Genomic DNA, 144,179 nt, shown 5'->3' with positions numbered 1-144,179 from the left:
TACCTATTTTGAACATCTTAAACTTTGTCCCCAAAACTAATAAAAAATAAAAATAACCTGCAACGCCAATTGAAAACAGGAAACCACAAAACTGCAGTAACCTTGCTTCAAGGCACACAACACCCGAAGGATCAGACCCTTCCTCACCAAGGAATCTGTATACTCCGTAGTGAGGCTCTCATGCCTCATTCATCTCCAGGCTTGAATATTGTACAGTAACTCAGTAACTCCCTCCTCGATGGTTCTGTCAGGCTCGCTCAAACGCTTCAGCCTCCATAAAGTTTCATGTCTCCTTCACTTCTGCCGTATATATTAAACCAGCAGAGGAAATACATTTTTATATTCAACCTGCTGAAGGCTGTTCAGATGAGTGCTCGGGTGTGCAGTTAGGAGTGTCTCAAGTGTTGTTCAGGGACAGACATGGCCAGGCTGGGACGCAAACCCGTGACCTTCTGGTTACCAGACGGCCTCTTTACCCACTAAGCCAATGGTTCTCAAAGTGGGCCCCCCATAACTGTCAGAGTTATGGGGGTCCATGCAGGGCCTAATATTCACATCAAACAAGCTAGGACATACAAGGCAATCAAAGGACTTCATCCACCCCTTACTGCACACTTAGATCAGGAAACATCGGTCTACCCGATGTGCCACTTCCATACGACACCCTGGCCAATGCTCCAAGTGTCCCAGACCCTACGACACCCTGGCCAATGATCCAAGTGTCCCAGATTCTTCCCTACGACACCCTGGCCAATGATCCAAGTGTCCCAGACCCTACGACACCCTGGCCAATGCTCCAAGTGTCCCAGACTCTTGTCCCTCCTACGACACCCTGGCCAATGCTCCAAGTGTCCCAGACCCTACGACACCCTGGCCAATGATCCAAGTGTCCCAGATTCTTCCCTACGACACCCTGGCCAATGCTCCAAGTGTCCCAGACTCTTGTCCCTCCTACGACACCCTGGCCAATGCTCCAAGTGTCCCAGACTCTTCCCTACGACACCCTGGCCAATGCTCCAAGTGTCCCAGACTCTTGTCCCTCCTGGCTCCCTACGACACCCCGAACCTCTTCAGACTCCACCTGACACACCCTAGCACTCCTTGTGTCACGTCTTGTCGCCAATTTGTGGATAGCTGCTAGATACTAGGCAGAAGGATATATGACTTGTTCACATACAGTATTATTCAGATGTCTGTCATTTGTCGCCTAGGGTTCATGCCACTTGCATGTCAATCAGTCAGTCAGTCAGTCAGTCAGTCAGTCAGTCAGTCAGTCAGTCAGTCAGTCAGTCAGTCAGACAGACAGACAGACAGACAGACAGACAGACAGACAGACAGACAGACAGACAGACAGACAGACAGACAGACAGACAGACAGACAGACAGACAGACAGACAGACAGACAGACAGACAGACAGACAGATATGAGAAGTGATGAGGTCCCCCTTCAGAAGTTTGTTTCTCTCTAGCGAGCAGGCCAGGGGGCCCAACGAAAGTTATACAATATAGATGGTGAGAGAGAAACGGGCAAAGTGACAGCAGGGAGATGAAAAGTGGGTGGGGGGAGAGTATAGGGGATGATTGAATAAAGAGGTATAGAGAACAAAACGGAGAGAGGGTGAAGGGATGGGAGTGTAATATACTGACTGTCAGTGTTTGAACTGTAAGACTGCGCTGAGGTCAGAGCAGGTCACAACTGATCCCAGAGCAGTGAAAGGAGGAGCGACAGGACAGGAGGACGGGAGAGGGAGATGCATATGACATACTGTACACGTCAATGTCACACACACACACACACACACACACACACACACACACACACACACACACACACACACACACACACACACACACACGCACGCGCACACACACACACACACACACACACACACACACACACACACACACACACACACACACACACACACACACACACACACACACACACACACACACACACACACACACACACACACAGTTACAGCCAGAGGAGGATTTTTACTGAATGGGAATATAAAAGTCCTTACAAATATATCAACTATATAGAGCACTATAACTCACATAATTTGCAGTCCCTCTGAACTCCACATGTACTGTATAGGTAGACTATAGTACATGTAGGCCTAAATGACAACACACCTAAGCTGCCGAGCACAAGAAGCTCCACAGGGGCAGGCAAGCAAGGGTGCCTTGCCCAGTTGCCCTTGTACAAGCTACCTTATCAGGGAGAGGAGAGCTTTCCTCATTGACCACATGGTAAATGGTAAATGGTGCATTTATATAGCGCCTTTATCCAAGGTGCTTTACATAGATTGTGCATTACATTCACCCATTCACACACATTCATACACCGATGGTGGCGGAAACTGCATGCACCAGCACATCATGAGCAATTAGGGGTTCAGTGTCTTGCTCAAGGACACTAACTCTGGGGGAGCCCGGGTTCGAACTGGCAACCTTGCGGAAACTACCCCTGATTGATTGATTGAAATATGTATTAACAGTTTGCAGAATTACAGTACATTTCAAGCACAAACTCAATACAAAGACTGTTAACTGTGAGTGGACGACCCAATTAAGCATTACACTTGTTTACAAGAGCCACCGCCTCCGCCCGCATGGTGTTCCTGCATGGGATTCAAACCCACTGCTGACTGCTCTAACCCTTTGCCATCAATGTGGGTATAGAATTTACATACCATTCACCTCATTTACATACCATTAACCGCATTCACCTCCCAATGTATGAATGAATGGACCGCTGTAAAGCGCTTTGAGTATAAGCACGTATACAGTGCATAGAAAAGCGCTATAAAAATGCAATCCATTATTATTAATATTAGCTAGGCCTACTTTATGTGAAACCACTAAAACGTCAATATAGCTCTGTTTTACATTTTGTTACAGAAGGTATAGTGTTCCATTCCTCCAAAGAGCAAACGAAATAAAACCTTGTTGCATTAAGATCAATATATCACCATTAGTGATCCCTAAACTGCTCAACCTTCACAGCAGCATTCGGGGAGGACACTATCACAGCGCACATTAACTTATAATCACAAATACAATGAAAATCGATATTAGATCGCAATGGCTCCAATTTGTTCTGTGTGGTTTGAATATCACACCAGCGCACTGAATTGTCATTTGGTGACCGAAGAAGTCACCTTGGACAGAGAGGAGCATATTAAGCATTGATGCCGTCGATATCGTCTTACCCGTCGAGACTGTGTAACATCGTCTCCTCGACGGGGTCTCTGGCCGGTCTAGGTCTATCCATCATGCTGATCATGCCACCGCCGCCGACCGCGTGCGACCCGCCGGCTCTCGCAAGTTGTGGCGGAGGAGGTGGGCGCAGGACAGACAGGGAACTCAGCGGTAACTCCTCGAGAATGGACCTGTCCGGTCCCATGGTTAAAGCGCGTGTCCTGTTGAAACCTCCTCTCTAACTATAACCTCCTCCAAATAACAAACAACAAGCAAACAAAACAACAAAAAAATAAATGTAGACTAATAAGACTATAGAGGGCACATCGATCCTCGACCTCTCTCACAAGGTTTCACTGTCTGTTTCAGATATGCGGGTGCAGTGCGCGATGCCCTTGGTCGTTCCCCCCCCACCCCCCCGTCAGTGCAGCATGGTCAAAAAAATGTGTTGGTTCCAGGGTCCTATAATAGGCCTATATAATATATCTATATCCTATATGGCAGGAAACTGAGTTGAACGTCCAGTCCAATTAAGCTTTCCAAAACCGAGCGCAAACATAACCCGTGGTGTCAGAGAGCGTCTGCCCCGCCGTGTCGCTCCATCCCACCAAGTCACCGAGGTGAGAAGAGAACAACTCGCTCAGCGACAGCCGTCCCCCTCAGGACACTCACGCACACTCCATCCATTATCACTCTCTCACGCAATAATTTGCACTTCAGCCGCTGCGACGTATATACGCGCTCAGCCTCGAGTCGCGTCTCAGGGGTGTGTGTGTGTTGTTGTGGCATCATGATGAATGTGCGCGAGGCGAGATTTGACCATCGTGGTTTATTATGGCTGTGGACTTTTGGAGCATCTGGCAATGGGGGGAGTTAACACTATGTCGGGCGGCATATAACAGCCATTCATCAGGGTGATGTGAGCCATACATGCCTGAACAAGTGATGGAGTGAGCGGTTAATAGTCCCTATATATGAGATGGGACCTTTACATCATGAGTGGTCACGTCAATTATATATAGGCTAGTATAGTATATAGCCATGAGTATCACAATCACTAGCCCTGTTCCGATGGCCCTATTATCACACAGCCACACCATAAATCACATTGGACCCACACATGCGCGCGCGGACACACGCACACGCACACGCGCACACACACACACACACACACACACACACACACACACACACACACACACACACACACACACACACACACACACACACACACACACACACACACACACACACACAGCTGCTGGAATTGAATTAACTACACAGAATGCATTAGAGAACAAGCAGTGGGCTAATACTCCCACACTTGCCCATTATCTCCCCGTTAGGTCACAACAGGTGCGGAGGACGGCTACCTCCCATGCAGCTGTATAGCTAAGTGACAGTGACTGTTAATCCACCAGAATGACTGCATCTTAATTGTTATCTCATTCAATAGTGAAAGGAGATGTGACCCGCCAGAGAGGGAAGTAATTAAAGGAACCGAACCGTCGGGAATAGCCTACCTGCCAATTAAACGGCGGTGCTGGATTAAGATTCAACCCTTCGCCGAGACTGCAGAGTGGAGGTGTTGAAGGTGCTTTTCAGACTGCAGAGTGGAGGTGTTGAAGGTGCTTTTCAATCGCCAAGAACTGTTTAGTTTCTCGCATCCGTCATATATAGGCTATGTTGTTGAGGAGTTCGTCTGGAAGACAAAGACTCATTCAGAAGGAATCTTGGATCCCATACAGGAAAAACTGCACCTCAGACTTTGGGCAGGCATTTCAATTTGCCAAAATTGCACTGCGCCTTCTGCTCTTCTCCAACCTATATGGGCGATCAGTGGTCTTCCATCGGTCTTTGGATCTCACATCGCTATCGTCTGGGTTTTGGGGTGTCGATGCCAAATCTTCTCCAATAATCCCCCTCCCACCGACTCACAGCCACGCGCCACCCAGCCGCCCACGGGTCTGATAAGAGGTTGCTGCTGCAGGTTGCAGCCTCTATATAAATCTCCTGCTATCGCATACTGTCGAATCAACAAGCGGAATGAACACAGGCGGAGGAGGACATCCGTGTTTAGCGTGAGCACAGATCGATCAAACAGTTGTGGTCGGGTAGGGGAGGAGGAAGGGATGCCCCGTCGCTCTGTGCATTTGTCTTAGACTGCATTCAAGGACAGCTTAAACCCATTTATCTGTGGAGGCTGGCGAGGGCGGGGCAGGGGCAGGCACCCAGGTGAGCGCGCAGCTACTCAAGTTGGGAACCAACTGCGATTTACAGGCGTGCGTGCGTGCGTGCGTGTGCGAGAGAGAGAGAGAGAGAGAGAGAGAGCGAGAGAGAGCGAGAGCATGCAGTTCACACAGGTCACATGGAAAAGTGCAAGCAATTAATGCGTATCTCTGGATCTGTGGACCCACAGATCTTTCAAGGTATCCGGTTCTTCAGGGGCAGTACCTCTATTTCACCTTTTCGGTGCTTAATTGACTGACTCATTGCCTCCCAGGAGTCCCAGCTCATGAAAGATGTGTCTAATGACTTGTCCAGACCACATTAACTCAGGAGCAAAACTAAAATTCAGAGAATCCCAGATTCCTTCCACCACCACATCATATTCTGATAGGGCTCATGGTTTGTAGCCTACTAAGCTCCTCTTGCATTCTGATTAGAATTCTTCTCTATTTCTCACCCTACTTTCTTTACCAGCTAATTGCATAATATCAGAGGCATCTATCCCTCCCCTCCCACGGGAACAAAGCAGCTCGATTCATGCCTAAGGTTGAATACCATGTCTGCTGCCTTGCTATAATTAAAAAGTGTTAAGCGGTGTTATACAGCTCCATCTATTATTTCCCCACGCGGTTTTTGATATTTGCTTCAGGGAGGTGTAATTGTGTCACAGGCGTGTAAACTGCGCTCTGTCTTTCGACCAGGAAAATAAACATAATGAAAAGTATACAACACGTGAGGGGGGGATGGGGGGGGGGGGGGGGGGGGCGGATGGGGGCTATACATCACCCTGTAATTGTAGTTCCATGCGCGTTGTAGACGTGATGAATGGACTACCCGAGGTTTTCAATGGCTCCACTACACAAGGAATAAAAAGGCTCCAGCCGGCTCCAGGTCATATTGAGCATTGAACGTTTTGACCTTATGTCCACCTGGCAGCAGTGCCAATGGCACCTCTAGTGTCACAAAATCAGTAGGTTGGTTTGTAGCGCTGTCCGTGGTGCTGAATGCTTTCCGTTTACGCTGTCCATGGTCCTGAAGGAATTCTGTACGATAGTATTTAGCATTATCGCTGTCCATGGTGCTAGTCTGCGATATACCTTTATACTCTGGACACGAAAATCGATAACCCAAAAGAACATTTATGGTGTATACTGTAAGACTTTAAATGTTAGGGTGTTTGACATTTGGGAAAGTTAACTTTATTGACCTCAGAAAGAGGACAACTTAAGTCTAAAACTATGTATGTTGTCACTTTGCTGCAGGCAACCTTGGAGCAGAGTCCCAGAGAGCAAGCCAAGCAGAGTGCAAACAAAATAAAACAGAATCATATAGACGATTTGGATAATTCACACAAAAAAGTGCAAGATAAAATGAAACCATCAAAAACCGTCTGTGAAATTGGAACTAATTAAAGGGCCACTTCACCCCTTTTGCAACCAGATCTTATTTTAATGATGTTTAGGACACAAAAAACACTTGTTTTTAGATATTTTAGTCATAGTTCATGACCAAAATTTGTCATGAAAATGTGGTCTCACTTCCTTCCTGGACTACAAAGTCACACCTCCATGCAGACTCCCCCCTCTCCACAAGGAGGGGGCAGTACACCAAAGCAATATGGTCATTGTAGCAATTAAGCAATCCACTGAATCCAGTCAAACCCTAGTCAAACACACAGACTTCATTATTTTTCTGGCCATAGGGTGCACATTTCAAATTGTGCATTCAGTGATTTGGGTAACAATATGTGCACATGCACGCACTACAGTGGGGGGACATGCGACGGGCCAACAGCACACACACCAAGGCCCGCCCCCGCTCGATCATGATTGGCGGAAGGCCCCCTCTCTATCCTGATTGGATGAAGGCTGGGCCACCTAGCCAAAAACGAAAAGCTTTTTTTTTACCCCCAGGGGTTAACTGGGGACAGGGAGGAACTCCTTATATGGTCAGCACACTCTATAGTAGGGAGGATTATCACAACAAAACAAAAAAGTGATATTTGAATTAAGTGAAATCACTGAATATACCGTTAACATTGAATGACTGCAGTGTCTTCCAGCGGTGAAATGTCCCTTTGATAATAATAAAAAGTCCCATCATTTATACGTAGGCTAGTATACTAATTCAACAGCGCTATACTATAGGGCTCCGGAAGGTTCCCAGCTCCTCCTGCCTGTGTGTCAAAGTGACCTTATAGATGATTAACTTTGCATAGTTGTCTCTGCGTGAATCCACCAGAGTTCTGCCATTGTGGTGTATTGGTAATACATTAGGATGGTCGAAAATACTCCAAAAAAGTGCTGTGTAGCCTATAAACGCATGCAGTCCATTTTACATTTAGACCCATAGACATGTAGTCAGCTATTACCCCCGGGGAGAAGACAGCTGTGCATCAGGGAGTGTGATAATCAGAATCACACCCGAGTTGCGCACGTTTACCTGCAGGTGTTGGGACAGAAAACCAATTTAGTGCAGATACTGTACGGTACTACATGTCCAGCATACTGATTTCATTTTTTTTTGGGGGGGGGGGGGGACTCAGCCAGCTCCTGGCTCAAGCACAGAGCGGTGGCGATGATCACTAAGCAATGGAAATGTAGTATTAGCATTTCAGTCACATTAATAAGATATAAGGACTAAGACTAGTCCTCCCCAGGGCTTTTCAACACTTTCATAAGAAGTGAGCTATAATACAGATATCATCAGTCTCCTCTTCCTGGTGCATGTGCAGAGTGTAAACCACTCAAGTTCTCAAAGTTGGGGCCATGGTCCTAAGGGGGGCTCTCTCTCTCATTTTCTCTCTCTCTCTCTCTCTCTCTCTCTCTCTCTCTCTCTCTCTCTCTCTCTCTCTCTCTCTCTCTCTCTCTCTCTCTCTCTCTCTCTCTCTCTCTCTCTCTCTCTCTCTCTCTCTCTCTCTCTCTCTCTCTCTCTCTCTCTCTCTCTCTCTCTCTCTCTCTCTCTCTCTCACAAGAATGTGATCTATATACTGAAGTGCTCATGTGGCTTGGCGTGTATATAGGCAAAACCACCAGGCCCCTAAAAACCAGGCTCTCTGAACATGATAGATGCAACATTCGTATAATCATGACATGAAAAGCACAGTTGCGGTACAACAGTCTCTCATAATGTTTCAACACTGAACCGGTCAATCTTCCCAGACGTGGTGGTGACAAACACATTGTTACTCAAACGAGAAGTTTAGTAGTAGTAATATATTCAGTCTTCACTTAACTATTTTGCCCTACGAGTCCCTCTTGGCCTGCACTGCGAACATGCACTTTGGATAACAGATGTGGCTGTGGGTCCATGTTTCATTGATTCTTCTTTTTCACCATTCTTTAGAATAGCATGGTGCCTCTAAATAGTATAGGTCAACTCTTTGGCAGTGTTTCTTTCTACTTTTTCACTTGACTTTTATGATGGTGTAATCCTGTCATGTGTGCCAGTTGTTTGGATAAAAAAAAAGGTTAGGTTCACTCATGTTATTTTGTATGTGTGCATTTGTGTAAACTAGGCATTCTATTGTCAATTTCATATTGGGCATTGTGCTGCATTTTTAAGCTTTGGAGCATGACCCAGGCTGCAGACTTTATTTGTTTTAGTTGGTTGTCCTTGGCATGTACTGTAAATGTTTGGGAACCCCTGGTATAATACACCAAACCTTCACACTTGTAGTGTGTTTCTTTTTTTTTAATGTTTTTTTTTGTGGCTTTCGCCTTCATTTTATATATTTTATGGAGGGACAGACAGTAGGCTGACAGGAAATGGGGAGAGAGATGGGGGGAAGACATGCAGTAAAGGCCGCCGAGAGTCGAACCCGCGGCACACTGCCAGACTGGGTTACCAGCCGAGGTGCCTGGACCGCTGAGCCACGGCCCAGGCCACACTTGTAGTGTGTTACTGAATTATTATACAGTCTATAGAGCATCGCCCCCTTTCATGACGACAACAGACCAGGAAGAGAATTCCCCATTAATTTAGATATAGCCAACAAAAGCCAACTCTTGTTGTGACAAATCATGACAGTAAACACAATATTTTGGGCCGATCAAATAATTGGAAAGAACTAAGAAGAAGAAAAGGGCAGGGTACAACACGTTCTTTTTCCCGTTTTTCTTCTAATTATTTCATCGGTTCAAAACATTGTGTTTATTTTCATGATTTGTCACAATAAGAGTAGGCTTTGGCTGAGGCTTAAATGTCTTTAAATAGATACTTTTTTAAACGTCTATGGGAAAAATGAATGGGGAATTCTCTTCCGGGCCTGTCGTCGTCATGACAGGGGGCGGGACTGCAACACTCTATACTTACACTCTCAGACCACAGGATTAAGCCTTGTAACCTCTTATGTAAGGCCTGACAATAGACAGCCTTACAAGCATCCCAAACAGAGGAGAAGGTCAAGTGGTGTGTGTGTGTGTGTGTGTGTGTGTGTGTGTGTGTGTGTGTGTGTGTGTGTGTGTGTGTGTGTGTGTGTGTGTGTGTGTGTGTGTGTGTGTGTGTGTGTGTGTGTGTGTGTGTGTGCGCGCGTGCGCGTGCGCGTGTGCGTGTGCGTGTGCGCGATCAATAAAGACATCCATGTCTGCAATCAAATGTACCAGGCCTCATATACTGTATGTATGTTCAGTCAGTGACTGTACAGTTTACAGAGCCTCTTACTCCTCCAACACAAACAGATTATATGTATAATGTTACTACAGAAGACAGAGTTCCCCCAATCAATTCCCGAAAGGAGACCTTGATAAAAATGTATGTGAGGGGCTTAACATTCCTCATGTCATTTTCATGTTACCATCATAATTCTTTCTAAATCATCTGGTCAAGGTCAGGTTATATATGAGTGATCATTAAGTCATGTTCCCCCATGCCTTATACAACAGCATACTGTATTCATCACAGAATAACAATGTTGGCTTACGTTTGTGAGCTCACGCTCATGTTGATAGATGGATTCCTGTATTTAAAGCATATCATCCACTACAATAGGAAGAATACAGATTTGTCAACAGAACATAAATTAACAAAAACTAAAACAGAACATAATCTCAAACAATCAGTTCTCAGAACGTGGCACACGATGCAGCTTCAAGCTAGGGACTCTGTCCCTTAGTTGTTCTTTCACTGGACACAAAATATTTGAATAGCATCACATGCAGCAAAAGCTGTTTATACCCACAACCCCAACATAATACATTGTGATCCTCTTGTCCCTCCTGAACGGTCAAGTGACTCTTTGATGGTTGGTAATGAGTTGGCAGGGGTGAGAGACGCCTGTTACAGCGAGGGGGGAGGGGGGGGGGGGGGTATCTGGACCCAATCAAGCGGCTTTATGCACTGTTGGCGTCAACATAATAACGGATATTCTAAAAATGGTCATTTCATCACTTTGATTGAAGGACTATAGATATACCAAAATAGTCACATTCAGTGTGTGTGTGTGTGTGTGTGTGTGTGTGTGTGTGTGTGTGTGTGTGTGTGTGTGTGTGTGTGTGTGTGTGTGTGTGTGTGTGTGCACATGTGCACGCATGCACATGAGCACGAGTGCAAGTGAATGAGTGACATAATGATTGGCTGATCAAAGCGGGATTGAGGATGTGTGTGAGATGGAACAAAACCCTATACACATGCACGGGCTGGGCTGGCACTGAATCTTAAAATGAAACCTACTTGCAGCAATACACTAAGTAAAATATATACTAACCAGTAAGATGTGGGGGGCCAATAAGGGCTGGTGTGGGGGGCAATAAGGGCTTGTGTGGGGGGCCAATAAGGGCTTGTGTGGGGGGCCAATAAGGGCTTGTGTGGGGGGCAAATAAGGGCTTGTGTGGGGGGCAAATAAGGGCTTATGTGTGGGGGGGCAATAAGGGCTTGTGTGGGGGGCAAACAAGGGCTTATTTGGGGGGCAAATAAGGGCTTATATGGGGGGGCAATAAGGGCTTGTGTGGGGGGCCAAAAAGTTGAAAAGGCGTATCAACCAAGACAGCCCCTCAACACCCAGGGCCTTCAGCATTTCTGGACGAATCTCATCAACCCCCGGAGCTTTGCCACTGTGGAGCTGCATGCTTAACTACCTCAGTGACTTCCTTCCGGGAGATTGACGACGATCCTCCATCATCCTCAGGCTCTGCTCCTGTCAGGGAGGGTGGGTCTGATGTTATTGGGTTTAGGAGTTCCTCAAAGTGTTCCTTCCAGCGCCCTACGACCTCCTCATTTGAAGTCAGCAGAGTCCCATCCTTACCGTACACGGCTTGGATGGTTCCCCGCTTTCCCCTCCTGAGGTGTCGTACGGTCCTCCAGAACAACTATGACCCTAAAATGTGACGCTAAAATGTGACGCTAAAATGTGACGCTAAAATGTGACCCTAAAATGTGACCCTAAAATGTGACCCTAAAATGTGAACCTAAAACGTGACGCTAAAATGTGAACCTAAAATGTGAACCTAAAATGTGAACCTAAAATGTGACCCTAAAATGTGACGCTAAAATGTGACGCTAAAATGTGACCCTAAAATGTGACCCTAAAATGTGACCCTAAAATGTGACCCTAAAATGTGAACCTAAACACAGCTTGTGTGGGGGGCAAATAAGGGCGTATGTGTGGGGGGCCAATAAGGGCTTGTGTGGGGGCCAATAAGTGCCATTGGCCCTTCAAGACAAACATTTGACAAGTAATGATAATTCCACTATCATAATGAATTATCTTTTAATCTGCCATCAATCCGTTTTAGTTTCAGACTAATGAGAACATATTGCTTATTTTACTGTCCAATGACATGAAATGGCACAAGGGACGGACTCCACAAAAAGACCACCCCAAAAATCGGCGTGCGCTATGCGCGCGCACACATGTGCCCTTTTCTGGAGTTTGAGCCCCTGCCCCCTCAGTGCTCTCTGCACGGCCCTGATATTAAGGCGTCTCGGTCCGGGACCGCGCGCCACGGAATAGTGAGTGAAGCGTCGCCAACGGCAACGAGGGCGGGTCCTGGAAGGAAGGTACATCCCAGCCCGTCTCCTCGTCTGTCTTAACGAGCCACCTGCTGCGCGTCCACACCCAGGCAGATTAAAAGGCTCTGTCCTGCTCACACTCTCAGAGACTCTCCCGAGAGACAGGCTGGCGTGCGGTACCCGGTAAGACTAGTCCATATTCCCTCTCACAGTATCCCATTTGATGTGATGCAAATACTAATTGTGTGAATCTCTCACCTCTCAGGCTCACCTACCTCCTCCATGGAAGTGACCGCTGGGCTCTGGGAATTAGGAGGCTCACACTGGCTGGGACACTGGAGTGCCCCTAGCCCCCCCATTGATGATATTATGGGATATGTAACCCGTATATTTGGATTATACAGAAGAGACCTAAGTTTATGATGCGCTCTGTTGTACAAAGAGCCCCTGAGTTAAAGCCCCTTGTATAACGGTTGGACCCTGTTCCTCCTCCTCATCTTCCTCCCCCGAGGAAGGAAAGAGACTGGCGAACAAAGACGTGTGTGTGTGACGCGGCTTGGCCTGTTGTAGCGCCACCATGAGGCTGATTTGAAAACTGTCAAGTGGCATTTCTTCCAAAGCCTAGTGGGAATATGCATGCACAGTTTCACCACAATTGGACGCGGCGTTGAGTAGTTGTGGCGATTTGTACAAAGCGGGCTACTCCTGAAAAGTATAGAAGCCAATCGTAGCCAATGAGGGTGGATTATGAGAAATCAAACAAACCCGTCTTGATCACATGACTATGAAGAGCATGTGTACCGATTTGCGTGAAATTTGGATAAAATCTGAAGGAGTAATATTAGAAAATGTGTTTTACATATGTTGGCCTCCTGGTGGCGCTATAAAGAGCAGATGTAAAAAATTCCAGGCAAAGGTTTTTCCTTGGCCTCTAGGGAGTTGGCATACAAAGTTATCCACAGATCCGTGCAGTTAGAGGTAAAAACACTTTTCGGCCAGTTATAGCGCCACCATGAGGCTGAGTTGAAAATGTTCATGTGGCATTTCTTCCTCGGCCTAGTGGGAATGTGCGTGCACAATTTCACGGAAATCACACGATGTGTTCATGATTTGCAGCATTTTGTTTGAAACTGAGCACTCCTGCGAACTTTGGAAGCCAATCTTAGCCAATCAGGATGGAGTCTGAGAAATCTGAAAGACCGGTTTCGTTGAATGGCTCTAGAGAGACTGTGTACCAATTTGCGTGATGTTTGGACAAAATCTGTAGGTGTACTGTCCAAAAACTTGTTTTGCACAAAGCCGCCTCCTGGTGGCGCTATAACAGGCCGTTCTGGAAATTTTGGGGCAGAGGTTCATCGTTGGCATCCAGGGAGTGTGTGTGCAACATTTGGCATCGACCGGGTTAATGGTGCCGGAGATTAGCTGTTCACAGACGGAAGGACGGACGGACGGACGGACACACACACACACGGACGGACGGACGGACGGAGTGCAAAACATACTCTCTCCCCATGCCTTCGGCCTGGTGGAGACAAAAATCTATCTTCAGCAATTCCTTCAAACTACTGTACACATCCACCTTGGTTCCAGCGAGTCCACAGCACTGATTCACCTGACAAATCAATATACATTCTAGTCTACCATATGTAATGTTTTGCAAACAGGTAAGCCAGTAAGTAGCGAGATTGTTTCATGTGTTTATCTCTGTAGGCATACACAGTTTAGTACAGGTGCAGTTTGGTACAGAACATCCAGTACGCCGTACTGGACGGCCTTATCAAGCATGAGAACATAACACACAAGCTCACAGGGGAAATGCGTGAAACACAAACACAACTATTATTTTATTTTAAAATACTCTTTGTGGAGTATTGTCTGTGTGAGTGCATGAGGGGACCCCACAATGTCAGTCTGAAACAGATCTATAAATCCCTAAATCTGCCCCTGCTGCCAACACCACATGAATAATGGAACAGTGAGTGGATTTAACTTTTAGACATTTGGGAAAATGTGCCAAACGTGCAAGGGTAGACTTGCGCGTACGTGCGTGCGTGCGTGCGTGCGTGCGTGCGTGCGTGCGTGCCACACACACACACATCCGACTCCACATGAGAGAGAGACATTATTATCACACCACAAGGGTAAGAGCATGTCATTGTGAAGTCGCAGAATGTGTAAACATGACACATGCATATGATACACAATCATGAGCACTGTAGCCATCTGAAACATGATATGACCCACCAGGGAAATGGGAAGTGGAGGCAAATGTATTTGCACTCGTACAGTAGGCCTCATTTATCAACATTCAATCTGTATCTGGATACATCATCCATTATGTCCTGGGTTGCTCATCATGGCTGCTGCAGCAGAAGTCATTCACTCTGCTCTGCTGCTGTCCCATTGTTGTAAATTGTAGGGCACTGGTTCCCAAGGTCGGGACCCATTTGTGGGTCGTGGACACATTTTCATGCATGGGTCTCTTCATTTTTTTGTTTCCTACATTTTGTTTTTAATTATTCGTATTTCAAAACATTTTCAAAAAACATTCCCAAATGTTCCCATTCCTTTCATGAATTAAAAACAAAATCCAATGATTTTCTTTTCAATAATTTCCCTGAAGAAATCAAAGAAAAATCTGAGAAATTCCATAAATTAGAAATCGAATGTTTAAGAACTAGTGGAAATATAGCCAATATACAGGCTCTCAATGCGGCATCATTGCCACAAGACTGGGGTAGTTCATGCTGAAATCCTATGTATTTTGAAGAGAGAATCGGGAAAATCGATTTTGAATCAAGAATCGGAATCGAATTGAATCGTGGCATACCCCAAAATTCACAGCCGTTCAGTGCCATGCTCAAGGACACTTGAGGCGCAGCCAGGATAAGCCAGGGATTGAACTGGGAACCATTCTGATTCCAAGACTGCCGCTCTTCCTCCTGAGCCATTGCCGTCCCTTTGAAATGAGCACGAGGCTTGACCCACATCCCAGAATCTGTAAATAACCTCATAACTAGACTTAACCACATTATAGCCCTGGCATCCCTATGTGTGAAAAATAGTAAATCTGTCTATACACCTAATCATTTTGACTCCATCGTAGGTCTGGGTTGAGCGTGAAAAAGCACAGTTCTACCAGCTCACGGTGCATCGTGATGCACACTGGCCAAGTATCAGGCTTAAGCTGTGTCAGCATAATACAGACATTACTTATTCCCTCCTAAACTGTGTAAGCAATATTGCTTGCTCTGGGTGGATCTTTGTTGGTTGTAAAGTGTGTTGAGACAACTTGTTGTGATTTGACACTTTAATAAAATTGAATTGAATTGAAGCAAGAATATAGTAGGCCTATATATTTCAGACATCACTTTTTTCATTAAGATATTGCAGGCTCAAGTACACAGGATGCGACTATTGAAGCACAACTGTCATCTGCTTGCTACAGTACATGATCTTGTTTTCTATCTCTTCCTATTCATATCCTGTCCTTTCTTCTGAGTTATTATGACTCACACAAATTCTGGGCATGAAATGTGGCTTGAGCAAATGAATATATATTCTCTCTCTGTGTGTGTTTAATAAGCTTCAGAACATGTCAGGTGCTGCCTTGGTGTCATCTTGTTCGCAGAGCTCGCGCGTGCATGCATATGAGTAATTCTACGGTAATTCTACCAGTCACCACATTTAATAGAGGAGAGCTTTTAGGACCACCATGGTGGATTACCCAATCACACCTGTAAAGCCTTATTAGCAATCATTCAATTACTGCAAATTGAGAGAATTGATAACTTATGCTTGCTAGCCATCACTGTAAAATGGAACTACTAGCTACAGTATGCCAAATACTGTATAATAGTACAGGATCTGTGTGTCTGAAGGCAGGATAATACTGATCACAATACGTCCACTTTGCAGGGAGTATATGATGACTCATTCTCACTCTTAACCAGCTGAAAACCCTTATGTATATATACATGTGTTTACTGCTCACTCTGCCCACACACAGACACACACGTTCAATCAAAAAGTAATAAACAACACTGCGCACGCGCACACACACACACACACACACACACACACACACACACACACACACACACACACACACACACACACACACACACACACACACACACACACACACACACACACACACACACACACACACACACACACACACACACACACACAGCGAGGGCGAGAAGGGATTCTGCACCACGATGGCTTAATAAACTGCTCCAGTTAGTTTTCTAGTCTGAGCCGCAGGCAGCTGCCAGTCTGTCATCCCTGCAGACAGCAGCAGTCAGCATGAGCAGCTATTGCCCCATCCAGTCTCATCTCAAAGCAGAAGAAACATTTAGTTCAACAAGTCTGCAAAAAGTGGCAATGGAGTAATTAAAGGTAGGAGGAATAAACAAGCTTTTCGGTCTCAAGGTTCTTGTAAATTCAGAACACAATCTATCAACACTTTATCAACACAATTGCAATTGTGTTGATAGACTGGTCCACTACTTGTATTCAGAGCCTCTTTAGCAAAAAAGGCTCTCAACTTCACAGACATGAAAATTTAGAAAAGTTCTACTCTTGTTTGAAACAAGTCAGCATTTTTTAAAGGAATAAATAACACACCTTTAGATGTGAAGCATCTCGCACGGCACCACTTTTTGAAGAGACTCTCACTTTGTCTTCAGAGTGTCGGTTCTTTGTTGATCCGTAGACCTCTTGGGATTAGTTTGTTTCTCCAGTATTGTGATAGCGTGGAGCCGTGCAGTCGTATCCGGGTCTTCATTACGGAGCTTTGTGTGTCTCTGGCTGCCTGGGACTGTCTGGCTGGGACTGTCTGGCTGGGTCTGTCCCTGGCTGGGTCTGTCCCTGGCTGCCTGGCTGGGTCTGTCCCTGGCTGCCTGGCTGGGTCTGTCCCTGGCTGCCTGGCTGGGTCTGTCCCTGGCTGCCTGGGTCTGTCTCTGGCTGCCTGGGTCTGTCTCTGGCTGCCTGGCTGGGTCTGTCCCTGGCTGCCTGGGTCTGTCCCTGGCTGCCTGGGTCTGTCCCTGGCTGCCTGGGTCTGTCTCTGGCTGCCTGGGTCTGTCTCTGGCTGCCTGGGTCTGTCTCTGGCTGCCTGGCTGGGTCTGTCCCTGGCTGCCTGGGTCTGTCCCTGGCTGCCTGGGTCTGTCTCTGGCTGCCTGGGTCTGTCTCTGGCTGCCTGGGTCTGTCTCTGGCTGCCTGGCTGGGTCTGTCCCTGGCTGCCTGGGTCTGTCTCTGGCTGCCTGGGTCTGTCTCTGGCTGCCTGGCTGGGTCTGTCCCTGGCTGCCTGGGTCTGTCCCTGGCTGCCTGGGTCTGTCTCTGGCTGCCTGGGTCTGTCTCTGGCTGCCTGGGTCTGTCTCTGGCTGGCTGGCTGGGTCTGTCCCTGGCTGCCTGGGTCTGTCCCTGGCTGCCTGGGTCTGTCCCTGGCTGCCTGGGTCTGTCTCTGGCTGCCTGGGTCTGTCTCTGGCTGCCTGGGTCTGTCTCTGGCTGCCTGGGTCTGTCCCTGGCTGCCTGGGTCTGTCTCTGGCTGCCTGGGTCTGTCTCTGGCTGCCTGGGTCTGTCCCTGGCTGCCTGGGTCTGTCCCTGGCTGCCTGGGTCTGTCCCTGGCTGCCTGGGTCTGTCTCTGGCTGCCTGGGTCTGTCCCTGGCTGCCTGGCTGGGTCTGTCCCTGGCTGCCTGGCTGGGTCTGTCCCTGGCTGCCTGGCTGGGTCTGTCCCTGGCTGCCTACCTGGGTCTGTCCCTGGCTGCCTGGCTGAGTCTGTCCCTGGCTGCCTGGCTGAGTCTGTCCCTGGCTGCCTGGGTCTGTCCGAGCACGAAAATAGCATTTGGTTGGTTTTCAAAACCAAGTGTCACTGTTGTGCAGCGGCTGCAGCCTAACACACACATACATATTAACTGTATATATGATGATTTCAGGTGTGACAGTAAAGTACAGTGACAGTACAGTACAGTACAGTAGAGGGACCCCCTGGGGACCCCCACACAGTAACATTTCTCAACCGTTTCGGACGCCGGGCGGCTCGCCGGAACTGGGCCGGCACCCTGGGCGCGTTCCTACAGGTCTGGAAGTTCCCCGGGGACCCCCAGGGGACCCCCACACGGAGTTGCACCACTTCACACAGGAGTGATTTTTTAAGAGTTGTTCAAGACGCCTGGACGTCGAAGCAGTTGAATCCACAACCGGGCGGGTCTCGTCAACTGGAAATAATATAGACTCTGAATCTGAGTCAATAATTTTGTCAATGTCCTTGTATGACATACTGCTGCTGCTAGGGGGTCGGTGCGACACTCCGTAAAAAGGTAACTTGAAGAAGAAAGCAAAAGCAAGCATTCCACGTAATAGTGTAACGGTGCATGGTTCTGGAAGATACAGACTGTACAAATGAATACCAGCACTCACGTTGTATCCTATAGGTATAGGAACTAGTCACCACCCACCCAGGGCAAAGGAAGGACAAACATACGGCAGCTTCCTTAACACAATTCTTCCTAAGGACGTGTATACACGTCTTTTCTAATCAAACCGCAGGCTTTCTTATTTTTTATTTTTTTATATAGTTTTTTATTGGGGACAGTCAAGCAGTACAACTGACAGGAAAATCTTTGCACATAGTCACCCATTTTTTTCTTTTTTTAAATCACAAACATCAACAAACAATGTACACCCCCCCAACGAAACAAGGACAAACAGGACAAAATAAAATAAAAGTAAAATAAAAATAAAAGTAAAAAAAAAAAACAGGTCACATCATGGGTCACAGTCAAGAGTATTGTACACTTGTAAGAGAGGCACCGTCTGTTAATTCTGAACTCCACAGTCCGCTATATTCGGGTCACACCGAGCTAGCCTGGCTAATAAGCCAGACCGAATCAGCCGTTGGCAAAAAAATAATTGCCTGCCGGCGGATTACGGTCTGGAGAGGCTCAATTGTACGCCCATTTCCTACACCAGAGAACTGGTGTGGCCAATCGGGACACGGTATGCAATATGGGTGGGCTTTGGTACAGTGACGTTCAATGCTTGAGACCTTTGACTGACAGTAGCTCTGACCAATTGCGTCAAATAGAAAATGTTTGAACCCGCCCCCCGGGAAACAAGATCCATACACAGCATCTCCAGACTCAAATACCACACGACAGTGTGATTTGAGTCTGGCTTATTAGCCAGGCTAACACAGAGCAGTCTAATCCAGGGAGGTACGGTTATTGAAGTATTCTATAAAGGGTCTCCATGCCTTAGTGAAGCCTTCGACGGTTCCTCTGAGAGAGAATTTTATTTTTTCTAAGCTTAAGAAGTACATCACATCATTGAGCCAGATTGAGTGAGAGGGTGGATTTGGCGACTTCCAAGCTAGTAATATACTTCTTCTAGCTAGCAGTGTTGCAAAGGCAATAATCTCCAACTTCTGATTCGTGTAATGTAAGGGGTTTGACGGTGTGCCGAATATAGCGATCAATGGACAGGGTTGTAGTGGAATTTCTAGCACGTCTGACAGTGTGACAAATACAAGTGACCAGAATCGCTGTAGCTGGGGACAAGACCAATACATGTGTGTGAGATGTGCTTGTGTCTGGGCACAGCGGTCGCACTTTGAATCTGCCTCAGGATACATTTCAGCCACCCTGGCTTTACTCAGATGAGCTCTATGTACTACTTTCAGTTGAATTAGGCTGAGGCGTGCACATGAGGTGGTGGAGTACACTCTGTATAGTGCGTCTGCCCACCACTCGTCTGTCAATACAGTACTTCATTCTCTTTCCCATTTGTTTTTTAACCCTTGTGTATTGGTATCAGTAAGAGATGAGATAAATGTGTAAGAGTCTGAAACAAACCCATTTTCAGTTGGTAGCATTAGGAGAAGTTTTTCCCATTTCTGGTTATTTTGGCGATGTGGGAATGAGCTGAATACCTGTCTTACAAACTGACGAATCTGGAGAAATCTAAAGAAATTGTTACGGGAAAGATTGAATGTATCACAGAGGGAGGAAAAACTATGGAATGTATTGTCCTTATACAAGTCCTTAAAGCACCTAATTCCCACTTCGTTCCATATATTGAATGCTGAGTCTATGGTAGATGGCGTGAATAGATGATTCATTTTGATGGGAGCATAGACAGAAGGTGAGAGAAATTTGAAGTGACGTCGAAATTGGATCCAAATTGTTAGAGTTGACAGTGCTATGGGGTTAGATGAGTATCGGGAAGGAGATAGAGGAAGAGAGGAGTACACTAGAGCAGGTAGAGAGGATAGTTGACAAGATTGAAGCTCCAAAGAGCACCAGTCTATCTCAGGTGCGTGTAACCAGTCATTTATCTTATGAATATTAGCTCCCCAGTAATAATTTAAAAGATTTGGAAGGGCCAGACCTCCATCAACCTTCCTTCTCTGTAAGATGATTTGACTAATTCTCAGAGATTTGTTATCCCAAATAAAGCTAGTTATCAGTCCATGAACAACAGTTATAGTTATAGTTTGACTCAGGCCAGGTGTGACTGCTTAAATCAGTCATCCTCCATCTCATACAGACACCACTCAAAAAAGTGATCTACAACAACCTCACAATGCATTGCATCGTGGCATGTTGTGAGCTTGTAGATCTGCTATTTTCACAACCTTTGCATTATGATGAAAGGAAAAAAAACATAAAAAGTTTAAATATGGGAGATACAAGGTTTTAAGTGACGACTTAAACAGTACGTCCTCTGGGTGATTCTCAGGCAATCCATGTGATTTGGGCTACAGAAAGCATCCTAACAAGCACTGTTACAAGACACAGAGGAACGTGCCCAGGGTGCCAGCCCGGTTCCAGCGTACCGCCCTGAGTCCGAAACGGTTGAGAAATGACAGAGTTACCATGTGGGGGTCCCTGGGGGGTCCCTGGAACATCCAGACCCCCAGGAACGCGCGCCCAGGGGGCCGGGCCGGTTCCGGCTAGCCGCCCCGTGTCCAGAACGGTTGAGAAATGACAGTTACCGTGTGGGGGGGCCCACACAGGGGGGTCCCTGTACTGTACTGTACTGTACTGTACTGTACTGTACTGTACTGTACTGTACTGTACTGTACTGTACTGTACTGTACTGTCACACCCGAAATCATCATGTGTGTGTGTGTGTGTGTGTGTGTGTGTGTGTGTGTGTGTGTGTGTGTGTGTGTGTGTGTGTGTGTGTGTGTTAGGGTCCGCAACAATGACATTTGGTGGTGAAAACCAACCAAACGCTATTTTCGTGCTCGGACGGACCCAGCCAGGGACCCAGCCAGCCTTTCACAAGTAATATTCTGAACATGTGCACTATTGCCACCCTGAACTTATAACGTGTGTGAGCATTCTGTGCATGCATGCACAATTTGAAGCAGTCAAACAGGCACAGTGAATTACAACCTACATGCCTCATGCGGATAACAGATGCCTGCAAGAGGTCTATTTAAAACAATTTAATTATACTTATAATTCATGATATGGAAATTTTGCTGGCATCATTGCTATTCCCTGATACTCTAGGCTAGAGCATATGACATTAACCAGCTTATAAGTTGGGTAGACCTAAAAACTTCATTATACTGCACCACAGTGAAACTCTGTACATCATTATGTCAAGCATCAAAAGGAATGCAGAGCCCCGGGGCTCAGCTGAAATCCCCTGTTCATGAATAGTGAATTTGGATCTGAATTTGACAGGGCCAGAGTATCACATTGTAGCCCTGTCGCCGTGACAGTTTTGGTGACACACAGGCATTATCACTTATTTATTGCGAACGCAAAGAGCACTAACTATGAGACCTAGCAGAACATGTCTGTCTGTCTGTCTGTCTGTCGCGCTGTAACACCACCCGCCCGCCACCAGAGGGCGCAGCTGTATCACACAAAACACACACACACACACACACACACACACACACACACACACACACACACACACACACACACACACACACACACACACACACACACACACACACACACACACACACACACACACAACTTAACTTTAAAAAAAAAACTTAACTTAAAAAAAAACTTTAAAAGAAAAAACTTGTAACTTTAACTTTTAGAAAAACACAAAAAAAAGAGAACTTAAAAAAACCCTTAAAAGTACGTAATTTATTCTAATTCTAATATTCTAATTCTAATTGCAATTTACGAGCTGCGTTCGCTTCCCGCGTTCGCGCGTCTTACTTGTATAGTACTATAACTACACTCCCCATTGCTGCTGCACAAGTGCACAGGCAGTCAATTATTGTGACCGTAGGTCGCATTTACTATTAAAACCTGAATCTCCTGTCTGTCTGTCCGTCCGTCCCGTCCGTCCGTCCGTCCGTCCGTCCGTCCGTCCGGTCGTTAGTTAGTCACCCACGCCTCCATATATGGTCACATCTCGTGACATCACGTCTCCATATATGGTCACACCTCGTCCTCTTGACATCACGTCTCCATATATGGTCACGCCTCGTGACATCACGTGACATCATGAATACCCTTAGATCTCCATATATGGTTGTCAGTCCATCACGCCTCGTGACATCACGCCTCGTGACACGCTCCATATGTCAATCTGACATCATCAAACCCTCTACTGGATAACCATGGAGAAGACTGGATCATCACCTAGATCTGCATAGGAGCCGGCCAGCAACTCTACTTCTGACCTCACACTCTTAGATCTCCATATATGGAGCTGACCTGTTCTGACATTCCATATGTTGATCCTTCCCCACCTGTCCTTCCTGTTCTGACATTCCATATGTTGATCTGACCTCATCAAACCTTGTACACTCAAGACACGCTCCATATATGGCCAGTACAGAATTAATTCCATATGTTGATGCCCATGCCAAAGCGCCAGCGCTCGCCCAGCAGTCTGCATAATCCCTAAAAATTTAAATGATGATGCCCTTGATCACGGGGAATTATTTTGGTACTAATTATATAGTTCCGGTTTGGTGCTTCCGGCATGATGAGTACAAATTAGTGACTACAACATGACGTAAGTTATTTCTGCTCCCGAGCGGATCAGAACCCCGAAAATGGTATTGATCCCAGGCTACAGTTCTGCACTAATCAAGGTCCAATCAAGCTAGAGTCAGTTGAGCTGTTGAGGGTTGGAGACAGAAAAAAAGCCACAGACAGCACATAATGAGTGCACAGAACACAGAGCCTGTTTCACACAGAATCTGTCAGGTTTCTTTGTTGGATTGGATCTTTTTCCAGCTGACCTTTCCAATTGATGGTGAGCTTCCTCACCAGGCTCTACAGATTGATTGACAGAGTAAGTATTCCAAAATACTCTGGTGATCACTGGACAGTTCTATACTGCACTCTACAGTGGTTCTCTGCAGAATCTCAGCTGCAGTATTTCCAACCCCCCTCCCCCACTCTCTCTCCAATCCAATACACTTTAATAATAAAGCACATTTTACAACTCAAGGTTTACAAAGTGCTGTACAGAAAAATAAAAACTAAATACACATGTAGCTAATACACAAAACAACAGCAAGAACACACAGTAAAAACAATGGACACAAAACATGGACCATAGAAATTAACTCTGAACCAGGGTTAAAAGCCAAGGTGGGTCTTAAGGCGGGATTTAAAGGTCTCGATGGAGGGGGCCAGTTTGACATGGGGGGAGGGAGCGCATTCCATAATGTGGGTGCTATGACGGAGAAGTCTCGGTCACCTCTGGTCTTTAAACGGGTCTTCTTTTTGACCATAAGATTTAACAGGCCTGCAGACCGCAGTGACCTTGGAGGATTATACACCTCAATATGCTCTCTCACACACACACACACACACACACACACACACACACACACACACACACACACACACACACACACACACACACACACAGATTTCGCCGCAAAAATATGACAGTAACTGCAAAACGAGGAGGTTAATTTAGGTGCTATTCACGACTAAAAGCACTGAAGCATTAAATTGTTTTTCTTTTATCTCTATACGTGACCATTTATGTTTGTTGATTGGTCTTCATGCCATTTACACTGATCGTGAACTATGTAAGTCGCTCTGGATAAAGAGCATCTGCTAATTGCCTGAATTGTAGCTGTAATCGTTGAATGCACAGTAACATTATTTTGTGCTTTCCACTTTCCACCCAATTATTTAAATGCGGCGATGTTCTCGACTGCATCGTGAAAATGGTATTGAATATTTTGTGTAATGAATTTTGTGTTCTCTCAATAGGAACACCTTTTTATGTGTGCATACAAAACACCAAACATCTATGACTCATGCTTTATTTGCCCCAAAACACACTGTATTGACAGTAATCACAGTAGACACATAACGTCCTCCAAAGCATTACAAAAGGCAAACAATGACATAGACACAATCATAGAACAGTAATGCATACAGATGTGCCCCGAGGGATGCTGGGAAGTCTCTCCGCAGCCATCAACTTTTCCTGGTTGTTACAGTAGTTTGAAAATTGCATTGACCTTGAAGCTTCCTTGAAGTGTCAGAGCTGCATGGTGTTGAACAATTTCTAACAAAACAACAACTCTAAAGCTCACTGCTGCTTCACCCAACAGATTGGATTTTACAGCTGTGTACTGTACATCAAAAGAAATAAAAACGCCCCCATAGTTTTCTCTCGCAACAGAAACAGAGCTTATATGCATTTCATTTCAATTTGGCTTCAAATTGCCTTCCATGTCTTTTTCAGTTCACATTTAAAGCACACTGTGAAATAAAAACTGCAAAAAAATGTCTAAAACAAAACAAACTTTCTGTAAAACTTGTCCAGGTATGGTGTAGGACAAGTTTAAACGGCTTATTCGGTTAGCAACACACAGGGAGTAGAGTAGCTAAAGGAATCAATGAACACTGTTCTCAAAACACACCGCTTCCTCTTTTCCCCAACGAGGTACGGAGGCTTCGCATGGACAAACATAATCATTAACCATGAGGTTCCCAGTTCGATCCCGGGCTCCCCCAAAGTTAGTGTCCAAGTGTCCTTGAGCAAGACTCTGAACCGCTAATTGATCCCGATGTGTAGGTTGGTGCCTTGCATGGTTTCCTCCACCATCTGTGTATGAATCTATGTAAAACGCTTTTGGATAAAATCGCTATATAATAATGATAATAATAATAATAAAACTTTATTTGTATAGCACCTTTCATGACATGAAATGCAGCTCAACGTGCTTTACAGAGCAATGGAGAAAAAAAAGAAAAGCAAGGCATAAACATTAAAAAAACAAGAGCAGTAATGCAATACAGTGAGGACATGAATAACAAAAAAAAATAAAAGATCAATTAAAAGCAAGAGTATAGAAGTGGGTCTTGAGCTGCGCTTTAAAAATGTCTACAGAGGCTGCCTGTCGAAGGTACAGTGGGAGTTTGTTCCACGCCGTCGGCCCGTAGAAGCAAAACGCTGCTTCCCCATATATATATATATATATATAGATGCACCATTTACCATTTAACAGCAATTCACCTTCTATGTAAAATAGATTGTCTTTGTGCCAGGCCTTCTTTTAATCTTCTGGATTCACAGCAGCTCAGTAAAAGATGGAAATTGCCTTAACAGCATTGTCAAAATCTGTTTAGTAAAAAAAAAGAGACCATCAAATCCTTTAGAAATCGGCAAGCATTTTGGCTTCTCTTTTGTGAAATTTGCCATCAGGCCATCAGGGCCTCATTATGTTTCAATTTCTTGTAAATTCTAAATCCACCCTTGGCAAGATTACTTGTCATTGCTCTGTTGGATTTTCTATTTCTTTTCATGTATTACCTTATTTTTATCTCACTCTTGGAAATGTCTACGGTAATTTTATGTTAGTGTGTTTCTCTTTTACAATCTGCTTGAAAGTAATTGCCTCTAGTGGGATTAATACAGTATATGTTTTAAGTTTCATTACCTCTTTTCAGGAACTTGGGGTAGGTCTTCTGGGTCTAATTTAAATATATATTGCACTGCTGTGTTCAATCTCCATATCTGCTATCTTTCTAACCTAAACTTTCTCAGGTTGAGACCCAAAAGAGAAATTTGTTTATGAATTCATCCAAAAATTGTGAAAGTAGCCGATCTACAAGATTACGGCATGTTGCAATGCAAACAAATTCTCTCTTCGTTTGGTTTGATGGTGTGTTTCTCAGGCATAACACATACAATTCAACTTTTTCTACATTTTTCGTGTTTTTTGAGCTCCCCTGTGTATTTTCTATCCCCACAAATATGCAATTTTGAACAATTAGGATTTCTCATCATATAGAGGCTTTTATGGAAATTGCTCTCAGGAACAGCTCAACTGATTTGGTCGTATTTGTGATGTCATCAATGTCCCCCTACTTTGTATAATTCCTCCCTCTCTTCAGTCTTCAATTCCAAATTTGCATTTCCACTTTGTTTACAATGTCCGCCATTGTTGATTTTCCAAGCTGGCATGGAATGGAAACAAGCCTGTGTTTATCTAGCATCAGTATTATAATGACTCAAATATTAAATAAGTTGCATATCAGCACCCCCACAACATTGTGGTACTGCAGCTAAAACAGCTTCAGAAGCAAAAAATAAATGCCATGGACTGGTTATATCAGAGTGGTGATTGAGGCTCAAACCATTGGAAATAAGTTTGAGGGACATAGACAATATGATATTAAATATTTAAAACTGTTTTAAAATTCATGTTATAGCTGCTTTAAAAAATAAAATTGTGCAGGCCCTCAAAACATGTGACGGCAAGAGTACACACACACACACACACACACACACACACACACACACACACACACACACACACACACACACACACACACACACACACACACACACACACACACACACACACACACACACACACACACACACACACACACACACACACACACACACACACACACACACACACACACACACACACTCTAAATTGAATAACATTAAATTATGAGCAGTTGGATCGGACAGAGAGAGAGAGGACATGAGGGGGAAGCGAGGGAAAGAGTGAAAGAGAAATGGATTTATGGAGATAAAATGTGAGAGAAAGGTCACGGAGAAAGAGAGGAGAGAGGAAGGTGAGATGAAAAAGAAACAGGGGGGGTGAAGGGAGCTAGCTGAAGGAGAGGACAAAGAGGTTATTACAAACAAGATGAGGGAGACAGAGAGGGCAGGCTGGGTTCAAGAGAGGAAGGGGATGAAACTGCCAAAACTTAACCCTATAGTGTCTATACTTGTCTAAAGGTATAGACAAAATAAAATATAACTATTGTAAGTATAATGCACATTAAATCAATACACAATACACATACTTTGCATATCTGTTTTAAACACCTGTAAATATCATTCTTACTTAATAGTGTCTCTAAATCAATTCATTTTTACTCAATTCGTTTTTAAACAGTTTTTAAACATAATCTCATGAAATGTAAATTAAATAAACTGAATTAATTAGTATCATTGAAACATTTGAATCAATAATCAATTCAAATGTATTTTAAATCAAATAATCATGTTCATTGTTCATGTCCAATTGGCCATCATGTTTCCTTTAACTTCAAGTCATCACAGACAACAACAAACGATAACAAGTGTCCATGAACTGGCATGCAACCGGCATGACATGTAAACAAATAAACAGTTTCACCGGCTGTCTCTCCAGCTTTTATATGGCTGCACCGTTCTGCTCTGATGTTTCAGTGTGTGTTGCTCCTGTTTGGATGCACACTGTTGTTCCTCATGGAGGTTTGTGTAGGATTCCTCTTTCCTCCTCTCTTCCTGTGTTTGGTCAACGCCCTACTCTCAGGTGCAGTGAATGCACTGACGCTGATTAGTCAGGCAATTGGGGAGTGATTGAGTGACAATCAGCTGAGTGTCAGTGGCAATGAGTGTCAGTCCGGATTTTAACCCTTTGCTCTCCATTTCTCCAAGTTAACTTCACAACAATACTGTATGTGTGATGGATGAGCATTAATAAGCATTTTCTCAAAGAAGATGAGAGCAGAGTGTTTCAGTGTGCACTCACAGGTGGCACAGGTAGACATATAAAAGGCACATGCCTTCACCTTGTTGAACAGTGGTTCTCAAACGTATTTGGCTCAGGGCACCCCTGTAAATAACTTTTTCATCACAGGCACCCCTGAATTACATTGTTACTTTATAGATTATAGGACCTTACATTTATGTCATATTATACGGTATGTAAATATGTAAATATTTCCCCCTAAGATACAGTAAATGTGTAAATGAAAAAAGTTATAAATAAAAACACAAAATACGTGAGGTATTAGGAGGGCAGTATATCAGTCACCAGAAAAAAGTTTGGGTGAGTTCGATGAATCTGACATGGTTGAACTTTGAAGTTACAATGGGTTTGTATAGGAAGGAGGCGGGGCAGCAAAAATGAATAGCAAATATCTAAATACTGAATTGTGCAACTAAAAAATGTTTGGGGTGCTCACAAAAGCCTGAGTAAATTATAAAATTAAAGTGAAATATCCCTTTAATAGTAGTTTCCGTTACGACAGATTGAAAATAACTTCATGCTTGACATTTAATCACTTGATTCCACAGCATCCCTATTCTGGGGTGAACATTCACCAAAATTAGCAGATCTTGTAGATGGGCTAGTTTTCGGCGAGGAGGTTTTGGTGGTCCATCTTACTGGTTATATAGAGGGTTTAAGTGGTAAACTTGAAGTCATATACCGGTAGATAAATTATCAAAGTATTCTGCAGCACCCCTGGACTTGCGTCATGGCACCCTATAGGCCTAGGGTGCCACGGCACCCACTTTGAAGATCATAGAGGAGATTGCATGGTGGGTAAGACGTGCATGTTCAAAGCTTGCATGAGGCTATTTGCCCTCAAACCATCTGAGGTGATGAAAACCCTCACTGGGTCAACACAATGCAATAGACTTAATAGGCCCATGATTTTGGTTTTTCTCTCAACTTATTCTCTCATAGACAAACTCTGCACGCACTCAGCTGACACACACACACACACACACACACACACACACACACACACACACACACACACACACACACACACACACACACACACACACACACACACACACACACACACACACACACACACACACACACTGCACTAACTACACAATCCATCAATAGGAAGACCTTGCACTCTCAGAACAGAAAATAATCACCCATGGATTGGAACTTCTTAGATTCTTTCAAGGGTAAGTATCCATATTAATCACACCAGCAGTTATTCTTGTAACGGTAACATCCCATGGATCATTGCCTGTTGCAGTCGTTTTATTTTGTATAGTAATGTTTTACTTTGTTTCCTCTTTTATTTGTAGTAACGTTTTACTGTGCTTCCCGTTTTATTTTGTAGTACTAGTCACTCACCCGTCATCAATTCCTGCTGATGTTCAATCTCACACAAGCACACTTGTCGGTCATTATTTCATCACTGAAATTAAACGTTGTTATACATCTCACAATCAAATGTTACATGTACGAAATATGTCCTGTCCTTTACAGATTCAATACACAATGTTAGCTGATTATAAAGGCCTTGTCAGTCAGCAGCAATGCCAGCAAATCAATACACCAAGCAGTATTAACAGTATTAAAGGACCACTTCACCACTTTTCAACATCTCTTCATATAATTGGTCCTCACTCCTCACTAATGTTCATGATAAAATACCACCATTTCTTCCTACTCAGTCTGTGTCTCATAGGAGGGCTTTGGGCAGTTTGGACACCCGTCCACCACTGACATCATCATTAGGCAGATTTATTTTAAACAAGATTTGTTTTAAAATATATTTAGATTTGTATTATCGTGAGAACGATGGCTTCAACTTTTGCATTGCAACTTTTCAGGAAAAGAAAGCCTGCCGTTTCTATTAGCTTGGATTCACCATCGATGATGTCACTGGTGGACGGGTTTCTGAACTGCCCACAGCCTTCCTATGAGACACAGACCGAGTAGAAAAAAATGGTGGTATTTTATCATGAACATTAGTTAGGACCAATAAGAAGAGAAGTTGAAAAGTGGTGAAGTGGTCCTTTAACTAGTATTAACAAAATTGTACAGTTGGCTTTATTTTACATACTGTAGGTTTCAGTATAAATCCAATGACAACATCCTGTTTGGCTTCATTTATAATTATAGCATCTGGCCTACTTTTCACTTTTACGGAACACAAATTTGGGACCCTGTTTGTATCTGTGGAATAATATCACGCATTATTTATTTGCTTACACGGTATGTGCAGTCTTCAAAATATATGGACACAGGGCCATATTTTGTGCCATTTTCTAATATGAAGTAGAATGTGGTGTCACAGGGAAACCCCACCAGCATTACACCACACAGCTTTTACTGTATGCCTTCATTTGCCTTAGTAGTATACAGTACCAGTAAGACGCCCTGAGGGCGAGAAGCGAACTCACCCTAAAGGGCGAGGTTGCGTAGACGCATCCGCCTGGGTGACGGAATACTGCTGGGCGAGCGCTAGCCTGAGCTAAGGTTAGGTTTCTGGTCTATAGAGGGGCGGGTCACGGCAGAGATTTGCGCACGCCCTGATTGGATCTCACCGATCTGTCAGCCCCCCCTCTCCCCCCCAGTGCAGCGCTACGTCACATCATTTGGAGCGACGCCCACCCGGAAGGGTTGACTCCCACTTCTAGCCCAGAGCGGCCAATGCGTTCCTCCAGGCTTTCATTTTTTGAAAGCCTGGTACCGAGGCTATAGACGAGCACTGACGCTTTGGCATGGGGGCCAGATCAACATACAGTATGTATCAACATATATATGGGCTTAATATTGATGACATCCCTGATGATGTCACGTGATGTCACAAAGCATGACCATATATGGAGGTGTGAGGTGACGGACGGACGGACTGACTGACGGGAAATGCACGTTTTCATATAGTAAATGTGACCTGCGGTCACATTTAGACATCCATGCATGCAGAGAGTGAGTCCCAATAGCATCAGATAGACTTGTATAATATCTATTTTTTATGTGTATAAATCTTCACCTATAACGGCATGCCCAAGATATATATAGACACCAGGTTGAAAGTGGTTCATGTTTTGCTACTACAACAGTGTGCCATCTCTCTTTTTTCCCCTTCTTCTTCTTGAGGAATGCCCCAGCTCACTGTCAGTAATAATAGCCCATAAAGTTCTTGCTGCCTGAATGGAAGGTGAATGGAGCTACCGACCGTGCCTCTGACTCTCAGCTAGTAATATCACCTCTGGGAGCATGCTGTGGCATGGAGATGGAGCTAGGGAGGGGGGCGAGGTTGGTGCACTAAATCAACTCTGGCTGGAGGCGAGTATAGTGGCGATACCTGGAGCCAGCAGAGTGATGGAACGTCAACCCCACTGCTACACCTTTCTTTCTTCTAATCATCACTCCCTTCCACTCCATCCAACACTGTCCTCTTGCTATGATTCTTCATCTGCCCCCGTCCCCCCCCTACCCGCCCCGTCCCCCCCGCCCGGGCTCTTTCCTCTAACCTCAAATTCCTCTCTCCTCCTCCTCCAACTCCAAATTGTATCTCCATCGACCGCCGGACCATCCATTCCCTCCCTCCGTCTCTGACCTGTCTTGATCTATTCCTCCACTAACAAGCCCCCCCTCCCACGCACAGACACACAATTCCACCATCATGCTATTCTCTGGGGATGCAGAAAAAGAGGCCAGACTCTGTTCCAACATAGGTTGGGCTTTCATTGTGGTGGAGATGAGCCTGTCAGAGAGCAGTACGATGGATGGTTGGAGGGTTACCTATTGGCCCAGAGAGCGGTACCACAGAACAGAGCAGGCAGGCAGGCAGGCAGGCAGGCAAACAGAGCAAGCAGGCAGGCAGGCAGGCAGGCAGGCAGGCAGGCAGGCAGGCAGGCAGGCAGGCAGGCAGGCAGGCAGGCAGGCAGGCAGGCAGGCAGGCAGGCAGGCAGGCAGGCAGGCAGGCAGGCAGGCAGGCAGGCAGGCAGGCAGGCAGGCAGGCAGGCAGGCAGGCAGGCAGGCAGGCAGGCAGGCAGGCAGGCAGGCAGGCAGGCAGGCAGGCAGGCAGGCAGGCAGGCAGGCAGGCAGGCAGGCAGGCAGGCAGGCAGGCAGGCAGGCAGGCAGGCAGGCAGGCAGGCAGGCAGGCAGGCAGGCAGGCAGGCAGGCAGGCAGGCAGGCAGGCAGGCAGGCAGGCAGGCAGGCAGGCAGGCAGGCAGGCAGGCAGGCAGGCAGGCAGGCAGGCAGGCAGGCAGGCAGGCAGGCAGGCAGGCAGGCAGGCAGGCAGGCAGGCAGGCAGGCAGGCAGGCAGGCAGGCAGGCAGGCAGGCAGGCAGGCAGGCAGGCAGGCAGGCAGGCAGGCAGGCAGGCAGGCAGGCAGGCAGGCAGGCAGGCAGGCAGGCAGGCAGGCAGGCAGGCAGGCAGGCAGGCAGGCAGACAGACAGACAGACAGACAGACAGACGATTGTTAATGTTGTGTTAAAATAATCTTAAAACTTCCCCCTTCAAGTTGGCTGCTCTCAAAGTACTTGAAGGGGCAAGTTTTATGCTCTCAACCAATCCACATGAAATAGTTATAGGGCCGCAGGCTTTGACAGTCGTGTTCAAGTAACATTCAAGCCAGTTGAGAATACTGAATTGTATCGAGAAATTGTGAAATTGAGCAAGAGAGCGATAACAAGACAGACAGAGATGGAATAAACAGGAGCATGAGAGAGTAAAAGAGGTTGTGGTTGGATGTGAGTAGAGCTTACAGAAACAAGAGTCTCGAGAGCCATGCTAGCTACACCCAATTGGATTCAAGCAGTTTGAATTGACCCACATTGCAGCCATATGCTCATTAGTGGGGCTAATAATGAAATAAGGGGGATACTATGAGGTTATTATTAGAACCAAAAGAGGAGGTGGGTGGGTGTAGGCTGTAGGGTAAACAATGACATGCATTGGCCCAACAGCAAAACTAAACATGAACAACTTAAACTTAGATAAAGGGTTAACCATAACTCCAACCAAACTCAGGCTGAATAAATGAAGACTTCTATTAAAACATTTCACAAAGAGTGACAGTTGAGCTACAGTCTGGCTGGGAGTGGAGAGTGGAACGCCATCTGGAAGTTGGGCGGCTTGGGCCTTGCATGGACAAGCCACTGGGAAGGTTGGGACCAATCAAGTCCCTAGGATAACATGTGCAGTGGCACTCTATATTCCACTCGTTCAACCTGCCAAGCCTTCCAGTGCCAGCCAGTCACACACAAACACTGACAGAAATGATACACAGAGAAGATTAAAACACATTCAAGCTGGCAGTGGTGGACAAGTAACTAACCCCAGTACTTGAGTCAAAGTATAGCTACTGTATATATACTGTAGATCTGGTCAAATACAACTCAACTTCAAGTGAAAGTTGTTCTGTCAAATTTGTATACTTCAGTCAAAAAGTATGGAGTACATGGTTTAAAAAAAGTAGTATAGTAGGCCTAGTAGTATTCAAAAGGACATAGTTTAAAAACATACCCAAGTATTTAAAAGGACATGGTTAAAAAATAACTAATTGCAAAGCATTTGCTGAAATCCCCCCCCCCCCCCCCCCCCACACACACACACACACATACTGCATGACCACATGAATTCCATACAGCAATGGACTTAATGCCAAGACCCGCCCCGCCTGTCTCTGATTGGCCCCCTAGCTCCTACTACAGTAGTATAGGGCGGGGCGAGGTAATAGGCGCCCGCGGGGCGGAGCATTCTCGCATTCTCACATTCTAATACAGCTAGAAAACCACACTCTGGCAGCCAACTGCGTAGTGTGGCTTGCAAGTTCCAACCCACACCGCCGGGGTTCGAATCCTGCTGCCGTCACTATTTTTCCAAAACCGCACTTATTTTCTTTTTTTTTGCCAATTAAGTATATAGTTTTAGACCATGACGGAGTGGCGCCGTCTCTAGCGAACTTGAGCCACGAGAGACACCAGAGTTGCTGTGTCGAACGTTCAGGACCAACCAAATGAAAGCACCTCCTGTGCTGCTGTAACCTGACTCCGCCAGATGGGGCAGCAGAGAGTACACTGGGTGCCCCATCTGGCGGAGTCAGGTTAGTGCTGCTGGGCATGGTGAGGAAGTATGAAACGCACGCACGCGCACACACACACACGCACGTGCACGCGCACACACAAATGGTAAATGGTGCATTTATATAGCGCCTTTATCCAAGGCGCTTTACATAGATTGTGCATTACATTCACCCATTCACGCACACATTCATACACCGATTGCAGCGGAAGCCATGCAAGGTACCAACCAGCACATCGGGAGCAATTTGGGGTTCAGTGTCTTGCCCAAGGACACTTCGACATGTAGACAGGAGGAGCCAGGATTCGAACCGCCGACCCATGGATCATTGGACGACCTGCTCTACCTCTTGAGCCACAGTCCCCCCACACACACACACACACACACACACACACACACACACACACACACACACACACACACACACACACACACACACACACACACACACACACACACACACACACACACACACACACACACACACACACACACACACACAAACTTTAGCACCAACCAAGATGACAGGTAACACCTGTGGAGGGTGAGGATGTGTGGATTGTGTGCCCTTGTTTGTAACAGAACTCTGGTGTCCATCTGTTACCAGCAAGCACGATGCACTAAAATAAACCCAGGAGAATGCTGTCATACCACGCAGTCTGTATACAACCTGTTTGGGCCACCATGGCACCAGAACCCACACGTTAACAGGACACTTCTCAACAGCTACAATGGCCGCGCACGCACGCACGCACGCACGCACGCACGCACGCACGCACGCACGCACGCACGCACGCACGCACGCACGCACGCACGCACACACACACACACACACACACACACACACACACACACACACACACACACACACACACACACACACACACACACACACACACACACACACACACACAGAGAAGCCAGTTCCATCTCTACACTATGTACATGCATGATGAATGTTTAACAGTGTAATATATGCATTATGAGACCATCCCGTTCTGTGTTCAGTGGGTCGTTCTGTGACTACATCCGGGAAGACAGGGACGAGCTCACCTTGACAAGAACAACATGTGGTCCTATAGTGATCAGTGCTGAGCGAGCGTGGTGACTACAGCAGACACGCACGCACGCACACACACACACTATCAGGGAATCAGATGGAAATAGACGTGAAATCCAATTTCACGTCTATTAGAGTAGACCGACGACACAAATCTGTTTTAGTGTGAGAGTTGGCACTGGTAACTATAGTGGAGTGCCAGCTCCAGGTTGGTAGCTGCTGGTTGCAATTCCAAAAGAGGCAACAAGGTGGTCATCTGTCACTTTTGAGCTACATTCACATTCAAAGCAGCAACCCTGAGATGGATGGTGGATGATACGAATGGATGTTTTCACCCGAGTTTTTTAATTCTTAAAAACAGTTAAACAATTGGTTGGCTGGTTGGCTGCACAATGAACTATAATCAATCACAGAGCAACTCCAGACAATTGGATGCCGGATAAAGATAAAGATAAAGATAAAGACTTTATTGTCCATTAAATTTACATAAAATGGAAATTTGTCTTTGGCACACCGCGACACGGGCAGTCAGTTACAACAATAAAACATTACATAAAATACACAGATGCTAGAAAATACTATAATGCATTCACATAAACACAGCAACAGCAACAGTGATCATGAACAGTGGGGATTGACCATTTTTATTATTTAAAATGTCCACAGCAGTTGGCACAAACAAAGTAACCCTTCTTCTTAGCTAATTTTGCCCTAAGCCTCCTGCCCGATGGCAACAAGTCAAATTCAGAGCGAAGAGGGTGGGTAGAATCATTGTAAATCTGAATTTCTTTTTTGGTTATGGAGCGGTTGTATATGTCCTGAAGTTGAAATTGTTTGTCTCCAATGATCTTACTTACCTGGGTGAGCTTGTTTTTATCTCTAACTGAGAGATTCCCAAACCAGGACACGATGTTAAAAGTGAGAACACTCAGTGAGTGACCTATAGACCTGCAGAGTGTGTTTACTGGCACTAAAACTTCTCAGTTTCCTGAGAAGATAAAGCCGCTGCCTTTCCTTTTTGTAGATGTTATCTGCATTGGTCTGAAAGGTGAGTTTATTGTCTATGGTTGTTCCCAGATATTTAAAGTCACTGACCTGCTCCACTTCCTCCCCACTCATATAGTAACAGGTCTAAAGATGGACCCTGAGCCCTCTGCTCTTGACCCCCTCCCAAACACAGCTCCTTGGTCTTAGTGACATTAAGGTCAAGGAGGCTGCTGTCAAACCAGGTGGCAATACGGTCGATGTGCTGGGAGTAAGAGGGTCTGGAAACGTCCTGCAGGCAGGCAACCAAGGCCATGTCATCAGCATACTTTATGAGAGAGAAGCTAGCCAATCACAGAGCAATCATCCTTCCAGCATCTGGGATGTAGTCTGGATACCATGATGCCATCCAACTTTATTTCAAAGTCGTTTCCAAATTAGATTTTGCAAATCAAAATATAAATGGTAATGCAATCAAAAGCAACTTTCTTCATTCTAAGATTTGATTACCATGTTGTTATGAATTCAGTGCGTGGGTGAATGGACCAAACTATGAGTGCTTCCCTTGTTCAGTGGCTATACACTACACTCATATAGGCCAGTCTGTCGAACAATTTACTTTAGATAACAAACATAAGCCTGAGGGAAGATAGGGCTGAGGCACCATAAGGCTGTCCTCAACATACCTACAATAAGTGGAAATACATTTACTTGTTGTAATTCTGCCATGAATTATGGATGCATACATATAGGAACAGATGAGGGCACAGATTGTTGGAAAGGTGCGGTTGAGCTGAATCCAATACCACAAATAGATAAAGCCTGTGAGTAAAGGAGCTACATCACTAAATGTATGCGGTGTCTCAAACGAAACTAAATAATGAATATCCAGCCAAAAAACCATTATCAGTGGTGCTTTCTGGAACATCACAGGTTCAATGGTTCCATCTTCTCTGAGCCTCGACCAACTGGGTTCCAGAGATTAAACTTGGCCAGATGGCTGTGACGCAACACTGCTGTTTGGTACAAGGCTCTCGGCACATGTTACTGGAAGGCATCTATCTGTTGGGAGTAGATTTGGAGCTGATGGATATGTTGTACTGTAGATGCTAGGGTGTACCTCAGCTCAGGCAACAATGTGTTCTTCCTCTTCCCTGACAGCTCAAATGTGAGGCCTTTTGTCAATGAGTGACAGTGATGTGCAACAGACTAGAGACAACAAAAGCTTTCTTCATCCACCGATTTGAAGCCTTTCCTTTGTGCAAACTCTATGTTCAGCAGAGAGCATATGGCAAAACATATGGCAGCCTATGCTCACTCTACCCATCCATCAACTGTTTCTCTTTCGAAGTGAGGAAAAGAATAATTTATCAAATATTACTCCCCATCGTAGACTATGCCGACATTGTATACCAAAACGCCACTGATACTCACCTCAAGCCACTTAATGTATTATGTAACTCCTTGTGCAGATTTGTCCTTAGATGCCCATACATAACCCACCATTGCCAATTGTACAGCTCACTTGACTGGCTGCAGCCTAAGGCTAGAAGGCAACACCACTGGTACCTATTCCTTTTCAAATGCATCCACCTCAACTGCCCTTCATACCTGAAACAGTCCCTGAAACCATTCACATCCCCATACCCACTTAGACACACACAACACCCCTATCTAATGGTTCCCAACAGAATGTTGTTCATGCTTCTAATACTACTTACTCACATGTTTACTTCTTACTGGTTATAGTACTGTTTTTCTCTATTTCCATATATAAACGAGTTGGGGGTCAGGGGTGGGGTGGGAGAAGGGGAGCAAGCTAACTGTACCTGTATGTGTATGTCCTGTGTGTTTGTACTGTATGTCATGTTGTGTCTTTAGTACTGTGTACTTGCACTGCTGTATTGTTTGTATTTTGTATGTATAGGACCCCCTCGAAAACGAGATGCGACATCTCAAGGGGCCATCCTCTCAATAAAGTTCAAAGTTCAAAGCAGAGACATTCATTTTGCAAGAGCCAGAAGCTAACACTATTATTTTCCATTCTGTCGTACAGTAATAATATATGTACATATTTCAATAAAGGTATTCTATTTTATTGTCAGCCTTATTCATTATTTGTTTCCATGTATGAAATGCATCTATCATGGAGCATACTTCTCTATTTATCCAATATGTAATCCATGTCATGTTGGGATGTAATATGATTATATGAAGGTGCACACTCCTCTCCCTCATCTACTCAACACTTTGTGATGTTTGAGATGCTTGATCTTCACTTGTATGTAGTGAGTCTTTTTGTTAGGTTTTCTATAGGACATTGATTCCCTGACTACCGGTATTTACTCTTCCCCTTTATAGTTTGAGGGCGATTTTCCTTCCATTGTACTGTCTGTCTCTGACAACTTCACAAATATGTGTTGTTTGTTTATGCCTTGTAGAGTGTCAAGCTGATTATGAACTTCAGAGGGTAAATTCATTACTAGTCTTGACACCATTTATCTCCAAATGAGGGTAGATTGATGCCACCTGTGTCTAAGTGTCTGTCAAAGTGGCATTGATTCATTGCTATTATCAGGTGCCGGGGATTAAGGGGAGTTTGAAACTGCACATGGTTTGGGTTTGTGTTAATTGTCCTTATTGTCTTGAATAAAATTGTTACGTTCTGTAACAGCAATGCCTGTAGCCTACTTGTTCCCACTCATGTTACTTAACATACACACGAGTATCATAAATACTGTATTGACATAGACCAGCACTGTTCCTTAAGTGACCTCAATTTGCACCAATGAATTAGTCAACATTCTTCTCACCACTGATAATGGGTTTGCACTGAAGACTTCATTCATTATTACCGGTATCATTATTTATTCATGTCTTTTTGACACTCTACACTCCCTATACACACGTGGCATATTGTTGGATTTAGCACAACCACACCTTTCTAACAAGCTTTCATTACGTTACAACAGTCCATGCCAGAATTATTTGGGTTATTTTCTTTTTTTTGTATGGGATGGGAGGAGTGTATAAAATATCCTGTGTGAATTCTTTCTCCTGATTGGAGCTGGACAGACATGGAGACTGTTACTGAACAAACACTATAGGGCTCCATCTTGCACCACCCCTTACCCCTTACACCTTAAAAATAGTTCAACTACCCAATCTACATCGACACGCTGTTAGCTTGTAGATCGGCTATTTGTACTGTTTTAAAATGTTTTAAAATAGTAAAAAAGTTTAGGGATAAGGGGTAAGGGGTGGCACAAGATCTAGGGCTATGAGTACTACCAGAATATAGAGCTATAAATATACCAGTAAGACGCCTGAGGGCGAGAAGCGACCTCACCCTTACAGCAGACTATGGGCGAGCACTGGCACTTTGGAATGGGGAGTCAGATCTACCTATCCACCTGGGTGACAGCAGACTGCTGGGCGAACGCTGGTGCTTTTGCATGATCTTTTGCAGATCATTATGGAATGAATTCTGTACTGGCCATACAGTATATGGAGGGTGTCTTGGTGTAAGGCTTTGATGAGGTCAGATCAACATATGGAATGTCAGAACAGGTCAGCTCAATATATGGAGATCTAAGGGTGGCAGCAGGGGCAGTATCTTGAGTGTACAGGGTTTGATGAGGGCCCAGGTAGGGCCTGGCCTTCATTTCCGGGCCTGTTGATAACTCTAGTTTTCGCCGGCTGCCGGGCGTGGCTGCACTAATAACTTTGGGGCAGGCCCGTCTAGAGTTTGAATGGACAGGTATCAGTCAAAAGGGAGACATCGAAGAGGAAGGATGGATGGGGAAGGATCAACATATGGAATGTCAGAACAGTTTGACATATATCCAAGGGTTTGAGGTTTGAGGTCAGATGTAGAGTTGCTGGCAAATATTGATGACATTAGGGATCTCCATATATGGGCTTAATTGCGACAGCAGGTCACATTTACTATGACATCAGGGATCTCCATCCCTGATGTCACGTGATGTCACGAGACCTGGGCACCATATATGGGGGGATTTTGAGTGATACACTGATGGACAAAAACGTATGGGGCGTGTTCGGAAATAGCGCACTGAGCGCACTGTGCAATGCAAACTAATAGGCGAGTGCGCTCCCGGTGCGCATTTCCGAACACACCCATGATTTCATAGTAAATGCGACCTGAGGTCGCAACAATAATCAATGTTTTTTTTTAATAACGATATATTATACTCTTCTGGTGATGCTCGATATGGAGAAGAAGGTCTCCAGAGAAGTGCATAATTAAAATAAGAAAGACCAAAATTAAGTATAGGAAAGGGAAAATGCAATATAACAATGGTGATCCTAGGGCAGCTTGGCAAGAGATTAAAACAATGGCCTCCATCAATCAATGTGCAAATGATGAGACTATACAATATATCAGTGTAAAGCAGTGGTTCTCAAACTTTTTAATCTCAAGGACCTCCAAATTAATATGTAGTACAGTATTTAGCCATGGATCATCAGATAATAATTTGTGCCAAGGATCACCATAAAAGATTTGTGTTGTTAAATGTTTAAAAAATATTCAATAATGTTCACATTCTTTTTTTTTAATACACCCATGTGAAGTGAGGGGCACTCTTATCATCTTACAACATCGAGGGCGATTTGCGCAGTAACAGACAAAACAAACACAGACAAAACAAACATTAAACTCTGTCCATTGTCAATGGCGTTTTTAATGTTTGTCTAAGGAAAAACAAACATTAAACCTGTATATAGCGCCCCTCAAAGCGCCCCTCAAAACAAAGATTAAACCTGTATATAGGAGGGGCTAGCGCTCCTCAAAAATAATCACACCCGTGTGAAGTGATGTTTGTGTAAATGCGATGTTTGCGTTTACACAAACACAGAAAGCTGGGCATAGGAGGAGCTAGCTAGCCTGGTATCCAGCCTGCTTCGCTACATTCGGCGGATTTTTTTTTCTCTCTTCGCTTATCAGTCTGGAAAGCCTCCCATTGGGAGGCTTTGCAGAACTACACTAGAACTACATATGTTACGTAGTCAACGTCGTTGCTGATTGGATGTTGTTCCAACGAATGAGAGTAGCGTTAGGCAACCTACGTCATCAGCCAGCGCCACACTCCATGCTTTCGCTTGCAGTAGCTGCGCTTTGCTATGACGTCTCACTGGTGCTTTGTCCCGCCCCGCACCACAGACCAATCAGAAGCCACGTTAGGTTTCGAAGCTTTTGGCATGTCCCGCCTCCCTTGGAGATAGGAGGCTTTCCAGACTGATAAGCGAAGAGAGAAAAAAAAATCCGCCGAACGTAGCGAAGCAGGCTGGATACCAGGCTAGGAGCTAGCGCCCCTCAAAAATGTTTGGAGAAACAGTTATCCATTGGGCCGCAGCTCAAAACGCTCATAGGTAGGTATATAGGTTAAAGTGGTTAGCATAAACATGTTTGATTGATGCTATATTGACTCATTCTACAGGGGTGTGCATGTTTGAACAGGATACACTGCACATACATCGGATAAGCGGTTGAAGATGGGTGGATGGATGCATTGTACACATTATGTATACAGTAGGCATAAGCGCGCGCACACGCACACGCACACGCACACACACACACACACACACACACACACACACACACACACACACACACACATGTGTTTTTTGGTGTGTCGTGCCCAAAATAGGGACGCAGATGCATGCAGGCTGAAAATGATTAATACGATACAGACTCGTATTGAATATTTTCATTGAGGGACATGCTTATATTTTAAAATAATCAATAATCAGTTTTTGATGTTGCTTTTAGACTTGCTGACAAATATAATTAGCAGGTTATGGTGAATCGACATTATGACCAACACCAAAGAGCTTTCAAATACGGGCTGACCCCAAGGTTGAGTCATGTCGCCTCTACTCTTCATTATATATGTACTGATAGAGGCAGGGATTTCTGTTATTTTTCAGTTATGTTTTGAAATTATTTTGGTGACATGCCCTATTGTCTCTTCTCCAGGGCTCGGAGTCAGATAATGGTTGTGCCAAATACTTGCCTTTGTGAAATGGTGGGATATCAACTTCCTTTACCTTATTGTCTCCACCAGGCCGAAGGCATGGTGAGAGAGTATGTTTTGCACTCCGTCCGTGTGTGTGTCCGTCCGTGTGTGTGTGTGTCCGTCCGTGTGTCCTTCCGTCCGTCCGTTACCAGCTAATCTCCGGCACCGTTAACCCGGTCGATGCCAAACTTTGCACACACACTCCCTAGATGCCAACGATGAACCTCTGCCCCGCATTTTCATTATACATTTTTGACAGAATGGTAACAAACCAAACGCCAGCATTACATGCAAAGATGTTCAAATTGTCAACACACATAGGAACAGTGACTCCCAACTCAAATTTGACAAAAGTCAGTTGTCAAGTGTTAAAGAATTCACTTCATACGGAGGCTTAACTCTTTTCGTGTCTGTGATTCCATTTTATGTCATTTCTATCAATCAATTCAGTGAAAGTCTCATAACCTTCCCATTTACGTGCTATAGTTAAATGGAATGTCTGTCTGTGAGGGACAAGAATAGCCTAAATGGTATCTGGATAATTGGAGCCCAGCGAAGAGACTTGTGCTCTCTCTGGGGGAAACAGGTGGCCCAGAAAGGAGTTATCAGCCACCTGACCATGTTCTGTCCAATGAATTCTCTGTAATGTCCTCAGACTGGCGTTATAATGTGCCCCTTAGGAGAACAAAACCACTGCACACCAAAGTCCTTATTGCTTCCGCTATTAAACCCCCAGTAGTCTTTTTAGACGACCATTACACTCTATGAATTTTAATTCTTTATATTATGAACTATAACAAAATGTTTTATTTTATTGATCTGGTGCCATAACAAAACGTTTTATTTTATTGATCTGGTGTGCTGCCGCACATATTTGCCTGCGAGGTTTAGATGTATGGACAGGGTAAGCTGCAAATGAATTGGCCATCAGAATCTAAATTAGCTATTGCTAAACCTGCTCAGGCGTGCATGGATGGAGTGTTAACGCCTGCTATTGTTGCCTGGATGGTATTGATCCTGAATGATCCTATGAGCTTTCCCAAACATTCTCGCACAATGCAAGGAGTCAACAGAAGCTCTAAAAAACGATAATAAGTTAACTGTAGGTTAAGTCAAGACTGCATGTTGCAAAATGCTCTGGAGCAAGTGATCAATGGTATAAGAAAATGGAATGCTTGATGAATTTTAGCTACAGTAGTAATGCAGTAGTGTGCATGTGCAAGTCAGTGAACTGTAGTAGGCCGAGTGTAACTGTGCATTGTGCACGCGCATAACATGTGCATGTGTGACTTGACGTGTGTACCTACCGAGTGTAACTGTGCATTGTGCACGCGCATGTCATGTGTGACTTCTGTGTACCTATACCGTCTACTAGAGGATTCACACGTGTGTCTCTTGACACTGTATTGATTGTTTAAGCAGGAAATCAAAGGCTCCTGTGAAGAGCGCTTTACAGCTTACAATTAGGGGCCAACGTGCATCACTCAGTACGCAGAGTGTCACACCTTCTATTTGTTAAATATTCATCTCCTCCTTCCATTTGGACCAGCCGATAGAGGGGATAACATGAAAGACAGTTTGGATTAATGATATCAAAGAGAGAGGAGTTGAGGGGGAGGGAGAGCGTGCGAGGTAAACACAGACAAATAAGAAAAACTCAAAGGAAGAGAGTTGAAAGAAAGAATGAAAACAAAACATTAAGAGCTTGAAGACGAGAAACAAATAGGAGGAAACAGAGAGAGAGAGAGAGAGAAGTGTGTGCGTGCGTGCGTGCGTGCGTGCGTGCGTGCGTGCGTGCGTGCGTGCGACCGTGGGACCGTGCGTGCGTGCGAGCGTGCGTGCGAGCGAGCGAGAGAGAGCATAAAAAAGACAAACATTCCTCTTCTGTTTTCAGGGTTACAGACTGAAATTGGATAAGCATGAAAGCCATCATGTGGGAGAGGAGACATTTGGGTATAACCAGAGCCTTGTCTAAACCTGTCCCTGTCATTTTCCTCTCCTTGGCCACTAATTAGTTTAGTCGAGGAAGGTGGAGAGTGGCATATTAAAAATGCTGGGGGTTGGCTAAGTTACGTAGTGATTAAATCATAGAAAGCCAGATGCTTGAGATTTGAAAGATACTTAACGAGGCAGTGTGTGTGTGTGTGTGTGTGTGTGTGTGTGTGTGTGTGTGCGTGTGTGCGTGCGTGCGTGCGTGCGTGCGTGCGTGCGTAGTTCAGGGGTGGGCAACTTTGACGATGGCGAGGGCCAATATATTTCCACACTCACAGTGGCCACAGTGCATATTACTGTCGTAGCAAAAATAGCTGATCTACAAGCTCAAAACACGTCGCAATGCGACGCGTTTTGAGCTTGTAGATCAGCTATTTTTGCTATATTTGAATTGAAAACCTGAATATTTTTTTGCTATTTTTGAATTGGAATCCTGAAAAGTAACCTTTTTATTGAATTTTAAATGCATTTAGTTATAGTTATGTTAACTTTATGAACTGTTAACATAACTACATTGGACACAAAAAGACAATAACATTTTAATACTAGTCATTAAGTACTAGGCATTTAATACTAGTCATGAAGTAATTAAAGCGGGTTTGGAATTGTAACAGCTGAAATCAATAGTATATCAGTATTCTGATATTAACATGAGGGCCGCATTAAGTGAAGGTGGGGGCCGCATGTGTGCGTGCGTGCGTGTGTGGTCCCCGTGTTTGTGTATTGTTGTCCCCTGTGTTTGTCAAAGGAATAATGCGATTCAGGACTGCATCTGCAGACTCGGTGTGATGTATCAAGGGCACACTTGATATGGAGCGGTGCTCCCCGTGAACATGACAGCTACCTGCAGACTAACAAAATAAAAAGCCCCACGCCCATCACCACAGAACCACCCGTCTTTTGAAAAGGGAATAATCAGAGTCCTGTCGAAATCCATCCCTTTCATTTTCTCCCCCCGTTGCCTGCTAATTAGTTTAGTCAAGGATGGTGGAGAGCACTCCCCTCACTCTGTCTCTCTCATTATCCGTGTAAGCCCAGATCAGTGTGTGCGTGAGACGTCCCGCACACCGCAGGTTGAGCTTCAGAATCAGTATTGGCATTATCGACAAAGCTGTGGCGCGTGGAACAGTGACTGACAACTAAGTGACTCAACGTAATTCGTTTCGTATTAGGTCCTATTGCTTGTTATCCATTGTTGGTGTGCATATGCAAAACCTGTATAACCCTCAGGGAAGATACGCCAGCTAACCAATCAGTGTTAGAATATCACTGCACACCTAGGGGAAATTAAGGCAAGGCATGTAAGTAAGGTAAACTATAGGTAAAGTATATCTATGAAGTGCCTTTCAAAATAAATATTACAAGGTGCACTGCTGTAAAACAAAACAAAAAAGGGGGATATTATCATGGTACCACCTCCTGAGCAGGGCCCAAATTAGGTTCTGAGAACCTTATCTAAAACCGAGCCATAGTGTAGCCTACAGTATATGGAAACCAATCTCCTAAACTACTTGACCCATGAAATACGTTTCACAGCATGGCACAGTTCACTTAGTTCTTGTAGTTGAAAAGAGACATTCGTAAGTTATCTTGACCATGACTGAGAACAAGAAATGTTAAACCCCTAAATGAGCTCTGCAGCCATCACTGCTTTTCTCACGATATCATCTGTCCTAAAGGTGCCCTGGTTTGAGCAACACAATACATTTGTATGTTGTTCTATGTAGATATAGCATCACCTAAACTGTGGGCTGTGTAATGCATAACCACAAGGCAAAAGAAAATGGAGCGATCAGTAATGGGGAATCTGACTAATTTAATGTAGTTAAATAAGATGCCACCTCAAAGCACAGAACAGCTTGCCGCAGACTATAATATATAGACTGTCTCAGTTGTGGGTGCATGTGCACGCACGCACGCACGCACGCGTACACACACACACACACACAACTAGGGGTGGTGCTCGCTAATTACTGACAGAAGGATTCTCAGGGGCCCGGGAAGACCGAGAGGAGCCCCTCGGCATTGTGGGACGTGTACTGCCCCTCGGCATCATGGGACCTGTGGTCCTCCAATTTAATCACCGGCTCTGCCAGCTGGTCACATGACCAAGGAGGAAGTAGGCCATAACAAATGACTGTTCTGGAGTGGATTTGTGTTTGTCTATGTGTTTGTGAATGTGTGTGTGTGTGTGTGTGTGTGTGTGTGTGTGTGTGTGTGTGTGTGTGTGTGTGTGTGTGTGTCACACGCCAGCCTCTACACACCAAGCCGTTGGCAGGCAATCGGGCACCGATTAGTGTCTCTTCTCTATAATTGGATGATATAATGTGCTGTGTGGGGAGCCATCGGTGGTAGCAGACAGACATGAGCGGGACGGGAGGGACTCGGAGCATTTCACTTGCATTTGGCCTAGTACAGGCAGCAATAGGACACAAGCAGTGTCGCCATGAGGGAACTCGGGAGAGCAATATAGAGAGAGAGATTACTTATCCAACTCAAGCACTTCAGAGACGCAATTGTTTTATCACTCATTACTGTTTCTGACACATTATTTTATTTGTAACAGTTGATATAGCTCCCAGTCCCTATAGTGAGATTTGCCCCTGTAGTGCATATTTCATCTGTAGTCTGTGCAGTGTTTGGAACAACTTTTAACATGGGGCGTCACGTCACCCGACACGTCTAGTCATGTCAGGACAAGACAGCTTGGAGTCATACAGAATTTTGCTCTGTAGGGGTGTGTGTACTGTGTGTGTGTGTGTGTGTGTGTGTGTGTGTGTGTGTGTGTGTGTGTGTGTGTGTGTGTGTGTGTGTGTGTGTGTGTGTGTCCTGCTGATGGCGCACCATCAGTCACGAGGGCATCGCACACTAGCCTGGCAGGCAATGTTTCTTTGCCAACGGCTGATTTGGTCTGGCTTATTAGCCAGGCTAATCGCACACCTCCAGGAGTAGACCACAGAGAGGAGAAAAGAGCAACGCATACAGTGACACCAGCGTGCTGCAGGGGCCCACCTACCTCTCTTGTGTGGACTTCATCTGCCCAACATGTGGCAAACCATGCGGATCACGCATTGGCCTGCATAGCCACATGGAATGGCACAGTCGCAAACCCCCTCAATAACCCATGCTTGGAGCAACGTGTGTGTGTGTGTGTGTGAGAGAGTGTGTAGACACAGGACTAAAGAACACTGCTCTGGGATGAGTGTATGCTCTGTTTGAATGTGTGAAGAGGGCTGCCATTTTAAAGTAACTCGCTCATGGCTAAATTGTGTCGGTGAAATCAAGTCTTAATAGTACGCATGCATGGCACATGATCAGTAGGCTGCACTGTGTGTGTGTCACTGCTGCTGCTGCTGCCCACTGCGCAGTGAACACACATGCAGGCTCGCGCGGCTCAGCTCCAACACGAGCAACATCGGTCCCATGCAGGTGTGGCAGGGTGGTATTGTTTAAGGTAGCCAACTACGCCACCTGGGGAAACAGGGCTTTACCACCACCACTGGACAGCTGTCCACTGCTCCAGCGTAGCTGTCCCCGGCAGCTAATAATAATAAAATACTACTCTTATACTACTAGTCACTGAGGCAGGAACAGCAAGGCACACAGTTAAACTCACCCGCTTTAATGAGGCCAACGTGCACAGTCACTGTAGCCTACCCACTGCAGCGGTAGCCAGGTAAGAACACAACTGTAAACAACAAGAGCCCAGGTTTATACTCTCATGGCATCACAGACACCAAATGAATATAAATACTGCGGAGAGGGAGGACCACCAACCTAGGTGGAGTGGTGTTGTATCACAACACGCTAACAGGACCCAGGAAGGCGTGAGTCAGGGGTAGCCCCGAGGCTAAAACACAACAAGTGCTCACAGTCAAGTTCACAGTCAACTAATAAGTGCAGGCGATCGTAAAACAGCAGTGTGGAAACACACTGATGTGCGGACCAAACACGCTGTCACCCGACGGGACAGCGTTGTCTAGACTCGAGTGACGCTCCCGCTTCGAATGGGATCAGTGTATTGAAACGGGGAAAATCAGGTGCAATCAGGCCTTTCAATAGACTGAGTAGACGTCTACCCGTCTACTCAGGTGCTCAGTAGGTTGATTCCTTCCGATTGTGTCGGTTGATCTGTGCAGTTTAATGCATCGCATGCAGCTACTGGAGCTCAGTAGGTGATCATTCCTTTCAATGCAGCCGTAACATCGAACATGCACTGCTCCCGTGCTTGCGGTTATGTTTAGGTTAGGATTAGAGATGCACTGCTCCCGTGCTTGCGGTTATGTTTAGGTTAGGATTAGAGATAGGGATAGTAATTTCGGAAAACAAGGAACCTTCTGACTAACGACACGGCACCGCTCCAGTAGCTGCATGCGATGCATTAAACTGCACAGATCAACCGACACAATCGGAAGGAATCAACCTACTGAGCACCTGAGTAGACGGGTAGACGTCTACTCAGTCTATTGAAAGGCCTGATTGCACCTGATTTTCCCCGTTTCAATACACTGATCCCGATCGAAGCGGGTGAGTGACCAACGTGTGGCACCCACCAGCAGTGTGGAAGAGAGAGACAGACAGCTGACAGACACAGCAGACACGTCGCCTTATAACGCCGCCGTGCCACTCATCAAGCCCTAATCAGTGGGCGGAGGACGGGCCGTGACAGCGTGGGAACGCTCACGCCCATCCTGCCACACAGGCAGTGGGCAGTGGACACCAGTAATTTTCCCCGCCGTCAGACTCCCCAGTCGACTCCCGACCCATAGGGCCTATTATATTTTCCTGACTGAGCAGACATGAAAGATCTTTTCAGTCTGCTCTGAAGAAGGCTGTTTACCAAAACATTCTTATTATTCTCAAATAAACATGATAAATTGCATCTGAGCCAGTCTTACATCTTTTTTTTTGGAGTGCCGCTTTTTCCACTTAGTTGGTTTATTAATTTAGTTATTTTGAAAGCCGAGCACCCAACTACCCAAGCGCACCTGTTTTTCTTTCTTTACCAGACGTGAATTATCGTTTTAGAAGAATAGAAGACCCGTTTATATTTATTATTGTTGTTGATTATGTTCTTCGTATGTCAGTTGATACTATCAATGATAAGGGCTACCAACTACACCCTAGCCATCACGCATTGGCCTGCATAGCCACATGGAATGACACAGTCGCAAACCCCCTCAATAACCCATGCTTGGAGCAACGTCATCGTGTGTGTGTGTGTGTGTGTGTGTGTGTGTGTGTGTGTGTGTGTGTGTGTGTGTGTGTGTGTGTGTGTGAGAGAGAGAGTAGACACAGGACTAAAGAACACTGCTCTGGGATGAGTGTATGCTCTGTTTGAATGTGTGAACATTTTACAGTAACTCGCTCATGGCTAAATTGTGTCGGTGAAATTAGTTTTTTCATAGAATTTAAGACTTTGAAACAATAAGGTCAGGTCCTTTTAGGTGCTACAGTAAACGTGATCAATTTCATTTGGAACGGCCAAGACCCAGTGAGCCACAAACAATAAACAGCCCTCAGGTGTTGGGGGTACGTGGGTGCTGTTCTAGTAGGAGTAATGGTGGTGGGGTCACTGGATGTCTTGTCAGAAGTACGTGCAGTACATGGTGACCGTGGTGGGTGGGGTTGGTAATGATCTCTGACTGCACGCTCCCTTGCTCTGGGGTCATACAGGTTTCGAAAAGAGGTGGCCTCCTCCTCACAGACCGGATGGTGTGCGGCAGTTTGGGCTCAGGCATTTTCAACACGAGCCGTACAACAGATGGCCGCGGTGCTCTGAGGGTCTGACTCTTGATACTGACCAGGGTTAGGAAGTAACAGATTACATGTAACGCCGTTACGTAATCAGAGTAAGAAAAACGGTAACTGTAACGTACATTTTAAAATGTGTAATCTGGATTACAGTAACGGGCGTATAGTAACGGGGATTACAGGCTTGATTACAATCTCCCCTTCCCCTCATCAATTTTAGGGCTACAAATAAGTTAAAACACCAAACAAACAATACAATAATCAAGTCTTAATAGTATGCATGCATGGCACATGATCAGTAGGCTGCACAGTGTGTGTGTGTCACTGCTGCTGCTGCCAACTGCGCAGTGAACACACATGCAGGCTCGCGCGGCTCGGCTCCAACACGAGCAACATCGGTCCCATGCAGGCAGTGGGCAGTGGACACCAGTAATTTTCCCCGCCGTCAGACTCCCCAGTCGACTCCCGACCCATATTATATTTTCCTGACTGAGCAGACGTGAAAGATCTTTTTAGTCTGCTCTGAAGAAGGCTGTTTACCAAAACCAAAACAGCGTTCTCAAATAAACATGATAAATTGCATCTGAGCCAGTCTTACATCTTTTTTTTGGAGTGCCGCTTTTTCCACTTATTAGTGGTTATTTTGAAAGCCGAGCACCCACTGCCTTAACCAAGGGTAGTTTCCAGAGGAAGCGCACCTGTTTTTCTTTCTTTACCAGACGTGAATTATCGTTTTAGAAGAATAGAAGACCCGTTTATATTTAATATTGTTGTTGATTATGTTCTTCGTATGTCAGTTGATACTATCAATGATAAGGGCTACCAACTACACCCTAGGAGAAGCTCTCGTCATCCTTGGAATACGCTCAGGCTCTCCTTCAGTCTCTTGAGCAGGCATCCAACTGTGTTGGTCTTTATCTCAACGAGACGAAAACTTAATACGTAAACATTTGCAAAACAAACAATAACCACATTATAAAAACACTTAACAACACTCCTCTGAAACGGGTTGATGACTACAAGTATTTGGGTTCATATATATCTTCTTCCCAAAAGGACTTTCCAACTAGGAAGGGTATATGGCCTGGTCAATGACATGCATAAGATCTGGTCATCCCAGCTTAATATTTAGACGTTGAGCCGATTCTACTCTATGGCTCCCAGACATGGACACTTTCAAAGAAACAAGAGAATCGGTTGGATGGCACTTACACCTGCCTTCTAATGAGGGCGCAAAATATTGGAAGAGCCACCCATCGACTAATCTAATCTAATACGGCAACCTTCCGTGTTTCTTCACTGGTCCGATCTAGAAGAGAGCAGTTTGCCGGCCACTGCTACAGAGCTGACATTGAGGTTATATCTTCCCTTCTTCTCTGGAGTCCTGCCTCAGGGCGGAAATGTTGTTCATAATGAAGTGATGAACAACATGTTTAGAAAAGGAGGAAATTACAGCTAAAATAAAGCAGGAGGAAATGACAGCTAAAATAAAGCAAATCCCACTATCAGATTCCACAGCAACCAGAAGTACTGAATTACTGGAAGGTGATTTGTCCAAACAGCTTTGTGGGAATACAAAATGCAGAATGCATTTCCCGAGCAGTGGACAAGTCCACTGACACCAGTGATAATGGTCAGTAAGGTGTTTGTGAGGCATTATGATGATACCAGTGATATGGTCAGTTGGTGGTGTTTGTGAGGCATTATGATGATACCAGTGATAATGGTCAGTTGGTGGTGTTTGAGAGGCATTATGATGATAACAGTGATAATGGTCAGTTGGTGGTGTTTGTGAGGTATTATGATGAGGCAAAGGGGGAGTTTATTGAGTATTAATTTTTTTGTTTTTGTTTGAGTGGTGCAACCACTATAGACAGCTATGTGTGTCCCTCCTTGTGTCCGAGCACGAAAATAGAAATGACATTTTAAACCCCTTTAAGGTCAGAATGTTTTCTGCATGTCAATGCTTGTATTGTATTGTATTGTTCTTACATGGGAAGTTTTACAGCGATTCAGACATTGCTATTGCTGTTTTACCGTTTGACTGCTTGGCCATACTGAATAAATGTACAGCTACAAAGGCAGCATTCTCAGCATTTGGAGCAAATCAAGAAAATTGTTCCTACGCAAAGAAGAGACTTCCAGCTTCCAGTCAGGATAGTGTTTTTGACAGCGGAAAAGTAAGTCAGTCCTGTTTGTTTGTAGCATTTGTATTCTTTATGCACAGTGAGACAGCGTAAGCAGTGAGCAGGTGCAGTTCTCCTGCTTCTCCTGCTTGGCTGAGAACTATAGATGTGTTGATTCAGTTTGGCACCACATACTTATGTGAATCTCAGTTTCCTACTCTAGTATACCTGAAAAACAAAGAAAGAGAAACGGAATAAAATGCTCAGCATGACTTCAGCATAACCAAACCTAGAATAGATCTGCTTCAAACAACCATACCTCTCACTAGATATAATTGTGCAGTACTTTCTAGCATGTCAGGTCAATATCACTTAAACATAAGACAGTAAAAACTGATGTTTAGGGTTGACAAATAGAAAGTAGAAGTAGATTATAACATAATATAATACATAATATAACACATAAACATGTTCATTTAAAAGTGTTAAAATGTTTTACATATTTTATAAGGGATTGATTGATTGATTGAATTACTTTACTAACAGTTTGAAAATACAATCTTTGTTTGAGAGAAATATACTATCTAGTATCAGTACATTTCCCACCACAGAAGCAAATTATCTTTTGTTTTATTATTTTCAACATATTTTAACCACTTTCAAACAGGTGTCCTCAAGTATATCGGCTATATTTTCAGTATAAATGGGTTTTTATTTAACCCTAGAACACTAACTTTTGTCAAACCATCACTAAACCCGGGTATATTTTACCCATCCATCTTCAACCGCTTATCCGTAGTCGGGTCGTGGGGGCAACAGCTCCACCAGAGAGGTGCAGAGTGCAGACTTCCCTTTCCAGAGCAACATTAGTAACTATCCCGGGGGCATTCCAAGGCCAGTGTAGCCTATGGAGTGTTCTATAAAAGCCCCTTTGACCTTGTATAAATGAATGGAGGAGACCAGGCATGCCCTTATTTCTGTATAATTTTATTAAAGACAAAAGCTTAGTTACCAAATTCATGTTCAGTCCACTCCAGCAGTGCTAGTCATCCTGCCGAGCTGAACCTCACACCAGCAGTGTGTCCCGCAGTGCCCGATCTTTATCTCTGCCTCTCCCTGTCTGTCTCACTCTCTCTAGCTCTCTATCCAAGCTTATGTATGGGTTTGCGTAGCCTATGAATGTGCATGTATTGTACAAAACAGTGCGCATGGTGTGTGAGCACGTACACGCAGATTCTAAACATCATACTGAACAGGTGACCATTTCTATAGGATGTCAACACAATGTCCTATTGATCACTATGGCCCTGCGCGTGGTGTCTCACCAGACACAAGTCACAAGTCCAGAGTACCATGCATGCAGTCATCACTATGCACAGTATACTGCATACTGCAACAGTATATATAAACATTAAACAATATGGAATATTACATGATGTGGTTCCAATACACAACACCAGTGTGGAGATGAAATCCCTCCATCTGATCCTTGGTCTGCCCGGGGTCTCCTTCCAGTGGGACATGGTGAGAGAGTGGGAACGAAAATTGCTTGGTAGACTGAGAGCGGGGGCAAATCGGTGAAAAATGTGGGTATTATTGTCTATTCCTAAAATAAATTGAGCTGGGAACTTCCTGGGACATGTGAGAATGGTGAAAAAGAAAAAAAGAAAACAAAAGAGAAAGCCCATTGTGGGTGTATGGGATTTTTTTTTCTATCACTATCACTAAACGCAGATGAAATTCACAGAACACGAACACCTGCCTGTAGAAAAAAAACAGGGATGTGGGCAGGGAAACAAACCTACCTTCTATGATGTCACTGAGCATCATGAAGGTACTGAAAGACCCACCCACCTCAGGCATCAGAAACATTATGAAATTTACAAAAATATAATTGTCCGGGAAAATCACCCAGGTTTAGTGTTCTAAGCAAGAAGATCCAATAGTCTATAAAGTGTATGTCATGCACTGTATGTCAGAACAATGCCAATAAAAGGCAAGAAATGGTCAAATGACTTACTACTATATACTTAATTGACCAGGGTCAATGAACTATAAACCAAATGTCTTCACCAAAAATGTCCAATCTAACACACGTTGCTTTGCCACATGTTGCAACATATTGATCAACTACTTTTCTCTGAATGTTCCCCTATTTTTGCAGAATGTTTTGCCTATTATGTCATGCCCAGAATAGGGACAGTATAGGGTGATGTGGTTGAGGTGTGTAAATTGATTCACAAAGTCCATGCATTACAACAAACAAACAAACATCTTACAGCGACAGCAGGTTTTGAACAGCAGCACATTGTTAGTTTGTTTTTCTCCAGCATACCGCTATATAACTTCGACTAGTAAAAGTGAAAAGACAGCCACCCTTTCATTATTTGGAAGAGTTAAGGGAGAAAACAGCTCTCAATGTGCCTAGACTAGAGGCATATGCCAGAGAACACAGACTTAAAGCACTCAATACCAGACAAAGTCTTAGAAAAACAACACTGTTAGAAACAAATGAAAGAGCAGGGGAGTCAACAAATAATTACAATTGTTTATTGGTTAGAACTTTTCTTTCAAATCCAACATCTCAAGATATGACAGGAAAGTATTGCTCTTGTGCATCTACACTACATTTAAAAATTGCAACTGTTTTTTTTATCACCATAGCAACCGGGCTACAGTATGTGGTACACTACTGCACTTCACTACACCTGAACAATCCTACTACAGAAGATTGCAGATGAACATTTCACAATTCAGATCAAACCCCTCTGACAAATTGCACACAAAGTTATGCATCTGTGGAGGATGGAGAGGTCCTTTTCATATCAATCAACAGCAAGTATAGGCCTACATCAGACAAAATGCCACTTGTGACAGGTCACAAAACAATGGGCCCATAACACTAAAATACACAGCAGTTGTACAATGTCTGCATTAGATACAGAAATGTACAGCATGCAGAAATAAAATTTGATTTTGTGTAGAGGGAATAAATGAGTGGACCAAGGATAGAGTCCTGGGGTACAGCGGTCAACAAAGTATATAACGATAGTGTAGTGGAGTACGGTGGGTGGTTTGGATAATTTCACCAGTATGGGGTGTCGATAAGAACACGGACACAGGACTTGAAATCACAGCGTGCTTTACTGGTAACACAGGGTACATGGGCATAACATTGGGTTCGTGTGTGTGGTCTAAAAACAGAAGATAATAATATCAACATCAATCACAGTACAAAATACAAGACATAGGAATTCAATATGGATATACAATCATAAACAAATCACAGTTTGGATTAAAGAACTACCAACTGACATTAAATGCACACAGCATTGGTTAATGGAGGCTAGGAATTAACATGGCTCACAAACATTCCCTCCTAATACAACTACAACATAAATTCACATGTCTGTACATCTAACTCAAAGTACAAGGAAACTTACATATGTGCATCTACGCACACACATTGGAAGGACTGTAGTGATCTTGAAAGGAGGAAAAGTCCTGGTGAAGTGGAGAGTCTCTGTGTGAGTGAGTGGCTGGAGACAGTGGAGAGTGACTGAGTGGGGACACTGGGGAGTTTGGAGACTGCTCTAATCAAGATACAGGTGTGGGGGCTTTAGCAGGTGTATGGAATTCCCCTAATCAAGCCTAGGCTGGGGTTGCCATAGTATTAAATTGGCTCAGTACTTTTCCGCTGCCACAAGGATAGTCTAAGAAGGATGAGACGCGAAGACCGTACGGGCGACGCCATGTTGCTTTGGAAGGAAAGAAACATGCGCAATGGGCTATATGCAGCCAACACTTCCGCGTTCAGCTTCCTTGGTCTCAACTGCGCATGTTTCTTTCCTTCCAAAGCAACATGGCGTCGCCCGTACGGTCTTCGCGTCTCATCCTTCTTAGACTATCCTTGCGCTGCCAGAGCCTTTTCTATAGGGTTTAAGTTGTTAAAGCACTGACTATTGATCAGCAAAGATGGTACAACAATGGCTCAGAGTTTGCATGTGTCCCTATGTCCATCGGTTTCACCAAAGACACCAATGGCATGCATGTTACTACATCCTGCCACTGCCCTTGAACAAAGGCATTGGTCTTTACGGCTGGAGCTGGTCCCTGTGCACCAGAGAATGTCTGCCCACTGCTCCTAGTAACCAGGAAGGGTGAAATGTAGAGGACAAGTTCCATGGTATATTTATGTAAATGTAGATCCAATTAATGAATTTAAATAAAACTCCCCAAACCACAGAGGTGATCAGGAGATTGTTTTCTGAGAATGTATAGCCACTGATGCTCCTCAAAGTCAATACAGTCAACAAACAACAGGGTAAGCGGTCAAGTAGATTGATAAGGAAACAATTAAGTTCTACAAAGTAACTATAGTAGGTATAAAAGACATCATATCTGTGTAACTGTAGAATTTAAGTAAGATACTTAGCATTTATGGACAAACAAATAGCAGCCTGCAATTTAAATAACATAGAAAGCATCTTTAACCCCTTAAATCCTAGCATCCTTGCTTATTCTGGGGTGAACACGAGCCTGATGAAAGTATCAAACTCCCAAAATTCACCGGAACACAGGAAAAGAGTAAATCTACTTTACTCTGTTAAAAGGTTTCTGGGGCACAATCCCCAGACCCCCTGCTTGCTGCTCCTCCCACCCCCCAAAATAATCTCCTGCATTCTCACAGTACAATGTTGGCAGCCCTAGTATATAGGGTTAAACGGTTAAAAGCATAAATAACATCTAAATAAACATGTTATGGTAGTTAGACATCAAAGTTAACTCAACATTTAATTACTGTTGTCCAGAAGTGTGGAAATAATTTATCTGTAACGTTAGCTGCCATTGGGAAACAAATAACCGCTTCAAACTCCTGTCAGCGTGTTCATCACCTTATGTTTTTCAGTGATTTCATGAAGCAGAAAATAAGCTTTGAAAATTCAAATATAAACAGCCCCCGCGTCCGTAGACACACACACACACACACACGCGCGCGCACACGCACACGCACACACACACGCGCACACACACCCCTGTAACACATTGTGACTTGTGAGCTTGTAGTGCAAATAAATAGAAAAAGATTCCACCTCTAAATGTCTAATACTAACCCTAACCCCAAACTTGAATCTTTTCCTAACCATTTCTCTTGTGAGGACCATGATGCCTACAGTAAATTTCACTATACTTGTGAGGACATTTGGCAAGTACAAGTGTAAGTACAAGTACTTACACAGGCACGATCGAGTCCAGACAATTAAAGGTGTGGAATTTCATGAGGACATTATCCAAACATTCAATAAGGCATTATCCCGTCCTATTGAACTGACATTGATAGACAGATAAGTGGATGACTTCATCGCCACGATCCGTCGATATATGGCAATGAGCATTGATGCACTGAGAGTTTCCCAAGGAGTGGCAACACACAGCAACCACATGCACCTGCATAAACATGTGCACGCACGGCACGCCTGCATGCGACTGCAGCTTCATGTACTGTAGGCCAGCGATTCTGAAACTTTCCATTAATTTCAAGGACCCCCATATAACGAGTTATAGACCTTTTTTTAACCCGAAATTCAGTTTCCAAAAGAAGCACAGCAGTACTTTAGATACAGTTACAGAGCAAGAAAAGTAGTGAAGATGCAGCATGGAAAAAGACATCTCACTCATCAATAATGAACAAAATAAACCTCAACAGTGCTTGCATAATGCAGGATTATTTATTTATATAATAAATAAATAATACGAGTACGTAACAGGGTCCCTGGACTCCCCAATTTGAGAACCACTATGATGTAGGCTAGTACATGTGTGCTCTCTTTCGCACACTCAACTCAAGTGCACACACACACACACACACACACACACACACACACACACGAGATCAATATCTAATTTGACAGTCACCACCATCATCAGATCTGCTTAGCAAAGCAAAAAGGTGTGCGACCTCCAGCTCACATGAGCGCACAGGAGACGTGACTTTGCTTTCCTCTCATTCAACATGTGCTCCAGTTCTCTCACAGTGGCCACAGCTTACAGTCTGGCTGGGCGATGCCACACAGTAGAGTTTACATATTTTAGAGAATATTCACTCCAAAAATCCAGGTTTATGAAAGGGAAAAAGTCTGCATGGTCTGCCATTTCAGATATGCCTGTAGTTGTGTACATCACTGATAATAGTGTATTGTGTTTTTATTTTTATTTTTGAAAGGATGCCCCACTCGCTCCTTGCTCCAGGTCCAAGCAACAACTCTGACATGGAACTTGTGTGAATGGAGTGGCTTGACGGAACCGCAATACACATTTGCCCTGTCTGTAGGGCACAACCATAATGGTAAATGGTAAATGGTGCATTTATATAGCGCCTTTATCCAAGGTGCTTTACATAGATGCATTACATTCACCCATTCACACACACATTCATACACCGATTACAGCGGAAGCCATGCAAGGTACCAACCAGCACATCGGGAGCAATTTGGGGTTCAGTGTCTTGCCCAAGGACACTTCGACATGTAGACAGGAGGAGCCGGGATTCGAACCGCCGACCCATGGATCATTGGACGACCTGCTCTACCTCCTGAGCCACAGCCACCCATTTAAGAACTGTCTCAACGCTGCTTTATCTGACTATAAAGCTTGTATGTCAAACCTACTGGGTCCTCCCATTACTTTAAGAAACCTTGATCTGACAACCTTATTACGCTGCATTACCAGAGGTGGACACTCAACCCCAGTACTTGAGTCAAAGTTTCGATGAATTCAGTCCTGCAATCATTCAGGGCCCCTCGCCCCGACAGAATGTCGTCCGTAGGCCTATGCAGCTCATGCTAAAGTGGAGATACTTGACTAAACACACGTTTTCTGCCAGAACTTTCAAATGGATATGAAACTAGAGGACAATATCTGACTCCAAATCTTAGGAATTATTAATGATTGGATGAGTAGGCACACAGCACGGAGCAGATGTATACCCTGCATGTTACTCTGCCGGGGGGACCGATTTATGGCTGTCTATTTGGAATACATGTACAGTATGTAGGATAACAGACATTCGAGGGCTAAATGTCATCCATCTTATTTAAGCCTTTGTGGCCAATGGCCATATGAGGAAGTTCAACATCTGGCCACTGCATTTAGATTCTGTGAAAAAGTCAATCCTAGTTGAAAACAAACAGATCTTGAACCAAAACATTAAAAGAAAAATGAAAAATGAATCTATTTAATGAATCATTATTGTCAGGATAAGGGGATGAAAAAATGCAGAGCCACAAACAGGAAGATTCAAAATCCAATGATTTATTTAAGCCCAATTAAGGCAGTGACAAACAAAAGGTAGCAACTCCAAAAAGGCAAAACTCGAGTACAAGGCAGTAAATCATAAAGTCCAAAACTCAAACCTTTCAAGAAGACAAAATCAAGAACCAGGAACTTCGGGGTACAGCTCAGGGACAATGACGAGGGAGTTGGAGACAGGTGAGTGAATGGGACTGCAGAGTGGAAATGGAAAGTGGGAGTGGCCAGGGCTGACATGGTCTGTGGAGAGACAGACCTTGACAATTATGTGGCTTATTAGATATTCCTTTCTGCATCAGGGGCGGATTAACCTCCCTGCAGACACCCCAGCACCCTCCCTAGCCCTCTCTAACGCCCTGCCGGGCGAGTAGCGAAACGTTTACGTTTTTTATTTATTTAGTGGAATTGTATCTGTCTATGAGCTCAGCATTTAATCAGGAGCAACAGCTGGATGATTATTTGCACCTTGTATGAGATCTCTGCCTTTTTATCTTCCTATCTATTTGCTAGTGAAATGTGTTCTGCTTTTTAAATTCACTTATTTTATTTTTTTTGTATACTTGAGCACTGTTTGGCACAGATGTCTTGAAGTGAAGTCAGTGAAGCCTGTAGGATTAGCAAAGACCCCAGCCACCCCAACAATGGACTGTTTCAGCTGCTACGAGCCTACGACAAGCGGTACACAGCAGGCACTGGGACAACTTTTGCAGCCTGTCTGCCACACGCAGAGGCAGCTGTGCATACACAATTACAAACATACAAACACCACATACACATAAATATGTATTAAGGCAGAACCTACAGACAGCAGCCCCTTACACACACCACGCATTATTTGATTACTTATACCGTGCACACGCGCGCGCACGCGCACACACGCACACGCACACGCACACGCACACACACACAATACCTGCGGTTCATTCTCCAGAATTTCTGTGGTGAGATGCCTGTAGAGGATTCATCCGGGGAAGGCAGGGATTTCAAATCCGGTTTCTTTGACGGTTACACTGCCCTCATCCCCAGGTGCCATGGATTTGAGTCAATTCCTTCAGAGGGAGGATATTGATGCGGTGGGGTTTGTTTCACTGCTCATGAGAGTTGTCACTGTTTTCAGTGGAATAGTTGAACAAGTTCTACTCCAAGTTTGGGTTCAAAATCATTCAACAAGGACCGCAATGAAAAAGTGCCCTTCTGGGCACAGGTCTCCACCAGGAGGATAGGACTGTGTGAGATGTTTGGCAAATAACCGGCAGATGTGGAGGGATGCAGGGACAATGTTTATCCATGGCCTCTAGGGAGTGCGCATACATAAGTTGTATACAGATCGATGCAGTTATAGCGAAAAATAGGAATTGGCCTGTTATAGCACCACCATGAGGCTGATTTGGAAAATAAATTAGTGGCATGTCGTCCTCGGCCTAGTGGAAATGTGCGTGTATAATTTCACAGAAATTGCACACTGTGTTTGTGATTTGTGGCATTTTGTTCGAAACGGACCAATCATGTGAGCTTTGGAAGCCAATGTTAGCCAATCAGGATGGAAGATGGGAAATGGTGCAGATCCGTGTTGATCACATGACTATGGAGATAGTGTATACCGAATTGTGTGATGTATGGATAAAATGTGTAGAGTAATCTACAGAAATGTGTTTTGCCTAAATCGGCCTCATGGTGGCGCTATAACAGGCTGTTGAAGAATATTTGGGGCAGAGGTTCGTCGTTGACATCCAGGGAGTGTGTATGCAAAGTTTGGTGGTGGAGATTAGCTGGTAACGGACGGACGGAAGGAAGGAATTCAAGGAAGGACGGACGCACACACAGACGGACGGAGTGCAAAACATACTCTCTCCCCATGCCTTCGGCCTGGTGGAGACAATAGTGTTTTTATGTATGCTGTGGAAGTGCTGTTGTGCTCTTCTTTTCATCATCAAATTCACTCATTCATTAATTCTGTAAAGTTGCCCGAACGGCCAAGGCTCCAAAAAGTGACAGTCCAAAAATACGTTTTAGGACAACAACCCAGAACTTAAGAAAATGTATAGGCAATAAACCCTTCCATAAAGGGACCCCTGGCAGCTCTCCCTGGGTGTTTCCTTCTTGTTTCCCAATACAAGCCCAACTATCTGACTCAGACTCACTGCCCCTGCAGCCTCAGTTCTGTAATTGGTATAACCCCTTTAACACAACATACGGCTAACCACAGCCCATGAGTTGACATACACAATTATCTGGTTTTACTAAACCAATTCCAATAGATTTCAGATACATTTCAGGTGCCACAACATCATGATAATAGATTATATTTAAGAGCTCTTGGAACATTAAACATGCAGACACCTCCTGCAGCTAGCACTTGGTACCTTCCCCCACTCAATCAAGGATCACCAGCCCAGTACTGCAGGAGAGCCAGGTGCCAAACAATCATCCTTGTGTTCTCTTTCACAATGTACTGAGGCACCAATGATAATATATACATATGCACTTATATCCATTTACACCACGTCTTAGTTCCAAGCCAGCCGGCAAAGTTAGTTAAATGGAAGCAACGTAGCGTAACGTTCCTGCAAAAGACCCAGCCGTAACTTGCTCCTCCAAGGGAGCTAGCTCTCTTGGCGTGGCTTGTTGCTTAATTGCCTGGTCTACTGAGTTGGAGATCGGGGTTCGACTCCAGCTCAGGGTTCTATTAACATTACAGTAGTTTAGGTGTGTGCATTGTCCTCCATCAGTATTTGTGTGTATACAGTGGTGTGCTGTGGATTTTTTAACTAGCGGAGCTGTGTTCGATTCAATGGAAAACTGCACTGTTCCATTTTTTGTTGATGGGTTCCCAGATTGCTTCAGAACGAGTGGAGCTCCTGTAGGCTCAGCATTCAGCACACCCCTGTTGTATGTATAGACACGTTCAGAGCCATCTAATAGAAGAGTTGCATTTGAAAAAATGAGCCTGATGAAGGCCGCATAGGCCGAAATATTGCTGTTTCCCGAATAAAAGTTGGTCACTGCATTTGAAGACAGTGTGCGGGTGTTTGTTCCTTTTTCATTGTTGGGCACCATACCCTCTCCTACGCACCTGTCACCTGTAGGTGTGCAAAAGCCTTGCTTTTTACCCATAGAGATTTACAAAAATATTTATATAATTTATTCTAAGCCATCCAGGATCCTGGTGAATCGTGACTATAAAACCTTTGATTCTGTGGGGAAAGAAATTATATTTAATTATATGATATACTACATTTAATAAATACCTTCTTCTTCAAGTGCACTCATGTTTGCAGTGCGTACTTCATCTCCCAATCCAACATGGTGGAACGTCAACGTCAACTCTCTGCTCCGGGCCAACTATCCACAGACAGTGCAGCTATAGGTTCTGTGTTTCAGCCAATTCAACTTCAATGTCCACAGACAAGCCTGTCTGGAGCTGTTAGCTTTAGTTAGAGTATTAGCTTTAAAATTAATAAATAAATACATTTCCAGTATATTTCTGCTCATTTTGCGTGTTGTGGGCAGACACTCATGACTACAAAGTTACTAATTAGAGAAGTTGACAAAAACGCATTGATGTGTTTTGTTTAATTGTAAAAGTTACACAGTATGACTATGGCTTTCTAGCTCAGGGACATTGTTGTGCCAGTATCTATCACATGGTGAGAAGAAATTTGTTCAGTAAAGTGAAAGTGTTATGCAGGTACCTGCTGAGATGGTTTCCCTGCAGTTTATAACAGAACATTGTTTTGACACATCAAAAGAGAAACTTTTGAACAATTCTCGACTCCTCAACACTTTTTTATTTTTTATATATTTTTATTTGGTTTTTAACATTTTAAAGAACAAAACATTTCATTTCCCCACACCTTCCCCCCCCCCCAGCATAAATACAAATACATCATTGTCCTCTTTCACTGTCACGTCTCTGTACACTTCATACTGTTTCCTCACATGAAAGGTATTGGATAATAGCAACAATAATTACTGCAACAACAAAAAATAACGAGTACATATATAAATATACACACCAGCCAAAGGAGATTAAGAATAAAGAGAAAGACAGCTTCAGGATAGACTTCGATAGACTTCAGTGAGGAGATCGACACCCTCTGCCAAGAGGATCCTATTTTATTATTTTCTTAGTGAGTTTATCAGTTCATCAATCTACAAGTTCATCATAGTCAGTTTGTTATGGTAGTTTCCCCTCAATATTTCTTATATTATTAATAATTCCCCCATATTCTGTCAAATTCCATTGGTTTCCCTTTAACGTTGTACATAATTTTTTCTGATGTGCTGTATGATAACAATTCTCTCCACCATTGTCTCAACACTTCATGTCTACTACAGGCAGGTACAATAAAAAGAGAATAAAACTAGAAAAAGTGCCTTCTGGGCACAGGTCTCCACCAGGAGTGTGTGTGATGTTTGGCAAAATGTTTAGGAGTGATATAAACATGTTTGTTTGTTTTTTGCAACAATTTTCTTCATTTTGTTGAGGAAATGCAGAGCCAGATCACTCATAGCATCTCTGAGGATAGAATTCTGGATGAGCAGCATTTTGTACAAAACGGGCCACTCCTGAAGACTTTGGAAGGCAATCTTAGCCAATCAGTGTAGAATCTGAGAAATGAAACAGACTCGTCTTGATCACATGACTACAGAGATCATGTATACCGATTTGCATGAGATTTGGATGAAATCTGTGCGACTAATATAAACAATGTGTTTTGCAGAAATCGGCCTCATGGTGGCGCTATAACCGGCAGATGTGGAGGGATGCAGGGAAAATGTTTTTTCCATGGCCTCTAGGGAGTGCGCATACAAGTTGTACACAGATCGATGCAGTTATAGGTAAAAACAGGAATTGCCCTGTTATAGCGCCACCATGAGGCTGGTTTGGAAAATAAATTGTGTCATGTCGTCCTCAGCCTAGTGGAAATGTGCGTGTATAATTTCACGGAAATTGCACACTGTGTTTGTGATTTGTGGCATTTTGTTCGAAACGGACCAATCATGTGAGCTTTGGAAGCGAATCTTAGCCAATCAGGAAGGAAGATGGGAAATGGTGCAGATCCGTGTTGATCACATGACTATGGAGATAGTGTATACCGAATTGTGTGATGTATGGATAAAATGTGTACGAGTAATCTACAGAAATGTGTTTTGCCTAATTCGGCCTCATCGTGGCGCTACAACAGGCCGTTGAGGAATATTTGGGGCAGAGGTTTGTCGTTGGCATCCAGAGAGTGTGTGTGCAAAGTTTGGCATGGATCGGGCCAACGGTGCCAGAGATTAGCTGGTAACAGACGGACGGAAGGAAGGAAGGAAGGACGGACGGAAGGACGGACGGACGCACACACACACACACGGACGGAGTGCAAAACATACTCTCTCCCCATGCCTTCGGCCTGGTGGAGACAATAATTAAATGTGTATGACCCAGAGTGACTCTCGAATCACTTGGATGTGTAGTGTACTGAAAACACATTTTGAGTTCTGAGCACCAAATTTTCCCAGAGATTGAGAGATAATTCAATGTTTACCAGAAATGTGATCTCAAAAGCTAGTTTTTTGGGTTTTGCGCAACATCCATCTAATCAATGCATCAACTAATTTATTGGTGTGGGTCACAGAATATGGTCATACAAAACCAGTGCATATATGAAACTTGAAGGGCTTGGAAATTTGCTCTCACAGAATTATATGGTTTCACTGTGAATAGATTAGAATGCAGTCCTGTGGTTGCAAAGGCTCATGATGGAGCTGCGTGAGGTCCAGCCATCGAGTCAGTCATCTTGACCCACCAGGTGCTACTCGTCACTTTACGCTGTGTGACTAATAAGATCTGTTTTGACTCTGCACTGTGTCCGTGCAAATGTGTCTCAAGAGTCTGAAGATGAGGTGCATTAGGCATTAGGCGTGTGTGTGTGTGTGTGTGTGTGTGTGTGTGTGTGTGTGTGTGTGCGTGCGTGCGTGCGTGCGTGCGTGCGTGCGTGCGTGCGTGCGTGCGTGCGTGCGTGCGTGCGTGCGTGCGGAAAGCTTTGCTGGCATTTCCCTCTCTGATGGTGCATGGATTTGCATCTCATATACGCCAAATAGGCTGCTCTCTCTCTCTCTCTCTCTCTCTATCTCTCTCTCTCTCTCTCTCTCTCTCTCTCTCTCTCTCTGTAGCATGCATGCTCTGTTTCTCTCTCTGTTTCAATCTCTCTCTTTCACGCTCTCTCTCTCTGTCTATCTCTCTTTCTATCTTTCTTTCTATATCTCTCTCTGTGGGCTGCGCCGAATAATCTACCCCTGCTGTCTCCAAATATGCCTAGAACAGACCCTGATCTCCCCGTTGTCCTTTCACAGTTTGTGGTAAAATGAAAGAGATGAGTGCAACTCTTAAACCGCCGCCTGGTCAGCCTCATCCACAGTCACACATACATTTAAAATGTCAATTCACCTGCTGCTTGGCTAACCCAAATTAACACACACAAACATGTGCACTCAGCAGGAGCACACACATCCATGCACACACCCACATTTACACACGCATAAATACACGTGCATACACAAAGACAACTCAAGGACACAGGAGGATGCTTTCAAAGGACTGAAGCTGTGAATGTCACTGCAGTCAAGCAATGTTTGATTCTGACAGAGCTGCATCTGACTGGACTGGTCCTAATGGCTGTTCTTATCAATTCTAGTTTATACTTTATTCTATGACTGTGTGTATCTCGCCTCAAATAACTGATTTCCAAATAAAAATATGAAATCCAAGTTGAAAATGACTTATTTTTGTTCAAAGCAGAAGTTTACCACGCACGCACGCACGCACGCACGCACGCACGCACGCACGCACACACACACAGCTGTGACCACATTATCCTGTATCTCCGTGGGAGTATATAGTGGTAAGATAAGACTTCAATAATCCCCAAAGGGGAATCTGGATCTTTCAGTAGCCAGAAAGTATAAATGAAAATAATACCCCAAAACTATAACATCAGAGAGAGAAATGTGTGTGTGTGTGTGTGTGCGTGTGTGTGTGTGTGTGTGTGTGTGTGTGTGTGTGTGTGTGTGTGTGTGTGTGTGTGTGTGTGTGTGTGTGTGTGTGTGTGTGTGTGTGTGTGTGTGTGTGTGTGTGTGTGTGTGTGTTTATAAGACACCAAAGGATCAACTGAGGGCAGCTATCTTCAGTTCAGTTGTCCTTATCAGTCAACAACAGGAGCTTCTGGGACCTAGGCTTAGGGAGTAAAGCATCCGTAGTATAGCATGCTCACACTACTAGTTTCCATTACTATAATTTAAAATGGTCTATCCTAATGTACAGTAAAATAGTTGTGTTACGTCTTTGGAAGGCTTTTGGGCAGATTCCTTTGAAGACAATAATCAGCAAACCAGGAACTAGAAACGCAGAAAGCTTTTAGCTGGTGACAGAGAGAGAAATCTGTTGAGCTTGATGTTCCACTTTTGCAGTCACTTCAGGCCCTAGTAAACACACTACAAACAATTGTAGTGTATCTGGAGGAGATCAAGGAGAGTGTTGAATTGATGCTGTTGACACTAGTTTAGTTTATTTGCACATATAATTTAAAACATGATAAGAAATGAGAAAAAGACAATACATTTGAATAGAAAGGAAAAGAAAATTCTAAATAAAAACATGATGTGCTGGAAAGGCCAAAAATACCCAGAAGGGCTTGTCGAGTGGCCTTCCTAAAAGCTACAACCAAGCATGGACCCACTGAAAACTCTCCAATTAATTTCCCCATAGAGGAGTAAGTTACGGCCGGGTCTTTTGCAGTTAAGTTATCAATAAATATATATGGGGACTATTTCTACAACAACAAAAGTAGCAGAACAGAAACCAGTAAGACGCCTGAGGGCGAGAAGAGGTCACGTGCCCGCCTCATTGACGGCAGACTGCTGGCCGAGTGCTGGCGCTTTGGCATGGGGGGTCAGATCAACATGGAATTAATTCTGTACTGGCCATATAAGGAGCATGTCTTGAGTGTACAGGGTTTGATGAGGTCAGATCAACATATGGAATGTCAGAACAGGTGAGCTCCATACAGTATATGGAGATCTAAGGGTGGTAGCGGTACTAGCGGGGACATTCTCTTAGGGACTTTAAGCAACGACTGTTTTCAGGATGGCTCCGCTAGGCGGAAGTATGGGAGCTGTGACGCAGTCGCCGTAGCTGTCAAAATCGTTAAGCAAACAGCGGTCGGTGATGGCGACATTGGTTCCCATGGTGACGCGATATGCAGCATGTGTCAAACAATTTTTTTAAACACCCCGTCGCGCTTCAGCTAACTTGCCGATATTGCTTGATTCGTATGCGCTGGACATGATCAGCAGTGGAAAGAGGAAGGTGCTGGAGCAATCTGTGTTATTCTAAAACCGTTTCAATAAACATGGTTAATATGACATATGGTATTAGTGTTATTTCTTCATTGATCACAGCATGCCAACACATTACACAGCATAAGAGAGGTGATGGAGCAATCGGTGTAAATGTATGACAGCTAATTTCAATAAACATGGTTATGACATGGCGTTGTAGACACTACGTGTAAGTGTAGGTTCTTCCGTAGTAGAAAGGGCTGCGACGGAGAGCAGGTTTATGTATCGAGCACTGATCCATTTCCGGTTGCCGTAACCGACTGCCGTATCCGTCGTTGCTTAAAGTCACTATTCTCTTGAGTGTACAGGGTTTGATGAGGGTCCAGGTACTAGGTAGGGCCGGGCCTTAATTTTTGGGCCTGTTGAGAACTCTATAGTTTTCTAGTTGCACTGGCCCGTCTAGAGTTTGAATGGACAGGTGAGCCTGTTGAGAACTGCTTCACATCTGCTCTTTATAGTGCCACCAGGAGGCTGACTTATATACGGTAAAACACATTTTTTGATTTAATCCAAATCTCACGCAAATCGGTACACATGATCTCGATGTGATCAAGACAGGTCTGTTTGATTTCTCATATTCCACCCTGATTGGCTAAGATTGGCTTCCAAAGTTTTCAGGAGTAGCCCGTTTTGTATAGCTTACAAAATGCCACAAATCATTAACACAGATTGCGGTGAAACTGTGCATAGCACACCTATTCCCACTTCTCATTTTATTTTTAAATGTAATACTTTCTGCAAAGTGAATGCTATAGTTGTGCCTCTAAACTGGCTATTTTGTGTGAAAAATGTAAGGGGTTTTCTAGGGAAATAACTATATCTTACGTTTACTTATGTATAAATTCACTCATCACTGATCAGGCCAAGAAGAGAGCAGACTCACATATTGTCTCAGTTGAGAATGCTGAAGAACTAAGCTATTATTGCAGCTTTCTATACTAACCTATATTGAACACTTTTCTCCAACATTGACCTCCCTGTGATTTCACATGAACAGAGGGCTATTTTAAATGCCCCTTTTACAAAAGAGGTGATTCTTAATTCCCTTAAAATGTAAATCTGAATAAATCCCTGCATCCTGATGGCTTTTGTGTGTTTTTAATAGTTTTAAATAGTTGTAATATCTACACCTCGACCCTTATTTCACTATGCTAAATGACAAATCCCTTCTCAAAGGTCAACATCACTCATTAACACAGGAACAAGCATGACCATGTGTGCCTCTTACAGTCCAATTGAATTTGATTAAAAATTACTTCATAATATTGTCTTGAATAATATTTCCCTCTCTCTCTCTCTCTTTCTCTCTCTCTCTCTAGTCATCCTCAGATGAACCTTCCATCATCGCTTCCAGTCACCCCGGTTTTCCATACATCTGGCCAGTTTGTTGGTGCTTTGCGCTCCTGCATCTTTCTTGAGTACATCCACATCTGTTAATATCAGACATCCTCATGACCGGTGTCCATGTGTTGCTTTCCACAGCACTAACTTGCTGGCTGACATAACTGTTGGTGTCCTTTGGCAGTGTCCTGGCTGCTAGTCTCATTCTCCTGGCTGCTATTTTCTGCTTCACGGTTCACCCTTGGCATTCCATCATATACTATTAAAGTGGATCAAAGGGGATTTACCAATTGTAAGAACCCCTCTGATAATGGCATGAGTTAATATTATGAATTAACTGTGTGTTCATGTTAGGAGACCGGTCTGGTGCTTTCTCTGGACATGGAGAATGCATTTAACCATGCTCAGTGACCGTACCAGTTCCACACTATGGGTGTTTTTCCCTTGGAGATAATACTTGTATTAAGTGGATTAAGGATCCACCAGCAGCTCAAAAAAAGATCTAAAAAAACCTGTCTCCTTCAATGCAGAAATCACCAGAGTTGCAATTTGATACCCGTTGCTCTTCACCATCTGTTCATTGGTATCACAGTCTTTATTGATCATGAAATAAACATGTCACAGTAACCCTGGCCCACCATAATCAAAAGGATATAACTAAAAAAAAGAAGCTTGCAGCTTGTTTTTCAATTTCACCAAATCAAATATATGGGTGCATGCTGTGACTACAGAATCATGTATCTCTGTGGAAGTGTATGTTGTTAAGATAAGACTTCAATAATCCCCAGGGGGAAATCTGTCTGTTTCAGTAGCCAGAAAGTAAACAGCAATAGGAAGATAGGATAATAATAACATATTTATATATTTTATAAAAAATAATCTCCAATAACATCAGAGACACCATCTAAACGCAGTGTGTGTGTGTGTGTGTGTGTGTGTGTGTGTGTGTGTGTGTGTGTGTGTGTGTGTGTGTGTGTGTGTGTGTGTGTGTGTGTGTGTCAGTGTGTGTGTGTGTGTGTGTGTGTGTGTGTGTGTGTCAGTGTGTGTGCGTGCGTGCGTGCGTGCGTGCGTGCGTGCGTGCGTGCGTGCGTGCGTGCGTGCGTGCGTGCGTGCGTGCGTGCGTGCGTGCGTGCGTGTGCGCGTGTGTGTGTGTGTGTGTGGCAACCGTACATGTTACCCTTCAACTGGGTTGATGTCAATCTAGTCTCCTTAATTCAAGCTTCAAGGTCGAGGTTGTACTTCATTGATACATTTTGTGTACAAGACGGTACATATAAGAGCTAAACGTATTTTGGTTTGGCTTCCTTCAGACAATGCAGCAGACGTGGTAGAAGGCAAGTGGCCTGACGTTTTGTGATATTTCTCATGGACATGTCACATGGCCTGCGCAGCCTTTGTGATGCACTGATACAGTAGATTCTGATGTAGATGTATGCATGCACATAGTCACAGATACAATTGAACACCATGTTGTTTCCAAAGTTCAGCACAGAACAGCAAATACAACTCACCCAAAATAAAGTAATTAATGGTTAATTCCTGTTTTATTCATATATGTTGTCCCTATTTAATCTGGTTTAATCTATGAACTATAAATAACACTAAAACACACACATGATGTTGTTCACTATCTGTTATAATAACAAAAAACGAACGGCAGTTTATAGGAACCCCAGAACTAGATTTGAGAACCAATTAAAACCTGGTAGCGCAGAAAACCAAGTCTCCAGGGCTGAAGCTGAGGATCAGGATTGGTTTTCCAACAGTCAGCGGGTTTAACCACTGCAGTCTGTGAGAAGGCTTTATCCTCTGTCTACATATCTGTCACTTTCTCCTTCTGTTATCTATACAGAAGAAATTGATACATCTGATAACGAATCACAAAGGTACCATACATGGACCCCTGAAAGCATCTGTGTGGAAGTGGGCTTTAATTTAGCCCAAGATAAAATTCAGCAGGAACAAAATGTTACACAGCGATAGAATACATTTTAAAGCTGTGAAAAATAATGAGAGAGACAATCCCCATGCTACCATCCACAATCCACATGCACACCACACATCTAGAGGAAATTAACAGTTGTTTTGCAGTGCAACTTTTGCTGAACGAGGACTAGGACATCTAGTTATTTTCCTCCTTTAGATGCTTCCACTGCCAAACCCAATTAAAGTCCTTTGCTCTCTCTCGGTTTCTCCCTCTCGCTGTCCCGATTAAAATTCCCTGTTTTTTTTTTTACCCCCTCCAGTCCTCCCTCAGTCAGAGCCTGGAATGGAATTCACAATGTTATGCAGTCTGCTCAACTCTCTTCCTGCCCATTGTTCAGATTCTCTGGAACTGGCCAGGCCACAGCGATGAATAACGACCAGTGGCACCTGCAAAACATATTTAGTGGAGGAGGAGGGCTCAGTGAACCTTCTCAGTAGGCCTATGTATGCAAATGAATACGGACAATACAATAGATACGGCGTATACATACATGCCAATAGTTGAAAACCATATTGATCATATTTTATTCATCAGATTCTCTGAATAACTAAAATATTCTGTATAGCCAGCTCCTTTGTTTATAGTTGGCATATAAGATTTCAGTGTGTGGGTAGACTTACCAACAGCTCAGCTGGCCTTGTGGCAGAGTGTATGTCCTGTCTGCCCTGAGATTGGGAAATAGCAGTTTGAAAATGGGACCCAATGCCTCCCCGCTTGGCACTCAGCATCAAGGATTGGATCTGGGTAAGTCCCTGTGACATAGCCTGGCTAATAAGCCAGACCGAATCAGCCGTTGGCAAAAAAAGATTGCCTGCCGGCGGATTGCGGTCTGGAGAGGCTCAATTGTACGCCCATTTCCTATACCAGAGAACTGGTGTGGCCAATCGGGACACGGTATGCAATATGGGCGGGCTTTGGTACAGCGACGTTCAATGCTTGAGACCTTTGACTGACAGTAGCTCTAACCAATTGCGTCAAAGAGAAAATGTTTGAACCCGCCCCCCGGGAAACAAGATCCATACACAGCATCTCCAGACTCAAATACCACACGACAGTGTGATTTGAGTCTGGCTTATTAGCCAGGCTACCTGTGACATACTACAGTATATAGTGTCATGGCCAGGGGGTGTAGTTGGAGAAACATTTCACAGTCCACAATCCTAAAGTGTAGTAGTAAGTATTGACGTACTCTGAATGGTGGAGTTCGCATCCGTGGAAATGTTACCACCCCAGCAAATGTCATGAGAGTTTCTGTAAACACTAACTAGATCATTTGACCTCACCAAAATAGTCACTTTGAAAAATCTTTAAAACATATGCAGTGTCAAGACCTCAAGACACAACATTGTACCTATACAACAAGAAACTGCACATTTCTACTAACACAGTACAGTTAACAATGTCTATAAATGATGTCTTCTGAAAAAAGCAATAATTGATTAATCATCTTATTCTTTTATGTAAATTCTTAGTGTATAGTGGTTATGGATTCACGCACACAGAGCAAATCTTAAGATTTAATTTTAGTATGCAAACAAAAAGTGACTAAAAAGTGGGAGATATGCAACAAAACTTCTCTTTATTTAAACAAAAAGAGAAGTAAACAATGTAAAATAAATACAAATATATTTTTTAAGATAATTATCCAAAACAGGACATCAAGGAAAAAAGTACAAAACATGGGGAAGCTACTAAACTACTAAATCCACCCATAAATAAAATAACTAAATTCAACATGGTGTGTTGAGCAAAAGCAAAAGTGGTAAAAAGAAAAGATTAACACAGGGGAAGAAAAATAATCCTGTCTGCTGTTTGGTCTCACTCTTGCAGTGCTCCCCTGGAAGCCACACCGTGTTACTATTCAAATAATAACCTGGCTGTAAATCAGGCCCGGATTGGACAGTCTGGCAATCCTGGCATATGCCAGAAGGGCTTGGCCAGTCATGGGGCCAGGGCTGAGCCAAAACAATAAGAAAAAGTAATAAAAAAAGACAGTTTTTGGCATCTTTGAGCCAGTGAAGACCACAAATGCCAGGGTCGATTTCCTGTGCCAGTCCGTGCCTGCTCTCTCTTTTTCCAGTGTATTTGTCTTGACCTTACTCTCACACGTCACACCGTTTGTTTACCAGGTATATCAGCCCCATAGCAGTTTCTCAGAGAGACTTTGCTAGTGAATTGTAATTTCTTTCAAATAAGAGGGGTTTTACGACCAAAGTGTTGTAGGTCAGACTCAGAGTAAGAGGAAATAAGGGGATAAACCAAGCAATTACTTCTCCAGTTCCGGTTACAGGCTGGATAGAAAAGTATAGCGGTAATCATGAATTATGGCATCATTAAATGGTTTATAGACTTATAGTGCATTTCATTTGTATAGCGCCTTTATCCAAGACCTGTTACATCTTGCTCGCCATCGCCTCCAATGCCAGTGTTGTGGCCTCTCTGGACACTTCAGTGCCACCAGAGGGCTCCAAAGCAGATTCCCGGCTCACCTGTCTCCAGTTCCCAATCTGCTCACCTTCTTTCCATCACAAATCACCTCCAGAGACAAAAGCCTGGCCAGTGTGGCCCCAGTGGCCCGCTTCCTACTCAGCACCAGATCTTAACCAGTCTACTCTTATGGTAACGTACGTTCATTTTCAAAAGAAAAGAAAAGACAAAAAAAAAGCCTGGGAGACAGCCCCTGGAAATGTGGTATAAGAAATGCTAATGCGTCTCTCTCTCTCTCTCTCTCTCTCTCTCTCTCTCTCTCTGCTGATTACTGATGCCCTGCCCCTGTATTCAACACACACACACACACACACACACACACACACACACACACACACACACACACACACACACACACACACACACACACACACACTTCGTTCAAAGTTGCTGAACCAATAGGGAGCCGGCATCCATTTCCAGCACTAGATTGCCCCGCCCCTCTATGCCGAGAAAAGCTGCATCCCAGTATTACTGTGTAGTTGAACCTTTAGACTGTTACTTTACTTAGTTGCAGTGCACTCTTATTCCTTGTGATTATTCGCTGACACTGTTTCTCTGCTACTCTGTAGTAAACCGGGTCTCGGGTAGCTCCGTTTGGAACCGCATATCTACGCTTTAGCTCCAAGAAGAGGTTCCATATGTCAGTATATCGCTACATCGGTAGAACAGGGGTTGAGCCGTCCAAAAACAGTGGCGAAAACCCTTTTGGCAGTATCGTTTCCAAAAACGAAAGGTATCAGAACCGAGCTACAGATGATACAGATGATTAAGGCCCGGCCCAGGTAGGGCCGGGCTTTAATTGTCGGGCCTGTTGAGAACTCTAGTTTTCGCCGGCTGCCGGGTGCGGCTGCACTAATAACTTTGGAGCCGGCCCGTCTAGAGTTTAAATGGACAGGTATCAGTCAAAAGGGAGACATTGAAGAGGAAGGACGGGTGGGGAAGGATCAACATATGGAATGTCAGAACAGGTCAGCTACATATGGAGATCTAAGGGTTTTCCGTCAGATGTAGAGTTGCTGGCCGGCTCCATATATGTAGCCTGGCTAATAAGCCAGACGCGGATCTGCCGTTGGCAAAAAATAAAATTGCCTTCACGACAGTGTGATATGAGTATGGCTTATTAGCCAGGCTACCATATATGCAGATATAGCTGATGCCTGCATGTTCATGAGCCTCAGCTCACCACAGCCTTTGCATTCTGACAGAGAGGAGAGAAGGGAAGCTGAGAGAGAGAGAGAGAGAGAGAGAGAGAGAGAGAGAGAGATGGTTGCTGTTATTTCTTCAAATCATTGATTGTCACTTTCTTTTTCTACAACTAAACTCATATTGTGTACCAGTATTTTACCAGGAGGTCCCATTGAGATCAGATTTCACTCTCTTTTTTCCTTCTCTCTCAAGAGAGACCTGACAAGATGCAGATACAACTGGCAATACTAATCATAATAGTGTTTCAGTTAAATGGTGCATTTATATAGCACCTTTATCCAAGGTGCTTTACATAGAGTGCATTACATTCACCCATTCACACACACACTGATGGCGGCGGAAACCATGCAAGGCACCAACCAGCACATCAGGAGCAATTAGGGGTTCAGTGTCTTGCTCAAGGACACTTCGACACTAACTCTGGGGGAGCCCAGGTTCGAACTGGCAACCTTGCGGTTGCCATCCAGCCACTCTACCCCTGAGCCACCGCCGCCCCCATTACTTGGTTTATGGCTGCATTCCAGACACATCAGTTTTCTTCTTTTTTTTTCCAAAATCTTTTTATTCAGGTTTTTGACAGTAGCCCAGGGGCAAGTATTAAACAGACATATAAAATATAAAAATAAAACTCAATCCCCTATCCCACCCTCCCCCCACCCACAATCCCAAGGATAGTCGGAAAAACAGTCTGGAGGAAATAAAATAAATATATATATATATACACACACATACACAAAATACATGTATACATAATTACAAAAAATAAAAATATAATAAAATAAAATGCAGATTTTTCATAGCAGAGCAGATTTTGTTTCTGTTGTGGTTTGGCGTTGGCCGATAGGCACGGCACACTATGCAGTTTGTGTGTTGTGGTAGAATGTCATAAACGGGCCCCAGGTCTTGTAAAACTTTTTCTCAGAGCCGGCAATTGAAAACCTTAACATCTCCAACTCGAGACAGGACATTATATCACGAAGCCACTGACGGAGCACAGGCGGGGCAGCATCCTTCCATTTGAGCAGAATGGCACGCCTAGCGAGCAACAAGCAGACACATCAGTTTTATTCAGAAGATTGCAGGAGATACTGTAAGTTAGCTGAACAATCACAAGACTTGTGGCTCAATAAACCCCAGAAGGCAAACAACACAACTGAAGGCAAGAAACAAAAGGCTCTGGCATCCTGACCTCTCCTTGCCTGGTGGGTCCACTTCATGTGGAGTTCAATTGGAACAGGACCATGGAGGCTGTGAGAGCAGGAACAGGACCATGGAGGCTGTGAGAGCAGAACAGGACCATGGAGGCTGTGAGAGCAGAACAGGACCATGGAGGCTGTGAGAGCAGGAACAGGACCATGGAGGCTGTGAGAGCAGAACAGGACCATGGAGGCTGTGAGAGCAGAACAGGACCATGGAGGCTGTGAGAGCAGAACAGGACCATGGAGGCTGTGAGAGCAGAACAGGACCATGGAGGCTGTGAGAGCAGGAACAGGACCATGGAGGCTGTGAGAGCAGGAACAGGACCATGGAGGCTGTGAGAGCAGGAACAGGACCATGGAGGCTGTGAGAGCAGAACCTTCAGTCTTGTCTGCTGGAGGGAGGACGATACAAACCACCAGACTGTATTTCGCCTCATAAGGTTTGTAGATTAATGGACGAATATGGAAGGATGGTATTGGCTAATGGCTTGTTCTCTGTGTAATCAATGCTGTAACAAATCTAATTTGTTTTTCCCTCAATTGATTTGACAGATTTCTCCAAAGTAAAGGGCCATGCTCTCAGAGCAGTTAACACAGTTATTGAAACAGACATGTCATTTATTTAGCTAAACAGCTAAATTAAGTATTTTAGGATTACAAAAAATGTACACAAAACTACAAACACGTCAACTACTGATTACATAAGTCTAGCTTTTCTTTACCGAAACGACTGCTTTGATCAAACTGAGGAAATGATGAAGACATTGTGATTAAATAATAAAAGTGGAGGTGTCCGGGATACAGGACAAAATTGTAATTGAGAAATTATTGTCTAATACAAATATTTACAAAAAGCATAACACACACTGTTTACTTAGAGGATGCTAGACAAAAAGATTGGATTACTAAAGCTAAAAAATGTATTGTATTGTCAGCACCCTATTCGTCCTAGTGTACTGTATATATTTTAAACTTAAAGTACATCAAACAAACAGGAAGGTAGGAGCGCACACCAGTAGTGGGGAGGTGCTGACCGCAGGAGATAACTATGACTGAAAAAGGAGAGAGGCCGCACAGCTCGTAGTCACGATGCCATCAAAATCTTTATTTTTCCAACGTTTCGGCAACAAGTTGCCTTCTTCAGGGAATGACTTAAAGTACACAATTCTTGTCTGATCTTCCAGGCCAGAGTTTATGGTCTGTATGTGTGTGTGTGTGTGTGCGCGTGTGTTTGTGTGTGTGTGTATGTGTGTGTGTGTGTGTGTGTGTGTGTGTGTGTGTGTGTGTGTGTGTGTGTGTGTGTGCGCGAGTGTGTGTGCGTGCGTGCGTGCGTGCGTGCGTGCGTGCGGTAATGGGAATTCTAGAATGCCAAATACATTGCCAAATATGCATTATTGTGTATTTATCTGCATTCCATTAAGTCTCTTTGCTCACCAATGTGCTCAGTCTAATTCAACTGCAGCTGTCAATCTAACAGCTGACTTGACTCCTCCACGCTGTCAGCAAAGGTATACTTATTTGTGTGTCGCCCTTATGTTTAGCGCAGATCCTTATATAGACATTCAGTATAGCATCTCTGTTAAAACAAGACTATAAGGACTGTCTGAGAATGGGGTTGGGGAGGCTTGTGCCCGGAGGGGCTGCTGGAATAGGCAAGTAGGCCTGTTCCTCACTCTCTCTCTGTATGTTGTTACTCTGCTGAATCTTCTCAATAAATTCTCAATACTTCACCCTGAAGAACTTTGTCAATCCTTCATCGTTGGAAGATTATTTAATCTACGACAGTGCGTGCGTGCGTGCGTGCGTGCGTGTGTGCACGGTGCATGCGTCTGGTTTTGAAAAGGTGGTGCATCGGAATGAAGGTCTGTTCCCCTGTCGGTCTGTCCAGGGACAATCTTGGAAAACACTGGACCAATCAGCACTATGTCTTATGCATGGTGCCAGTAGGCAGTAACTGCCTGAATGCGTCCCATAGAGTGAAACTTTGGGCAGCATGCACAATACATTTAGTAGTAGTTTTTTACCATAATGTAACATTAATATGATTTTTCTGTTAGGTGGCAATCATTCACAATCGACATCAGCACCCGATACAGTGGCTTTACCTCCATCCCATTCTAGAATTCTACACCGTCAACAGATGGACTATGGCGTGTACGTCATTAACCAGGATGGTGAGGGGACATTCAATAGGGCCAAATTGATGAATGTATAGGGCAGGCTTTATCAGGGCAGTGAAGGAGTACAGTCATACCTGCTATGAATGGCCATAGCTGCTTTGGTAAGCCCAGACACTTGTCTGTGGCCATTGACAAATTTAAAGTTTTTCAAAGTTCAAGTTTAGAGGTTTAGTACTCAAAGGTGTCCACAGTCCCCTTATCTTCTTTTTATTTTCTACTTATCTGTATATTTGGCATCCCTAGCAGATATAATATATGATCTGATGTACAATTCCTGTAATTAGTGGTAATCTTACTCCTAAATATTCAAATTAGAAAATGGTTTAGTACTAAAAGGGGTCCACATGCACCCACCTTATTTTATTTTATTTTCTACTTATCCCTATCTTTGACATCCTTAGGACATAAAATACAGATTTAGATGATACCATGTAAATATCATGGGCAAAGTCAAGTATAAAATAGGCCCCTGATGACCTAAAACACATCGAAGTCAATGGAGTGATATTCCATTAATAGACTATGGGGATTTCTGCTTTGTATAGAACTCACTGTCTCACCCCCAAAATGAGTTACAGCCACATAACTGTACTGTACTGTACACTATTACTGTACCGTAGTAAACTGTACATGTACAGTACTGTACACTATTACTGTACTGTTACTGTACTGTACAGTGTACACTATTAATGTGCCTGTACTGCACAGTGTACTTTTACTGTATTTGTTTCAACACTGTTTAAATGTGCTCTATAAATAATGGATTGGATATTGTTGTGATATTAGCCCATGCACAGTACATCTTAGTCTATGTACTTGAACTTGAGATACAGTGTACTTGATATGTATTGTGTACTGCCGGTACTGTAGCATTCTTTATAGATAGGCTACGAGAGACATCTAGGCGACAGCAAGGTCAGCCTTGCTGCAGTAGGCACGTTCTTCTGTCTCATATCTTATTGTTACGTCATTATGATCCAGCACTATATATGTTTCATGTTTGTGTAATAAACTTTGTGAACCTTAGCGTGATACTGTCTCGTGTCTCGTTAATTTGTTCTCCCGGGTACCCGCCGGCCGCCGCCGCAGTCGCCGTACCAAAGTAATACTTCAACAGGATTGTCACACACCACCCAGCCTGCACACACTACCTGTCTTTCAACCCAGACGAGGGTCCCGTACTTAGATTACAACAGATATGAAATAGCAAACACATCAGAAACAATACTATTTGTGAGATGGAGGATGACTGATTTAAGCATATGTGAGATGGAGGATGACTGATTTAAGCAGTCACACCTGGCCTGAGTCAAACTAGAACTGGACTCAGAGCTGGGTGTGGCTGCGCACCTGTTGTGCATGGACTTGATCAAGGCACAACAGGATAAATCAGTCATCTCCACAAACACTCAGGGGAGAGGCTCTGTCCGGACAGTGGAGAACCATCTGCTCTCTTGTGTAAACTAATATTGTGATGCTTTCAAAGTGTTATTCCTCCAAGTCAAGGGAATAAATCCCATCATGCCTGATTGCGTGAACTTTAGTTTATAATTATGCAGGCATGACATTTACCATGATGCTGTAAATGTCTGGTAAACCGCAGCATATCTATCCTTGTTTAGGCTTTATATTTGGAAACTGAAATCAAATGGAAAACTCTTCATTGCACCCACAATCATTAATCATTTACAAGATACATAAAGGTTTCCAAAGGTCTGTGCTATCCCCATGGACATATATTTGCCCGTTATGTTTGATCCAGATTGTATCTAACCCGGCTGTAGATAGGCTTTGTAAACTGGGCAATAAATCACTTTTGCCACGACACCAGCTATCATTCCCATTCCCATTTCCTATATCGCTCATGATCCGAGTTGATGAAATGAAATGAAATGATTACTATATTTACCCAGGGTATCTGGGCTAAGCTCAAGAACTTGTTTCCAGCCAGGCCCTGCTCATAGAACATTTCATCGTAGTGGTTCAATGCCTTGTTCAAGGGCACTTCAGCGGTGGTAATTTTAACGTGTCGGACCGCTGATTCGAACTGGCGACCTTCCGGTATCAAGACCGCTCCGCAATCCGTTCGGTACATACAGTAACACAAGCAGAGATTCAGCCAAAAATGACTTGATACTTGCACACATTCACACAGAAAAACATACATTGATGGAACTAACTCTTATAGGATCCTTCAGTTACTTGAATAGTTTTCCCCCTTTACTCCTGTAGTATATTGAGTGTCTATAGGAGCACCTTTGACCTTGCAGCATAAATGATTGGAGAAGACCAAGTATGTCCTTATTTCTGTATCATTTTATTAAGGAAAAATCTTAGTTACCAAATTCATGATCAGTCCACTCCAGTGCTAGTCATCCCAGAGCAGTCCCATCATAGCTGTTCCCGATCTCATCTGGAACCGCGCATCTTGATCTCACTGCCTCTCTGTGTCTCTGATCTTACTCAACTCAACTCTTACTCTGGCTCTCCGCACATTTGGGAGACCCTATATAATTCTACCCAAATAGTGCATGTGGGGTATGCGCCCCAAAGCCATTGTATGTGTGTACGCACGTGCATGTGCGCCCCCAAATGTATGCTTCGATCTTGTCTAGAAGAGGCTGCATACTAAGTAATGTTGTTAACACAATGGCAGCCAAATCTATAGGCCTACAATGGTACCCACGGCCCAATTCATTAGCCTTTACAATTTCATAGCAAACCTTTACAATTGATCACTATAGGCCCTGCTTCTTGGACTGTTTCTGTGGGCCAGCTAATATCAAGCCTCTCAGAGCTCACATGCAGAAACTCAGTTAGTGAAAGTTTGTCCTGCACAAACAGTATATGACATTATATAACATTATATGGATATTTCATCGTGATGTGGCTCCTTAATATACGACACTCCCAGTCTCCCACCACCTGGCCCCGGCCATTTAATTAATTTTTCATACTTGAGTGAAGACGGAGGCACATGAAGATGAAATAGTAGGCTCCCACCTCATCATGTCTGGTTCTGTAGTGTGCCAGGTCAAGTTGGGGATCTGAACTTGCAGCAAAGGTCGTCACGAACGGGACTCGAACACGCAACGCACTGTCAGGCCAAAGCCTATATGAGGCATGCGCCTGGACCACTAGGCCAGCGGGCGCAGGGGGATCTGAACTTTTTGAGTCATTCATTAAAATATCACAAGCTTTGGTTCCTTTTAAAATACGGTTATTTGTTTATTAAGACAACTATATTCTTTTCCATAAATGAGGATAACATATATCCATAAATGAGGAAGATGCAACTCCCTGTTTAATCTCAATACAGATCAAAGACCCCACTGACATTACAGTCAGTGTTCTACTGAACCTAGTGTACACACAAAATTACCTTTGTGTTACAACAGCATTGATAGTTTGTGCATTTCTGATTATTTCAAATCACACCTGAAGTATTACGATGGAATAAATTAGGGTTATTGGACAAAGAAAACTGGCGGGGGGGACAACACCATGCACTTTGTAAAAAAATAAAAGGATATTCTTGGAGAGATCCTTCTCTGTATTCATGTGGAGTAGAGATTATCTGTATTTGTCAGACGACTTACTGCACGAGATGGTGTTTGCATGGCTATACATGCCCACTGAAGCCATGAATTGAAGTGCCATCATGACTAGCCTGAATTGTACTTCAGACAGTATCTAGCACACAATCTCTTTCATACAGCAGGTCTCATCAATCACAGAACCAGACCATGATGGAGTTAGAATGACAGACAAAATTGAATTATTGACCCCAATTACTTGTCATTGTCAGCTCTTCATTAGTTCAATCACATGTCTAGGTCACTGCAAAGTAACTGAACACTTTACCATAGTCTTGGCAACTTTCTACTGCAATACGAAAACTTTGCCTCAATCTCTTCCCTTTGTCAAAGATATGAGAAGGAAAGGAATATGGTGTAGGGTACCTATGACAAATCAATAACCCACCTTTTGATCAATTCAAGACCCTTTTGACAGGTGAACACAGCTGAAGGTAGTAATGTTAAAACGTGGGTGTGTTTAATCTACAGTAGGTAGGTGTGTCTGTGCTAACTGTACAGAAGCTGTCCATGCTGACACATAGTAAGTTAAAGTTTTGGACAGTTCCAATAAAAGGAACATTTATGGTTCATTTAAATATGTGTGACCTGACTGTTCATGCACACTGCAAGTAACCATGCCTTCAACTGAAATAAAGCAGCAATGCACACATGAGCTAGTTTGTTAATAATTGCATGGGGTTCCCACAATGTTATAGTAAGCTGGAGGCAATATGAAGAATATTGTGTGACTATTTAGTAGAATCTATCTGATCTCATAACTTCCAATACTAACCCTGAGAAGGCCATGAGGGTGGGTAAAAAAGAGACTATAGTATACGGTTTGATACTACAAAACAGCTATTCTGATCGTCTCATATTATTTGGAATATCCTGTTTGCAACCATTGCGTCGGCAAATGACAAACAGCTGGTACACCTACCCACATTCACAAACTCCAGAGATTTTTTATAAGGCACAGGAGCACAAATAACATCAAAGTCAATATCAGTAACATGAAACTTATTGATACAAAAAAAAAAAAGAAAAAAAGGCAAACACAAATGTACATTTAAGGCACGTCATCAGTCTATAATACAAAACAAAACAGAGAACACTTGATATGGCATAAGCTGGGCCTTGGAGTAGCTCTGGTCCATAGCCTTCTACGATTCTGCCCTGCAGTATAAGGCTATGGGACGTTCGGTTTTAAATCTCAAATCGAAATCAGACCAGCCTCTCCTCTTTAGTGGAAATCTCACGAACGTTTGACCTACTCAACAATACAAAGACCGGTTGTGTCAATAGAAAGCCTACTTTCCTTAGTGGACACACTCTGAGCCCCCCACCACACATATAAACTTTTTGGCCAAAAAGGGATTTTGTTTCCACCGGGAAAAAAAACACTTTGTTACTCCAATGCGCCCTCTACCGATATTGCCCAGAGAACTGCCTCATAGAGAATAATTTTCCCCCGGTGAAAAAAAATCCCTTTCTGGCCAAAAAGTACCGTTTATACATGTGGTGGGGGGGCTCAGAGTGTGTCCACTAAGGAAAGTAGGCTTTCTAATGACACAACCCGCCTTTGTTTTGGTGAGTAGCAAAAACGTTCTTTTAAAATACGCTAAAGAGGAGAGGCTGGTCTGATTTCAATTTGAGATTTAAAACCAAAAGTCCCATAGCCTTATACTGCAGGGCAGAATCGTAGAAGCAGTAGAAGGCTATGGACCAGAGGTAGGCCTTGGAGTAACTTACTGCATCTGTTATGCATTATGAAGCATAGGAAATGGTGGCGGAACACGCTTGTCTCTCAGTAAAAGCAGTCCTGTGTAGGCTATACCAAGCATTCGCAAAGACAAGTTCATTTAAACTAAAGATCAAAAATAACAATAGAATACTGATTTTTTTTTTTACACATGTATGACCTGTAGGATTTCTGCACATCTGTTGGAATACATTTGCCAATGACTATTGCAGAATGTATGAATGGATGATTTAAATCTTTAGAGGGGTTTGTTTTGACAAGAGTGACAATCTTGAAAAGCAGAACATCAGTAAATTACTCCGGTAATCTGATTAGGTTAAATTTGGGGATTTACTTTTCAAGGTAAGCATAAAGAAAATACTGTCAGTTTCTGTACTATGGATATGTGACGTTAAATACGTTGTGCAGATCTGCAATACCACTTAAGCCCTATATACTTCTCAGAAACTGTGTCTAGGGCAGATTGTGACAGATATAAGACATGACGCCTGTACCCAAGAGAATGAATGCATCTCCCAAGGCACCAGTCAGAAGTAATTGTATTCAACTAATGACTCAATATCCCTTAAAAACAAAACTACAAAAACACTGGCATAAAATTCAAAATTCATTCACACGCCCATTTTCAGCACTAAGTCCTGAATTAGTGTTAGATGCCTGGCACATCATATACATTGTGTTCATAACACATAATAAAAAATAAAAAAAAGTCTTGAGGAGAAAACCTGTCGTGTAGCAGGAAGTGCAACCTGGTGTATTAGCCTTTGTGAACTGAACAACCTAACGTTATGGTTGTTTGAGGCATGGTGTCATTAAGGATGGATGAGAAGTCTTTCCACAGCACACCATAAACATATGTATCCGTGTGTATCATGTGTTTCTTTTCGGCGGATATAAAAAATAATAATAATAATTAAAGTGTCAAGCATATGTGGATGCCTGTCTTGATAGCGAAAAGCAATAAGTCACAACAGCCAGAGTCTCTCCGTTTCACTCTGTGGAGAGGGGGCTGGCTCAAACTTCTTCAAAGAAGGCCATCTGAGACATGTATGCAGAGTTCCGCTGTAGACAAAACAGAAGACAGTATCAGTGGATTAGCTATATGAATGAGGAAAACACAGTGGAAAGAGCTGCAGAGACGAGGTGTTGCAGGTCCTGCTTGGGGACTGAAGCTAAAACTGAATGGAAGATCACTGGTCCGAGAAATCCCAACATACAGTAGCTAACCGACGGGGATGAAAGCATAGGCGAGCACAAAACGAACATAGATTACAAAGGCAGTGCAGTGCATTCAATCTGTACTATTATGTTAGAAAATCAGCATAATAAATACAAAATATTGTTTATATTAATATCCATTATATTTCTTTACCACACTAGACTATCTGAAAACAAATAACTGCTGTGCAGTATTAAATATAAAATCATTACAAAACATACTGTACGCTATAGCATCATATGGTTTGTCATAAAGCTAAATGAACATACATGAACGATATTGTGTAAAATCCTCAAAGAGTAGACCTAAGTTATAGAAGTAAACAAACAGGTCAAACACAGAGTAAAAGGATTGTGTGGACAAGGTAAAAACAGTGAAAAGATCCTGCTGACGTTGGTGCTCAACACATTTAAAAATCACACCCGTGTGAACTGAGTGGTGTAATATAGCCTGTCTGACGTAATGAAATCATGTCTGACGTAATGAAATCACACCCGGGTGAACAGGGTGAACATAGCAACCATGCTCATTTTTGCTGCACAGACTAACAAAGCCAGTTGTAGGAGTGGTTTACACCACTCAAAAATAAATAATAATAAAATACATTATAAAACCGTGAACAGTCTCCAGACATGAGTGTGGGGTGTCAGAAAAGAAAAAACTAAGAAGCGCTACGTGGGTCCTTTATATGTAGAGATAACTGTTGACAGGTGCTCTTTGGAGAGGGTTTCATATAGCATAGCACAAGAGTTCTTAAAAAGTTCTATACCTTGAGTCAATGTCACTGTGGAAGTATAAGGTGGCGAACTTAAAAGAGGGTCCAAGGCAGCTCTGTCCAGTAGAAGTAGAAAAAACCTTTATTTCATATTAAAAACAAGGGTTTAAAAACACGACCAACGCGTTTCGGCCTGCATGGGCCTTCATCAGGGTCAACGAGTGTGTCAATGAGTGTGGGGTGTACTTACATTGCTGTGAGGCACATAGAGGGGCTCAGGGACATATCCCCTGGCCTCTCCCCGGAGACTATAGAGCGAGGCCTGCTGCTGCTGCTGTTCCTCCAACTTCAGAGACTCTATCTCGGTTTTCAGCTCCTTCAACTGGTCCTGCAGATGTTTACTCTTCTCCATGTACTCCAGCCTAGGACAGCCAAGGGAAGGGAGGGAGGGAGGGAGGGAGGGAAGCAAGCAATGACGGAAAGAAGGATGTAAGGAAGAAAGGTGGGAAGGAACATATAGGAAAACAAAAGAAAGAAAGAAAGAAAGAAAGAAAGAAAGAAAGAAAGAAAGAAAGAAAGAAAGAAAAAAAAATGCAGCGACAGGGGAGGAATGGAATTTTAAGGTGAAAGCGAAAAGAGAGAAATATTTGAATTAAAGCAATGAGGGATTTGGAGAAGGGGAGGTGAGGGAAACAATGCTGAACATAGACATTTTTGAGCAGAGATAAAAGAGACGTATGAAAGGAGATATATGCGTGACGACAATGGGTAATGCAATGTGATAAAGAAGTAAAGACATAGACAGCACAAAGAGAATGAGGTCTGGTCTAACCTCTCTCTCTCTATCTCCATGGACAGTCTCTTCATGTCAGAGTCCTTGAAGTCCATGCGCATGGACGCAGACTCGTAGGCAAAGTCTCCCGCATCGGGGGGAGGAGGGGGTGAGGAGTAGGCCGCTATGAGCTGTAACACAGCCCAAGTAGAAGATAAGTCAGCCGGTGGGTTACATGTGTCATTACATCTAACTATGATGGTGTATTTAGTCACGATGATCCTTGCAGGGGGAGACAAGAGAAATGAGGGATAGGAGGTCTAAATGTTTGATCATTTGCATTGTGAATAGGTGTGTTATATAAGGCGTGTGTGGGTGGCTACACTTTGTACAATATTTGCATTTTTGCATATTTAGTTTATCTGGTATGAAATGTGTTAGACAAATAAAAGAGTAGGAGGAGCTTTAGAATACTCACACTGGCTTATAACCGCTAAAAGGAAGTGCTGTGAGAATCATGCCACACAATAATGGTAGTCTGATCACACAAAAATATATCTACAACATCTACTACAGCGCAATATTTGGTTTTCGTGAAATGGGAGCATCGAGCAGTCAAGAGTACCGGATATGTGGTCTTGGTGATCTCCAGTAGCTTCTGTTTGGCTCTACGCTCTGCATCCTTGGCCTCGGTAAGGTCCTGCTTCAGGTGGTCTGCCTCCTTGGTCCTGGAGCCATAAAGAGAGAACATAGCCATTGAATGGTTAACTACAGGCACAAATTCCGGCACAAGTTTTGTTCCTTTCCCTATAAAAGTATAGTTTTTTGTTCTCCATTTTGTTTTCATCATCATGTTATAAAGATATATGTGCAAATACAGTAGCCCTTTGTCTGATGGCCCTGGCTACAAGATTTGTATTTTGGCCCAGTTTCCACAACAGTTTGTTTCAAATGTAAAGTGCATTATAATATAAAATATAGCTGCAAGCAGCGATAAGGCGGGACCAAGATAGAAGAAAACAATGCGCAATAAGAACAACATGCACAAATGAGACTGACGAGCTGAGTTGTCGGTACCGGGATTTGAACTCGCAACCTTGTGGACCGAAGGCGGGAGCTCTACTGACTGACCTACACAGAGACAATCAGTGACTATATTGTAAACAGTAAAACCATTCAGTGATTTGGTAACAAGAAGGTGAGTCCTCATTTTGGGCATGTCTTTATCCATTACTACAGTGTGTTTTCACGCACAGTTAAAGTGTGTGCGTGTGTGCGCGACGCCTGCCTGCCTGCCTGCCTGCCTGCCTGCCTGCCTGCGTGCGTGCGTGCGTGCGTGGCTGCATGCGTGTGTGTGTTAGGCAGACAATCGTTCATAACCATGGATTTGGATCGAAGATCATCTCTTTAGTTTTTGTGGAGTTTAACATAAGGTGGCTATTATCACACCAGTCTTTAAAGTTATTGATCTCACTGATATGGCCCACAGGGCGTTCAACAATATGCACAAATGAGACTCACAGGCTGAGTTGTTGGTACCTGGATTTGAACCAAGTTGTTCAACATGAGGAGACGCATATGGGTATCGGGTATCGGGTATCGGCATATGGGTATTGCCAACGGTCAAACGGTTCATGAGCTATGCACGTTCAAAGTTAGCATTTTCAATTGAGCGCTATAGCGCCACCATTTGGCCAATCGTCTTGGGCGTCGCATATTCACCGTTTGGCATGGCCCTCTACCAGATTACCGCGTTTCGCGAAAACCGACTGCACGGTTCAGCCAGAGCTGCTATTTTTGTTGTTGTCTATTTCTTTTTGTGTGCGTGTGCGTGTGCGTGTGTGTGCGCGCGCGTGTGCGTGGCATGCGTGTGGCATGCACGGCTGCATGCGTGTGTGTGTGCGCGTGCGTGCGTGGCATGCGTGGCTGCATGTGTGCGTGGGTGCGTGTGTGCGCGCGTGCGTGCGTGCGTGCGCGCGTGCGTGCGTGGCTGCATGCGTGTGTGTGTTAGGCAGACAATCGTTCATAACCATGGATTTGGATTGAAGATCATCTCTTTAGTTTTTGTGGTGTTTAACATAAGGTGGCTATTATCACACCAGTCTTTAAAGTTATTGATCTCACTGATATAGCCCACAGGGCGTTCAACAATATGTACAAATAAGACTGACAAGCTGAGTTGTCAGTAGCTGGATTTGAACACACAACCTTGCGGTCCAAGGGCAAGAGCTCGACTGACTGAGCTACACGGAGACAATCAGTTACTCCATTGTTAACAGGAAAATCATTCAGTGTTAGTTCAGCATAAGTACTCAAACTTTAGTGTGTGTGTGCGCGCGCAATTTTCATTGGCTCATAAAAACTTAATTTTTTCACTTAGAAAAAATGTGCTACGATTATTTGTCCGTATAGGTCCAAAGTTCACGTGTAGAAGTTTTCGTGCATTTTGAGCAAAGATTCTGGGAGGAGTTACATTTGAACTGTTTTTCATATAATTCAAAATGGCGGGTGATCTAAAGGTCAGAGGTCAAAAGTCAGAACACGAAAGTTGTTCGGCATGAGGAGACACATATGTGTATCAAAGTGTCATTGCCAACGGTCAAACGGTTCATGAGATATGCACGTTCAAAGTTTGCAAGTTTTGCATCAATTGAGTGCTATAGCGCCACCATTTGGCCAATCATGATGGGCTTCGCATAGTAAAGTGACATAAGCATATGTGTGTATTAGAGGCAGAAGAATAATTTTCACAAAACAGCAATTTTCATTGGTTCATAAAAACTTCATTTTTTCAGTTAGAAAAAATGTGCTACGATTATTTGTCCGTATAGGTCCAAAGTTCACGTGTAGAAATTTTCGTGCATTTTGAGCAAAGATTCTGGGAGGAGTTACATTTGAACTGTTTTTCATATAATTCAAAATGGCGGGTGATCTAAAGGTCAGAGGTCAAAAGTCAGAACACAAAAGTTGTTCGTCATGAGGAGACACATATGTGTATCAAAGTGTCATTGCCAACGGTCAAACAGTTCATGAGATATGCACGTTCAAAGTTTGCAAGTTTTGCATCAATTGAGTGCTATAGCGCCACCATTTGGCCAATCATGATGGGCTTCGCATAGTCACCGTTTGGCATGGTCCTCTATCATGTTGACAAGTTTTGCGAAAACCGACTGCACGGTTCAGTCAGAACAGCTATTTTCGGCGGAAGGAGAAGGAGAAGAAGTACTGATCATATAATTCAAAATGGCGGGTGATCTAAAGGTCAGAGGTCAAAAGTCAGAACACGAAAGTTGTTCAGCATGAGGAGAAGCATATGGGTATCAAAGTGTCATTGCCAACGGTCAAACGGTTCATGAGCTATGCACGTTCAAAGTTAGCATTTTCAATTGAGCGCTATAGCGCCACCATTTGGTCAATCATCATGGGCTTCGCATAGTCACCGTTTGGCATGGCCCTCTACCATGTTGACAAGCTTTGCGAAAACCGACTGCACGGTTCAGCCAGAACAGCTATTTTTGGCGGAAGAAGGAGAAGGAGAAGAAGGAGAAGAAGAAAAATAAACACAAAAACAATAAGTGACCAAAGTCACTGCGTGACTTCTTGGTCCCTAATAAAATGTATTATTATGATGTTCTTTACAAACAAACACCAAGCCGTACTATGGTCTTCAGTAATAAGACCAGCAATAAGGGGTTATACACAGCCGTTATGCAAAGGCGTTAGGGTTCTAATGATTAACCACACTATTGTAATGTAATGATTTAAACAACCCCAAGGGACATGGGAAAGGGAATATTAAACACAAGACAGCATGTAGAAGATCTCCTGTCTCACTCCCATCATAAATCTTTTTCCTATACCTTACAACTGTGAGGTAGGCAAAAGATTCAGCTTTCATAACGTGAGAAGCAGCTCAAAGTGCTTCACATACAATCATTGTGCAAACAGATCTATTTGTTCTCTGGAGCCGAGCCCACCTCCTCTCAGACTGCTCCACCAGCTTGACGGCCAGCTGCTCTGCCTCCCTCATCTTCTGCTCCATCAGCCTCTTCTCCTCCTTGGTTTTCATGGCGGTGACCTCCAGCCTCTGCCTTTCCTGTTCGGAATCGGCTGCTTTGTGGGCCAGCAGCTTAGCCTCCTCCTCTGCAATCTGGGCCTTCTCCGCCAGGAGGTCAGCCGTCTCCTCCGACCGCAGCTAGACAGGAGACATTGATTGAAAATTATATTAACAGTTTGTAGAATGGGTACAGTTCAAGGAAAGTACAGGGCAATACATGTTGTTATGTTATCTTGACAAACCATGCCTAATAAAAACCAACTGCAGGAGCTAACCTTTGTGAATGTCAAGATTAGGAGTTAGAATTCAGCAAAAACCACACCCATATATATATATATATAGTATGTGCCAGCCAAACTCCTGGCATTTTATCCCCATAGGTGCGGTGTATCTATTTTCTACTATCCATCTATAAATCTACACATCTGTCTGTGTCTCACATTTACATGTGATGTCAATTTTTTACCATATATGGAGATGCATCGTACATAACTGACATCATAGACTGCCCTCTGAAGTATTCATTTCACTCATATCCCACCAAAATGTGGAACACCCTACAAACAGCCATTAAGACAGGTGAATCTTGAATCCCTTGACTCCTTCAAAACCGCTCTCAAAGGGCCCCTACGGACGGCTACAATTCGAAACTAGCCCCCATAAATAGTCTGAGTCCCCCCCACCCCCTTTTCCCCATGATGTTTTTTCCCTTTTTTACTTTCTTTATATGATGATTTCCTGATTTTTGTGTATATTTGTACGTCTCTAAATGTTCTGATGAATTGAAAATGGTGGACCCTGTTGTAAACAAGTGTAAATGCTATATCATGGTTCGTCCACAAGTATTGTTGTATTGACTTGTGCTTTCTCTTGAAATGTACCCATTCTACATACTGTGAAATAACATTTTCAATCAATCAATGCGCTGACCACAGACGCACTAGTAATTATATATTCTTCTATAAGAGCAGACACAAGTTAATTTAATTGAGTGAAACGAGTTAAACAGACATAACTAGAGATACTATATTGTAGCAGTTGAAGATATAGATGCAGGATAGAGTTCAAACCAGCCAGCTGCAAAAGGCTGGAATGTTTTGGTAAGTGTGATTTTCATGTATTGTGATGTGTGGTTGACTGTTTTTGCTTAATGTTCAGGACCATTATAAGAGTGGCCCTTGGGCTGAAAGAAAACAACCCTGATCTGTACATCTGTACATGTTTTTTAAGTAGGAACTTGTGGTTACTGGTCTAATGCATATCAAACAGAGGGTCCTTGAACTAAAGATTGAGAATCACTACTACACACTAGTGGTGTAAATAATACATACAAATATTCATAAAATGTGAACGTCCTCATGGTCAGATTATCCCAATTTCGACTTGTATTTTGTTTGGTAATTTGTATGACATCGTCTGTTCGCTGCATGGTGTGAAAGGGGTAATGGTCGTCCTCACCAGCGCCTCGTTGGACAGTCGCGCCTCGTCCTGCAACTGGAAGAGCCTTCTCTCCATCTCCTCCTTGGCTCGTTCTGCTTCTTCCCTCATCTGCTTCTCCCTCGCCAGGATCTGCCGCTCCACCTAGATGGGGCATCAACACACTCATCAACGACGGTATTTACCTATGTACACTCTCTTAAAGATTAGTTATTTTGGCTTTTCTGCCTTTATTGATAGTATCAAGTGAAGATAGACAGGAAAGAGGGAGAGAGAGAGATGAGGAGAGACATCATGCAGCAAAGGTCATGAATGGACTCGAACACGCGACGCGTCAGGCCAGAGCCTATATGTGCCATGCGCCTGGACCACTTGGCCAGCGGGCGCCCACCTACAGTATATACACTCTCAAAAGAATGGACTCCCAAAAAAGTATGGAAAGCTCCCAAAACTTGGTACAGAACTGAATTAAACAACATTAACCCCGACGTCATGAACAGGTCTCGAACACGCAACGCAAGGCCAGAGCCCATACGTGGATGCACCTGGACCGCTAGGCCAGCAGGTGCCCCTTTTTCAAAGATTTAACATTTTTCAAAACAATATAATAGACAGATTATACAAACACATATCCACATAATTTTAGATTTAAGATTTTAAATTATCCTTGTCTGACAGAGGGTGTTAGGACAGGTGATATTGTTTGTTGCCTTTGTTAAATGTGTGCCCGTAAAGCCATTTAAGACGTAAGACAGAAGTGCAACAGTGATGAAGGTCAATATAAAAAATACATTTGAGTTGAGTGGAGAGATGGAAAGACATCTTTCTAGTCAGAATTGAACATGGGACATTGCAATTTCTGCACTGTATGTGGTTGATGTTGATCCATTCATCTACTGGTGCATGTTATCTAACTATAGCATTTTACTTTGGGAACAAATGAAAGATAAGAGCAAAAATGTAAATGTTTTAAATCTGACCTTTTTACGGGCTTTCTCTTCCTTGGCCTGAGCCTTCATCTGTTGCACCTCAATGGAGTCCACCTTCCTCCTCCTCATGAACAGGTCATGGTTGCCGATGCACAGCTGCAGAATCTAGTAGACATGAGCGCATTTTGGGATAAATTTGTTTCTTTGGTAGCCGCATATAACTCAACGTTACGCAGGATGCGTGAAGGACTTACCAGTTTGTTGACCCGTAGTTGGGATGAGTAGAATTTGAAGACATCTTTCTTCTTGTCCAGAGGTTTTATTGTGAACTGCAAGGTGGGAATAATTCTGTTAAGCTCTTTTGCACTGCTGTGAAATGGCCATTGACAATCAAACTATTCTACTATAAATCCTGGGCCTGGCCTATACACAGAAAATATAGAGTTGCGAGACAAGACAGGGGTCGGCCGGATTCGAACTTGGGCCCTTGCACTCAACAGTAGCAAATATAGTCTGTGCACCAGGCTGAGACCCCAGGTAACATTTTTGAGTATACTTGTTTTTTTTTCGTCCTTTAAGCAATCATGCAACCACTGTGGGTTACCTATAGCCTGGCCTGCACTTACCTCCTTCTCGCTGTACGAGATATTGCGAATGCCGCTCCACGGAAATGACTTTGTTGAGCTGAGTTTGTTGTTGGGGCTGTAGATGTGGAGACCCTGGGCATCCACTCCCAGTAATAAGTCTGTATCCCTCTTGTTTTGCTGGTCAACATCATTCAGTAATGAATCAAACAAACAGAGAATGACCATCAGAAGCATAGTCACTTTCACCCTGGTCAGGTGACCCCGTTTTGGGCATGTCATTATTGGCAAAGGTACATTTTCTTTAAATAGGGCTTAAGTGGTCATGCCACTTCTTCAGTTCACTCACAGTGATGGCAAAGTAGCTGACCCCATACATCTCCAGGTCCTGGGCAATCTTCAGGTAATCCATCTCTGCCTCATCCCTTTATTGGGGGGGAGGGGCAGTGATCAAAGATATATTGCACAGTGCACACTCAGGCACTCACAACACCAATCAGACATAATAGCACATGAGCAAAAAAAGAGAGTATATTCACAGAGTTCAACCCACTGAAGCTAGGATTGTTATTCCTTTTTTATCAGTTTACGTTCCCAGAATCATAAGCACTCTCGGTCCTTGCTGATTGAAATTTAAAAAAATGGTGTCCCCTTTAGTTGTTGTTGGCGTTTTTGTATTTACCTGCCCTAACAATTAGGAGCAGTAGTTGTGGGTGGGTCTTGCTCAAGTACACGTTGACACGTACACTGAATGAGATGAGTGTCCAACTGGCAACCTCTTGATTCCCTGATGGCCTCTCTCTCTTCCTAACTCAGTTACAGCTGCCATCCCTCATCCTGATTTGACCACTTGAACCCTCCCTAGCATCCCTATGCTGGGCGTGTTATAATAGGCGAACATTCAGTAAAGATAGCAGAAAAATAGCAGATGCCTTGTAGAGCTGCTGTTTTCGGTGAAGAGATTTGGTCTGCAGTCTGCACCTGTCTTACCTGGCGATGCCTCTGTGCTCAGCATACCATGCTGTGATCTTCTCCTCCCACATGTCGGCTGTCATTTGATACTGCATCAGAACCTGAAGTACAAACACAGAAGAACAGAATGTAACAGAAGACACAAAATAGTGTTGTACAGATGTGTGTGTGTGTGTGTGTGTGTGTGTGTGGTGTTTTTATCTTTTTTATCATGATATACCAAAGTACAATAATTTGTATCCGACAGCACAAATGTATATTTTAATATAGAAAGGATTGGAAAAAAAGGAAAAAAAAGTTGGTTATACTTACGCTTTTTGGTAGTAGCTCATCTTGAGCCAAAAAGCCTCGCTTGTGGAAGTTCGGGTCATAGTCCCCATACTATGTGAGAATGCCAGATGAGAATTGAAAGCAAAACATCATCAAACTTCTAAAATCAATATATGCTATGCATAGAATATCCTAAGGCACCAGGTAGACACATGCATTATTGATATGCTGTACTGAAAAAGTCTGAATCAAGCTGAAATTGCTTTCGAAATGTATTACCTTCGCTTGAACAGCATAAGATGCAAGTAGAACAGAGGCTTCAGGTGAACAGAATATCTCTTCATCTAGTATCTGCTTCTTCACCTAAAAAGTGTTGAAAGGACACATGAATAGGTGTTCGACTAATGTATGGTCCCATATGGAATTCAGACTGGTGGTGGGTTACCCAAGCTAATTCACCTGAAGGAAAAAGAGGTGCTGAGTTATTTCCTGGACCAATTCCTCTTCGACTTTCTCGGGGAAGAACTTTGCGAGGAAATGAAATGTTATGGGTGAGTCCTTTGGAACCTCTTGATCCAAGACCTTAATGACCAAATAGAAGAAAACAACATCAGACAAGAGCACATTGATTTTCTTTTCAATTAATTCCCTGTGGGGAGTTTCTCTTCACAGACCATGCTCTAATGTGGAGGTCAGAGCACTGTAGTCAGCCACAGAGCTTGTTATGCTGGATGCACAACAGAGGATTTTCAAATCTGAAGTTTTTATCTTTTTTTTTTAAATGTGGGAGACTACAGGACAGATTTAACCTTTTTAAATTCCTCGTCATCACTCATTTGAGTAATTTCCATTCACTTCACGGATGGAGAACAAAAGGCTAAATTTTGTTTTAAAACTACGATTGCTTTAACTCAATTTTCCGGTTAATTTTTTCGAGGGGCGCTACTATGCCCAGCTTTGTCTGTTTGTGTGTACCCCATAGCGAGGATTTGATTGTCTGAGCACCCGATAGCAATGATTTGATTGGCTGAGTAAAGTACATATTGAGGATAAAAAGTGAGGACAGAACTCATCAATGGAATCTATTCCTACCTGACCCATTGGTCAAAAGGAGGTGTTTCTATTATTTATAATTCTCTCATGTTTAGATAGTAATGTCAAATACAAATGCCTAATAAAAACAGTATTAAAAAAAAAAAAAGGACAGAAAAGTGAAGATAACACAAATTGTGATGTATGAGATGATGTATGCTGATAAGGGATTCATCTTAACACGAATTATCATATGAAAGATTGTGCAATCAGCTGACATGTTTTAACGTATGTAAATCCCAGTGAAATAATAATGAACAAGAGGAAGTTATCCGAGTTGATACATTAATTACATATTTAAATGTCAGTTTTGACAAGGTGAATGACAGACAAGTACCAGAAGCTTTCCAGTGAACTTGCTCTCATTGGCTACTGCAGGCTTCTGCTCAATATTCCATCATTTGTCACATTACAGGATTTCAATTTGTAATATTTCAATTCATAATATGCAAAGGAAATATTCCCAATCACATTCAAATTGACAGACATTAAGACTGTCAAGAGACACTCTTGATGAAGGTCCAGACTCCAGAGAGACCGAATTTGTCAATTTAGTAAAAATCAGACCCGTGTGAAGTGAGGGGTGCTCTTATCATCGTACATCATCATGTCAGTAATAATAGCTGAATATAGGAGGGCTATAAGCATTATGGATTCAACACATTGTTCAAGTGCACTTCAGCAGGGCAGAAACAGAACTTGAATTCAAGTCCTGTTGGAGGGCTGCCTCTCTACTGGCTACTGGCCTGCCGCCTGTCTAGCCAAATGTTTTGGAAAACAAGATGTCTCAGTGCAGTGAATCAATGCCCAGTTCCAATACATAATACATTTACCTGTGCTAACAATGGAAATGGCCTTCCAGTGAAGTCTGCCATAATTAGCTGTAATAATGTTTTTCAGGGGAAAAGGTAATCCATTCCATCCGTTTCACTCACCCGTTTCTCTGGCTTCAGCCAAGCATAAGTGTCCTTTACTGTGTATCTCAGGCCAAAGAACCAGGTCTCCCTCAAACCAACGGTGCGACACACTAGATCAAACAAATCTTTCCCTTTCCATTTCACCTGAGAGGAATTGAGAATGAGCAGTAAGTTAGTGAGGTCATGATTTTTTTGCTAGTAGCTAGCTGGTACCATCCAGTCCTTCCGTTCTAGGCAAAAAATGTAAAACGTTTTCAACATCAGACAAAGATATGTAAGTATTTCATGTATTCAGAAATAGGATGTCTAATACTAGAATTTCGCGGGCCTTCGGCCCGCTCATCCCAGAGTTGCGTTGCCCCGCGTTGCGATACAGAAGTCCACAGATACAGAAGTCCACAGTGACACGCGTTTTATGCAGCTGTTTTGTGTTGCAGCGCGTGCGCGCGCGCGCGTGTAGTGTTGTTGTTCTTATCCATATATGCGCCTCGGTTCGTCCCGTTTGTTCCACGCCAGGTGTCGAACCAGTAGTTCGTGCGATTTGCGTGTTTGCATTATTTTAACTGTGTAGGCATACCATATTCTGAATTACCAAAAAGAGGACACATGCGCGCGTGCATGTGGATGTGGATGTGCACATGCGCGTGCACGTCGTGCACGTCGTGCATGTGCCGTGCGTGGGCGGTTGTGTTAAATTGAGATGTCAAAAGAATCTAGAGCCTAACAATAAATGCATCAAATATGCTCTATATTAGTTATGTATTTATTTAAAGCAGTGGCTCTGAAAGGTGTGATCCAGGGACCCTCATGGTTCCTTGAGGGGGTTCCAAATGGACCCATTATAGGTCTGTAACTCTGAGAGTGTAACACATGGACCCAAATGGACCCTTACAGGTCTGTAACTCTGAGAGTGTAAAAATGTAACCAAATGGAGTCTTTTATAACTGTTAACTCTGATACTGTGGAAATGGAATGAAATGGGACTGTTATGGGTCCATTTGGTTTGACTCTCAGAGTTATGGGGGTCCTTGAAATTAAAAAGTTTGAGAACCTGTATGCAATGGCTTATCTGTTGTAAAAAGAGAGACCAGCCTATTCTCCAAACCATCATATCTTATGCTTTGCTAGGTTGTACAAAATAATATTGGGTCATTATAATTTGCAGGACTCACCGCGCGCACAGCTGCCTTGTCTGTGTTGACATGACATGGGCTTGCAGGACAGAACTTGTATTTGTGACAGACACATAGTTCCTTTGCAGACAATACAATGTGCTTCTCATTGGTCAGTCAGAAAGCTGAGAAAACAGCAGGCTACTTTTTCTGCATGTCAATGATGAGATAGTTCTCCGCTGTCTGTCTATCTGCAGACAGCGGAGCAGCCAGCGAGCCTTTCTCTGATCTGCGGTCGGGACCAGTGGTAGTGGTGTGAGCGTGCAGCGCATGCAGAGTTATGAAGAATACACATTCCGGGGTTGGGGCTGAAAGTCCACCTCTCAGTGTTTTTCCACTACGAACCATTGAACGTGCATTGTAATACACATTGGTGTGAATGGTCTGTGAGCGTAGCGATACACTACAGGCGATACGTGTAAAACCCCGGACATTTGAAGGTATTTATAAAACCACCCGGACTGGCCGGACAGGCCCCCAAAAGAGGACGTATGGTAAACTGTGTATGTAATCGCGGCGCTGTCCATGCAAGTTAGAATGAGTGTGTGTGTGTGTGTGTGTGTGTGTGTGTGTGTGTGTGTGTGTGTGTGTGGCTGGCTGCCCTGTGGTTGGCTGCGTGGGGATCGCCATGTGAGGGGGCTAGCCAATAAGGGCCCTGTGTTGCATGTGGAGAATTGTGTAGGTTAGTGTGTGTGGTGCAGCCGAACGGGGTGGTGAGAACATGAGGGGGATGTAGCACAGCAATCGGTGACCCCTACATTAAGCTGTGTTGCTCCCAAGATGCAGTGCAAATGCGTGTTGTAAGCAACCGTAGCCAATGGGAAAACAGGATGCAGTGTTGCCAGGTCCGCGAATTGTAAGCGAGTTGTAAGTAGCGTGTTGAATGGCATATTTTCTGGGCTTGTTTTCATAGACGTGGCAACAAATTAGGCGGGGGTGTCGGTGCTTGTGGCGTGTTTATTATTGATATTGATGTTGTTTGTGAGTGTGGACGGGAGGCGGCTCTAGTGGCAGTGCAATGACAGTTTTTACGCGGGTGTTGTTAAATGTGGCCGTGCGGCGCGACATGAGGAGATAGCCGTGGATCGACGCGGAGGGTAAGGCTGTGTCGTGTTAGTGTGTTGTTGCAGTGTGTGTTGCAGCGTGTTGCAGCGTGTCAGTGACGTAGTAGCTGGTGCCTTTTGTTCCTGTGCGTGCTTTTGGGCACATGTTTTCAATTGTAATATAGGATAGTTGCGATAAAGAAAGGACAAATTTATATAAAATCTAATGATATGTAATATGGTGATATCATGGCATAAGCGTTGTCCTTTCCTGGTTTCCCCCCAAAAGTCACGTCCAGCCAGTTTTCATTCAGTACCAACTACCAAATCACATGAGAGGTTACCTAAAGGCACTTATGATGTGATATTTCACAAAGCAAGCAGAATTAGCAGGTTAACCAGGTAGTGAAGATGATGTATTCTATCACACACAGCCCATCTGCATCCAGCCAGCCCATGTAACCACCCCCCAAAACAGTAAACCTGGGAGGAAAGGAAACCTGCTGCACTTAGTTAAAAATACAGTATAGTATCACAATATCTATATTGAGGTATTTGGTCAAACATGTTGTCATTTACCAACCATACCCGACCAGTAGTTACAGTACAATAGCATGCACAAAGTGTAGCCTACCTCACAGCTGAATTCCATTTCAGCATCCATGGTGATCACTTTGACTTTGAAAGTCTTTGGCTGTTTCTTCTTTAATCCTAATATAGACATGTTGAATGAATCTGTGAAAGAAAGAAAAGAAAGAAAGAAAGAAAGAAAATGTTCTAACCGGTCAAAAGAAACTTCAGCCAGAGAAAGGGTCACAACAACACGTCCCTGTTGCTATGGTGGATATGGCCATCCCTCTGTAATCATAACATTGTAGTTTCACTGTATTCGCTTTGGACATCAGCAGCAGCACTCACCAACGTTAGCTGAGATGTTATTGTTGATGTGTGTTCGCTGAGAATGTTATTGTTGATGCTTTATTAGCTTGGGTGTAATTATGTGATGTTGGCTGTGGTGTTACTGTTGATGTGATGTTAGCTTGGATGTTGTAATTGATGTGTTGTTGTCTGACACTGGGTGTCTGCGCCTCTGTCTGTGAGAAGCTTGTGTTTGACTTGTTCCTACTAACTATATACCTATCAAAAGCAACAACAACGACCTCCACAGTCCACAATAGCATTACCTGGACGAGTCACCAACAATAGGGAAGACAAGGCCTCGTCCCAGTGAGTCAATGTGCCGAGCTGGGGGTGTTTTCTTATTGTTGGTACACCAATGCTAAGCTATGGCTAACGTTAACTACCCAATTATGCCACGAAGACACACCAAAACCAGTTGTAGGAAGAGCGACACTTTGGATGCATCTCCATGGTGTTCGTTTCGGATCCAAATAGCGTTTCCCCCCCGTCTTTGTAGATTTGTAAAACGTCTGTCCCTAGATTCAGAAACACTGAATAATCAATGGCTATGTGGCAGCGTTAAAGTTAGCCTAGCTGTTAGCCTTCAGGACTTTCCAGAAGCTTTTGTTTTGACTCTACAGGTGGCAACATGAACAGCAGCAGCACACTTTTATTATTTATTTTTGTTCATCATCTACTGATTGTGATGTTATTGTTTGGATTGTTATTTATGGACATTTCTGTTTTAAAGCAGTACTTTTGCAACACTACCCTGATGGAAATTAACCATTCAAAATAAAACATAAAACAGGACAGGTCAAACTACTGCGCAGTAGTGCGCATGTCACGGAATCCAAAACAACTTCAAGGACCTGTGCATAAGGTAGTTCTTGGTCTTGGATTTTATGAGTCTGTCTGGATGTACGAATCCGACGGCTTTGCCGCTTTGAATGTGCCATTTGCAGCTATTGTTTTGAACTTGAAATACATTTCACAGTCGCATATTTATTCGCTTACATTACATAGTTTTATAGCGCTTCCTCCTACTCACGGTAGGCGCTACCTGGGCACCTGGCAGTAAATCAAGGAAATAAACTACCAACAGGCTACATCATATAAATGTAATGAGCATGAACTTGCTTCCTACACTTTCAGTGATTGTCAGGTCAGGTGAGAGGGAGAGTATTGAAAGAGGTTTGTATTGTAATAACCCATATTTCATATTGCATGAATGGGGGTTAGCTATGGAAGTGGTGGGTGGATGATGACAACCATCATTATGAAAATACAGTTGCATGAATCATTCTGTATCTGAGAGCACTGTATGTATATCTAAAGTTTATTAGATCATGAACATTTTGTCCTGTACACTAATCTATTTTGGATGTAGGTATAATACTGATTTAGATTGATGATGTAATAACATACAACAAAAAAACATTTGTCCATGTCACCTCAGTGGATTTCCATGGCTGGGGAATGATTAAATGATTATAGAGGAATTCAAAGACGAGGCTATTTTCATCTTTTTATGTTTGTTTCAATGACAGTGTTAAAGCACATAAGTCTTTAACCATTCCAAGACATTTGCTACAATGAATGTATAATAGCGCATCACATATAACAAATAACAATAAATTATACATGAATAGGTCATATAAAGTGTCTTGTGTCATAGAAAATCATTCATTGAGAACACTGGTTTAGGTCATCAAAACGTATACAGTAACTCACTGCTACTCTATGTCATTATACAGGTGGATTTAAAAATGTCAGATTGCAGCAGAACATTTGAGATCGTAAAGGATGTGATTTTGTCGGCTCACAAGAACACGGGGACGGAAGATAAGATGGGCTTCTACAACAGTTGGGCCCAGAACTATGATCAGGTGATGCAGTAGAAATAGGGGGTTGCTGATAAGAAATACCACAGCATTTAATAGCTTCACAGTTGGACATTGGACAGATGCAGAGCTGATAAAAACAGACATGCCATTCTGTTGACTTCTAAGATGTATTGTAAAATGTGCTATCCCCCTCTGTAGACATAACTGTGTAACTACCCACATTATTCATGTTTTGTTTCAGGGTACCGAATAAGGGGATATTTGTAATCAGCCACGTTAACTTGCTAAACATATAACATATATATATATATATATATATATATATATATATTATTATTATTATTTTTTATTTATTAATTAACATGTTAAAGTAAGAAGCCAGGCTTAAGCATAATAAAAACGTATTCGTACATTGGTTTTCGTTTGACCAGAGTATAAATTAAGTATTACTTAAATCAGCTGCATGACCTCCGTACACGCTGCCGCTGCATAGTGATGTACAGTATATTAAACACTTTGTTTGTGCTTTGTTGTGACTGCTCTGTGCAGGACGTTGGTCTCCTAGAATACCGGGCACCAAGTCTAGCAGCCAACAACATCTCTTCCCATTTCCATGGTGACCGTGAGGCAGCAGTGGTATTGGATGTGGCCTGTGGTACTGGGCTGGTGGCCATCCAGGTACAGTCACAAGACACAGAGAGAGAGAATTTGAATGAGAAGAAGTCACCACACATCCATAGCAATGATGCAGTGAATGATTTCTATAATGCAGAAATACACAACATATCTTTGCCTGGTGACTGAGAATGGAATACCTTTAAGGACATAACACTGGCTCACTTCATACTGTATGCATTACAATAAATCCACAATTATTCTATGCTTATTTTTGTTGACATATATTTCTGCTGGTTGTTTTTCTACTGCATGATTATGCTGACACATCAGTATTACTGTGACGGTCTTCAGATTCGATCTGCTTATGTAGGCTTATCTTAATTTAAATCAGTGTTTCCATTATTATTGTCCTGTCATTTCTCAGATTTCAATTTAAATACAAAACTGCATTAACCTCGAAGGATAAAAGTATTTGTGTTTCCTTTAGTTGTTGGGTTATTTGCTACAGTACATTTGCACATACGTAGAATTTGTCTTCTGCATTTACCCATTACATCCTAACTACGGTATTAGTACTGGAGTAGTGGCTTCCAAGCAAGTTTGCTCAGGGACTCTTCGATGCATAGACTGGGCAGACCAGGGGCAAACCGGTGACCTTACAGCCTACGGTGACCATACTCAGCTATGGCTGTCCCGAATCCTCTGTTTAGGAGGGTTTAACTTGCACATAACTTGTTGTGTCTCTGTTGTCCAGATGAAAAGCCATGGGTTCAGATATTTCGTGGGTGTTGATGGCAGCAGGTCTATGCTGGAGATGGCCAAACACACTGGCCTTTACCAGGACCTCAAAGAATGCATGCTGGGAACAGAGCCACTACCTATTCAGTGGGGTAATTCAGTGCTATACTGCTGATATTTAACTGTATATCAACGTCTTCTCCTCTATCTCTCTCTCTCTCTCTCTCTCTCTCTCCAGAGTTAGTGTCGAAGTAGCCTCGGAAACCCAGACGTTTTCATTTCCAGGGAGAAAAAAAAAGTCTGGGGCCGAGTCCACTTCAATTCGGCATAGAGTAGCGCAAACGTCGATCACTCTCTGCTGATTTCTGATCGTCTGCACCTTTGTTAAAATGACGCACACACGTACACACACACACACACTCCTCTCTCTCTCTGTTGCTCTAATTAATTAGTCTCATGTCACGCAGCTGCGTCTAGATTTTCACGGCGGATCCTGCCGGGAGCTGCCTATGCCATAGAAAGCATAGGTGGACCCCAGGCTAGTGTCGAAGTGTCCTTGAGCAAGACACTGAACCCCTAATTGCTCCTGATGTGCTGGTGGTGCCTTGCATGGTTTCTGCCGCCATCGGTGTACGAATGTGTGTGTGAATGGGTGAATGTAATGCACAATCTATGTAAAGCGCCTTGGATAAAGGCACTATATAAATTTACCATTTACCGTTCTCTCTCTCTATCTCTCTCTCTCTCTCTGTCCACTTTCCATGGTATTTCCTCCTGCAGGTTCATTTGATGTGGTTGTGATTGTTGGAGCACTGAGTATTGGCCACGTTCCCGTTAGTGTGGTCAGAGATCTTTGTAGGGCAGCCAAACCAGGTGAGCTCTACTTCTCTTTTCACTGACTTGTATAATGTTTATGTTCCTCATTCCTGAAGTCTGTGCACTCAGTGCAGTGGCACCTGTCCCCCACAAGGTGGCTATGTGTGCATGACGACCAGGGCTAACCCAGACAATGTGGAGTACAAAGCTGCACTGGAGCGTGAGCTGAGGCTGATGGAGGAAGAGGAGCTGTGGAGCGCAGTGGAGGTCACAGAGGAACGGGAGTGGGAAAGAGCAGTGTCAGAGCACGAGGAGGGATACATACCGGGTCATGTCTACCTCTACAAGACCTCATCTCTGTAGCTGCCTACATAAGAATTCTTGTAGGCAGCTACAGTGCACATGGATAACTATTACTCTTTTTAGAGTCATACAGTAGTTGTCCATGTGCACGCTGATGTTATTTTGTCTGTTTGTATTTTTAATTAAATAATTCAAGCAATATTACAACAACTCTCATCAATGGCTTCATGTGCACACAAAATAACTAGTGACGTAATTGTACGCCCGGGATGGGGAGTATCATAACATGAAGGTTAAAATTAAACGCTTTGAGCATATTGACAAACAGTCCAGTCCAGTGGCTTTTCATAAAGCTTGTTACTGTAGCTCATACAGCCTAGTAAGCCCATTTAGTTAATGATATTTAGTGTCTCACAAAGTATCGCTCAGAGGTCGAAGATATGAAAATGGATTCTGAGACAATGGGAAATTCCAGATGAATGTTTGTGTATTATAATTTAGAATGCAGTTTATAATCCCAATGTAAGTGATTCCCTTATTCATTCATTTATTCTGAGAATTGTTGCAATGGAAACAATTCTGATTAACTTTTGTATGCAAGTCTAAATATAAACCATATTTTATATGAAAACTAGCTGATGGCTTCCATGTGACAGTCCTCTGGGGTAAAATTATCCTTTAATTTGAGTTGAAAATTACATTCAATTGCAGTGAAAGTATGTCAAGGACATTAGAGCAAAACCAGAAACATGTATTTTCCTTTTCCACTATGGATTAAACAAACCTTTTACGTTTATTATATTAAGATACTGTATGAGGAAAATATAACCAGTATATAGTAGTGATGGGAGATTAATCGGCAAACATATTTTAGTTGTTTTTAGATTAATCGGCATCAGTTCGAATCGGTCTGTCTTTACAGATAAACAAGCCCAAAGTAACAGCTTGAACAGATCTACAAGCTCGCAATATTAAATATAAAGGTATTAAAGTTTAATCTGACTTGCCTAAGCCTGCAGTGCAGAAACCCTGTTGCATGTATTTTTCAGAATGGACAAAATTATTATAACTTTTCAATACAGAATGAGATCATATAGACATCGGTAATATCGGTTATCGGCCATAACAGCAATTAACTAGAAAAAGTGCCCTTCTGGGCACAGGTCTCCACCAGGAGGATAGGAGTGTGTGTGATGTTTGGCAAAATGTTTAGGAGTGATATAAACATGTTTGTTAGTTTTTTGCAACAATTTTCTTCATTTTGTTGAGGAAATGCAGAGCCAGATCACTCATAGCATCTCTGAGGATAGAATTCTGGATGAGCAGGACATGTGCAGCATTTTGTACAAAACGGGCCACTCCTGAAAACTTTGGAAGGCAATCTTAGCCAATCAGTGTAGAATCTGAGAAATCAAACCGACTCGTCTTGATCACATGACTACAGAGATCATGTATACCGATTTGCATGAGATTTGCATGAAATCTGTGCGACTAATATAAACAATGTGTTTTGTAGAAATCGGCCTCATGGTGGCGCTATAATCGGCAGATGTGGAGGGATGCAGGGAAAATGTTTTTCCATGGCCTCTAGGGAGTGCGCATACAAAGTTGTACACAGATCGATGCAGTTATAGGTAAAAACAGGAATTGCCCTGTTATAGCGCCACCATGAGGCTGGTTTGGAAAAAAAATGTGTCATGTCGTACTCAGCCGAGTGGAAAACATACTCTCTCCCCATGCCTTCGGCCTGGTGGAGACAATTATATCGGATATCGATATCGGCCAAAATGTCTCATCGGCACATCCCTAGTAGAATAAAAGGATATTTCACATTCCAGGCCTTTACACAAACAGTGGTCTGTCTGCAGTATGAAAGGGCTGCAGGGGGCGCTGGTTCCTGGGTGTTTGAACCACAGTCTATGGTTTGATGAACCTATAGTTGATTGAACAGAGCACTGAGAGCAGAGATGTTTTTGAGTGGTGCAACCACTCCATTGAACAGAAATGTGTGTCCCTTTGTATGCGTGCGTGTGTGTATGTCTGTTTAGAGTAGCAACTACCAATAGGTGACAAAGTGGCACTGTTGAGCTTCACACTGCACAGGTGCATGATGGGAAGCTGAGTTTTTAGCAGCCATGTGGCACTGTTGAGCTTCACACTGCACAGCTGCATGACGGGAAGCGGAGTTCTTTTAGCAGCCATTATGTGATTTCGGGTGTGACAGTACAGTACAGTATAGTAGAGGGACCCCCACACGGTAACTCTGTCATTTCTAAACCGTTTCGGACCCGGGGCAGGTTCGCCGGAACCGGGCCAGCACCCTGGGCGCGTTCCTGTGGGTCTAGAAGTTCCGGGGACCCCCACACGGAGTTGCACCACTTAGTTGACACGGGTGTGATTTTTATTTACCTACCACTGATTTAACTACTTTGTACTCTAGATGGAGGTGAATGGAGGGAGGTCATGTGGTGAGGGGATGGATTCATCAACTCTTAGCAAAGACATTGCAGCTTCCTCCCCTCAGTTACAGTAACAGAACATGTACCTCACAAAACAAATGGATCTAAAGTTTGTGTACATGTCTCACTTCTCTACTCCAATTATATTATTATATTCTTTAATTTCTTTCTGCACCAAAACAGTGTCCAACCTATGTGTCCAGCATGTTGACCAACATATTCATCAGCATCATGCAGAGTGTAACATATTTTTGAATGAATAAGCAATATTAGAAACTATCAAATTCAAGCTTGACCTGGACTCAAGTGCGCCTCTACGATGTGTGTATTGCATGCATCAATCATTGAAACTAAATTTGAATCCCTGACAAACATCACATTTGTCCTCTGGTAAACCTATGTCATCTCAGTCTCTGTCAAACCAGTTTGTCCTGTGGATTTCCATAGCTGGGGAATGGAGACTGCCCAGGGAAATTCAAAGAGCAGGCTATTTTCAGTCACCGTGTTAAAGCTATTTGGAAAAAGCACATTAGATTGCTTAAGTGAGAAAGCCCATGCTTCTACTTAAAAATAAATGATATATAAAGCTTATAGCCTTAGCATTTGTTCAGTATCAGGGGTCTCCCATATATCCCATAATATCCCATAATTTAAATAACATTTTGGTTATTTGGTTACTTCATTTTCACTTTTCCTGTGTCCTGTAAACATGAGTTCTCTCTCCTGATTGGATGAAATTAGTATCCCAACCTGAACATTTTTGTTCTCTTAATCTCTTTATTAAAGAAATGGGGAGATCAATGTTACTGAACAAACTATAGCAATGAAATATGGAGTTAATTAACACTTACATTACACCCCCTTTAAATATGTATACTTCATGGAATTTTAACTTTTTTAAGCTTCTACATGAAATGAAAAAGCATTGTCCTTCAGTTGGTTTGATTCAAATCATTTTACTAAAAAGGTACAGGGAAAAAACAGCACAATGTGCTAAATACAAATTCAGAGGTATTGATGGTTTACATAATATATTGCAGGTAGATTTCAAAACCTTTTACTGGTGAATCCCCATAAACATGTTAGCAACTTTAAAACGCCTGTATTTTAGGCACAAAAATCATTAAAAAAACAAATGTCAAAAAGTTAAAACAAAATAATAAAAAAAATAGCTAAAGCTGTAGATCTGCTATTGTAGGCATGCACACAATCGTACAACAAAGTATAAAATAGGGTTTAAATAGGAATGTGTGTCAATATGACAATCTCCCTCCCTGTGTTAAGGCTTTATGGAATGAAACAAGCAGTGCAATATATCCATCTTCTAAACACAAATTGCAATGTATGACTAAAACATTCAATGTGTGTTCATGTGTTTTGTAACTGTAGCTTTGCTGTTGTGCACATATATCAGTTGTGGGTAGTGACCATCATGTGTTTCGAACCCTTGTGGACTTTCCTGCATACAATGTGATGTACGTCTGTGTAAACTTATAGCTACAACATAAAACTTGTAGCATACAGTGTGAATACTGTGTGCAAACAATGTGTCCCAAAATGTGAAGTGTGTGCATGCATGTTCATATATATGTCCTGGCTGGGTTTGAGGAATCGTCCTCGTTAGCCTCAGACTCCACTAAACTCTCCTGTGATTGGAGTCGTTTCAGCTGAGACTTGGTAGACGGTGCTTGGCTTTGCTCCGATTGAATCGAGCTGGGTCTCTTCATCTGAGACTTTGTGGATGGTGCCATGCTGCCGGACAACTCTGACCCCGACCTCACGTCCGGTTCGCCCTGGGTGGGAGGCATCACGTACAGTGGCTCTTTTGGCTTTGTCGACACTCCGTCGTAGCTCTGTGACCTCAGCAACGCTCGCCCGTTGGGCTGAGACCTCATTGATGGCGGGCCGGTGTACCGAGAGCCTGAGCCGTTGGAGGAACGCACCACCAGGTAGCGCACAGAGGGGCTCTTGTCTGCATCATGGCGGTTGAAGGACCGAGCCGAATTGATGAACAAACCCCCGCCCAGGATGAGCAGTATGGACGAGCCCCAGCCGATGTACAGGCATGCACCAATCTCCCTGCGCTGAGCATCGTTTGCGGCGCTGTAGAATGTGCGCACCACCGACGAAGCCGTCCAGGACGTGGGGATCAAACACAACACCCCTGTGGCGATCAGCACCACCCCCGCCGCCAAAGCAACGCGGCCTTTACTTCCTCCTCCTTCCTCATCCAGAAAGCGAGTGCACTTCCCCCCGACGAAGGCCAGTAGAAGCCCCATACCGCCTACGACAGTGCTCATCACCATGAGAGCCCTGGCAGCCTGCAGATCAGAGGTCAGCGCCAGGAGGGAGTCGTACGGCTTGCACTGGATCTGGCCTGTGCTCTGGACCACGCAGCTCATCCAGATGCCCTCCCACATGGTCTGTGATGTGACGATGGTGCTGCCCACGAAGGCTGTGACCCGCCACATGGGCATAATGCAGCTGATGATGACCCCTACCCAGCCTAGTAGACAGAGGGCGCTGCCCAGCATCTGCATCCCCATAGAGGCCATGCCGACGAGGAGAAGAGAGACACGGCTTCCCCTCTAGCAGTCCTCACAGTTCAATGGCTCTTCTCACGCACTTCAAGCCTCCTGGCCTCTGTGATCAGCACACTGCTCCGTCGTCTCCCACAGGGTGTCTAACAACAAGTCACTGCTTTCTCCCCACGGCCTCTCGCATTTGTTGCTGTTACTTACGAAAGCTTATGCTCAGCATTTCTTCTCACTAAAGCAGGTGTTGTTGTCCTGAATGGTAGGCGGGCCGAGCTACTTCCTCAGCCTGTCCGGCTAATCCAGTTCTATGTCCAGCCTCCAGTAGCTCCTAGTAGTGCCTGACTCCCAGGCATATCTGTCTGCCAGTTCTGCCACAGCACCTCTATTTTCCGGCTCACACTTCTCTCCTACTGTATCTCTCTTCCCCCCCTTTCAACCCCACAGCCTGCTTCTTTATTCTACTACCCTTCCCTCTGTTATTTCTCTCTCTTCTATCTAACTCCCTTCCCCCTTTCTGTTGATACTGCACAGCGTCCCCTGTTCTGTGACACCTGGAGAGTATCCACCTGTTTGCAGGTAAGGTGAAGACCACACCCACGCTCTGGGGACAGAGAGGAGGAGGCGGTTTAACACAATGGGGGGAGTGAGCGAGAAAGGTAGCTGTGACATGACATCATAATTGTCAGTGTCTTTGTTGCCTCTTTAGTTTAAAAACAGTAAGTGCTAACTTAAAACACAGCAAACACTGGGCAGCAGTTCATGGACTGGTTCATTTCAGAGCACAACATTGACCATAATTCACACAGCGGCCATTTTATATTTACGTCCTACTCAGGGCTGGGCTTCCTATCCCTGAGTATATATAAGAACAAAATGGCCACCATCACCTTGAATATGGTCACTTCATCTCATAATGATATTTGATTGACAATAACTTATAAGAATAAAACATTAGGATAGCGTATTGATGGCATGTAATTCAAAAGGCAATATTAAACAACTAGGCAACTCTTAAAACACAACTAGGCACATCTTCTCCAGTTTAATTCTAACTGAAAGTAATGTATTAAGGACTCGGAGTAAGCAAATAAACAGTACAGCAACATAGTGTTTTATTGAGCTGCTCAATTAAAACTGAAATATGTTTTTAAATATCTTCTCTTGTGTGCAGCCTACCTGTAGGGTGCAGGGTGATATGATGAGCATAGTCACACTTGACCTGAATCAAACTAATTAGACTGAGCTGGGTGTGACTACACACACACCTGATTTGGTAAGCTACACAACAGTGGATCAGTGGTTCTCAAAGTGGGGTCTGGGTACCCCTAGGGGTCCTCAAAAGGATTCCAGGGGGTCCCCAACTAAATTAGTTATACTATAACTAATTTAGTTGGGGACCCCCGTGGTTCAACTGATTTTGATGCTATAACTGTTATAGTATCAAAATCAGTTGAACCATTTGAAAATAGCAGCTCACAATGCGTGTGAGCTTGTAGATCGGCTATTGTTTGATTGGCTACATTGTTTGAAAAATCTTTTCAAATGCAAGTCCGTTGCCAAATACAATTCAGGGGTCCGTCACATGGAATGTTTTTTCGTGATAAATCATCCATCCCCACACACACACTCAAGAGAACGCCTCTGACAGGATGTTTAATCTGATTTATTGGATTAATTATACTGATTTGCATGGCAAGCAGATTTGTGTTGTTATCTTCATGCAACAGAAATAAAAGTGGATTTGAAGGAATCCCTATTGTCTGTCCTGTCCTCTCCTATTGAGCCGGCCATGCTTTCTCATCACAGACACAGCACATTATCAAAAAGTCTGTCTAGAAATGTAAACGTATTTTATCTAATATCTAGGCATGAATTAAAACTTAAACAAACACAAAAGAAGAATATTGATACGCTGCAGTGAGAGACAGTGAATTGTAACACGATCTCCTGGGAGGTAAGGCTTGGTTAGAAATAGGATATTGTTCAGGAAAAAAAGCATCCTATCTAATCTCCCTCCCACACACTCAACATCCCTCCAAACATCAGAGGGAGGTGTGTGTGTGTATGCGTGCTCACTACCATAACCAACGGCACTTATAATGTTATAGTCAAAATACATAAACACAGCAACTTGATCTGATAAGAACCTTTTTGTTGTTTACACTGTAAACCGCCTCTGCTGGGCACTGACAACAGAGTGTAACCAGTTTCTTCAATGAGTTTAATTGTCAGTCCACCTCTGTTTAACCAACAAACATTCAGCAATAAGGTCGTATACTGTCTATATTAATTTAGTTTTCTTCACAAACCTTTTTTAAATTCCCTAAACATTTTGAATACAAGTGGCAAAGGTGTGTTGACAGATAAAATGGGTTTAACAAAGTATGAAACGCACACACACGTGCGCACACACACGCACACGCGTGTGCACACACACACACAAACAAATGCAAAAATGCACAAAAGCCCTAACTTTATTTCTGTAGCATAATGTATGTTGAGGAAAGCTACAAATATGTTACATGACTTGTAACGCAACATGTTTACAAAGATTATTTTGTGTAAAAAATACTTGCAAGACCAGAAGAGCAGCCTGATGACTGCCTGCAGCAATATTCGGCACAGTAGTTCACGAGAAACCCTGTGAAAAATCTGTTGTGTTGAGTTTAGAATAGAAATTAGACCAGACCTTTGGTCTTATAAATATTTATATTATACGTTTTGCATTTTATTTTGTTTAAGCCAAGTCTGAGGACGGAAAAACTGCAATAAAGATGCTGAAAGAAATTACATGAAAAATGATGGTCCTTCCAGCTGGGAATAGCACAGATGATGATGCTCGCAAAGAAGCCGGCCAAGCCGGGCAGATGTGTGCCTCTTGACACCATGCCCCAGCTCTGTAGGTCCCTTCAAAGAGAGACACAGAGAGAGAGAGAGAGAGGGGAAGCAAGGGGTGGAATCTGCTGCTATCCAGCTTTATCAATGGTTTTGTTGTGAGAGAACATAAATGAGGGTTGTTGCCATCTGCTTTCTCCTGACCCAATTACTTGGGCGGAGTACCTTGGGGCCTGGACTGCCTCAACTGAACAGGATCTGAAGGTTCGGAGAGCACTTGCCTGGAAAGCCTTGCACGGGATGAGGAGAGTGTGAAAATCAGATATGGGAGAAGACCTTAAGAGGCGGATGTTCATAGCTACTGTACTGTGGAGTCAGTACTGCTGTATGGAGCCGAGACATGGACCCTCACAGTACAACAAGAAAAAGCCCTGGATGGCGTCTACACAAGAATGCTACGAATGGCACTATAGGTGTCACATGGATGGACCGCATCAGAAATGTGGACCTCTATGGGGACCTACCAAGGGTCACGGACAAAGTCAGAGAGAGAAGGATGAGGCTGGCAGGGCACTGCGTCAGGCACCCAGAACTTGAGGCAAGTAAATTGACCCTATGGGAGCCAACCCATTGCAAAGCCAGGAGGGGAAAGAAGCGTACCACCTATGTAGACGTGCTGCGGCGCGACAGCTTGGCTGACAACACTGCATAGCTCAAGAACCTGATGTTGGATAGGAAATTGTGGAGGGCAGCCATCCAGGAATCCCGAGTTGGTGACGTTGGCTAGACCTCACTCTCGCAGCAACTAACTAACTACTTGGGCGGAAGATTGTACACTGATGCTGTAGGCTACATGATGCCACACATGCACACTTGCATATCTGTGAGCAAGAAAACTATACACTTTTCATAGAGCTCACACCACTTAATATTGACAGTAGACAAGATTATAGTTGTAGATTAGATTAGATAAGGGGTGGGGGGGGGGGGGGGGGGGGGGCTATTTAGAGCAGGGGCTAATACATTTTGGTTTATAGGCCTATAGGTTTGTGTGGAGGCTTAGGGGGGCTAAACCCAGTTTGTTCATGAGTGCAGGACAGCTCAGGACTACTCTGCAATACCATCTGGAAAACGGTACCATAGCAAAAAGTTCATGGTAGTTTCTAACTCCAAAAGTTAAACCACCATAGCATAGAGAGAGAGTAGTTGATGTATTGATGTGTAGATAAATGTGCACACATAGATTCATCTTTATTCCATCTATATCAGTAATACAATGTGACTCATGAAATGGCATTCATCAAAACAAGTACATAATTCCTGCACTGTAAAATCCCCAGTGTTCATTTAACCGAATGTAAATAAAGAAGTCAGAGGCAAGGAGGCAACCAGGTGCTCAGGAGGTGTACAGGTATAAAAAATGTAAAAATAGTAAAAAGGTGCTCCTGGGATCAATCGGGATAACACAATATAGAGCAAAGAGGAGATCCGGGCACACTTAATGTTAAAAGGAGGAAAACTTTATTGAACCGACATGTTTCGACCTATACGGTCTTCATCAGGGCTAACAAAACACAGAGCAACAAACTCATTAAATAAGGCTGGAGACAGGTGGGGACCAGTCCAGCAATTACAATTAACCACTTAGAAGTAGATCACGTGGTTCAGCTCATTACATCGTTATTACATAAGAACAATCAGGCAATCATTAAGTAGAAAAAAAGGAAAAAAGAAACAGGTGAAAGAGGACCCATCAAATGAAAAAGTACACTTAAAGCTATACAAATACATTGGAAGGCTACAACATTAAAAACAGATCTATAGGATATACATTATACATTATATATATATAATGTATATCGGAGGACACAGACAATAGTAATAGTAGCAAAGGTTAATATAGAGCCCAAATTAACCTATAAAAAGCACATGAAGTCTATGTCCTCATTCAGGCCAGGCGGGGTAATTGCATCCAGGGTGTGAATCCAGAATGTTTCTCTCTGGTTCAGTAAATAAAGAAGTATTCTCTTGCAGTGGATTGAGGAGTTTACTGTATGTGTGTACTGTCTGTGTAGTCATTCTGTTTGAAGGCATCTCTGCTTTATTCACATACAGAGGAGAGTGTGGTCATCCAACAATGCTTAACCCAGTCAGACTGATAACCCAGTCAGACCAATTATTAACAAAGTGTCCCAGGCATATTGTTTCTTCCGTCCATAACTGGCATGTTGTAGTAATTTTGTACAGGTGGGCCTACTGTAGAAGGTCTGCTGGGACTACCACGCACAATCGACCCTCTCGGGTCAATAAACTGAGGTCTAGGCACCGGGTTCAGATCATATGGCCCGACCACACCCTGAGCCCTTCTACTGGCTGGATCAGACGGTCCCCTGGCCGATGCTTGACCATGATAACTCTTATTGAAAACAGCTGTGCTCGTGGTGCCTGTAGAATAGGTGGGCGGATGGCTGGGATGGGGGGTGTGGGCGGAGAAGTAGCTGTATGGCGTGTAGGTTTGGTAGGATGGGCTGGCGGCCTGCTTACCCCCGCAGACGAGGCAGAGGAGGGCTCCTCCAAGAAGGAGCAGAACGGAGGCAACCCAGCCCACGTAGATGGAGGAGCCCACCTCCCTTCTCAAGGACTGCACCACCATGGGGTCGTTGTAGACGGTGATGGTGAAACCTGCAGACCAGCTGACTGAAACCAGGCACATGATACCCGACAGCACACACAGGACTCCACCCAGCAGAGATGCCTGGAGAGCAAACAGTATTGAAGAAAAATATATTAGACTTGTAGGCCTATATTTAGTTTTTAAGGCACTCTCTCTGTGTGAAAAATGTATTCCGAAATGCCTGTATCCTATTTGAATGTGAAAGAAAAAGATACTCTCCAAAAGTTAATATATATCTCTAAAATATAGGGCATGCACTATAGCTAATGGTATCGTTTTGTTAACCACAGGATTAAGTTACTTAGTACACTTAGTAATCACTTTAAATGGAGTTGGAACAACAGATGTTCAGGAGGTGGAGAAACACACATTGACCCTGCCCTTCACGCCAATCTACCTGTCCCTATTTATACCCACCTAATACCACCCAGAAACCTCCATGTTTCGCCCGCCTCGCTGCGTCGCACACAAGCCACTTTCCTACAGGCTTTTGCATCCCACCTCCACCCCATTCACCTCCATAGTAGCTCCTTCCCCTGCTCCCCTCAAAGGAGCTTTATCGGCACTAGAAATCCTACATTCACATTGCTAAAGTGGAACAAACGATTAAAACAAAACTCTCTTCTCTCCCACTTTCTCCCCTTCTCCCATTCTCAGGTTCCTGCCGGGCGTGACCGTCCATGCACGCCGTAAGACGAACGCCATACGACCTCCTCCCCAAAGACTTCAGGGTCGGTGACCCCCCCTGGAACCTACACACCCCATTTCATTAATTAATTAATTCATTCATTCATTCATTCATTTATTGTCAATAAATCCCTTAAACTTTCTCAATGGTGTGTTTCTTCCGACTAGTGAACGCTGGCTTGACTTGAGTCTTGACTTTATTTTTCATGTCCAATATTTTCATAAAATAGCAGATGGGTTATTTAAAAAACATTTTTTAGAAAATGTTTGAATAGGGGGTTAAGTGGTTAAATGTTTTGCTTTCAATCATGCATGAGTCTTTCTTCAGGGAGTCTAAAGAAAAATGTAGACCTTTATTTATCCCATGGGGAAGATTCAGTTTCAGCTTCATCCAGCTAATGGCTGCTCAAATGTTCATGATGAGCACTTGAGGGGGCTGTTAGGGGCAACTTACTCAGGGACACTTTGATGTGTATACATATATAGTACCTTTATTGAAAGGATAACCCTTTGAGATGTATCATCTCGTTTTCAAGGGAGTCCGTATCACATATGGTGGAAGTCCTGGGGGGGGAACCGCTGACCTTCTCATTACCAGATGGCCTTTCTACTCATGACTGAGCCACGGACACCCCAAATAGAGCTAACATTTGCATCTATAAACATTTGTGTGATATAGATACTCGCTACATGAAGAGCGCGTGCTGTGTGTCGAGAATTCATTACTACTCATCACCTTCTTCCTGGAGTTTGAAGCAGACTGATATTGAGATTGAGATTGGTCGCGTGGTGCTCCGCTGCAGTTGGCCACCCCTCCCCCCATGAGGGCGATAATGAAGCCCAGTATGCCAAGGATAATGGACAGGAGCGTGAGGGCACGTCCGGCCTGGAGGTCATAGGTCAGCTGAGGCTGCCTCTTGCACTGCATCTGACCAGTGGCCTGGATCACACAGTGCAACCACAGACCATCCCACACCTGAAAATAGGGGTATCAAATCCATTTTATGCAAATATGTAAGTATGTATGTCTTTTTCTGGAGAGGGTATACATAGAGACACGAACCAATAAGGTATGAGAGAAGAGGGAATTTCAAGATGAACCGGAACCTATCTCCTGTTTTCAATGAATGCTAACAGGATGTGTCTTACTGTCTTATGATTATCTACTTTTTAATGCCGAATGTTGGCATTAGGCCAACATTAGGCTTCGCATGTTAGGCTAACATGCGAAAGGCTTTGGATCACATTTTAGACTTTTGTTAATCCTACCGAAGTAGGACAGCGTAGATACAGTATTGTGTTAAATTATTGTTGGTGGTGTAAACACTCACACTCATCTCCCTCATACAAGCTCTCATCTCTTACCAAATAATCGACAATAAACATGCAAAGGGGAAATTGAATGTACTATACATAATGCTTAAATTATTTAATATTTGTTTATTTAGATTTTCTTTACTGTGAGGTTATTTTTGCTTATTTTATACAAACATTTATAAAAACATTTCAGTTTAAAAAGGAAAGAAAACACTTTATTTTACATTATATACGAGGCTAAGTACTGTATGTCTAACTCACACTTTTGTCAAAATGGATAATAAATACTGTAAGCCATCGCAGTGACAGTGACTGAAGTGTGATATTCCCCATGTCCATATGGGAGATTAAATACACAGTATTTGAAGTGAAATAATTTATTGATGCATCTGCATTATTTCAACTCACCGATTGGGCGGTCACAATATTTGCTCCCACATTAGATGTCTCACGCCACATGGGCAGACCACATGCCACACACACCAGCATAATCCCAATGAAGCACAGCGCCAGGCCCCCGATCTGCCTGCCCTGTCCTTCCATAGGGAACGTCTGTAATGCAGAATGTCAGTCCAGTCCCATGAAAACAATCCTCTAAGGCTCCAGAAAGAAAAAATATATATACTTTTTTCCCCCCCAAATGCTCTCTTGGTCACACTCTTAAAACCTTTCTCTTCAAGAGGAGAGCAAGCTACAGCATCAGTTTGTTGAAAGTCTTCAGAAGATGTATTGATCAACTGATAAACATTTTGTCAAGGTACTCTTTGTGCGCTCTGTAAATTTACACAGGGTAATTCAGACCTCATCTGGCCTAGATCCAAATCTAGTTATTCTGGCTGTCAGGTAGGCTACACAGAGCTGGTTCATGCTGATTGTTAAACTCCACAACACATGCAGTAGTAATTAAGAGCCCTTCTATACATGCATTTTAATTTTCCGGCCAATATCTTGGCCATGGCTTTGTGAAATCCACTCAAAATAATGTGATGTCTCACATTTACAATGGTGAAGCAATATGTTTCCAATGTTTCCAGGGACAGAAATGCCATTAAGAATCTACAAAGTCTATTACATTTACATACATTATTTAGTTTCTAATTTAAGATACAATAAGTATATTAAAAATATCAATATAAATCTATCTATATTCTCCATTACGTCTATCTTCACTACAAATAACCCTATACAATGAATGCCCATTGTGTGTGATTTTGTCTAGTTAAAAAACTGAAACTAGCATCGAATGCAGGCATATTGTATATACGGTATACTGTACGTACAACTTCATCCAGTTTAAACAAAATATAAAATCAAACAGAATCTCTAGTGCAATGCATTATTGAAATCATTGAATAGGATCTTTTAAAGACATTTTTTAAAATGAGAAATAATATAGCATTGTAACTGTCCCATGTCTTCTTCTATGCCTCAGCATCTGTACGCAGCACTCAGTATCCCTCCTCCGATGATCAGCAGGGCTCCCGACGCCCAACCCACGTAGATGGACGCCCCGAGCTCGCCCCTCCTCTCCTGAGAGGCCATGGGGTTGTAGAAGCCTGTGATGGTGCTGTGTGCTGACCAGCTGACAGGAATTATACACAAGACACCCGCCAGTATGAACACCACACCTCCCGCAATGCCAACATTGTTCTTCCTCAGCCCGTCATCACGAAGGAAGTTTGTGCAGTGCGCCCCAACCACGGTGAGCCCGATGGCCACCACACTCACCGCAATAGAGACACAGACGAGGGCCCTGGCAGCCTGCAGGTCCTGGGGTAAGGCCAGCATAGAATCATAGGCCTTGCATTGAGAGTGGCCAGTGCTCTGAATCACACAGTTCATCCATATGCCTTGCCAGAATACCTGGGCAGTGATTATGTTTGCCCCTACAAAGGCTGTTACCTTCCATGCAGGCAGGCCACAGATCGCGATGGTGCCCAGGAATCCCAGGAGTGCTAGACACAAACCAAGTATTTGCCTGCCCATATTTCCTCAAAGTAGAATGTTTTTTCAAGTCCAACACTTGGTTCAAAAGTTAGTGTGAAAAGCCTCGCCTGATCTGTGGCACAACATTTCCTCCCAATAACTGCAGGTACATGAAGTCCAAAAGCCGCTGGTCAAAGTGAAAACAATTACATGCAGTCTGCAACTGGGTGGTTTAGCGTAGCAGGCATGACAATGAGAACAGGGAGGGGATTGAAAGGTTGTTGATCATGTTTCCTGCTGGGCCTGATTCCTACATTGTAGAGTAGACGAGAGTGGGAGGGAACACTGGTAACCAAGGAGATGTGTGAGGACTGCATGAGGAGCCACTTTGTTAAACCAAAACCGTCAGACAGTGCCAAGATCTCATGCCTTCTCTGGAGGGAAAATGCTATGGCTAACCAGTAGTGAATGGATAGATGGCTTGTGGATATTTGTCAAAATTAAATTTTCCACATATACAAAATTAGACAATACCAGAAATGGAGAGCCCTGAATGAAATTAATGTTTGTGAACCACTAGTGCAGGGGTTTTCAACTGATTGTAAACAAGGGAACCACCACCCTGATATGTAATCAACCTGGGGACCACTGTTGAGTTGGGCTAAGCTTAGTGCTTTTGTAACACTTGCCATGGATCCCATGTGTATACATCCCAGTTTCTCAAACAATGGTCCATTGACTAACAATGACTCAATCCAGTTCACTTCTCCCTCTTGAGATTCCAACTCCCTTTTTCAGTTGAAATTCTTGACCAACTTTTTAAAACATTTTAAAAATCAACAAATCCTACATGAAGGTCAGGGACCACATGCAATACATCCACAGACCACCAGTGGTCCACAGACCACCTGTTAAACCCCTGCACTAGTGGACTCCTAATGTGCCATAGAAAATCAGTGAGAAACATTCAAAGAACCTGGATGAGACATGCACAGTATATGGCATAAGCAAATGTATAGTATTTTTATAGTAACATTTTGTAGCCAAGTAATTTGACCAAGAGTGTATACTTTCTGCCAACCAGGAAGTAAAATGTTCCATCCTACTCTATTGTATGCTCACACCAGGGAAAAGATTCTACAGTGTGAACCCATAACAGTCTTTGTCATATAGACACAAAGGGGAAGGAAACATGATCAAAGTTAAGGACTTTTATTGAATAAAGCAATCACAAGCAATTTAAAAATAAGCAAAATCACAAGCAATTAAAACATGCAATAATTGCAACACAGCTTAAAATTCATGGAGAAGAATTCATGGAGAGAACAAACAAGTCTTTTGAAAGTCAGTGTCCATTTTGGCTTAGCCACTCTTTGTCTTCAGCTTTCCAGACACTCAAGAACTAGAGTTTAGACATAGGCTCCTCCACTACCTGCTGCTGAACGTGGGGCAGAATATTTCACAGCATATCCCCTCTCTTCTTTGCTCTTTGGGCAGTGGCAACAGAGGAGTGCACCACCTATCAAGAGGAGACCTGCACATCCCCAGCCGATGAAGAGGGCAGCACCCAGCTCTCGCCGCTGTGCATTTACCATGACGGGGTTGTAGAAGTCCCTGATGACGGTGTTGGCAGACCACGACACAGGGATCAGGACCAGGACACCGGCGATGATGAAGAACACCCCAGCAGTGATGGCTACCTTGCTCTTGTCGGACTCGTCCTCAATGCAGTTGGTGCACTTTCCCCCAGTGATGGCCAGTCCCAGTCCCAGCAATGCCACAAGGATGGAGATGACAATCAGAGCCCTGGATGCTTGGAGATCCCGGCTCAGGGCCAGCATGGAGTCGTAGATCTTACACTGCATCTGTCCTGTGCTCTGCTTGACGCACGTCATCCACAGGCCCTCCCAGTAGGTCTGTGCAGTCACTATGTTGCTCCCGATGAAAGCGGACACCTTCCACATGGGTAGTGCACACACGATGATATCACCAAGGAACCCAATGATTGCCAGGAGTGTTCCGCACATCTCAAGACCAGCAGACACCATACTGTTAACTGGACAGGATCAAAATTACTGCAAAATTGATGACAGCAACAAAACTCAAAGAACACACTGATGCACCAAACAGCTTCCCTGAAGCCTTTATACCCACTTCCTGAAACTGTGGCTGATCCTGATTGGCTGTTTGAAATTGATTAATTGACAGCACCTGTGTGTGAGTTAACAGGCCAGTTCCATTTAGCACACCCACCCACACCAGACACTCATGCACGCGCACACACACACACACACACACACACACACACACACACACACACACACACACACTGGGGAGGGGTTCTCTGTAGTAAAGGAATTGGCACTCCTTAGCTTGAAAATATGTTTAAGAAATAATAATATTAATATAGTGTCATGATAACAATTCCATGGTGTTATGTGTTGCTGTCTGGAACATAGATCTGGTAGGGTCTGTGTTAATTAATGGTGTGACTACATTATGTCAGAAGTGGTTGACGTTTACAGATTCAACAGATTCAATTATTTAACATCTTACTTTAACCCTAAACTTGGTTGACCATAGTTACTAGTTCCTCAGGGTTATAGTGCATTTTCACTCTACATTAAATAATCTTAACCCATTCTGGGCGGGAACCCCTTTTGGTGTTAGCATTATGTTATGCTTTAGCTATTGAAAAATAGCAGATCCACAAGCTCATAGCGCGCCACCGAGTGGCGCGCTACGAGCTTGTAGGTCTGCTATTTTTGAAAAGTCGAAGAACGACTTGACATAGAAACATAGCTTTTTCAGAAAACTGTCAGGATGTAGAAGACATTTTTAGAATCTGATCTCAGGTAAAAAAAAAAAATGGGTTAACTGAAAATAGCTTATCCAAAAGGTCACAATGCGTAGATCAGCTAGGTTTTCCACAAAATAAAGTAAAACTATGCCTAACCTTAACCCTAACCCTGACCTCAGTGAAACTATATGCCTGCCAGGGAGCCAATCAGACACAGGTAATGGCGAAAATCCATAATAACCCACACAGCTAAATCCTGTGTTGTGTTCATTTAACTCTGATGGTGTAAGATGGGTCTATAACATAGAGTATATAAAGGATAGAGACCGAACTGGAGCACTAGCCCTGCCCCCAAGCTATTCATTTTGATGAAGTTGCTCAAGTTAAGGACTTTTATTGAATAAAGCAATCACAAGCAATTTAAAAATAAGCAAAATTATGAATGATCATCGATGAGAAGAGAGGCAGACATCTCCCCTTGTGTGTATATTGTCTTTGGTTGTATGTATTGTCAATTGTCAGTCGTTATGTTTGATTAAAATTCAATAAAACGTAAATTGAAAAAAATAAAAAAAATAAGCAAAATCACAAGCAATTAAAACATGCAATAATTGCAACACAGCTTAAAATTCATGGAGAAAAATTCATGGAGAGAACAAACAAAAGTCTTTTGAAAGTCAGTGTCCATTTTGGCTGAGCCACTCTTTGTCTTCAGCTTTCCAGACACTCAAGAACTAGAGTTTAGACATAGGCTCCTCCACTACCTGCTGCTGAACGTGGGGCAGTATATGTCACAGCATATCCCCTCTCTTCATTGCTCTTTGGGCAGTGGCAACAGAGGAGTGCACCACCTATCAAGAGGAGACCTGCACATAACCAGCCCATGAAGATGGCAGCACCCAGCTCTCGCCGCTGTGCATTTACCATGACGGGGTTGTAGAAGTCCCTGATGACGGTGTTGGCAGACCACGACACAGGGATCAGGACCAGGACACCGGCGATGATGAAGAACACCCCAGCAGTGATGGCTACCTTGCTCTTGTCGGACTTGCTCTTGTCGGACTCGTCCTCGTCCTCAATGCAGTTGGTGCACTTTCCCCCAGTGATGGCCAGTCCCAGTCCCAGCAACGCCACAAGGATGGAGATGACAATCAGAGCCCTGGATGCTTGGAGATCCCGGCTCAGGGCCAGCATGGAGTCGTAGACCTTACACTGCATCTGTCCTGTGCTCTGCTTGACGCACGTCATCCACAGGCCTTCCCAGTAGTCCTGTGCAGTCACTATGTTGCTCCCGATGAAAGCGGACACCTTCCACATGGGTAGTGCACACACGATAATATCAAGGAGGAACCCAAGGATTCCCAGGAGTGTGCCACACATCTGAAGACCAGCAGACGCCATACTGTTAACTGGACAGGATCAAAATGACTGCAAAATTGGTGGCAGCAACAAAACTCAAAGAACACACTGATGCAGCAAACAGCTTCCCTGAAGCATTTATACCCACTTCCTGAAACTGTGGCTGATCCTGATTGGCTGAAATTGATTAATTGACAGCACCTGTGTGTGAGTTAACAGGCCAGTTCCATTTAGCACACACAAACACACTGCACAGTCACACGCAGACACGCATGCACGCGCACACACACACGCGCGCACACACACACACACACACTGGGGAGGGGTTCTTTGTAGTAAAGGAATTGGCACTTATTAGTTTGAAAATATGTTTAAGAAATAATAATATTAATATAGTGTCATGATAACAATTCCATGGTGTTATGTGTGGCTGTCTGGAACATAGATCTGGTAGGGGTGTATGTGTTAATGGTGTGACTACATTATGTCAAGTGGTTGACGTTTACATCAGATTCAACAGATTCAATTATTTAACATCTTACTTTCACTTAAACCCTAAACTTGGTTGACCATAGTTACTAGTTCGGAGTTCCTCAGGGTTGTAGTGCATTTTCACTCTACATTAAATAATCTTAACCCATTTTGGGCGGGAACCCCTTTTGGTGTTAGCATTATGTTATGCTTTAGCTATTGAAAAATAGCAGATCCACAAGCTCATAGCGCGCCACCGAGTGGCGCGCTACGAGCGGCGCGCTACGAGCTTGTAGGTCTGCTATTTTTGAAAAGTCGAAGAACGACTGACATAGAAACATAGCTTTTTCAGAAAACTGTCAGGATGTAGAAGACATTTTTAGAATCTGATCTCAGGTAAAATAAAAATGGGTTAAATGAAAATAGCTTATACAAAAGGTCACAATGCATAGATCAGCTAGGTTTTCCACAAAATAAAGTAAAACTATGCCTAACCTTAACCCTAACCCTGACCTCAGTGAAACTATATGCCTGCCAGGGAGCCAATCAGACACAGGTCATATAATGGCGAAAATCCACAATAACCCTCACACAGCTAAATCCTGTGTTGTGCACTTCATTTAACTCTGATGGTGTAAGATGGGCCTATAATTATTAGACTTTAGTTAAACGAACGCTCAGGATTTTGCTGCACCTCTGTATATTTTGAAGAGCTATTTTCATTCAGAATGGGTTGTGGTGACTGTGGTGGAGGTTCTGGGGAAAAAAATTAATTGCAGCTTTATATTTTTTCCCTGTTTTATAATATTCCTGTTCATTGTGTAGGCTGTTTACCCTGATAAATGTCTGCTGACTGAAAGCTTAGCCAATTGGCAGAACCTTTTTTGAGTGGTGCAAACCACTCCAACAACTGGCTTTGTTAGTACCTGTGTGTGTTTGTGCCTGTACGGGTGAGCATGGTTGCTATGGTTAGTGTGTGACGTCACTGACATAGCTGATCAGACTATATAAGACCTTGCACCACTCAGTTCACACGGGTGTGATTTTTTTTACTTTTACTTTTTTTACTCTGTCAAAGTTCAAAACTTTTTTATGCGAATGAAACAGATGAAACAGAGTTATAATGGTTGAGGGCCCTGTGAAAGGGAGGGCGTACCATCTGTGATCTCAAGGTCAAATTGATGGATGTGCAGAGTAGCTGAGCCAAAGCCCACCCAGATGACGGAGGGGGCCAGGGGGGATCTGTGTTTATAAGTTCCCCACTTTGTGAGAGTTTAGTTGGTGACTTTCAGAAGAGCGCAGCAGGAGAGGAGAAAAGGCAAGCGACAATATGGCATCTTTGGGACTTCAGATTCTTGGAGTCGGTCTGGCAGTGCTGGGATGGGTGGGGAACATCACCATCTGCATTCTACCTATGTGGAAAGTGTCTGCGTTCATTGGCAACAACATTGTGGTTGCTCAGACCATCTGGGAAGGACTTTGGATGACATGTGTGGTGCAGAGTACAGGCCAGATGCAGTGTAAGGTCTACGACTCTCTGCTGGCGTTACCTCCGGATCTCCAAGCCGGCCGTGCCATGGTGGTCATCGCCATCCTGTTCTCACTGTTCGGCCTTCTCCTTTCAGTGGTCGGAGGGAAATGCACCACGTGCATCGACGACCGATCAGCGAAAGCCAAGGTGGCCATTTCAGCAGGTGTTTTCTTTCTACTGAGTGGAGCACTGTGTCTGGTTACGGTGTCTCTGCCCGCTAATACTGTCATAAAAGACTTCTACAACCCCATGGTTAGTGACGCACAGAGAAGGGAGCTGGGCGCCTGCTTGTACATCGGATGGGGCGCGTCTGGACTGCTGCTGGTGGGTGGTGCTCTGCTCTGCTGTCAATGCCCATCAAGGGGGGACCGTTACAATGGAGCAAAATACTCTGCGCCAAAATCCACCACACCAGGGAAGGAATTTGTTTGAGTTTGTGTTTTGGTCATTGACATTTGCTGTGATAAACAAAGACTTTCTCTCCTTCTGTTTTTAAGGAAATATCTGTAGGTAGAAATCTGTTGTTTATTGAACTGTGTTTGAGTTTGCGTATGAGTGAATAACTTAGTTGACTAACAGTGTATGGTAGGCTATGTAGCCTTTTGTTGTTTTACATAGACAATGTGGGTTGAGGTTTGTGATATGTGAGGATGCAGGATTATACTTAAATTCATCTTTGACATTGTGTTACAATTTTTGTGTTTCAAGTACTATGGTCAGTATTTAGCCTAATGTTTCCGTGTTAATTGTACCACAAAAGTAATTTGAAGCGGTACAGTATTGTATGATTTAATGTTTTATTTGTCACAGGAAATAAACAGTATTTTTGTCAGTAGGCCTGTTTTATTCAGTAGGCCTGCTCTCTCGTTACAATAATTGAAGAGCCAAGAAGCAAGCTGACTTAAAAGTGAGAAAGAAGCTTAATTTATATCCACATGAACTTATCTTCTCAGCAAGCGACCCGTCATCCTACAGAGTATAAATCAGGCTTAACCTATTCATTTGCTTGTCCAACTGGTCTCAAAGGGATGCCCATGGACACAAAAAGACACCACAATTGGAGGCTTACATCAACCTGACAGACTTGGCAGATGTGCTAGCACAGGGCAGTCTGATGCTTTGGACATGTAAAAGCGTTCCTCGGCAACATGTATCCATGCCTGCACAAAAGTGCACATCATACCATTGTCTCTGGCTGTGGCATCTGTCTCGCTCAAGAAAGTAAACTGTAAATGAATGTCTTTACACGGGGGCTGTTGATTACACCATGGCAAACATCCCAACCTCACTTGGCCTGAGAAATTCTCTTGGGACTCAAGTTACTCCCCTGAATTCCAGAATGCCTTATCATGATGGTCAGAGGGGCAGAGAGGAGTGATGTGCATTCAAGGAATACAGCTTACGTTATACTGTATGTTTTCACTTTTATTACAACATGCAAACTCATTAAATCAAACAACAGAATTATACTGTATTTTACTGCATAAAAGATAATACATAGAGCTTACTCGCATAAGAGCAAAGTGAATAATAAGTTCATAGTATATCATCGTGGATATGAACAAAATATATATATATATAAACAAATGCAAAATGAGGACTTAAAAAAAGGTATTGGATTTAGTCCGAAGTTGGCTTTTCACATACTGTAGGCTAATATTTCTGTTACAGTGTACAGTAACAATGTTGGAAAATGATTAAAAAACATACGATCTTAGACAAAGAATTTGGAAAAGAAACATTTAACAATGGAATAGTTGTCTGTACACACTGTCCTATGCAGCTTGGAAATTATAGATGTATGAAACCGTTTTAGTTTCACCTTTGTTCACCAGTGGCCATTTTCTGAAAATTCTGACTCAAAATATCGTCCATTTTATTATTAACTTAAAAATGTGTTTCACAATATTTCACAAGGCTTTTCCACTCTGGGAGCCAGTCTAAGAGGGGAGAATATTTAGGCGTAAGTAATACTTTGAGTTCTCTCCACATTGAACTGTGGAGTGTACTGACAACCAGTGTCAATAATCGAATGTAAGATGAGCAGAAGAAGTATCCATATGCTTTTCATGTTAAGTAAATATTCAGCTTTACTGTATTTTTTAAATTGCAAATGTGTCAATAAAGCTTGTCAAGTTTTCAAGGTAATGTGATTCATTCATTCTAATTCTGAAAATGGCGTTTGAATGATCAGCATTCTTCAGCAATAGATTGTAACCACTTAAGCCCTCTTACTTTGTCATACAACAAATATAGAAAGTACAGTTAGCAGATCTTCAAACTCACAGCGTGACATGTCGTAAGAAACACCTTGAATCTTAAAATCATGATTGAAGCAGACTCTGTCTTAAGTCACATTTAAATTGGCTTCATATAGGCTGCTGCTCGCCAGAAGCCCTATGGTGGAAACACTCACACATAGTCCATAGCTGCAGACACCGACCTGACCGGTGCAAACTTAGCAGCGATGTAGGGCCTGTTGTCCTTGGGAGGACAGTTGTTGCAGAGCAGCCCTCCTCCGAGCAGCAGCAGTCCAGAGGACCCCCAGCCAATGTACAGCGCAGCCCCGAGCTCCCTCCTCTGAGCTGCGACCACCAGGGGGTTGTAGAAATCCCTGATGACGGCGTGGGCCGACCATGACACAGGGATCATGATGAGGAAGGCGGCTATGATGAAGATCACCCCGGACACGATGCAGGCTTTGGCCTTGGCCGTCTCGTCCTCCATGCAGTTGGTGCACTTCCCTCCGACCACGGCCATCAGGACTCCGAACACCCCCACGATCACAGCGATGATGCACATGGCCCTGGCGGCCTGCAGGTCCTGCGGTAAGGCCAGCATGGAGTCATAGACCTTGCACTGCATCTGACCTGTGCTCTGGACCACGCAGTTCATCCACAGGCCCTCCCAGATGACTTGGGCCGTGACGATGTTGGCTCCGACGAAGGCAGTGACCCTCCACATGGGCATGGCGCAGGTGATGATGGTGCCCATCCAGCCGATAAAAGCCATGAGCACGCCCATGATCTGGAGGCCCTGAGAAGCCATGGTTGACCTGCGGTTGCTGCTGCGTCTGTTGCTTGAACGTCGCTGCTGCTAGGAGAGGAAAGTATTGGTCCTGCACAGTGCACACAGGTCCAGCTCTATAGAGATTTGAATAAGTCAAATGCACCTCTGACAGGTCAAAGCTGGCAGTTTGTGCTCAGTTATTATGGAAGCGTTTCTCCAGTTCCACCTTCGGACCTAACAGAGGGACTGTTTGCTAAGCAGTGATACTCAAAGTTGTGATGCTGTGCAGCTCTGGCTGTAAGAGGATAAGAGGATAACAGAATCCTGCTATAGTTCAAACTTTCAGGGTGGGGTTTCTATGCTGCTGAACAAAAGGGGAAAGCTGACACTGGATATCCCAAGGCCAGTCTATCCCCCATGTCTTCATTGTTCACACACATTTAAGCCTTGGTACCACAAGCTATACTCTCGGTCCTGGGAACAATATGCCCAGCACCTGTCTCCTCCACCTGTGTGTGTGTGTGTGTGTGTGTGTGTGTGTGTGTGTGTGTGTGTGTGTGTGTGTGTGTGTGTGTGTGTGTGTGTGTGTGTGCGTGCGTGCGTGCGTGCGTGCGTGCGTGCGTGCGTGCGTGCGTGCGTGCGTGCGTGCGTGCGCATGGGCGTTTCTGAATGTGAGTCAGTAAGACATATCACATACACACATACACACAAGAACATTTGTGCACACACAAGAAAAGAAAAAGCTATACATAAATACTAATTTGCTTTAAATTTAAATTCTAAAATTTGTTTTAGATGTTTTTCATTTTCCTTTTGTTTAAAAAAGTAAAAAGGTCTAAAGCAGCATGGATTATGGTCAAATGCAGAATCAACTTCTAACACAAGGCCCAAAAGTGTCTGTTTTACAGTTTACATTACATGCATTTGACAATTAAACCTTATCCTGGTTGTGATCAGGTTCTCAGTTCTCAGGTTCACAGTTCTTCTTTTCGCAGAAAAGTAAGCCTGGGACCGAGGCTAGGTTGTGGGACCGAGGCTAGGTTGTGGGACCGAGGCTAGGTTGTGGGACCGAGGCTAGGTTGTGATAGAACTCATTTCAGCTACTTTTAAAAAACAGTGCCACAGTAGTACAACAGATGGCGCCACGATGCACTCTGTTTTGCGCACCTGTCCATTTCACATGGTGTTACACATGCAAATTCCAAAAGAACAAGTTGAATTGCCATAATGCCATTTCTTTCTTTTCTTTTAGCATAATAATGTGGTGCTCACCACATAACTATTACAAGTAAAGGGTCAAAGAAAATAATGTGAACATTTCCTGGAATTGACATATTTGCTCTCTAAACAAATTAAATGAGATCGGTCTCCCAGTCTCCGTTTGAACAAGGGCAGGTTTCAAACCACCAGTGATGCTGCTTTGCTCTGCCACACCTAGACCTGCTCTACTAGAAATTCACACAATAGATATCTTTCATATGATCTCAAAAGCTGTTTTACTCGAAATGTCTACCGCTGCCGTTTGTCCACATTGCAGGGTAACAGGTGCATGATGCTTTGATATCGTACATAATGCACTGTAAACATGTTTTTAAGTAAACTGATGTTTTAAAAAATATATATATAGAAAATAGTTATACAAAATTATAATCCTGCGTTTTTAGATTGGAAGATTTTTAAAAAGCTGTGAGAAAATACAGTTACATTTTCAGGTTGTAATAAATGCAGAGATGATATCAGATTTTTAAACAAAATATTTATTTAGACATGACGACACTTATTTGAACTCATGATTAATTAAACAGCCTAAACAGACATTGTAAAAAGGTATCATAATTCCAAAATGAATGTGAAAAGGTTTTCATTATAGCGGCAAAAGATGCTGGAGAATAAGTACAAGAATAAAAACATAACACAGCTTAAACTGCTTAAACATTAGGAATTCAATTCCTTCTTTGGGTGTGGTTCATTTCTTGCCCCTTCTGTTTTCAAAACCCACTCCCATGAGCAGTAGAATACTTTGCGCAACAGCATCGAGACATCCTGAGATGTTTCACATATCATGTTATCATATACACTCAAACCCAGTAGTCTGTCCCAATAAACAGTGCTGTATCTCAGCCATGTAAAAAGATAAATCTTTTTACTCCCTGATTCTCCATGCAGTCTTAGACGTAGTCTTTACTAGATGCAGGTGCTGAAGCATCAGACCTAGCCTGCTTGTACCGGACTGCAGGGGACTCGTCATCTTTAGGGCAGTTGGCGCAGAGCAAGCCCCCTCCGATCAGCAAAAGTGCAGCTGCCCCCCAGCCAATGTAGAGGGCGGCACCCAACTCTCTCTTCTGAGTACTGAGAGGGCTGTAGAAGTTTCGGACGATGGTGGAAGCTGTCCAGCACACAGGGATCAGGACCAGGATACCACACACGATGAACGCGACGCCAGATGCTACGCCCACCTTGGCCTTGGACCTTTCCTCCCCAACACAGTTGGTGCACTTCCCCCCGGCCACGGCGAGCAGGATGGCAAAGACGCCCACGATGATGGAGATGATGGTGAGGGCTCGGGCGGCCTGCAGATCAGAGCTGAGGGCCAGCAAAGAGTCGTAGACCTTGCACTGCATCTGGCCCGTGCTCTGGACCACACAGTTCATCCAGATGCCCTCCCAGGTGGTCTGCGCGGTGACAATGTTGCTGCCTATGAAGGCAGAGACCTTCCACATGGGGAGGGCGGTCACCATAATGGCCCCAATCCAGCCCAGGAACCCCAGGGCCGTGCCCAACATTTGCAATCCAGCTGACACCATCTTGGTAAATCTGTTGTTGCTCTGGTGGCGTTTCCTCGCTTTGTTTTAAAAACTGGTTCTTCCTTGTCTATCAAGCTTGACCTGAGAGGGTCTCTGTATGTTGTGCCGGCCGAATCTCGGATGTTTGTTGTTGTCCACTCGGAGTGACGTAGGACAGATGTTTCTTTGTCTCTTTCTGTGTAACAATGGGAGGTAGAGGTTGTGTGTCACAGTCAGCCAGCAGAATGGTGGAGGGCTCGGAGGAGAGCAGGTACATAATGATCTTATCTGCAGATGGGGAGGAGCCATTGAGGAAAACACCTAACCATCACCAGCAACCTGCTCTTCAGATCCACCCACCTCTCTCTCTCTCTCTCTCTCTCTCTCTCTCTCTCTCTCTCTGCACACACACACACACACACACACACACACGCGCACACACACACACACACACACACACACACACACACACACACACACACACACACACACACACACACACACACACACACACACACACACACATTTATGCCTAAATGATTTTTCTAATTTATTTCTGAACCGCAGTTGCTCTCTGCCTGCTTCAATATAGAGGCTTGACTCGTTTGTTTAGTTTTCAACTCGATACCAGATGAATTTGCAAGAGTGCATTTTTTTGTTTCCCCCTCCTCATAACATTTGGGAACTGGCATGCTCAACACAAAAGACACACAAAAGCAATCACTTCTAATAATAACACATCAGCAGAAGGAAATTCTAGACATTCCTCAGCCTTTCTGAGATGTGAACTTGTTAAGTTCTGTTGAATGGTGGATCTCAGTTACATTGTTTCCCTCCCCCCAACCCCATTGTCAGTTTGTCATTGTTTAACATAATCATGGAAGTGTGTTTCCTAGTTTGTAACATACAGTAAGACAGTGTTGAACAACACAACAAATATACAGTACAATTTATTCATCAGTGTATGGGTGTGTATGTGAGCCAAGGTTATTATTATAGTTAACTAAAACTAGTGAAACAACAGAAACTGCTAGTTTACAGTAGCTATTCAGTTAAACTAAGCATTTTCAAAAACGAAACTAGCAAACCCACTTTAAAAAGGAATCAAAACTAAACTGAAATAGAAAACAGAAAGTCAAGGAAAAAAACGAATGGAAAATGCAAAACTATAACCTTGGTATGACCATGATTCATGTCATTATAAAGGATGCAACAACATGAATCATATGGTCAGGTGGATAGACAATTGTCTCTTGTCTATCCACCCCTCAAACATCAACCACCCCCGCCGCCGCTCGAGTTTCAGCTCAGGTTGTGGGGTAGGGCGAAACAGACGTGACTCACTCATTCTCATGCAAATGCCTTCCACGGAAAAACGTATGAGTGACCAAATATGGTCATATGCTAAATTATGTCATGCTGTGACAGTGTCACCAACTATGGATGGAATGGTGATTGTTGGTTATGTCGCCTTCTATTATGCAAGAAATTGTGCTCTTGGGAGCTTACTAATGGTGCTTTTCATTTGGCGAAACGTGATGGTGTTTTTTTCAGTGAGTGAAACCAGGCAACAACAAAGCCCAGAGGGTAGCCTACAGCAGGGAGGGTTGGAGGTACCTACAGTGTGTTGACTTCATCGCATACAGATTAACTCAGACAATGGTGAGGAATGTAGAGTTGAGGTCTAAAATTCAAGCACACACACACACACACACACACACACACACACACACACACACACACACACACACACACACACACACACACACACACACACACACACACACGTCACACACACACACACACACACACACACACACACACACACACACACACACACACACACACACACACACACACACACACACACACACACACACACACACACACAAAGTTGGTGACAATAGTACTATAGGTTCCATTCTGGAGGCAAATCTTTCCTGTGATAAAATGGCCACCAATGTAAAAAATCAACCAAAGAACAATCCTGTACAGTGTACACTGAGCTCATGACAACAGAAATACCCTCATACAAGGTTTTTTCGACTATGCATGCACCTCATGGTACCACATCATCTCAAAGACCCGGCTTAAAACAAGGCTCCAGACATCCCAAAACAAACTTGTGCTACTACTTGGCCTTACTCCCAGAACCCACCTCACCCCTGCCCATTTTGATTGGTTGGAATGGCTTGTCATAGACAATAAGGCACAATGAAGCAGAAATGGAGAGTATAGAATTAGACAGAAATGTTAATTTGGCCAAAAAAATTACTTTATGCCAAGGACATATCTTTCAAGCTGTTGTAATGCACGTAACTCGAGAACCGTTTGCCCCACCGACTTCTAATTCGACACACGCGTTCCACACCCCCGCAGGGAGTGCAGTGCCCGGTATCGAGTCGGTCGGACCCACGGTTCTCCAGAACCACCACAAAAGGCTCTGCTCAGGCTCTGCCAGTGGGCCTAATCAGCCTAAATCCCCTCACCTGTGCAATTTCCAGCCTCTGCCTCAGCCAATTGATTGCCATGGCAACCCCACACCTGACAATTGATTACTTAACCAGTCCACTTTTCACAGTCAGTCAGTTTGCCCTCTTCAGACACAGGCAGACAGGCAGATACAACAGACATCTCCATTAGGGACACACACACACACACACACACACACACACAGACAGACAGTTAAAACGGGTGCTATGACAAGTTGACAACAGGTATTATTAGGTTCCAAAGTTGCATCGTTCTCAAGTAGGCCGGTGGCCGACGGGCACGTACAGGTCTAGTTAACCTAATTCGAGGGAACGAGATTGTAATTCAAAGGCACAAGATTATTTTGAGGGCATGAGATACTATTTCGAGGGAACGAGATACTCATTTGAGGGCACAAGTTTAGGTTTCTGCCCATCAACAGAGATGTGTATACCGGTAGTTGTATTTATTTATGTGCACCATATCCATGTTCATATATCAATATCCACGCAATATCCACAATATCCACAAACATACACGACAGTATAAAAAAACGGAAAACATTAAAATACTCCAAAATGAAGCACTAGGGGTACTAAGGGTATAAAATAATTTGGAAAATCTTCATTATCACAGCTCCCAAAGGAATGTTAGATATCAGAGAACACAATGCCAAATGTCAAAACAAAATACAAACAAAATGTTCTCAGTCATGATGATTCATGAACCCAGGAACAAAGGACCCCGTGTGTGTGTGTGTGTGTGTGTGTGTGTGTGTGTGTGTGTGTGTGTGTGTGTGTGTGTGTGTGTGTGTGTGTGTGTGTGTGTGTGTGTGTGTGTGTGTATTATGTGTATAAATATTACGTGTATAAATATTACAAAAATATCTTATCTACATGCTCACAACACAATGATGATTTATAGTCATTTCATTTACAAATAATATGTAAATATACCTGTATTATTTCCAAAAATTATGTGAAGGAATCCAAAGTCAGTTTCCATCCTGTATGGCGGAAATAAATGTATTATTGCCTACCAACTAGCCTAGAGTGTGAAAAAGCCCTTCACATTTGAACGATACGTCACAGAAGAGAAAAGGCACCATAAGAAGAGAGTAATAAAGAGTCATATAACCTAATGATTATCCTGTGTAGGCAACCTGACCTAATGAACTGTTCCATTGAATCAATTATCTGCCCGATCCTAGTTAAGCCTGTGTGTGTTCTCAGGCTGTAGACAGACAGAAGACTGACTGTGATGCAGAACACACTTGGTTGTTGTCCTGGAAAGTTGACCCGAAGGCTTTGATATAGCTGTAATGGCAGCTGAGAGAGCAGACAAATAGGGGTCCGTGTAAGGAAAAGCAAGGATGATATATAGCATATCTGACAGGTCTGTGTTTCACAAAGCTTAACCTCCTGCACTCCCACACATACAGACATGAAAGAAACATCAAACTCTTTCACATACCCGACCATCTCTGCAGTTCTCCAGTATGCCCCAAGGGAGGCAGCAGAGTTTCCTTATAAAAAAAGGCTTGCTTGTGTGTGTGTGTGTGTGTGTGTGTGTGTGTGTGTGTGTGTGTGTGTGTGTGTGTGTGTGTGTGTGTGTGTGTGTGTGTGAGAGATCAGTTTTAGTTTTAGTGCAAAGTGGGTGAAATTCTTTATTTCACTCGCTCCATCGTTTTGTGATATTCCGTGAGAAGAGACAGGATGTGTGCATAGATCATTCTCTCATAGATCACTCTTTTGAAGTAGGCAGGCTACAGATTCAGTGGAAATGATAGCCTACTTCTCAACTTTTATTTTTTCACTTTTTCCTGATGGTTTAGGAATCCTAATGGGAGGAGTAGTAGTCTCCCAACACATACTCTCTGCTCTGCTCTGTAGCTACTACAGACACCTGGGCAGGAAGGCCACCTCAAATCCTAGCCCCAAGGGGATGGGAATCCCTTGCACCAGGAGTTACACCATCTGCCCTCTGGGTGGAGGTCCAGACTCAGAGCTCAAAGCTCATTCATTCCTAAAACAATTCCTTTCATCAATCATCAACTGTAACAGTCCACCTTTTATTGTTGAATGTTGTATATTCAACTGCAGTAATGTATTAATTGCACTTTGTATAAATTAGATTTTTTTCTTTTACAGTTCTTCTTGTCTATAATGTTTTATGCTTCACCAGAATCACTCTCCAAGGACAATAATGATGTATTGATCTGAATTAAATTGAATCTTTTTAAACTCCTACACAGATTTGTGCAGTTCACACTGACCTCACAAGCACAATAGAGTTCATCAGGACGCTGGTCAATGCAGCATTACATAACACACAACTTGGAAAGTAGCATGGTGCATTTGGTTCTTCCAAGGAAGCCTTTTCACAAAGGGAAACAGATAGTGGTTGTTCTGACATTGTTTGATCTGTCAGTGTTCAAAGACATTTTAAATGCTCTTTTAATGGTCCATAAATCTTTTTGGGGGCTGCCAAAATCCAAGGGCCCCTGAAAAGGCCTACAGCCAAGCATCTAAGGAATCTATTTACAACATGGACAGTGCCAGGACCCTGTGACCTACTGAGGTTGCTCCTAGTAACCATGGGTATTACTTGAAACGAGCACCTCAAGACAAACTTGGTGTGTGACTGGCTGGGAGAGACCATGACAAAGTTTAACGGAAGCTGGGCGGGGTATAAGTCTGGTTCACTGGTGTGTGTTTAGCTCTATGTACAGTACGGTCAATGCACACACACACACACACACACACACACACACACACACACACACACACACACACACACACACACACACACACACACACACACACACACACACACACACACACACACACACACACACACACACACGGCATGGCATGGCATTTAATCAGTTGAGGAGTTCAGCCAATATCTAAACACAACATGTTTTCAATCAAAGACATGATGATATATGCTATAAATTGTGTGACAAATTTGAAAACATTGACTCAACATGACATAACTCCGGGTTATTCTATGTGGCCATTTTGACAGGTAATTACTGTGTATGCATTTTCCATTTCAAAACAAAGAGCAAGCGCACATGAAGGAGAGCATTTAAGTTCTCTGGGGTTATGTAGGTGCAATACCTTTCTTTTGTTTGGTTCAATATCAATAAACACAAAGGGACTTTTGGGACTTTTCCCCCAAAGGGACTTTTCCCCCAAAGGGACTTTTCCCCCAAAGGGACTTTTGGGACTTTTCCCCCAAAGGGACTTTTGGGACTTTTCCCCCAAAGGGACTTTTTCCCCAACGGGACTTTTTCCCCAAAGGGACTTTTCCCCCAAAGGGACTTTTGGGACTTTTTCCCCAAAGGGACTTTTCCCCCAAAGGGACTTTTCCCCCAAAGGGACTTTTGGGACTTTTTCCCCAAAGGGACTTTTCCCCCAAAGGGACTTTTCCCCCAAAGGGACTTTTGGGACTTTTTCCCCAAAGGGACTTTTCCCCCAAAGGGACTTTTTCCCCAAAGGGACTTTTCCCCCAAAGGGACTTTTGGGACTTTTTCCCCAAAGGGACTTTTCCCCCAAAGGGACTTTTTCCCCAAAGGGACTTTTCCCCCAAAGGGACTTTTTCCCCAACGGGACTTTTTCCCCAAAGGGACTTTTCCCCCAAAGGGACTTTTGGGACTTTTTCCCCAAAGGGACTTTTCCCCCAAAGGGACTTTTCCCCCAAAGGGACTTTTGGGACTTTTTCCCCAAAGGGACTTTTCCCCCAAAGGGACTTTTTCCCCAAAGGGACTTTTCCCCCAAAGGGACTTTTGGGACTTTTTCCCCAAAGGGACTTTTCCCCCAAAGGGACTTTTGGGACTTTTTCCCCAAAGGGACTTTTCCCCCAAAGGGACTTTTTCCCCAAAGGGACTTTTCCCCCAAAGGGACTTTTGGGACTTTTTCCCCAAAGGGACTTTTCCCCCAAAGGGACTTTTTCCCCAAAGGGACTTTTCCCCCAAAGGGACTTTTTCCCCAAAGGGACTTTTCCCCCAAATGGACTTTTGGGACTTTTCCCCCAAAGGGACTTTTCCCCCAAAGGGACTTTTTCCCCAAAGGGACTTTTTCCCCAAAGGGACTCATGTGGCACAATATCGACATGGAAGTCTGTAACTGGTCCTTATCCAAATGCATAGTCATCCCTGTTCATGTTAAAATATTTAGAATAATAACTTATAGTTGTATGCATTTTTGTATTTTTGTATTTTCTTTTAATCAGGCGTAGTTTATTGGGAAATGATTTAGCATAAATCCCCCGAAAAATTATGAATGAGGCCCAAGAACTAGATTGATTGGAATAAAAAATAAAAGGAATTGGCAGTCGGAAGTTCTCTTAAAAGCTATTCATCAAACTGCAAAGTCATTTCTAATTTCACAGAGTTGTTGATACATCGATAAGTGGTATGTTTGGCAGTGATGTAGGAGCAAGTACTGTACTATAATGCAATATCTGGTTCAAGTGAGCAATTGTCTCACCATAATATTACCACACAAACGTTTTCTCATTCAAAGACTGTGGAACCTTTGTGTACCTTTGGCTATAATGATTAGGCACATACAGTACACTAACAGAGTGGCTGAAATTCCAGGGAAAAGAATTAAGAGTGACATTGCTTACCTATTAGGCAAGACAGAATAGATTTTTCATTTTGATAGTATAGTTTGTTTCTATAGCTGGAACTAAAATGTATTGGTAGGGAAACATACTTTAAAACCTTGGGTGGACTCCTTTTTAACAGTGTCCAGTGTCACATTTTCCAGTGTCACAATGCACCTATAATGGTAGGGTGTTCAGTCACCTGCCATCTCTTCCCCTGCTAGCACAAAGGCAAACAAGAAGAGAGTAGAGATAATCCTTTTGCTAACTGAAACTTGTTAATCAAACGCTGTGAGAGAGCCGGGTCAGGTGAACCTTCACAGTAAAATCCATTTACATTCGTACACTCTCAAAGGTTAAATGAACATTGAGGATTTTACTGTGTTCAGTTGATACAACACGCTCGCAATCTATGCAGTTTCCTGACACGAAAGGGCAGTGTTGGTGATATTGCAGAGTACGGGCATGACTGATTATAGTTATGAATGCTGTGAATTTAGTTGACCAACCATGTGGTCCTTAAAGGTCTCCCTCTAACTAAGGGTGTTGAGTGATGTTTCAGTTGAGTCGTGTGCAGATAGAGAACAAGATGACATGGCAAGTTGTGAAGTTAAGAGAATGTATTGGACACATGATGTGACCAGAAGATATGAGACAAAAGCGCAAACAACAGAAAGTCAATACCAGGAATATGGGATCAAACAATGTAGAACAACATCTGGATGGATAAATTAAGAACATATTTAAGAGAATAAGTTGATTCTGCTCACATTGAAGTCAAGGTTATGTGAGCAAGACTCAAATTAGGACAACCCCTAATTGCTCCTGATGTGCTGGTTGGTGCCTTGCATGGTTTCCGCCGCCATCGGTGTATGAATGTGTGTGTGAATGGGTCAATTGATGCACAATCTATGTACCAGCTCAGTGGCCTTGTGGTTAGAGTGTCCGCCCTGAGACTGGGAGGTCGGGGTTCAATCCTCGGCCGGGTCATACCAAAGACTCTAAAAATGGGACCCAGTGCCTCCCTGCTTGACACTCAGCATCAAGGGTTGGATTGGGGGTAAGTCCCTGCGACATACTAGCGTCATGTCCAGGGGGTGTACTTGTACATCAAGCTGCCTCACACTACAGAAACAGGAGATAGGCTCCTGCCCTATGGGCCTCATGGCTCGGCAAGGCTACTTACTTACTTACTACACACCGTAAAATTGGCTTAAAATTGAATTAGAATTGGCTGGCCGGCAGACCGTCCGGCTGACATCACGCTCATGTCACATGACTCAGCCATAACCATATACAGAGTTCCCAATTATATGATATTGAGCATATCAGTATGTCCATATGGGCATACTGTATACTGAGGACATCAGGGATCTCCATATATGGGCATGAAAGGGACAAGACCAATGGCTCTGACAAGGACGACTGACAGATACAGAGAGGTGGCACATGAGGGCCGTGTAGCGCCCCAAACTCTAGGGTCTAAACTTCTAAATCCACCTACAGCATTTTGAATGCTAATGAAAAGCAGCTGCATAGCTGTATAAGTAACACAAATGGTTGGTGTTTTCTGGTAAATTAAATAGGATTATAGTGTGCAAATGTAAGCAGATTCCCTCAAAGAGCCATAGATTTTATCAGAAAATGAAAATGCTCAATATAGAATAGATGGTTTATAGGACAATTATATGCATTGAGTGGAGACGAATGAAGCACAATCTCATTTAACTAACCCCCCTCCCAGGTCCTTACCCTAATCCTAACCAAGCCAACCCCACCCCAGCTTAACTATCTCTCAACTAATGCCAAGCAACATGTTTCTACCATCATGGTATTGTTTGTCCTGCAAACTAATCCATCTTAGTGCTACCATTTTCTCAGAGAAGCAACTTGTTGCTCAGAAGCACTCTGAATCTTTGTTATTGGACTGCATCAGCCATGGATTTGATTATATAGGCCATCCGATATGGTTTGTGCTATTGGCTTGAGTGTTTACTTCCCTAACGTCAAATTAATGTAAATGTATCATTATTTATTATGTGTTATCTTATCGCGGTTACATTTTCAAGCAGGTTAGCCATAGGGCAGATGTGTTAGAGTCTAGACTAATATTGAAGTTTGATAAGGGGTGCACAGTACACAAGATTAAAAGTCTTTGTTTATGTTTGATAGTGGCAGCAACATTGTTGCAGTCACAATCAGGACAGAATATAGGAGATGCACGCACGCACACACGCACGCACGCACGCACGCACGCACGCACGCATGCACGCACGCACGCACGCACGCACGCACGCACGCACGCACACACACACACACACACACACACACACACACACACACACACACACACACACACACACACAAGCACATGCACATGCAATGCGTAACTGTAACGCTTGCCCCAAAACAAACTCAATTGTTTTACTGAGGTTTAGGTTAGGATTAAGATTAGGATTTAAAGCATAGTTAGATAGTTTATACTAAGGTTAGTTTTAGGAATAAAGTTAGGTTTAGGCATATAGTTTGACTTAAGTTAGAATATTTAGGAATACCGGCCTAGTGGTGACCGCTCAGAGGTTGCTGGATTTGACCCTGGGCGAGCGTGTTTGGGATGAACGTTCTTGTTTTCCGCACATGCATGCACTGATGCACATGCAGGCATGCTGTCCTTGGAATATGGTTTGAACCAAATAATAAAGTATAGCTTCATCAAAGAGGATCATCCTGAATGTGTGTCTGTGGGCAACTAGTTCTCTGTTGATCCACAACACATTTTATTTGGCTTCACCATACAGTGGTACATATAGGATTCAATGTTTGAAGACATTCGCCACAATTGTGTTGCTGAAAAATGCCTCCTACAACTAGTTGGCCTACAAGTTTTAATTCGGCCCACATTTATTGAGACAAAAGTCTTTTGCCAATAAGACTAGGACTGTTGGTATTCAATAACCTTTCGCTACTTCCCATAATTTTGTGTCCAGTTTGCCATTAACCAGAAATTATGATTTTATACGTTACATATACTCTTAGGTCTAGTAGTTGTGTAACCATATTTAACTGACGGACAACAGAATTGCTGGCATTACTGCCCAACAGCATGTTCATGGCTTTGAACAACTCAAATGGTTGTTTATGAGGTCAGGTGCATGTTCGTTTATTATTAACTCTATAAGCCTTATAGAGTTAATATCAATAAACGCACATGCACATATAAGGTAAGGTAAGGTACAGTAGACCTTTATTAATCCTGCAGGGGACATTCAGTTTCAGCTTCAGCCAGCTGATGGTTGCTTAGGTGGTCATGAATCCTGGGAGTTAAGTGTCTTCTTCTTTTTGATTTTCTTTTTGCCTTTTTATACTTTTATTGATATTGATAGGATAGTAGGTTGACAGGAAATGGGGAGGGGGATGTGGAATGACATGCAGCGAAGGCTGTCAGGAACTGGACTAGTCTGCCCAATATGTGTGTTGAAGTATACCTGAAGCTGCCTCCAAAGTAAGTATGTGCACACAGAATTTGACAGAAATGCTTATGTAATTCTGCATGCCTCATCCTTGAATGTGGCATTCAATTATTTAATCCTTGATAAGTTTCAAATTAACATTTTATCTGGAGATCAGTCATATACTGCAAGAGCTCTTGCTCTTTCATGGTTCAAGGTCTCTTAGAATGGAGAGAAACCATTTCTCATTTTAATCCTACTGGACTGTATTGTAAATTATTTACAAAAGAATTTGTCGGGACAGATATTATCACTGGCAGGCCCGTTCTGGCCCACAGCTAGGCCGTCTGTTGCTTACAGTAATGCTCTTTATGTTTTATGTAAAGCAATTGCCTTGTTGTTGAAATGTGTGTACATGAATAAACTTCCTTGCCTAAAGTGTAGAAAAGTGGTGGTCTCTCTGATGGCCCCTTCTGGTTACCTATCAACCACATTAAAAGAGCTACCTTGGCCACTCATTACACATCAACAGCAATAAAGAGGACGTGCACGCCTGCACGGTGCTACTATATGGTCAAAGGGTTATGCCATAAAACCTACTCTTTATTGGCTAAATACACACACACACACACACACACACACACACACACACACACACACACACACACACACACACACCCGGGTCTAAACACAGCCTAGAACACGCTTGATTGGCTTGATTTGGTGAGCCACGTCATTGGGTGTGCCTGACCACTGGGTAATAAACGATACCAAGATAAGCATAAGCCATTCTATACATCAACTGCAGAAGCACCAACACACTAGAGAGGGAGAGAGAGCTGTGCATGTCTAGAGAAAGAGCATGCTGTGACAAAACTTTTCTTGGATGTAGCAACAGGAGGAGAGATTGGAGGTAAAGAAAGCTTGTGGATAAGGTTGAGAGGGTCAGGCTGCTGAGACGGGAGTGACTCTACTACAATTGTACTTCATACAAAGGCTACTGTACAGTATATAAAGAGAAACACTCAAGATATCAATAAATGATAGGAGGTGCAAAGGACAACAAGGAAAACAGAACAACAGCTTGAAAGAAACATTCAGTGAGGACAGCCTTCAAACAGGAGTTAATCTACAGGGAGACGCCTGTTTGGGCGCAATGGCATCGTTCGGACTAGAACTGGTCGGTGTGTGTCTTTCGGTGCTGGGCTGGGTACTGAGCGTGGTCAGCTGCGCCCTACCCATGTGGAGGGTCTCCGCTTTCATCGGGGCCAACATTGTCACGGCTCAGGTGTACTGGGAGGGCCTGTGGATGAGCTGTGTGGTGCAGAGTACAGGCCAGATGCAGTGCAAGGTCTACGACTCCATGCTGGCCTTGCCCCAGGACCTGCAGGCTGCCAGGGCTCTCTCAGTGGTGGCCATCTTGGTAGGGGTCGTGGCACTCCTCATCTCTGTGGTGGGCGCCAAGTGCACAAACTGCATTGAGCAGGAAGGAGTGAAAGCCAGGGTGATGGCCTCCTCCGGCGGGGCGTTCATTGCAGCCGCCTTGGCCCAGCTGGTTCCTGTTTCCTGGTCGGCACACACCATCGTCATCGAGTTCTACAGCCCACTAATCCCCGCCGGACAGAAGATGGAGATCGGGGCGGCACTCTACCTGGGCTGGGCCGCGGCATTCCTGCTCCTGGTAGGGGGGTCCATTCTTTGCTGTAGCTGTCCTCCCCAGGAGGAGAAAACCAGGTACCCCTTGCCCGTCCAGAGCCACATGGCGTACTCTGCTGCTCCAAGGTCAATAGCACCGAGCTCCTACAACAGGAGAGACTATGTGTGAGGAAAGGGAAATGGAAGCCTGCCACTTGAGGAAGGATATCAGAAAATGCCCTTCCTCCTGCATGCATTCGCCTATAAATATGGTTGGATTCTGGAGAGATTGTAATATGTAGAAAGTAGAAACAACTATTTACATTTTCGTACCCAACTAACTATAGAGGAGAGTAAAAGAAAGAGAACCCACAAGAGTTGTCCTGTATGTTTGTTAAATCAGAATTGTATATACCAGTAATATGAATATGATGGTAGGGTACTACACGTGAACAAATACAATATGAACATCACATTTTGAAAGAGAGGGGTTAGAGAGGAAAGGACTGAATCACTTTTACCATTACCGTATTTCTTTGTCTTTGGGGGTTTTAACACTGTTTACAGTTTATTTTTGGTCTACAGTCACAGTAATGTAAGTAATAATACAAATGGGGAATATGTCTGCAAGAAAAATATAGAAAAATATTCATCCATGAGATTTTTGTAGGCCAAAGTAAAAGTTCATATATTTATTGTGTTTATTTTATGTTTTGCTGTATGTATATATCAAACATTTTCATATATGTTATGCTATTGTCTTGCCACTGTTTAAAGGTATATTCAGTGATTTCACTTAATTCAAATATCACTTATTTTTTCTTATTTTTTGGATAATCCTCCCTACTATAGAGTGTGCTGACCATATAAGGAGTTCCTCCCTGTCCCCAGTGAGCCCCTGGGGTCAAAAAACCCTTGTTTCGGTTTGGGCTTTGGGTGGCAAAGCCTTCATCCAATCAGGATGAGAGGGGCCTTCCTCCAATCATGATCGAGTGGGGCGGGCCTTGGTGCACGTGCTGTTGGTCTGTTGTACTCCCCCCACTGTAGTGTGTGCATGTGCACATCTTGTTACCAGGTGGACCGGGTTTTTTTCCAAATCACCCAAATCACTGAATGCTCCTTTAAGTAGAAGTCACTGTAGTGATCGTCAAAGCTCTTTTAACATTTATTTTTCAGGTTAACCAGTACACCGCTTTCATGCTACAAATGTACTTTATGCTGTAGGATAAAGGCACAGCATTAGCCTACATAACATTGTTCAGAGCTACAATGGCCCATCATAGAAAGGTCAAAATGGTGGTAGGCCTATACTGTTTGTACAATATGAAATGTGGCAGCATGTTGTGCTGTAAATAATTACCCAAATCCAATATGTCAATTGTTGGGTATC

General features: G+C 43.6%; 10 protein-coding genes across 17 annotated transcripts; 3 read left to right on the top strand and 7 right to left on the bottom strand.

Annotated features, from left to right (window-relative positions):
• Positions 1 to 83,006: 83,006 nt before the first annotated feature.
• nf2b (NF2, moesin-ezrin-radixin like (MERLIN) tumor suppressor b) lies at positions 83,007 to 100,634 on the bottom strand. 3 transcript variants are annotated; one of them, XM_079507457.1, is made up of 18 exons: positions 100,191 to 100,634; positions 99,641 to 99,741; positions 96,810 to 96,935; positions 95,242 to 95,364; positions 95,062 to 95,145; positions 94,825 to 94,893; positions 94,531 to 94,613; positions 93,890 to 93,965; positions 93,583 to 93,720; positions 93,211 to 93,285; positions 93,008 to 93,121; positions 92,049 to 92,171; positions 90,511 to 90,728; positions 87,159 to 87,261; positions 86,594 to 86,724; positions 86,012 to 86,183; positions 85,816 to 85,901; positions 83,007 to 84,889 (listed from the first exon to the last, which is right to left on the bottom strand). In XM_079507457.1, exons 2-18 carry the CDS (start codon positions 99,728 to 99,730, stop codon positions 84,793 to 84,795), a joined length of 1,908 nt encoding a protein of 635 aa, XP_079363583.1. In that variant the 5' UTR covers positions 99,731 to 99,741; positions 100,191 to 100,634; the 3' UTR covers positions 83,007 to 84,792. The 3 variants fall into 3 exon arrangements, with proteins under 3 accessions (XP_079363583.1, XP_079363584.1, XP_079363585.1); XM_079507458.1 differs by having other exon boundaries at positions 85,816 to 85,877; positions 100,191 to 100,633; XM_079507459.1 differs by lacking the exon at positions 85,816 to 85,901 and having other exon boundaries at positions 100,191 to 100,631.
• mettl27 (methyltransferase like 27) lies at positions 98,681 to 104,497 on the top strand. 6 transcript variants are annotated; one of them, XM_079507464.1, is made up of 6 exons: positions 98,681 to 98,819; positions 101,664 to 101,795; positions 102,303 to 102,431; positions 103,126 to 103,261; positions 103,890 to 103,982; positions 104,080 to 104,497. In XM_079507464.1, the coding sequence occupies exons 1-6, from the start codon at positions 98,781 to 98,783 to the stop codon at positions 104,286 to 104,288; spliced, it is 738 nt and encodes a 245-aa protein (XP_079363590.1). In that variant the 5' UTR covers positions 98,681 to 98,780; the 3' UTR covers positions 104,289 to 104,497. The 6 variants fall into 6 exon arrangements, with proteins under 6 accessions (XP_079363590.1, XP_079363594.1, XP_079363591.1 ...); XM_079507468.1 differs by having other exon boundaries at positions 98,702 to 98,830; XM_079507465.1 differs by lacking the exon at positions 98,681 to 98,819 and adding an exon at positions 98,961 to 99,060.
• A 3,130-nt stretch (positions 104,498 to 107,627) lies between these two features.
• Positions 107,628 to 110,478, bottom strand: LOC306927657 (claudin-4-like). The gene is made up of 2 exons (XM_079507460.1): positions 110,401 to 110,478; positions 107,628 to 109,825 (listed from the first exon to the last, which is right to left on the bottom strand). Exon 2 carries the CDS (start codon positions 109,240 to 109,242, stop codon positions 108,268 to 108,270), a length of 975 nt encoding a protein of 324 aa, XP_079363586.1. The 5' UTR covers positions 109,243 to 109,825; positions 110,401 to 110,478; the 3' UTR covers positions 107,628 to 108,267.
• Positions 110,479 to 114,236: 3,758 nt separating this feature from the next.
• On the bottom strand, positions 114,237 to 117,388 carry LOC306927659 (claudin-4-like). The gene is made up of 3 exons (XM_079507463.1): positions 117,146 to 117,388; positions 116,157 to 116,396; positions 114,237 to 114,814 (listed from the first exon to the last, which is right to left on the bottom strand). The coding sequence occupies exons 1-3, from the start codon at positions 117,278 to 117,280 to the stop codon at positions 114,239 to 114,241; spliced, it is 951 nt and encodes a 316-aa protein (XP_079363589.1). The 5' UTR covers positions 117,281 to 117,388; the 3' UTR covers positions 114,237 to 114,238.
• A 762-nt stretch (positions 117,389 to 118,150) lies between these two features.
• LOC306928657 (claudin-like protein ZF-A89) lies at positions 118,151 to 122,957 on the bottom strand. The gene is made up of 3 exons (XM_079508927.1): positions 122,211 to 122,957; positions 119,788 to 119,800; positions 118,151 to 118,728 (listed from the first exon to the last, which is right to left on the bottom strand). The coding sequence occupies exons 1-3, from the start codon at positions 122,862 to 122,864 to the stop codon at positions 118,166 to 118,168; spliced, it is 1,230 nt and encodes a 409-aa protein (XP_079365053.1). The 5' UTR covers positions 122,865 to 122,957; the 3' UTR covers positions 118,151 to 118,165.
• LOC306927663 (claudin-like protein ZF-A89) lies at positions 119,860 to 120,788 on the bottom strand. Its single transcript, XM_079507472.1, has one exon. It carries the CDS (start codon positions 120,709 to 120,711, stop codon positions 120,073 to 120,075), a length of 639 nt encoding a protein of 212 aa, XP_079363598.1. The 5' UTR covers positions 120,712 to 120,788; the 3' UTR covers positions 119,860 to 120,072.
• Positions 122,958 to 124,586: 1,629 nt separating the features above from the next.
• Positions 124,587 to 126,163, top strand: LOC306927666 (claudin-4-like). The gene has a single exon (XM_079507475.1). It carries the CDS (start codon positions 124,624 to 124,626, stop codon positions 125,254 to 125,256), a length of 633 nt encoding a protein of 210 aa, XP_079363601.1. The 5' UTR covers positions 124,587 to 124,623; the 3' UTR covers positions 125,257 to 126,163.
• Positions 126,164 to 127,236: 1,073 nt separating this feature from the next.
• LOC306927665 (claudin-4-like) lies at positions 127,237 to 127,878 on the bottom strand (the record flags this gene model as incomplete). The annotated part of the gene is made up of 1 exon (XM_079507474.1): positions 127,237 to 127,878. Exon 1 carries the CDS (start codon positions 127,870 to 127,872, stop codon positions 127,237 to 127,239), a length of 636 nt encoding a protein of 211 aa, XP_079363600.1. The 5' UTR covers positions 127,873 to 127,878.
• A 1,691-nt stretch (positions 127,879 to 129,569) lies between these two features.
• On the bottom strand, positions 129,570 to 130,879 carry LOC306927664 (claudin-4-like). The gene has a single exon (XM_079507473.1). It carries the CDS (start codon positions 130,635 to 130,637, stop codon positions 130,002 to 130,004), a length of 636 nt encoding a protein of 211 aa, XP_079363599.1. The 5' UTR covers positions 130,638 to 130,879; the 3' UTR covers positions 129,570 to 130,001.
• An 11,431-nt stretch (positions 130,880 to 142,310) lies between these two features.
• LOC306927661 (claudin-4-like) lies at positions 142,311 to 142,979 on the top strand (the record flags this gene model as incomplete). Its single annotated transcript, XM_079507470.1, has 1 exon — positions 142,311 to 142,979. The coding sequence occupies one exon, from the start codon at positions 142,311 to 142,313 to the stop codon at positions 142,977 to 142,979; it is 669 nt and encodes a 222-aa protein (XP_079363596.1).
• Between the last annotated feature and the right edge of the window lie 1,200 nt (positions 142,980 to 144,179).

This window comes from Electrona antarctica (genome assembly GCF_951216825.1).
Source record: "Electrona antarctica genome assembly, chromosome: 8".
Classification (NCBI taxonomy): domain Eukaryota; kingdom Metazoa; phylum Chordata; class Actinopteri; order Myctophiformes; family Myctophidae; genus Electrona; species Electrona antarctica.
Note: the sequence above shows the minus strand (reverse complement) of the source record. Positions and strands in the feature narration are given on the sequence as shown.

What these genes read in the sequence shown, in the direction of transcription:
- mettl27 (XM_079507464.1), top strand. Translation starts at nt 98,781, where the DNA reads ATGGGAAAACAGGATGCAGTGTTGCCAGGTCCGCGAATT. An exon ending in GGGCCCAGAACTATGATCAG is followed by an intron (nt 101,796 to 102,302) that starts GTGATGCAGTAG and finishes TGCTCTGTGCAG; the next exon opens with GACGTTGGTCTCCTAGAATA. An exon ending in GCCACTACCTATTCAGTGGG is followed by an intron (nt 103,262 to 103,889) that starts GTAATTCAGTGC and finishes TTCCTCCTGCAG; the next exon opens with GTTCATTTGATGTGGTTGTG.
- nf2b (XM_079507457.1), bottom strand. Translation starts at nt 99,730, where the DNA reads ATGTCTATATTAGGATTAAAGAAGAAACAGCCAAAGACTTTCAAAGTC. An exon ending in TCACCAAGACCACATATCCG is followed by an intron (nt 86,725 to 87,158) that starts GTACTCTTGACT and finishes GCTGTGTTACAG; the next exon opens with CTCATAGCGGCCTACTCCTC. An exon ending in ATGGAGATAGAGAGAGAGAG is followed by an intron (nt 86,184 to 86,593) that starts GTTAGACCAGAC and finishes TGGCTGTCCTAG; the next exon opens with GCTGGAGTACATGGAGAAGA.
- LOC306927657 (XM_079507460.1), bottom strand. Translation starts at nt 109,242, where the DNA reads ATGGCCTCTATGGGGATGCAGATGCTGGGCAGCGCCCTCTGTCTACTA.
- LOC306927659 (XM_079507463.1), bottom strand. Translation starts at nt 117,280, where the DNA reads ATGGAAGGACAGGGCAGGCAGATCGGGGGCCTGGCGCTGTGCTTCATT. An exon ending in ATATTGTGACCGCCCAATCG is followed by an intron (nt 116,397 to 117,145) that starts GTGAGTTGAAAT and finishes CCCTATTTTCAG; the next exon opens with GTGTGGGATGGTCTGTGGTT. An exon ending in CTTCAAACTCCAGGAAGAAG is followed by an intron (nt 114,815 to 116,156) that starts GTGATGAGTAGT and finishes TTTGCTCTCCAG; the next exon opens with GCATCTCTGCTGGGTGGAGT.
- LOC306927663 (XM_079507472.1), bottom strand. Translation starts at nt 120,711, where the DNA reads ATGGTGTCTGCTGGTCTTGAGATGTGCGGAACACTCCTGGCAATCATT.
- LOC306928657 (XM_079508927.1), bottom strand. Translation starts at nt 122,864, where the DNA reads ATGGCGTCTGCTGGTCTTCAGATGTGTGGCACACTCCTGGGAATCCTT.
- LOC306927666 (XM_079507475.1), top strand. Translation starts at nt 124,624, where the DNA reads ATGGCATCTTTGGGACTTCAGATTCTTGGAGTCGGTCTGGCAGTGCTG.
- LOC306927664 (XM_079507473.1), bottom strand. Translation starts at nt 130,637, where the DNA reads ATGGTGTCAGCTGGATTGCAAATGTTGGGCACGGCCCTGGGGTTCCTG.